At 42.1% G+C, this 144,179-nt stretch overlaps 1 protein-coding gene across 9 annotated transcripts; it reads right to left on the bottom strand.

Moving 5' to 3' along the window:
* Positions 1-48,959: 48,959 nt before the first annotated feature.
* LOC139627276 (ephrin type-B receptor 3-like) lies at positions 48,960-110,772 on the bottom strand. 9 transcript variants are annotated; one of them, XM_071488054.1, is made up of 16 exons: positions 110,006-110,772; positions 80,115-80,179; positions 74,939-75,611; positions 71,225-71,380; positions 69,838-70,173; positions 67,237-67,373; positions 66,449-66,611; positions 65,820-65,928; positions 64,121-64,173; positions 63,612-63,830; positions 61,381-61,628; positions 60,603-60,818; positions 59,311-59,460; positions 58,799-58,998; positions 55,618-55,773; positions 48,960-53,396 (listed from the first exon to the last, which is right to left on the bottom strand). In XM_071488054.1, the coding sequence occupies exons 1-16, from the start codon at positions 110,067-110,069 to the stop codon at positions 53,288-53,290; spliced, it is 3,054 nt and encodes a 1,017-aa protein (XP_071344155.1). In that variant the 5' UTR covers positions 110,070-110,772; the 3' UTR covers positions 48,960-53,287. The 9 variants fall into 9 exon arrangements, with proteins under 9 accessions (XP_071344155.1, XP_071344158.1, XP_071344157.1 ...); XM_071488057.1 differs by having other exon boundaries at positions 63,696-63,830; XM_071488056.1 differs by having other exon boundaries at positions 63,612-63,818.
* Positions 110,773-144,179: the final 33,407 nt, after the last annotated feature.

The following is a 144,179-nucleotide window of genomic DNA, read 5'->3' as shown; positions in this document are numbered from 1 at the left end:
ACCAAAGTGTAGAAACAGCACACTGTGGTTTTATAATTGGTTATGTACTGGATGGTGCTGTTTCTGAATTTTGTTACCTTTGGACAGAGCATTTTGCCCCAGTCTTTAAGCTAGGCCAACCAGTTGTTGGCTCTGGCTCCATGTTGACTGCATAGATATGAGTGGTTTCAATCTACTCATCTAACTCTTGGCAACAAAGTGAGTAAGTGTATTTCCCAGTATTTCCCAAAATATTAAGCTATTGCTTTCATTTCACAAAAATTGCCAACAGACCCAAATCATTTCAATAACTGGGGTGGACCAAAAAAAAAAAAAAAAAAAAAAAAAAAAACACATGCTAAGAAATAATTGTAATATCTCAGTTAAAAATACAAGATCTACTAATTTTACCACCCACTAGGTTAATTAATACCTATTTGGCATATAGACAATAAGCTCCACGAAACAGGTTTCTGCTTTTCATAAAAACTGGTGAAAGCAACCCACTGAATAAGAGAGGTACGAGGAGCAGGAGCTATAGCTAGGAGAGGTGACAAGACTTTATACTGTCTCCTCACAGGAGCAACACCAAACCTTTTTGAATCAATTGACAAAAACTGAGAAGTTGGTGTCAATTCAAGAATCTGGAACAATTTCCTCAGTGAGAGTGTAAGTAAGCTTACTAGCCAAAGAGCAAGTCAGTAAAGGGGATCAGTGATGGAGCAAAAAAGGAAGAAGGTAATTGGGGTTGTCCTCTTTCCCTATCCCATATTTTGACAAGACTGAAATTCAACTTTGCCTGTAAGCTATACTGTAACTCAACCAAGGTGACTATTTCTGCTCCCAGTACAGCTTTAACTTAAAAAAGAAGTGTGCATAACTAAAAGTCCAGTCTGCAAGCAGGGCCTCTGCTATCGCTCCATGGCGCTCTGCCAGTTAGGATGCTCCTGCGAGCTTCAGACTGGGAGCACATAACCCAGACACTGTGCCCTACTTTGTCCAGGTCTTAAACACAGAGCCCCACTCCCTGCAAAAAGAAGCTGCACTCCAGTATCAGTAAGCATGGTAATTGTACTGTATTTAACTGACTTTAATTATGATTGATAGGATGTCATTTTTATTCAATTTGTTAAATTATATGCAAAATCTTAAATCGCTCATGTACTGTTTCAAGCAAGATGGCATACTTTGTCATGTATTTGACAGTCTTTACGCACTTAGTAACAATTTTCTTCTTGTTGTACATTGTTTAAGATTCTGCACACAGCGGAACATTATACTTATATGGTATCAGTTCAAGATAAATAGAATATTTTTGCCCTGCAAAGTTTACACAGGGTCAAAGGTTTACTGAATGTTCTAAGGAATGTCCGAGTTGATATTATCAGGCATAAACCAGGTCTTGGTATAACTAACATGGTTTTCACAACAGTGGTAACCGCAGCAACTCAACTGAGAGAGTGAATCAAAGCCACGCTGCTCAGTTTTGTGAATCCAGCTGTGTCTGAAGAGAGAGGTAAGTCTAACTCCTCAGAACAAGCACGCACTATATTCAGAATGGAGAAGAGGATATATTGCACGGGTCTTATGCTAGATGTTTGCTGATATGCAGTGATAACATCCATAGACATGCAGTCGCCTATGTACACATGTGCTCCCTCACCAACCTTTTTTCAAACACATGCATACCATCTTTCTGTCTCTCACACCGAAATGCCCACACACACATGCGCGCGCACACACACGTGCACACACACACACGGTCAGCTGTGTGAGATCCCATAACAGAACAAACATTGTCCGGCAGACTACCTTGGAGGACAGAGAAGGTATGTGCCACCCTTAGCGAAAGGCCTATTATTTTAATGGGCTCCTGTGTTTTCGCAAATGCTAAGGTTGCAGTCGAATAATGAAGGTTTCAGCTCAGCAGATAAGAAAGAGAAAACAGATTACAAGGAAAACTCAATGTGCGTTTATATAACCTGTGTATGGACAACCATGTCGATGTAAGTGAGATTTACGTGTTTAAATATTGTGGTAAGTTTTTGGAGCGGCTGTGCTACGCCTTGCTACTTCATTACAGTGCTTGAGAAAACACAGTAGCTTCCTAAGAAATGCTGCATAATGCATCACTGTATTACTCTAGGGCTGTAGCAAGTTTGTTTCTGTGCTCAGAGCCTAAAAAACCCATCTGTATCTGCGTAGCTTCCCTTTGATCTCGATTAATTGATCCTTGTTTAAACAAGAGAGCGTCACAGAACACTGTCGCCACTTTAAAGTTTAGACACAAATTTATACCACTGTATAAGCCAGAGATACGGCTTTGACTCCCTGACACAAGGGGAGGCGAGGATGTCTATGTTGTCTGGAGTTATCTGGCGCAGCAGGACCCTCCCCAGGCTCTCTGAGTCCAACTACAAGGGCGATATATCAGGCAGGGAGAGAAGGGAGGAACGATGAAGGGGAGGTTGCAGGGAGGAGAGCTGGGGGTGCCTGCCAAGGTCCAGGTTCACCACCTCTTCTGTTTCACTTGGCCCACTGAAGAGAACATCGTCGTCATCGAGAAACCTGCAAAACATTATATTCCTGGCCATTATCTGCTCTACTCCTCACAACAAGGCTGTCAAAACATCATGTTGAAAATATGTTGCTTTGGGGTCAGAAATGTGCTGTTTAGCATCTTGCACATAATGCGGGAAGAATGTGCTGAAGTTTTGTATTGTAGCTTTGCTTCTCTGGCATGTCCGTAACTTTTAAACTTGTGCTCATTCCACAAAAATTGTCCATTTATCCTACTTTTTGTGTCACATATTGAAAACACTTGTGTTTACTCAGTGCCGGAGCCTTGTGACATCAAAATAACCTTGAGTGTCAGAATAATTACATCTCTTTTGAGGCATCACTCGATCTTTTCCACTTTTTAACTTTGACCACTCTGCCTTTTTGTTCCAACATTCTCTTCACACGCCAGTGGAAATCAGACAAAAACTAAGCTACTAAGCACCATAAACTTAGATGGTTCAGCTAAATCAGAGGAAGTCCTCTAATGCCAACAGACCATATTGACTGAGAGTGAACCCTAAACCCACCTATAGGTGAGGCTTCTGGGGGGTCTGCATTCAAATCAAGCTGTTATGTCCTGCCAAGGAGGCTGTCCCTGGAGTGAGTATATTGCAGTTGGTGGGTGTAAGATGGGATTTATATTTAAAGTTGCCCATTTAGAGAACAGTGACCCCTGTCGAGTTTTACTCTCCCAGTTGGAAAGTAAATCTAGGTGGTGTCTTTCATGATGCTAATTTATGTGTCCCCACTGACAGCTTAAACCCTGCTCCCTTTTGAATTGGCAACACCACCAGCTGGTGTGTCCTCACTCTTGCTGAAAGCAACATTGTCTGTGCCGCGTTGAGAAAGTGGTTTGCGTTTAAAAACCTGTCCCTGATCCTGACAGAAGTGCAGGCCGAATGGGTCCAGCTTAAGCACTCTCCTAATGTGTTTGTAGAAACATAAAGACAGTCTCTGTCACATGCAATGTTACACCAGAGGGTGAACAAAACAAGGCCTTTATGCCATGGTTGTGCTGCACTGGGTTATCCTGTTGTATTCCTGGAAGGAAAACTGAGTTCAGCCCAGTCTTTCAGTAATATGCACTATTTTCTTCGAGCTATTTTGTCATTATGTTTCTCTTTTCGCAACAAAAACAGGCTGGTGTGTTAATGGCTGCGCAGCCCACCTCTCCTTATCTGATTCTGGGGAAATAAACCCTTAATGTGTCTGGTATGTTTCAGCAGAGACACGCTTTTCTTTTCTGAGCATTATAGCTATGCTATACGACAACAATCTCAGCAATTTAACCAATTTCAGAGTTATATGCTAATATCTGTGTAACAACAGAGACACATCAATGTACTCCAGTCATCATGAGGGTGCAGTCGGAGCTGTCTTAATATAAGATGTCTTCAGTCACACAAGGTGCAACAATGCGTTCTCTTTGGCTGACTTTAGTGCAGTGGTGCTGACAGGCCTTGTAAATACAGTATGTCTATGCCAGTGTTTACACCAGATTTTGTGACTGTGGAAATGTTGAACCTTGAAAAATGGCCACAGAATACAGTGCAACACAGGCATATGATGTATTTACATTGTTTGCTAATGTCTGTAAAACAGCTACTGTAACTGTGGCTGCACATTTCTATTGTCTTGCTGTTTTTTTGTTAGAATTCTTTGACACAGGAATTAAAACTTTTTGTAGTTAAATTGCACAACAATCTAAATCAACACTTCAGCCTTAGAGTGAAACCTGTATATAAATATGATCCCAAAGTTTAGATGATTTCTACTTTCGTCTACACTGTGTGCATCTCTATGAGTAGGAACTAATGCCTCACGACAGGTATTGTGAAATATGAGTGTGTCAGAAAATATTATACAGATGACTACACAGTCAGACAGTGTGTGTGTGTATGTGTGTGTGCTTTTCTGTGATTCCTTACTTGCAATGAGCTGTATGGGCGACTTCAGACTGACTGCCTCCTCTTTTATGAGAAGCACAGATACTGATCTTGCACAGCGTCTCTTGGATAAAGCGTTACTCCCAGGAACAATTTGCTTGTTTTGTTTGGCGACAGTCATTTTGGGATGGTGCCACAGGGCCATTTTAAATACCAGGCAGATTCATTACTTATATAAGACCCAAATAATTACACGGTCAGGTACAGGAGCACTTGAATATGCCCAAAACCTCTCTAGGGCATTATGCACAAAGGGTTTAAAATAGAAAGGTAAATGAATTCAGAAATCCTGTTTAATCTGGACTAAGCAGTTAACTCGCTCGCTCAAATTTGAAAGTGCATAGTAAGCTGAGTAAAGAACCAGGAGAAGAGATTCAGATTTCACAGGTATGTGCAAGCTGCGGTCCTGTCTGTATTTACACCATGAACACAGTGATTAGTCTCAATTTTAAGAGTAATTATGCACACTAACGCATGCTCTCACTAAAGAAAACACCCTAGCATGTAATAGCAGGACTTTTCCACCCTGAGTCATGCTTGTTAAAAGTAGCAGTTAGTTACTAGAGGAGGAAAAAATGGGTGGAAATATATTTGGGCCACTGAAGAAAAATAATTTAATATACCTTACCTGGGTTGACCTGAGAGCCTTAAAGAAAAGTGTAAATACTGTAGACGTGACAGTGAGTGAGCCGTTGTTTATTCTATTTTCTAAGAGCAATCAAGAAAAAAAAATCACTGCCATACAGCAAGAGTTTGATCGTACAGGACAACACTCAATTTAGATTTTACGTCTTTAAAAAAAAAGCGTTCTCATCTTTCTGTTTGGCGTGCTGAAAGCTACAAAATGAGAAAGAACAGGCTATCATGGTGAAGTGACAGCAGAAGAAGACACTGAAGGATTCCTTTCCCCCTTTTCCTTTTGATGTTCTCGAACACCACTTGCAGCAAGAATTTTAAAGTTTTCAATCCACAACATATCAAACTTCTTACATGAATGAGTGATTATGTAATGTACTTGCATGCAACCCTGTGACTGTAGATGTGAGACGTTAAAGCTGAAATCCATAATTTTCCGCATGTGGGTCACAGGAAATGAATCCAAACTCTTACTTGTGATGTTACCTCGTGTTGCCCTGTAAACAGCTACAGTATCTAGCTCACTGAAGGAAAATATCCTCAACCAATTAGATAACATCTTTGATATACTGTACTGTCATTTGCCAAAGTGTTTATATTACACACAAAATTACTGCAGGAGGATGTGACTTTTGCATTATTTACGAATTGCCACAAAAAGTTATGCTTACAGCTAGAGGAACAGATAAGAGACTGAACTAAAAGCCAAAATCACAGAAAACATGTCAGCCTCTAAAAACACTCAACAATACAAGAAACAAAATAAATAAATATAACAAAACTATTTTGTAGATTTCAGCTTGAAGGAAAAGTTTGCAGAGGAAAGCAGCTGATAAAGTTTGACTAGGTCTAATCTTATATCATAGTGCCAAATGTATCAAACTCTCAGCATATATTACCCCTGTAACATATTGAGGCTGAAAATAGCATACAAGTGAATAGGGAAATCATCACATGGCACAGTTAAAGGGCAGATACAAAGGTTGATCCAGCAGGATGCGATCAAACTGACATTAGAAGATAACAACAATGAGGGAGCGAGCGGGGACATCAAACACTGAGGTATTGTCAGGATCCTTTTGCCCTGAGGCACAGGCACAAGTAGGGGACCATTTACATCTGCATGTCTAAACAGGCTTGATTCTATCTAACATTGTGCACTATGCACTACTAAATCTCTTGACAGTCTCAAATGTGAAGTACGGTAAAGTTAAGCACATCATCTGTAATTTAGGAGACTTTGTAAGCATACAGGCATTGTTCTTAGGCAGTTCATACATGTGTTTAAAGGACTTGTAATACATATATTTAAAATGCATCGTGGCAAAATAAAAAGTCACACAAAAAAGCACAGATAAATATGTCCAGACCTTCACAATAACCTCTGTATCCTGTATGTGAACTACCCACATTATAGCATAGGAGGTTCCAGAGGTGGACTTTACCCAGAATGTCCTCACCTTGAACCTCAGAGCCCCCAATGTCAATGGACACATGCCATGAGAGGACAGTAGGGTGGTATCAGATTAAACAAGAACACAGCGCTTTGTGTACGTGCCAGGGGGCTGGAACAGCAAAGACAACAACAGGGAGAGAGGAGGTAAACACACCTCACCACAAACACTCTGTGACTCAACTCATGGCCAAGATAAAGAAACTACAGTGGGGCTTTATCAGCTTGTGTGTGAGCACAAGGTCTGGCAATGAACAACTAATGCAAACTGTTCATGAACAAAATGGAATATGATTTTCTGTTGACATTGGTGTTGAGTGTGGACGCTAATGGAAACAATCAGCAATTGTTTTTTAGTGACTTGTCTTGACAACTATACTCTTTCTCTAGCAGCACCACACCTTTCACTCATCCGCTGAAATTTCTTAAACATCTATCAGATGGATTACTATGGAATTTGGTACAGACCCAAAGGATGAATGTAATAACTTTTGTGATCCCTCTTGCTGATGTTTGCCAGTATGTGATACTGTTCAGGGCCTTTACTTGTCTTTGTTTTTCCCATGAGCCCCAGAAAAAAATCCATGTGCTACATTCTTCATCAACATAGCACCAAAGAAACTGAAGCTTTGTCGGAGATTATTTGAATGCTACCATACAGGCACTGAAAACACAGACAAACACAGTCACATTTTCTGCCTTGTTTTCAAGTCACAAATGCTATCCACGATCTCGCCTTAGTCAACCTTGTTTTCCATTTTGAAACAGTCTGTCTTATCGCAGCAGAAATGCTACACTGCATACCTGCATGTTTCCCAGTTTCAGATCCCTATCAACCGACAGTTTTATCATGTCTCCTCGCCCTCCTTTTCTCTTTCGCAGATGCATTTCTTCCTTGACCCGCATCAGTCAGTAAATCTCTCATCACCGTGTCGTGCAGTAGCCATGTGAAAAGAATGAGAGAGGGTGGAGGTGGGCGTTAGGCGGAAGGATGGAACAAGCGAAAGCTCAGAGGTCTACCACAGTGATGACGGCTGTCCACACCTTTCTAGGACAACAGTCGTGGTGTTTACAGGAAACCAGTTTGACTTGCTGTTCAGACTTGTGGTTCACAAACATTTCTGGTTAACAGTCTCCTGAAAAGCCTTGATTTCTCATGGTGGCGTCCATTTTCAGGTTGTCTCATTCTGGTATTCCTGTTCACCCATCATCCATGAGGATCATGCAAACAAAACAAAGAAATGTCAAACAAAATCAATCCCACCTCTCATGTCCTCGCCTACCCTCAATGCCATACTGTATTTGCACCAAAACAAAGCACTAGTATAGCGATTTCTTTGGCCAGAAGAGAATTGATTCATTTAAAAATATATATTTATTTGATAGAGGTGTTGAACGCATAGACTCACAATACATTAAAACTTTTTTTTTTTTTTTTTTTTTTTTTTAACTTTTCTTTTTAACATATCATGGGTTGACATCTTGTGAAGGTGACCATGTTAACTGCTATGTTCACACCATCTGAGAAGAAGGGCTTAACTCACTGTAGATGAAAAGGACATCTACACTAATTGGCTAAACTGCTTCGGTTTTTTGTTGTTTCTTGTGTGTTTGGTGCAGCGTTAGCAGAAACAGAGAGTTTTAAAGAATAAGACAGATAAACAGAAAACCAAGGCGACAATAAAAAAAAAGACAGTCAACAACAGTGGAGAGCTTTTTTTTTGTGATCAATATATCTATTGATGTTTTCAGTGTTCTAGAAGCTTTGAAACCAACATATACAGATGACAATACAGCCTCCTCTCTCATCTTTATCACACACATAAACTAGACATAGTTTTAGACTAGTTACATTTACAGACAAACATTAAGTTCAACAGACAACAGAGACTTACACTTCCGCAGATGAAACAAACCACTGTTACATAGGTTCATCACCTGCTGCACTGGCATCAATGCATCAACCAAAAACCTTACAATAGAACTTGACTGATGTGTTGGTGTTTGCCTTCATTTTGATTTCATGTCATTAATTTTAGATAAATAGAGAAATTGAAATCACATAGACCTTTCTTTCACTCAAAGTACTCACCACTGTAGAGCTGCTACTTTTCTTGGTGAAGAAAGTGTGATTTCATTTCCTCTGCTAACAAACATTAGTAGAAGTATTACTATTAATAAACTGGATGGTTAATGGTTAGGTTATGGTTATATATTAAAGGTTAATGTTTTTGTGATATCAAGTTGTAATTTTTGGTTTGCTAGGCAAAATCCTGTTTTCATGAGCCTGAAATTAGGCTCATGAAAACAGGATTCAGCTGTTTTAAAAGAGAGAACATCTATGAGATTATTATTAAATGCTTTTTCCCTTTGGCTCTTACTAGACATTTCCTTCAACTCGTCTCATCTATTGTTGCTTAGAGCACCGTATCTCTTACAGTTACATTCAACATGTCATTTGTAACAATGACATATAGAAACTGCTGATTTATCACATTGCTCCTCTCACTTTATGTGTGGATAAGCGCATTGGCTAAATGCAAAATGTGGGATGAGTGTCATTATGTTGTCAATTGCAGCTGAAAGCACCGCACTGACTGGTGGGGGGTTAATTTGTCTTAATCTGAAGGCAGCGGTTTCTGTTTTGAGTGAGGATTTAAAGATACTAGATGCTCTAGATTTGCAATTTCATTCAAAGGCTGGAGTGGGGCTCAGTGAACAGTGATTGAAGGCTTGCATCCCAACATGAGCATGTCATGATGATGATTATTATTAACTCAGCGGGCTCGCAAGCAGAGGGGAAGTCACTATACTGTGTAAAATCATTTATCAAATGTTTTGTGCTGGTGCTGTAGAAAGCCAAGTTTGAAATTCCCAATGTTAGTGAAGGATATACAAATCCTGATCTGCATTGTTGTGATAAAGTTATAATCTGTTTGATAATTCAAAGTGTTTTTTAACTTCCCAGGTTTTTCTTTTCAGTAAAAATGGCATATGAAAAATTATTTTCCTACACTCTCCACTGGATAAGGTCTTAACTTTTCAGTTCATCCTTGACCTACTCTCCTTAAATGAAGACATTTTGGGTACAGTCTCTTAATGTTTCACATCCAAATAAAGTTGTTTAGAGCTGTTGGTTTGTATAACTATGTTATTATGACTAAAATTATAGCCAAAACTATGAAAATAAAACCCAAGTTGTATTGAACCTGACTTATCTTTTAAGGTTCATCTGTCTGGCTGGTATCAATTGTTCCCATCTGGTAAAAAAAGAAGTGAGAGTCACAGAGCAGGAGAAATAGGAGGAGAGAGAGTGAGAAAGAGATAGAGAGTATAACACATAGTCTCTTGTACCGCCTAAAGCAATACATCTCCCTGGAGAGGTTACCGCTGAAAACAAGACATAAAGATAGAGAGAGAGAGACAGAACAAGAGACAAGGAGAAGGGGAGGAGTGAGAAAGGTAATCACCTGCTACAGGCATGAGAGGTATGGAGATGAGAGCACGCAAACTTAGACCGTTCACATCACTCAAGCAGACATCTTCACACAAGTGCAAAAACACCAACATCAGCTGCATACAGAGTGACTGAGGGAACACCTTGTGCCAGGCGGTCACTCATGGTTATTCATAAAGAGCCTTCAATGGGAAAATTAATGCAAACATTCTGAATTTCACAGGGGCGCAAATGTTGCTCTCACATCTGTTAGAAGCAGCTGCTCTTAGATTTCCAGAGAAACAATATGTTTGCACCTACATGTGAGTTTGGGCAGTGAGAATATTAAGTTTCTTTTTATTGTTAGTTTCTTTCTGTTCATGTGTCCCATTTTAATATAGCTCAGAGACTATAAAAGTCAGATGCTCACATAGTGGACAGTTTTGGAACCTCACTGCTATAAACGGTATAAACGTATGTTTCTTTCTAAGTAGTATAAGACTCCATAGTTTAAGACTCCATTTACACCTTGTATTTACACCTGGTATTAAAATGTCCTTCTTGTATCCAGAGTGTATCTAAATATTATTTTAACCCAATTACATTTACACCTGGTATTAATATGTCTCCAGTGTCCACATTGTCCCAACTAAGATCTGATTCAGATCTGATTCAGATCTGATTGAGATCTGATTGCTCACGTCACATCCTCCTCTTGTTTGAAGATTAGAAGAAGATGGTAGCCATCTGTGAATCTGCGTTATTGTGTTTGCTTGCTTTTCGAACAGGGGGAAGAAGCCTTCTTTGACACCCGGAACGCAGAAGATGAAAGCAGAGGAGAATGCTGATTCACGCGGCTGGCGAAAGGCCGCTAGCTGCCTTACTGCTACCTCGCTGGTTTTGAACAGTCACGACCGATTACATATTTCCACCCACGCAGTTGTTGCGTGTGGATTGACAAGCAATTGCATTTACACTTTCCTTCAATGTGGTCACCATGTGTCCCTGACCGCCTCCGGAAGTGATTTGGCTGATTGGATCACACCTGGATTACACCTGTACTCTCATGAGACCAAGTGCTATCAGATTGCAGTCCAATCACCCAAGACACATTTTGATGCCAGGTGTAAATGGGGTATTAGTATCATGGTATTCCTATGTATTTGGTTTGGATTACAATCATACTTGACTTACCTACACAAGTATTTCACTTAAGTCATTTACATGTGGTTCCATCAAAACTGTGGTGCCATAATGCTCATCTGTTCAAAAACACTGGTGCCAAGATGATCAGAACAACAGCTGTTGGCTTGTGCACAAATTGTTGAAACCATCTTATTTGAAAGTAAAAACGGAGTAAGCACAGCCAAAATGTTTGTACTTCCTCATTGCACAGGAAAACCACAGGGAGTGTGGTAGGACAAAGTTGAACCAGGAAGTCACACATGTAAAATGTGAGACATGATGTTTAGGATGGACAGGTTTGGGTAATAATTCTAATTTTGGCTGTAGTTTCTTTTTTTAAATAAATTTGGTTAGTTTAAATCCTGTCTGATTGCCTGACTAATCTTGCTCAGATTTCTTTTCAGCAAAGCCGCGGGGTCACCAGGTATCAGCAGTTAATTTAGTGAGTTCTATCTTCTACTACTGATGGGAATGATGCACATATAATACATTTAAAAAAATCAAGACTGAAGTTCATTCTTTAAGAGTTGTCTTTTACTAAATGATATCTGTTGAAGTTTATCTCAGCATTGCTCAAAATGTTTCAGCTGTCAAACCAGCTCCTTACTTGTTATCAACATTTACTTACTTGTTATCTACAGCGAGGCTTTGCTGGTAAATATGTCATAATGAGCTTTGAGAGCGCAGCAGCATCTGAGGAATGCAAGCAGTTGATTTGGTTTTCTTGGCACGCTGTGAGTGACACTTGCAGATTGACACTGACTGACTGACTGCGCCTCTGGGAGACTACCAAAGGGTGTGAACCAGAGAGTGTCGGCGTGTGTGACTGTATCTGTCTGAGCATTCGTCTGCGTGGTGACAAAAGCACAGATGTTTGTCAGATTGACGGAGCATTCTTGTCCATCAGGGCGGGTGGTTGTCATTCTCAAAAAGCCTGTCACAGCGTTTGATTTCACCATATTTGGTTTACATATTTGGTTTACGTAATGCTGGTTCTTCAGAATTCATAATCCATGGGAAATGCTCGAGTTCTTTTACTTCTCAAAAATGAGAAGTAAAAGAACTCGAGCATTTCATTTTTACTTCTCAAAAATGAGAAGTAAAATACAATGAATAGTAACACGTATAAAGTTGCACTTTCAGTTCTACACAGCTTCTCTTTTTTTTAAAAAAACGGTGTCACATAAATGCCTCAAATGTATGAAGCTGAGGCTTTTAGCTTTTACTAAAGCTACTGTACTTAACATGCAGGGTTAAATCACTTTATACAAAGCTCTCTCCACCACTTTCACTAAACCAACACTGTGTCATCACAGAGGCGGCTGACTTATGACTTGCGTTTTGCATCATAGCAGAGCACTGCTCTGTGTATCATATTTCTAATCTAAATATTATTTACTTCGATTTTGTTGAGCAGTGCAAGGGCCTGTGTCATCCAGGATTTAATTCTGTCCCTCAACAGACAAGTTGAACTGTTTCAACTTTCTCAGAGACACCCATGTCTTTACCGTTGTTCAAGATGTGATTAAAAAATGCTAGTACCCTGCCATGTTTGTCCCCTCAGAAGACCACAGCAAGGAGGTTTCGCTTTGTTCCCCAGCCAAAGCACTCAGGTAACTATGCACTCGCACAAAAATATAAACAGACCTTGAACATTGCAGACATGGATACAAACACAGACACAAGACAATACGGCGACACAGACGCAGATGAGAGGGAGAGCCGCTCGAGTAAACTCATCAATTCAGAGAACAAAAGAACAGGTTTGTTCATTTGCAAGATTAACAAGATGGAACTGTGGTTAGAATATTTAAAGATATGTTTTAGTCAGAGACACTTTAAGGAATTGACCTTTTACAGCAAGTGGTTAGAGACTTAGTAAAGTCAACAATAACAAAGCTTAGTGCATAAATATGATGTTGGAGTGGTGGAGGGAGCTGCATCTGCAAACAGCGATAGCACAATTTTACCAGCAGAGTAATGTCAGACCTGTCAGGTTACAATAACCTGCATGTACACCTGTCTTTAACAACAAGTCCTCCACCTGAACGACCATGTCATTTTTTTCAGCCCTCTGATACAACCAATAGGAGTGTCTCCTGATATGTGCTCCATGTGATAGCAGCCGACTGGACCTTGGTTGTCACTTTTACAATACTTAACATGCTGACTGTATACATTTAGAAATAGATTGTGATTTTGTTTAAAATAAGTACTTTGTCAACATTAGACAATCTTTGTTGTCATGGTTACAGTAATAACAACGTGGTTTACACTGTTGAGTCGTCATGGATAATTTACAACAGAAACTGCAACCTCCACATCGTACACCGTTCTCCTGTATCATGGTCCTGTGTTTTGTTCACCTATCCATCCACCCAAACCTCCTCCGAGCATGGACTTTCTTGGGCTGTATACTACATCACCATACTTTTCCTTTTGCTCATATCATAATTACTTCAGCCAATAGATATCCCCTTACAACAAAAGGTAATGAAAGGTCATAATAACCTGCTGCACAAATGACTTATGAGCTTGTCTTTTACTGGACAGTCTTGTCTTTAAATGTATTCTGTGAAGCTTTTGACCTCAAGTCTCACTATGGAACTGTTAGTTTGTATCCTTGGACAGTTGACTAGAACAGAGCCATCGGTGATGTTAACACCAATCTGATGGGAAGGCCTATACATATATATACATAAAGGAATGAATATTTACATTGTTGAAATTTTTATCATATTAACATAATCAAAAACGTAACAATATTGTTTTAATGTTTCTTGCAGTGGCTTGTAACCTCGAAAGGTCCTCTTCAAATGTGTGCGCACAGGGAGACATTCACGATAATACTTGGACACACACACACAGTCATGCGTCAACACACACACCTTGCCCACGGCCAGTGTGTTCCAATTATAGGAAGAGCCCAAAGTCCTGCTACATCAAAATGAGGAGAGGATTAAGACCTGGGAAGGAGGAGGGCAGCAGTGAACTGGCAAGTAAGTGGCTGACAGGCCCTTCAAGCATCACCCTGCACTGTCTGGCTGGGCACGTACTGGCACAGCATATCTGTGTGTGTGTGTGGCTGTGGGTGCCTCATCATGGACTCCACTTGTCATAATCTGCTCCCTGCACTTTCTGCTGCCAGACCTACATTTATTTGGACTTTCTGGGTCACAAAGGTTCAGGAAAGCGTCGGTTAGATTGGAAGCTGTCACTGTGACAGACACTGTGAACCAGAAGGGCTGTCAAACATTTAGCCTTGTAGGTGAATGATATGAGAAAGGACTAATCTGGATTGAGCTTTGCTGTTTTGTTGCCATTAATATGGTGCTATTTATACAATACACATTTATTTGACAGGGTTTATTTTGTCAAAGTTTATTTATGTGGATTGATTTATGGTGTCTGAAGTTCTAGACACACGTAATCTCGATTGAAAATGGGTCCACGCACGGCCGTCTGAGTTCAACCAAACCAATTTCTTAGAGAGCAAACCACATTACGTTTGCTGCATTTTAAACATGCTCACATGCATGCATGAGGTGCAAAGGCTATCGCTTATTTCCTCCCCTACTCAGTCAAACACTCACCAACACAAACAAGCACACAAACACACACACACACACACACACACACACTTGTACAGTTTAATTATTTAATTTCTCACAAGCAGTGCCTGGAACAGATGGCAAGTTTCACAGGCATGTTTTGAACTCCTGGGTTGGGTCAATCAAACCGTTTTATGGGGCACAAGAAAAGGAGGGAGAGAAGGAGGGACAAAGGAAGTGGGAGGAAGAACATTAAGATAGAGGACAAAACACAGGAAAATGAGACTGTGTTGTTCTGCTGTGCACTCGGTCTCCACTCTCTAAAAGGACTCAATCAGTGTATATTCTAAATCTAAACATGCCCACTAAAAGCAGAGCTAACTTTCAGCAATACGCTGTTTTACATTCATACAGTAAATATAGAATATGTTTGGAGTCAGTGCTCTGATGTTCTCTCTCCTGGAAGGAAAGTAACACAATCAGCACAGCAGAGAATGAGGTATGATGATAATAACTTGGGGGAACACAGACTCAGAGCCTACAGGTGGATGCTGAGCTGCAGGTGGGATTTTTAAAACTCTTTATGAACAGCAGTTGACTACCTAACCAGCAGGCTTTGCTTTATTTCCACACATTCATAACCAAAAGCAGTTCAGTAGCCATGCCTCCGCCTGTAATGGTAAAAAACAAACACTATGTGTCATTAAACATCATTATCCTCCACAGCTTTTCTCTTTTCAGTTCATATTAGTGCACTTTGATTTCCCCTTTTAGTTTTCTGTCTTGTGTCTGGAGAGATATTGGATTTCAATTTACTACCAAATGTTTATAAAACAGCGTTTTGCTGAATTGAAGTGAACAACTCAAAGGTGCACAATCAGGAGGAAAAGAGTTTGTATGTGTGGGGGTGGGGTGGAAAAGGGTTTATACAGATCAAAGAGACAGTTTAGATCAGAGTCAAACCTCAGGCGAGGATCCAGCAGCATACTCCAACACGCAGGTAGGCTTGCTGTACGGCAGGTAATGACAGCCTAGCGTAGTTTTCCCGCTCCCTAATGAGAGTTCACCTTAAATTTGGCCTCTCTGATCTGAGAGACATTAGCTTGTTAAAGCCAATTCTGCTCACTTCACCCTGCATGAGCTTTCTCCGCACTTTTAAAACTATCTAGAAACTAGACGTGGAATTACTTTACTTTGCTCTGAGTTTGGCCAGAAGTATAATTCTTGCTTTTAACTTCAGGTGTGATTTTTTTTTTTTTTTGGAGGAGTGTTTTTCTGGAATTGCTCACCATTCCTGTCCCCATACCAGATATTAACATATTGACAGACATGGCATGACAAAGGCCATCTAACAGTCCCCGTGAGGCCGCACCTAGACATTTACTGATGATGAAGTTAGAATTCTCATTGTCAACTGAAGGTCTAGACAATGATAACTTCCACCTAAAACACAAAAAAGAAAATAAAGAGGAGGAGGTCACAATGTTTCCCAACCAGATTTTACACTGTCTACACCAGTGATGCTCAAACTTTTTCACATCAAAGAACCTTAAACTGACACAAACTAGACCACAAACCCCCATCTGGTAAGATTTTGTCCACTGTCCCCATCTGATAAGACTTGGTCCACGGTCCTTCATCAGATAAGATTTTTGCTTTTCGATGTTTTACAGAAAGTGTTTGAAACCCATGACCAAAATAGTCACACAATTCTGTCATTGTGTCACTTACAGATGGAATTATGCTGGAGAAAAAAAAGCTGTTTGGTGCGGAACGGTTTCCCAACCTGCTTGACATACACCAGTTTTCAGTACTTCAACACACTGTGTGCGTGTGTGTGTGGATGCAAACCCAAAATAAGACAGTCAGACAAGGAGAAACACCGTGTTAATTACCTCCAATTCAGTTCGAGATAATTGCCTCTTGCAGCATACATTTGTTGACCAATTAGTGGGACAATGATTTTGTTGCACAAATTTGTTGTCTTCCACACAGGAAAATATTAAAATTGCATTGCTAAGAGGAATTTTATGGATTTTGAAGTATTCCTCCACTATTTACAATGGTAAATAATTTAGTAGTACATAAACACCATTTTATAAACTGACTGCAGACATCTGAACAAATATAGCATTTATATTTATTATATTTACATTTATACTGAAGGTATGATGAATGCAGATCTCTGTCCACGCAATCTTATCTTTGACCAAAAGTACCAAAAAAAAACATTTTTAGTATGTTGACAAACAGTGAAATCAATATTTAGCGTAAAACCCAAATTAAGGTTCTGAGTGAGAATGAAATAACATGTACTGGCACTTTAGATGTGCACACAGCAGCTGATGGGAGGTCAGCATTACTTTAGGAACCTGGTAACCATTGACCAGTTCATCAGTCACCAGTTTGGTGACTGATGATGTCCCAGAATTCTTTGAAGCCTTTTTCTTTGAAACAAAAAACAAGACAAACTCTGCACCTGTTTATACATTGGGGTATTTGCGTTGTTCGTGAAGCAGTATCTGTCCGTCTTATCTTTTTTCAGGCACAAAATCAGAATTGAATTAATGATATGACAGATTAATGAAGGATAAGGAAGGAAGCATTTTGTTGCCACCACAAAAGCACTTTAGTGATTGTATATAAAATTCCTGATCTTCTAGGTGAAAAGCAATGTTAAGAGCTGTATTTTGAGCTGTGAGTAGAGCTGAACCAAGCACTTAAGTACCACAAGTTTGCTTCTGACAGTTCCAGCTCTAGCATGCTGCCACTTGGATCAGATCACACTCTTTTCTCAACTGTGCTGCATTGTTTAGGTAGTATTTAGTACTGTTGTGTTTGGCTGTGGGCTGCCACAGTCAGAACCGGCTTGAAGTCTTTCCAGCAGATTGTACCTCCCAAGGTTGTGCCCATGGGGAAAACACTTGGAGAAGACAAACACTTGGCAACAATGCACCTGTGCTCCTCCTAGGAATGGACTCTGCTAGTGCATGTGCAAGAGGAGAAAAATGTCAAACCATCTGCAGTCACAGTACTTGATATAAATAACTGTAAGATTCCGAGCAAGCCAGGAGAGAAAGAACTGACCTATCATAACAAGGACAGGTCGCGGAGACAAACACAGATCGAAATCTAAGGAAAAACAAAGGCTGGTAAGGTAGTAAATGGCCTTGAAGTTTTATGATCCTGGAGGGCCAAATTTGCTAAATGGAAGTTCTTGCAGCAGTATGCGGCGTCTGTGAAATTGCTTCCCTTGAGACGTGATGCCTGCAAATGTCACTGTCCTCACAAGGCTCACGTCTTCACGCAGCAGGTAGGACCGAGTGTTGGTTCGAGGTCAGACCTCAGAGGAGATGACCTGTCTGCATCTCATATTCCTCTCCCTCCGTAAACCTCTGCTTCTTGCACTGCCTTTCCCCTCTTGCTTCTTTCTTGCACACTCTTATACTTACTTCTCACCCTTCTTCTTCCTTGTTACCATGGCTACTGCCTTCTTCAAATGAGGTGGGGATTCACGAGGACTGATGGAAGATACAGGGGCCTATGATACTCTTGCCATTCATCAAGGTCTTCTCTCTCTCCTCTTAAACCTTTATCTCTTTCAAGTCTTCAATTAACCGCTGCCACAGGAAAGTCATGCTGAACGAGTGCCGGATCCGTGCCTTCTTGCTCTCCTCTTTGTCCAGTAATTGTTCACAACAAATCAAAGACTTACAAAAAGTCACTGCTGCTTGATAATGGTATTAATTCGAGAAAAGCTTGTCCGACGTCAGCCAGCATTTGAGGATTATTTCAAATTCCAATTTGGTTTAGAGTCTCTGTTTTGAGTATATAATGAGCAATATATTAACAGGTGATGTTGGTTGGCCAAAGCAGGTATGCGAGAATAAGGAAGTGAGCTATGGAAGAAACCCAGAGGAACAAAGGTATAGGCTCATAAGATGCATGGGAGAGGAAGACAGACGAACAGCAAAGGAGGAACAAGAAAGGGGAAAGGGATGTGCAAGTCTGTGATGCAGATCAAAGTCTAGGTGATGCCCAGGGAGGGAAGGAAAGCAAGAAAGGTGGAGAAAACACACACACACACACAGACGCCATTTGTGTGCGTGGAGCCACAGGAGTGAGGCCTGTGAAAAGAAAGGCCAGTGATCAAAGTAGAGATGAGGCGATGGAGGAGGTAAGGGGGAGACACAGGAAAGAGTGGGAGGTACAGTCAGAGCCACAAGGCCTGTGTGCACATAGCAACTTTATTGTTTTGTGCACTCTCTTTATGTGAATGTTTTTCTTTCATGAGCCTGTCCGTCTTTTTGCCTGGCAGATGCATGCACACACGCATACACACACACACACACCCCCGCATAAACAAACTGTTACCACCTTTCATACCAGCTTTGCATCTGTGGGGCAGGGAAAGCTCCACAGCCATGAAAGATGTGGTCACACTGTGCCTCACAGCTATGCCTTGTTACCCCAACTATAGAAAAACTGCATTCAAAAAAACATCAACTGATGTTGCAGATACCATGCCGCCTTCCTGTATTACCTCATTTGCCGGGCTTGCCAAACTAATGAACGGGCACCAGTGGAGGCCAAAACGAGGGAACAGCAGGAAAGTTTAAATACATGTGGCTCCCGGGCAGCAGCAGAGGAAGTTATTTACATAATGCCTCCCTGATTACCCGTCTCCCTGCCTGCTTGCGCTTTTATGTGTTGGTCTTTTGGGCGAGGTGAAAAAGAAAGAAAAAAGTAACACAGGCAAGACTGTGATTTCCTGTGTAGTTGTGCGATGGCTAATGAGATATTAATTTGCAACATTGACTTTCATGGCCTTGGGATGCACAGATCAAAGGGAGAGGATTTGTCTTCTTGATGTGGAATGAATCTTATTTCCTTCCATTTTGGGTTACAGTCAATTTTTCTACATTCTGTACTTCACATTGTGCAAATCTGTATGCTGATCAGAGGTGTGCGCATCAGTCAGTCACAGCTGTAAAGACTACAGCCCACACATTTTCGCTGACAATAGTGACATTAATTATTGTTAAAGGCCATAAATTACTTATGGTCATGTCTGTGTTTAGCTGTTGACTTTAATATTTGATATCCTGTACTTGTATGTTACTCCTATTGCCATGAATAAACCAGCTATCAGAGTATCTCTGTCTACCTGTAGTGTCCTGTCATCAGACTGAAACAGTATAAAAATAATGAGATATTTCCTCCCCTGTTTGACTAAAATGTCAGGTACTTCTAACACAAGGGAAAAACTACTTGTCCAAACAGAAACAGACCTTTTCCCCCCAACATCACAATGTACAGCATTGCCCTGAGAAAGACATGCCTGTCAAAGCTTTTGCTTTAAAAATAAATTATGTATTCCTCACTTTCAGCTTACAAGTGTATAGTAGCTTCCCATTTTATAAAATATTTTCTTGATTTTGCTGTGCTAGCATATCCTTACTGCTTGTGAGTGTGAGTCCTAAACTCGAAGTCTAGGTCTGACCTGATGGCATAAAGGAAATAAAAAGTTAAAGCAAGTCAAAACAATGGTTACATGTTTCAATAACTTTTTAAAGAGACAGATATCATAAAGGTTCACAGTAAAAAATTAATAAAGATATATTCTGGAACAAATAGCTATGTAGCATTTAGTTTGTGCCACTCAAGGCTACAATGCACCATTGGATTATAGCTCCATGGTAAACATTGTTTACAGCCACTTGCACGTTGACAACAGCATCGAACTTGTCCATGAGTTCGTGTTATTTCCCTCTGGATAAAGATGGGCATCTGCCATGTGTAGTTCTATTGTATTTAGTTTGGATTGACCCTTTAACCTTGTTACTAATGATTAAACCATGAACTTAACCAGGTTGTAGCCAAGTAACGACATTTAAAGTGCACACAATGCTCTAGGTTACATGAGTAACTTAGTTAAGAAGGCAATTCTCAGTGGATACAAATAGAGCAAGTGTTAAAATAGACACAGTAATTTACATAATCTACGTCATATGAGATGATCCACTGCCTCAAGCCCTGGTACAATTTGAGTCGCTCCATACTTGTCTGTTGACGGTCAAATCCTGTTCACCCAGATGACACTTCTACCCAGCAACCGAACACCTTATCACATTCACAGACAGTTAGGAGAGGACATAACTCACAAAGGGCACAGAGGGGCCAGCCTTGGCCTACAGGTTAGAAGGCCTCAGAGTTGCGGAGCTTCTCTTTACACTCCTTATGAATGATGCATGGCTGGCTGGAGTTAGGTACGGTGTGGAGGGACAGAGAGGGAGTGAGCGACAGCAGCCATAGAAGCAAATGAGCATCGATCAAGGGCGCTACAATTACACTGACCTCAGCTCCTTCCAGTGGGTGCCCCAAGGAGTGGAGGAAATGGCCTTAGCCGAATGAAAAGGTCTTGATGTGTGTGTGCGTTTGTGTGTTAAGTGAGAGGGAGTCTCTGCAACTTTGGATTTTTTTCTTTTTCCTGTTTGAATTAAAACGAGCAGAAAGAAAAGAACCATTATTTTCTTCATCCCTGAAAAACATTTAGCACACATGCATGTTTTTTTTGACCGGCATGCTATGGTAATGCCTAAAATGGGATGGTGAGTAGGTGACAGGGATGAAGTAGGATAAGGGAGGGGGCTTGCTGAGAGAGAGAGAGCGAGGTGTGAGATAAAAGGGAAGGATGGGAGGAATGCAAGGGGGAAGAGGAAAGGTGATACGGTGGACTGGGGAGTCGACAGATTGATGGATGGCGTCGCTGCAGATGGATACTGAGCAGTAACAGAGCTGCAAAAACACACTTAACCACACACACATATATATGCAGACACACCAGTCATACACACACATTAAAGAAAGATGCCATAATGAAAGGACTCACAAATTGATATGTGCATACACATGTGAAAACAAACATACCAGCACATAAACACTTCGACGCTCGAATCCAAAAGTGACATTCAGGTGCCGCCATTTAACCTGCAACACTTCATCTCCCCCCTTCTTTAAAATGCACACACACACACACACACACACAGGCACATATTATTAATGTGTGTCATGCAGCACATGGTAGTGCACTGACTAATAACTGTAAACAAGTATCACCATGGGGCCTATCACACAGCCCAGTAATGGTTATTACCGTCATCATTCTTCCTATGATTATCTAGGCCTGTCATTAGCTAGAACATCGTTCCCCGCCAAATGTACCACTGACATTAGAGAGAGACACTAGACCCCACTCCATTTTGCTCATTTACATCCTGAGCACATCTGCTCACAAGGTGTCACCACCGTGCGAGCTGCATTAAAGGTTTCAAACTGATGTTCTGTCAAAGACAAAAAAAAAAAAAAGCTTGGTTTGATGTATCTCTAATAAGCAGCAACTTACTCAACAAGACTGGAATGCTGCCATCTGTTGATGCGTTGTAGCACACTGTGGTGGCAAACTGTGCAAACTGAGTGTACAATAATCACATGGGGAGCTACGGTTTGTGGGTAGGAAATGCTGGAGAAGTATGTACACTAACAAAACAAAAAGCAACTGTGAAACTCTGCATGTAGCCCTCTTTTTGACATTGAAAATGCTCTGAAATCTGTCTACGATGAAAACGATGACAGAATGCGTTTGGTGAGTCTGTATAGTTTGGGTTGGGTGCACATTTGGGATTAGAGCTCCTTGTAAGAGTTACATCTCTTTATGAAAACAGCCTATTTTAGGTTTTCAAAGAACATGCCAGTGGCTTTTCACTCTACAGTCCTTCGAGCTAGGATAGCTATAGGTCAAAGGGAAGAGGAAAACATGGTTAATCTTTTTCCCTTTCACTTTTTCTTTTCACTAAATGTGTCATCAGAAGTATTCTATCAGTGCTTCTTTTCAGTTTATTTCCAGTGAATTGTGGCTGAGTGGCTTCTTTGAACTTGGAGCATGAACTTCAATGCTTTTCTTACTCAGTGCTCCCGCACAAGCTGGACCAATCGATACTTATGCTGCTTGAGAGGAAGGTGTTTGAATGCACAAATAAAATCGTGACTGATCAGGTTCCTTACCACATGCATTATGCTGTCAAACATGTTCATTATTTATAAATACATCATTTTTTTGTTGGTTTGCTTGTCTGTCAGCGATTTCCACCCGTTCACGGCACAGAGCCAGGATTTTTTTTTCACTTTCTTTGACATTTCGAGACAGAGCTGTTTTTCTTTTTTTGACATTTTCCTCATTTTCTCAGGAAATAATGTATGTGGATGTAAAAAATCTAACTTGCTGTATGAATTGTTCAATGCTGACATCATCATTTCATGAATCAGGGAATAAAATTGTACAGCTGTCTTGCATGAAGATTAAAGACAATAAATAAAGCTATACTTGAGAACAGAGGACGTGTAGGATTGTTTGGTCTTGGTGGAGGTATGGGCTTTACTGAGTGCCATTATAGTTTCTAAATGTAATGAATCTGATTCATGACAACTGTTACATTGTTTACATGGGTGCATTCAGCCCTTTCAGGTCAAGCTTTCTTCATGGTTTGTCCTATGACAGGACGGATAAGTTATCTAGTATTACAGTCATATTGGCACTTTAATTGGTATACTATTGTGATTCTGTAATGAAACCAGTGGTTACGGGTAACGAATACTTTATAATAAATTATTTGTGACTCCTGATAAAATTATATCTGTCCCAAGGGGACTTTTTTATGAATTGAAAAGTTATTAAATGCTTGTTGAAGGTGTGTTTTGTTGTGCATGCTGAAGAATAGTTTATACAGAATGCTGTATGTGAAATATTGCACCCAGTCAAGAGTTTGTTTCTTCAAATTTTGGATATGTTACCTCAGAGGTCCTCAGTAAGCTCTCCCTTTATGGATACATGCTTATAAAGAGTTATGTTTTCAATAATATAAAGCCATTAAATCTGACTTTTCATCAAACAAAATACACACAGTGGATTTACGCAGGGGACTAAGTGAAAAGCCTCTCGTATGAGAGCACTTCGATACTGGCTGTTAAGAGAAAAACAGACAGAGTAGTCTGCATTCAGCCCTTTCAGGTCAAGCTTTCTTCATGGTTTGTCCTATGACAGGCGTAACCACGACTGGCTCCTTTTCAAGCTTTGCTGAAACACCTTCTTCTTTGTTGCAGCTTGTGACCATGTTTTCCTGCTTTAATGCACAAATGAATGGCTTTTTGGCCATGGAGGCTCAGATAATAAAGTTATTCACTGCTAATTCATTAACAAACATAAGAGTAGACAGTTAGAGGGAATTATGGAAATTGCAGCATGCATACATAATATATAGTATACCAATGCTGTATATAGTAGTGTGATATTGAATGTTATCCAGTGAGACAAACCAACCTTTAAAGCAAAGCAGGGCCCATTTTGCTTCTGCAGAAGGGATGTCAGGGTCAATAAATGTTTTTTGTGCTGGGTGGGTTTCTTGCTCATGGACACATGAACAGAGCCAGTGTCTGGCAAACCTTGGGCCTTAATCTGGTTTTGCTTCTTCCAAAGAAGTTGGTGGAAAGCAGTATAAAACACATGGAAATCATGGAAACACAACATCGGCCATAAGCTGGACTTGATCCCACAACAATACAAACCCACGCTATTAACTCCTACACACAGAACCTCTCTGCATTGCTCTGCAAAAGAACTCTTATTATAAAAAGAAAACTCGTCATTATTTCCCTGGACACTTCTGAAGCCTTGCTCCCTTTGAGGAATAGTGGACAGAAGACAGAGGACAGAGGATGAGGACAGAGGATGCAGTTGATTGTTCTTCAGAAATTTCTTCCCATGGAGTGAACATGATGAAGACAAGGACATATTTAATGTGCAATCATCATTGCTTTTAATACTGTGGCAAAAGACTCAGTATTTGTAGATGCCATTTGTACACTCTGCTATGTCTACCTTCTCACATGTAAAACAGATGCAAAATCAGTGACTGTAGTGTGACCTTTATGAATGTTCCCAACATGCCAAAGTGTTTCAGCCTACATTAGTTAAATTGATACTGCAGCCTATGTTACCTAAAAGTTCTGCTTAGGGCTGTGTGTTAAAGCTGAATCACATCTTACCTAATAGTACAATTTCTTTCCACAGCAGCTGTTTCAGGGAGAGAAACAGAGCGACAAATCTGCAACAACTCTGACTCTGAAATAATGTGATAGTGCTTAGTTTTGCTCCACTTGTTGTAAAACCCACCACCAATTCACCCTCACTTTTCCCTTTAGAGGAGACACAGTTATCAAGCACCTGATGAAATTTCCATCTGCACTTTGTGCTGCAGTGTACACAAGCATCACAGCTTTCGCTTCTCTTGCTTTCATCCTCTCAACAGTCACGGCAGACTTACTTTGTAATGGAACGGTAAAATGCCAAGTGAACGAGAAACAACACTTACTCAAGATGATGAATAACAATACTTTCTACTTGATAAATACACAAGATAAATCTAATTGCTCATATTAACAAGACCCCAAAACACAGAGGAACAGAAAAAAAAAACATTACTGCACCACAGTGACAACATGAAACACATGGTTGGTTTGTTTCTGTTTAGTGTTCTGCAAAGCACAAATACACACGTCTGTTGCAGATTCACATACAGATGCTTGCAATGTGCACGCACACATAATTACTAAGAATGCACAATGTGCCAAAGGACACTTATGGTTTGAATTTAAAGTTGGGCAGTTGATTTTTTCTGTATTCATCTTTAAACAATGTCGAACATGGTGCACTAAATATGCCTGTATTGAATGATATTTGATTGAATGTTTGCTAGCTGGTAGTAGGATCAACTGTACAATCCACTGATGATGACACATGAATGAAACAGTGGTTTTGCAGATTGGCTGATGCAAGCTTGACTTCAGTCGTCTGCCTTAACTTATGCAATGCTCAATTCGTTTTCTACATTCATACAAAAACAGCAATAATGACTGAAAGCCATGATAAGAACCATCCAACACTATCTGAGTGCTGAATTAAAATCCCCATCCCATTAGGGAGGTCGACTCCAAGTACATGTTCGCTCTGCTCCTGTCAGCTCAGGTCGTAAACCCAGACTGACAAACTGAGACTCTGTTCTCACCAAAGTCTCTGAACTCTCAGACAAACAGTTTTCTAATATACATTGAATAACCATGTGTGCTTGAACAGAAATTATTTTCTTCAAAACAAGGATAACAGGAAATACACCATATGTCAAAACTATTTTGACCTGTTTGCTGTTAGAAAAACAGAAATGTGACAAGATTGGAAGGTCAGCAGGCCAAAGAGTACCTTTTATACCAACCACATCTCACTGCATTCATCAATGTCTATCCATCATATTCTGCAAACAGAGCCTTGGAAGCATTCTTTATTTCCACCTCTTTGGGCAGTGCAATCTATATTGTTCTATCAATCACAGATTCAGTCACTGATCACACATAGCCTTCACATTTAAGTGACCAACTAACAGTAAATATATAAAGCAGAGAGTAAATAATAAAATAAACTTTTTTTTTTTTTTTGAATGACAGAGGTTGTCCTGGCTAGTGGTCAATTATTAGAAGGAAACAGATTTCCATCCCCTGTTTGCTACAGTACTTTATCTTTGATCATACATATACGATTAGTAACTCCTTGTTAGTAATGCTATAGCTTATCAAACCAATTTGACAGGCAGTACCTGCCCTGGCCAAAACATGGTGTCTGCAGACTTTTACATTGCAGCTGTTGGATTCAGTTTCCTTTCACACCACCTGCAACCATTCAGAAAAGGGAAACACATGAAGCCTTTAGTCACAGTGGAGCACCGACTGCTTTTGTGAAAGTGTGTTTGTATTTGTGTATGTACATTCCATTGTGTAATATTGTACTGTGAACACATCTGTGTGTGAACACTTCTTTATCTGTTTGTTTGATTGATTATCCAGCAGCCTCTCAGCACCTGTATACTTTTCTATCTATCACTCCCTTTTTCGCTTTACAAACACACACACACACACACACACACACACACACACACACACACACTCAAGCCATATAGGGGATGAAGGAAGCCCTGCTAAAGGCATATTAGCCACCTGTGGGCAAGCCAAGTACTGTGTAAATACCCAGGGGAGAGAGGGGATGAGCCATGGCGCCCTGTCAGCCCTAATCTAGGAAGACACCTAATCTCCTCAATCCCCCACGGAGCCTTCTCCATCACTCCAAGATGGATAGGAATAGTACCTGGAGGAACACCACAACAGTATCAATGCAGAGAATTCCAGAAAATAGTCAGGCCCACAACAGGCCACAAAGGCAAAATCTGCAGCTTTATTCAGAACTACAGTCGTCAGTGTGTACGCTCAGGATGATGTGATGAGTCATTTTTCATTTTTTGAAGAGCAACATTAATCAGTGATGAAGGTCTAACACATTCAACTGTAGAGGAAGATCTTATTATGTTTCATGAAAAGATTGAATAATCATTCACTGTTTAACCAAATCAGCCTTCATCACATTCTTATCTTTTTCACTTCAAACATTTTGCAAATCACAGTTTTCACTGGCTTCACTGAGGTGGAATAAAATACTCTATTGTAATAATGGATATTGCAATGATTCCATTAAAAGTACTGTGTAATTATTTTTAAATCCTTTGTATAATTATATAGTTTATCCTCCTGCTTTTCAGTGTTTGCCCCTATGGGACAAGCGATACCAAGATAGGGACACATGTCATTCCAATTCATTTCAGTGAATTTATTTGCCGTCAATTAACTCTCAAAATGTATGTCATTTATGTGATATCTTATTTTCAACATAAACATTTCATTTGATATGTTTAAAAAGGTAAATAGAGTCAGGACACTTAATTATTAGAAGTGGTGAATAAGAATGTAAATATGTAAGGGTTGTTCAATGGTAGAGTGTCTCAGGGTATGTAGGTTTGAGCAGTAAGTGAGACATTGTTGCTAGATAAATGTGATTAATGTCGATGTGTGATTGTCACAAATGAGTAATGTTGTTTCCAGAGTTTGCATTAGCAAAGACACACACTTACACTGTATCAGCCACTGCCAGTTACAAGCTAACAAACAACATAAAGAAATAACTACGCTTAACTTTCTTCGAGATGCAGATTTTGGTGCACAACAAACTCCTCACTCCAAGAAAACTCCTGAGTCTGAGTGTTTCCTCTGCTTACCATCTTGATTCGCACTGCTCTTTCACCTGACAACCTAAGCACAAGCAGCAGTGGTTGGCAGGGTGCCAGGCCTGATCCAGTTTTCTCAATGAGGAAGTGACTTGAAATGTTAATTATAGCAGAGTATTTTTACATAGTTTTTAAACATGTCTGGAGAGGACCTATAAGTGAGGGTCAAGGATGAGGTTGCTAGCCATATGATGAATGTTAAGTCACACTTACCAGTTCATACATACTGTAAGTGAAGGTCCAGGACAAGGTGTCAATCAACCTAAGCACTAAAACAGATTCAAAAGTTATAAATGCAAAATACAATAATTATTTTACTGATAAGATTTTTCTGTCCCTATGTTTAATGGTTCACAACCTCCTTGGATTCTGAGAGACAAAGTTGACGGTAGAAAAAGTCAAAAAATTTGAAAAACCATTGTCATCACTTGTTGAAGATAAGAATTTGATGATAAGTGCTGCTGCAGTCCCGTTGGTTAGACCCTCAGGCAGTTGAAGAATACTTACCAGGCTTCTAAAACCCTGAGTTTATATATTTTTCTGACTATCCCTACATGGACATCCTTAACTAGATCATTTCAGATTTCTTCATTCTTGTAGTTAGAACATTAATGTCACCAGACTGGCCTGGAGGGGTAAGAAGATGTACATGACTCAACATATCCAATTTTTGCTAACCTGAACACATCGATAATTAAACATTCTATTTTGATTCAAGTACTTCCCATTTTTGTCAGCCATCTGTGTCTGCTTTTACACATCACATTAAAGTGATGTAATTTAACAAACTTTAATCATCATTTAATCATCATCAATCTCCTCTTACTGTTGTTCTCTTGGCAATGATCCTCTTGTTGCTGTGGATCTTGTATAGTGATTGACAGTTCAGGTATTGGTGACATGCTGGTGTAGTAAGTTCTGGTCCTTTCCATTCTTCTGTTGTCTCAGTGGTAGAGTGGGCCTGATGATATTACATCTTCTCTTCTGTGGTGTCCTTTCTTGGACTTTTGTGATTCTGTTTCTCTATCTTAACTGAGTCATAATGTGGCCCTCTCTACCCTTGAGACCTATAAGGTTGTCTGAAGCCCGTTCTCTAAGGCCTACAGGGCCTCTTGGAAATGACATTGATGTCCATTTGTCTAGGCTTGTCCACAATGTATATAATGAAAATGAATAGTATTCCAGTCATTCTCTACCCCAAATGAAAATAACACCCTTGATTCATATGCATGTGTTCAGCAGGTCTGGGTTGGAGAAGGAGAAGGACGTAGTGTTGGAGATAACAAATAATAAAATCCTCTGAATCTGATCCCTGCACATTCATGCTTCCAACATTTAGAATCAGATATGGTCTGCAAGGACGGATGTTTAATAATTCAATTGGCTGCTACTGAAGGACATCATAACACATTCATCTGATTTGAAAAGACTGGCTGGAAACAAGGAGTGGAGAGCTCTCCTTTTTTCTGGAACAAGTACTTCTGTGTGGAAGTGGGTCTGAGCTGAACCTCCACCCTAATCCAGTTACTCACACCCAAATGTTACTAACAGTGTGTCTGCACTCCAAAAAGCACTTGTAAGGTGACTGGGGGAGGGGAGAAAAAAAACAACAACCAATTTGCATTTTTCAAGGACCACTGTGGCAGGTGGAGTGCTAATGAACAATTCTATGATCCATTAATCGGGATGTCGTTTGCACATGGCCGTCATCACAAAGTGGCACTTGAGTTTGTGCGGCTCCATCAGAAGGACTAATGGAGACAATGGTACTAATCAGTCCAAAGCAAACAGCTCTCCTTCAGTTTAAATTCACCTAGTTTAAATGTATCACTGCTTATCCATGTCATAAAACTGCTTCACATGCTTAAGGGGACTAAAAGTGTACCATGATCTGGTATAAAGGGAAAATGTCAGTAACTAATTCAAGATAAGGGCTGATTTATGGCCACGGCAGGTGTTTTAGGACATGCTATGACACCAATATATAACAAAGTTTCATGGCGATTATGGGGATGACAGCCATACTACTTGGAGGAGAATTTTTTTCACCTGTGTACCATAAAGAAAATAATACATTTTGGAGCAATATTTTACCAAACCAAAGCCACATTTTCACAATGTACTTTTTTTGCCATGTAACCCAATGCAACACATTACATTCCTTCTATCTGACGTTATCTACCAGATCCTTAGTGCCAGTGCTCCTCCTTTTCCCTCTGCTCCTGAGACGGCACATCGACAACTAGACTGAACAATGTCTATTCTCCGCTTGCTATGTAGGCCACCTTTTAACCAGTATTGAGGATTGAGATATCAGGAAGGATTACAAGGTGAGCTGACAATGGCACACACAAAGCAGAAGACACACACCTAGGTGTCTTGTTGCTAAACATAAAGGGAGACATCCTGGCCCAGCCATGACCTTATTAGGTAACCTCTAGTCAAGAGCCAGATGGCAAGAGGTGAAAAAGAAGGCGACTGGTGAAAAAGATGGTGAATAGTCACATGTAACAAATTAAGTGTTGGATGGTCTTTGCTGTGTGCAAATAAAATGGAGGGAAAGGACATCTTGATTATAACAGTAATATCTTCCTTTGCAGTAAATATGACTTCCATATAATCTGAATAGAACAATCACGGAAGGAGTTCCATCTGTGCAGTATATACATATACATTGATAATATTTTAATGATTAACCCTGGCAGGTACAGTAGATTCAGTCAAAGGGAAATTTCACCATGGTAACACAGCTGTCTAATGCCTTATTTCCATGACAACATTATCACATTTGATATAACCCTTGAAGATTAATACCAAATGTGATGGAAATACCAATTTTATCAAATTCAGTAGTTGACCTTTGCAATGGCATAAAGTCCAACCAGGTTTATGTCATATTTTAGTGCAATAAACAATGGAATTATTTAAAATGGTTGTTGAACCTGAACCTGAAACTAACCATACAAGTCAAAGAGAAATTATGAAATTATCACAAAATGATACAAACATCCATTAAGCTTCATACATTATGTTGACAATGCCAGGTCATCATTGTAATTGCACCACAGTCAATGTGCACCACATGCATTTCCACCTCTTACAGCGAATCATACATTTATGTCAGGGCCATAATATAAACACTTGACAGGGGGTAAGCCCTAATGAGTCAACATGGAGAGCTGTTAACTGTGCAGTCATGAATGATTCATGGTCACAGTGAAGATTAATGCCAGTTAAGAAAATATAACTCAATGTATGTAACAGTTCATGTCAGTTCATGAATTTATTGGTTTGCTCTATTGTTTCATTATCGCTCATCTGTTTTACCTATAGGCTATGTTTTTTGTTTGTTTTTTTCCTGTGAATGTTCCAGTATTTATCTGTTGTACATTCAGTACATTATTATGGTAAACCTATACACAGCTCATGTCCAAACCAAGCTCCTTCACAGTGAAGTAAACAAGTGAAAATGACGACCATAGCAGTCCAATGTTAGGGCAATGGGTGTTCAAGAAATTTCCCCATTTGGGAATTAAAACAACATCAATGCACAATGTGAACAGACTAGATTTTCCACCTCAGTATCAACCCTCTCAGCTCTGTGGTAAATACTTGAATGAGGTCCCAGTGTTAGTCATGTGTCCCCTCCAACCAATGCTCAGTGATATGCAAAATGGCACAGATCTGCTCAGGAGACAAAAAAGGAGACAAAGCAAATGTCAAACTGTGTTCCCCTGAACTGGGACTGTGGGCGCAGGGGTGGGGGTACGTTGGTGTCGTGGGGAGGTAATGCAAAATTTCTGTGTGCTGGCGAGGGCTTAAGTGTGCGAGCAGATGTGTGTAAACACACGTTAGTGTACTTATGCATGTGTGTTTGTATATGCAATTATCAGCTTCATCAGACATTACTTTGTCATAGCTATCTCCCCCTGTCACCCAACTGTCCCTGCAAACATACACTCACACACACACACACAAGTCTCACAAGGCTTGATACTTAATGCATGGGGGAAGGAGGGTGTCTGGTGTTACTGTGGGGCCCTAAGCCGGTTAATGACGCCGGGCACCAGAAGCCCCACAGATGGCTAATCTAACCATTGTCTTCCCCACCCAGCCCCTTCGAGCAAACTCTCATCCCATCGCCCCCCCCCCATGCAGCATGCTACTGTTTACCCCTATTCTAACCAATTCTAATCCTATTTAGCAACATTCTCAGAACTCTGAATGGCCTTTCCCCCTACCCTCTCCTCTCTTCTTTCTCTTTCCCCTCTTCTTTTGTTTTTTCAAATGATAAAACGGAGCGGCTGGGTGGAGAAGGGCCACGGTTATCCTCACTTGTATAAAAGAAGAGATAGGAGCACTGGGGAAAGGGGGGGGATGAAGACCTTGGAATGTTCAGGGTTTCTTTCAAGGCGAGTTCATGCCCCCAGCTAATTAACAATTATGCTTCATAGTTCTTGCATTCACTAATATGCAGGGATGATGGATATGGTGCTGACATCTTCAGCCTCCTGACGCTGCTCCCAGAGCCTCCCTCTTGCTTTCCTTGCATCGTCTGTCACTCTAAGTCCACTGTGTCAATCTGGGCCCCAGTCTGGCTGACTGATACTCCCAGAATTCCTTTCCTTCTATCTGGAGGGAGGTGTCTGTCTGTGAGGAGGGTATTGTATGTGGCATATATAAAAAAAAGGCCTCACTCCTAAATCCATTGCTCCTAGCTGCACATACACATAGCTAGACAACTACGTGCACACACACACACACACACACACACACATACTGGCTATCTGTAACCTCCACCAAAGCGAGAATGTCACAAAGCAGCCTAGAGAGGATCAGTGGATTGGGCCTGTGTGTTCACGTTGCCCTCTCTGCTAGTCTTTTCACTTTTGTTTCCATACATATCAAAGCATTTTTCAGCTCTTTTGCTCAGCTTGCTAATATGACACATTGCCGTTTATACTGATTTGAATAAGTGGATAAGGGGCACAAAGGCCCACACAGAATAGGGAATGACTTGAAATGCTTTCATCGCCCGCTGAAAAGGACATTGTTACTGTCCGACATCACTGCCGAGTTCCAGAGGCGTTTCAACAGCGCAGGGAGATTACAGGCGACGAAAGAATCCACTTAACATGTTTTGTTTTGTATTTCTATCTTTTCTTCTCCTCCTATTTGCTCAGCGGTGGACGTATGAAAAGGGGGAATTATACACAAATGGGATTGCTGTCTATCTGTTGCACCCAGGTATTGGCACGCTATGACTTCAAAGGCCACCGGAGCGCTTTGAAGTGTAGCTTGAAGAGAGACACCTGTTTTTTTTCTTGTTGTAATAATTGTTCAGCACACTGATACTTAACACCCCGCCGAATGACAGGCTTGGATTCTGTGAACATGACAGTCGGTCTTGGTCACAAAGTCCTCATATGCAGTGACGTGGCAGAGGAAAGAGCACCAGACACACACCAAATGATACCTTACTGGAGCAGCTCCCCAAGCTCTGGTCAGCGTAGATAACTGCTAATGAAATATGCGGTGAAAAGCAAACTGTGATCTAATATTTTTATAGATTTGATTTATTTGCACCTAGCAGCTTCAGTTATTTATGGCACTAATGCAGTGTCATCAACCACCTTATGCTATCACAAGCCATTACTTTCTCTTTAAAAGCCTTGTGAGAAGCAGTTCATGTAATCAAGAAAATCGACCACGAGCCAACACAGCTGCTGCCCATGTATGCACTTTTTTCTTCACTCTTAAATATTCAATACTTTTTGAGGCAACCTTTTTTGTTAAAGGGTTTGAGATGATGGGGATGGTCTTGACTATGAGGAAGATCCACTACAATGGGTCTGCCTTTAGTTAATCTGCAGCCATAGCTGTGACTTCTCAACATCACCTGTGAAGATGAAAATAAAAGGGTATTATGTTTCTGACCTCGAGGCAAGCATGTGCACTCTGCACCCCACCCGTTGCACCCAATCTCTCTCAATTGAAAACTCTCAAAGCATTTCGCACATTCCTTCTTCTATCACCTTGCCTCATCTTCTTTTCACAGAGTGTATATTTGTATCCAAAGGTTTGAGGAGTGCGTACATTTTAAGTATTTGTGGTGTGTGTTCAAATTGAAACCCTGCGGGAATAAAACCTTTTCGTCTCATCTTTCCCTTTCTCTCTTTCTTGCTAAACCATACAACCCTAAATCTGAGAGACCTTCAGTCCCATAAAATACTTCAGTCTAGTAAATCAACTATGAATACTGTAACCATGTATTAGTACATTGTGTTGAAAAAAATAGTTCTAATATTTGTCATGGCAAATGTGCTGGCTCAATTTTCTGCTTTCAAATCCAGCAGACCCAAACCATTAGTATTCAGTTGGTGTCATGGTCAGCTGATGCATGAAATCTTTTTAGTTGGAAATGGCTGCTTGTTGGAGAGGATAAAAGCTGCTGAAGCTCAGCCATACAGTAAATATCTCTCTAAAGAAGAGACAGTGAGTTTGGGTGATAATTCTCTGTGATTCATTCAACAAACACCTATCTCATTTCACATTGTCTATTGATTCAATTTTAATATGACATATTGATTAATGCAGGTTTAATTCTGTCTTATCATTAAAGTCTGGCAACGTTGGACTGTAAAATAACTTAAACCATCTTAAACCAACAGCTCTGGAGTTTAACTTTCCATTGTTGGTCTCAGATAACACTCTACCACTGCAAAACAAGAAATAAGTTGTGTTGGCTCTATGAGATTATGGTCCAATGCTGACTCTGCACAACACTTTCATATCACACATTCACACACATCTGAAATGAAATTATTAAAACACATTTTATGAAAAATGTCAGGAGTATAACTTCATAAGAAGCTACACTGTTCTATATGTGCAAGAATGCAAAATGAGGGTGCCAGTGGACCATAAAACAAAACCTCCTCATTTTATTATTATTATCAGATCTTCACCAGCTAGCTTAGTATTAACTTGGGGCCACATTTTGTTGCTCGCTGTGTTGGTAAATTCTGAAATAGAAACTTTGCCTTGCACAAGGTTGAATTCATGTAGTCAAAGTTGAGAATAAGTATTTGCAATCATCCTCCATCCTTAACCCTATTATTGTACTAAAATATTCTACGTTCACCTCACTTCCTTGTTTTTTTATGTTTCTAATTTTCAAGCTCAGGGCACATTACTTACATTTTAAGACACTCTGCTCATTCTGAAATTTCATGAGACCAATCTGCCATTACACAGGTATCCCATCCTGCAAAGTGTAAAAGAGAATGGCAGGCCAGCAGCATCAGCAACACGAATCTACAATGTGGTTTCCAAGCTGAGTAATAGGAAGTCTCCAGCACAAAGAGAAGCTCTGTTCCCTCACTGATGAGGCAGCACAAACTGCCAGCCCCCTCACTGAATCATTCCTCTAGTAAATGTCCTTCACCATCGGCTTTTATGCAGCACAGCTCCCTCACCCAGACTTCAGGCACTGTAAACGGCAAGCAGGGTCAGAGTAATTGAAATCATTAATCGTGTTTTATTCCACTTTGGGGCAAAGTAAGCTTGAATTGGAAAGAGGTAGGTAATGGCTTTGGATAATGTACACATCTTTGAGGGAAGCGAATGAAACAATATTGAGTTGCATAGACTATTGAGTTTCAAAGGTAGGACAGTTGTAGATCATGTATTATTATGCTGTCATAATAAAATCATTGATTTATCTTTTGGAATTAATCTCATACTGTATTGATTTATTGTATTAAATTAAAGTCGCAAAGACATAAAAAGAGAGAGAAATGCAACCGCCCTCTCACGCACTCGCACACACCTTAGAATCTATTGTTATCAAGCACCCCCACCCCAACCCCCCAAAAAGAAAAAAGTGTTTAATATGCGCACCTACTATTGGTTCCCCTAATATCAAAGGAAGTATGCGTATGTTTTAATTTCTCAGAACATCAATAGTGCTCTGACACTGCTATGGAATTCTGAATGTTATATTGCACTTTATATTAATGAAATGTCTACGACCTGCTGTCATTTTCACCCTAAAAGTAGAAAAACAACTGGACAGTGACAATGAACTACAGCAGTCCGGCTGAACCTTAACACTACACCTCAAATGGGATCACATCTTCCTGCACCGTTTGATAAAGCTGATTCTGGGACACCCCAATCAACATCTTAACTTTTGTGACAAGTAACATAGAAGAATACAATAACCATAAATCTTTCAAAGTTTTTTTCATGTTGTGCTGTATTTTTGTCATTTGGAGGTTTATAGGATACACCACGGTCTCTTCAGAATCCACAAATTATTACCATAATCTACTCACATCTAACCTTGCCAGAGGCCACAGTAACTACTGTCATGTGTGGATGAACCAGACACGACTTAGGTTCAAAGGTGACTGTCTAGTTGATTGCATGTCTAGAGCACTCTGGGGTGCAAGGGCACAACATGTCCTGTACCCTAATAATAGATGAAGAGCATGCTGACCTATGGCGCCATGTTCCCAGTTTGTTATGACCTCATGATGTTCCCCCACTGGTTCATACACACCAACAATGTCAGCTTATGTCTGACCTGTCTCCACCCCACACTGTTCAAGTTTCAACATCGATACACACACTGCATGAAGGCTCCTAAATATGGGACCCATTCATTGTGAATGATGACAGTGCATGCTGAAATAACCATAAATGACTACTGTTAGCATGCTATCTAAATCAGTGTGTTCGCTATGCTAACCTAGCCTCAGGTTTGCTACATTATGCAAGGAATAGTGGTGTAATGATGGTTAGCATAAGTACACAACCAGAACTACAGCAACTCTGCACTGCCAACTGGTTGGAATAAATTATAGAACGGCAGGTATTAGTGTGTCTCTGTGCACTGTGTAACCTACACACCATGACAGCTCCCACTGTTGGCTCTGCTGTTTCAGCTCTGGTTTGCTTCCCTCTCATCTGATGACAACCAATATGGAGCATTTCATCAGCCTCCTTTGCTACAGCCCAGCTCTCTAGTTTAAGCAGTGTGCAGTTCTGTCTGGTTGTTGTCCAACAACCTCTTACTGGGTAGGTGATGTGAGTTTCTAGAATCACAGTTTCTGGGACTCACCAAAGTGGCAGGGGATTTGAGTTACTGTTCTTCCTCAGTGGTGATGTTGTCTCTGCTCATCGTGTCCTGATCAGGAAGCAACAAGTTCAGCCCCCTTATTAGTGTGTTTATAGTTACTTCCACATTCTGTGCTGCATATGAACTGCTCACTTATTACTAGTTGTGCTGTGTTAAGTAGGTAGATGATAAGATGACGCTATCAGCTCTGGATTACTCCACTACATAGTCATTGCTTGATGCTTGTAAAACTTGTATTTAATAGCTTTGTGGTGAGGTTGGGTGGGTTCTGGTTCCTGGCTGGAAGCATAGAGAGGATGTGGCTCCGCCTTGCTTCCTCTTCCAAAAACAGATTGATTGCCTCAGGACAAGGCAAAGCATGCCTGCATATTTACATTGTGTGGCATTTCTGGGCAAGCCTTACACACTAACAGGAGATGGAGCGGGACTGCTTCCCTCCCATCATGCCAGCTGGAGCACCTGTGCTTATCAGGTTAACTGGCTTGGGACAGGTTGAATGGTGCTCACTCACTGACACACTGGGGAGAGTAATAGCGAAGGTGAGAGAAAGACAGTTGTTCCAGAGTGCAGTTTCTCTTTGTAGTTGTCTAGACATTTTGTTTTTTGGTTCGTTTTGTCACTTTTTTCATTTCTCTTTGTCTAATCAAATCAGATCAAATCAGCCTGTGCTAAGATACAATGTGTCGCCTTCACTATGTTTTCGATTCTTGCAATTACTATGTAATTATTATGCCTCACACTGGCAACAGCCATGAAAAGAGGCATTATGTTTTTGAGTTGTCCATACATCTTTCCATCCATACGTCCCATTCTCATGAATGTGGTATCTCAGTAACGCCTTGAGGGAATTTCTTCAAAGTTGGTATACACGTTATTGAAGGATGAACTGATTAGATTTTGATGATCAGAGGTCAAAGGTTAAGGTTACAGATAACTCGTACCAGATAACATGTTTTTGGCCATAACTCAAAAATTCATACACTAATTATGACAGAATTTCACACAAATGTCTAATAGGATAAAATGTAATGACATTTTATGTCCAAATAATCAAAAGTCAACTTCAATTCAGACTGTAGCTATATTTCCTGGAACTTGACTAGTTGGCAGAGGCATACAACCGTGAGGTGGTGATTCTGGTTTTTCAGTCTTGTTGCATTGGATTTTTCCAGACATCCAGAAGATCACTCTGCAGTGATCTTTGGGTGGTACTAACAAATTTTCAGTTTTCTGTTGATGAGTTTTGAGTTTCTGTTTGTCAGACATTAAAAAAGTACAATCGTCTGTAACAATGACAATATGAAAGATGCAGAATGTTGGCATTCCATGCTAAGCTAAACCAGCTATGCAACATTAAGAAAGATTATGTTCACCATACTGACATGTTTATTCTGCCAGATTGCTCAGAATTACGCAGACTTGGCTGGTAAAAGAATAGAACAGTATTGAGCAATAAATGATAACATTACTTAATACAATGGTGTAATAAAATAACTTATACTCTAGCTTTAGTTCATATAGATTTAATTCTACATATTAATGGTTCTTACTTAATGGTTCTTGTTTCCAAATCCTCAGTCAGTTTTCACTAACTTAGACACATTTCAAACCTCAAACAAAATAAGTTTAAATTTGACTGATCTTAGAAAATGTGTTGAAAAAGGTCTTTCACAAGGTTAAATGTTTTTTTTTTCATGTTTAACACTGATGAACTTCACCAGATTTTAATGAATTTTCTGCAAACTAATCCGAATAGCCTTTCTTCAGAACAGCAATTATCTGACTAAACTCCCTTCCAAGAGGTGTGTGAACCCATTTTGTTGCCTGATTGAAAGCTATTCATCACAGTTGGCAGTTTCCTCTATTCTGCGACGTGCATGTATGTGTGCACTGTAACATTTTAGAACAGGGCGTAAAGGCTTATGCTGGCATTAAGTGCTCGAGGCAACCCTCCTAGCTTTCATGTGGTAGACACTCAGTACTCATGGAATAAATACAAACGATAGTAGGTTATTATGCATCTGCATTTGGTGACCGTGAAGAGATTCAAATCTACTCCTCACTTTGGCCATGCACGCTCCTCATCAAATTGAAGCCTTCACTTGTTGCAACTACTAGCCAGCTAAAGACGAATAGTTATCCCAATATTAGCTTTGCTGTAAGTAAGTAAGCTGCATGGAAAAGGTGTGCAAATATATGCGTGTGCATTACTTGTAAATAAGCAACAATAGAAAAGAAAATGTAGGAAGCATTCGAGTGAGCAAGCATTGCATTGAAATGGTGGGTGGAAGAGATGTACAGTATGAGAGCAGCACAGCCAACATGGGCAGTGTGTTTCCTGTTGGCTACATTGATTGCACGCACACTTCATTTCCTCAGTCATGAGTCTGTGTCTGCAGGGAGGATGCAGGATGAGAAAATATCTGCTGGGGGAAAACATGATTTAGGGAAGAAGCAGTATAGTATTGTACTGACCTACAGTGCATCATAATTTCCGGATCTTAGCAAACATGACCGCTCTCGACCCCCAGAGCAAAGGGCAGATGGTGATGGGGATTAAAATGAAGGGAACTTTCAAGGGAGGGGGGCAAAGGCTTAGCTGATCAAAGGAGGAGGCAACGGAGAGTGGTGCGAAACTAGTGTCCTTATGGGAGATGAACTGTTTTTTTTTGTTTTTGTTTTTTTTTCCCTATGCCATAACAAAGACATATTACCATAATCACCTCTTCTCCACTATCATCAAATCGATTCAATTCTCCTCCACTGTTCTCAAAGTCCTTTGAGAGAAACATCACTATCTTTGCGTTCAAGGTGAACCGTGTGTGCTCTTGTGTGCAGGGGTGCATGTTTGTGCGTGCATATAATGTGTGTGTGTGTGTGCGTGTGAGGTCTGCAGTTCTTTGAACACTGTATGCGTGTGTGTGTGTGTGTGTGTGTGTGTGTGTGTGTGTGCGTGTGTGTAAAGACTGCAGCTCTTTGAACACTGTATGCATGTGTGCGTGTGTTTGTGTGTGTGTGTGCGTGTGTTTGTGTGTGTGTGTGTGTGTGAGCATGTATGTTCCCTGGCAGAGGCAATAAAATCGGGCAATAATCATCGGTCTAGTGAGAGGATGTCCTGAGGAAAAATTGGCTCAGCCATATTATCTCAACTACACACAGCGGCAAGTTAACAGTGAGAGAATTGAGCTTTTGACCATAGGGTCGGCAGTTCAGACCAATCTGGAAAGTCTAAACAGGAAGGTGTACGTGATATCTGTTTGCCACTCAAACTGTCATTACTGTTTGTCTGCCCTTGAGCAAGGAGGTGTGACCCTCTAAGTGCTATAAGGGGGGCAATTTAGCAGCCACAGGCACAAAAAATAATGTACAAGGGTCAACTCTTCGACATATGTGTAGAAAAAAATGTATTTAATTTATCCAAACACTCTTTGACAGCATTAAAAACAAATGTTTGCATTTCTGACATTTCTGTGCATTGTTGTTATTTGGTGTTCCTGCAGATTTACTGCAATTAATGACTTGTAGATTTTCAAAGAAATTTCAAGTAGACCTAGCATACATTTTCAAAGAAAATGTATTCTTGTATGTATGCATTTTTAAAGAAAATATATCCTCAGGTAAAATGCAAAATTCATAGAATACGTCCATATATGACATGGTTAGCATTATAAAATTCAGTTAAATGAAACATGAACCAAACTTGCTACTATGAAAGTCTGAAGGTCAATGTTTCCTTTAATTTCCATGCAGCCTCTACAAAGACAGCTCTGTAAATATGTTATATTCGTAGTTAAGGGTTAGAGCATGGGCGAAAATCAAAGTAAACTATAAAATGTCACACTTTCCTACACACTTTCTATGGAGATGAAGTGAATTGAATAATGTGTCAGATTAAATTTATTTTGTGTTATTGACCTCATTTTGTAAGGTACAGGTGCAGCTTCTTTTCAGCTCAGTAATACACAGAGTTCCAGGAGAAGTGAGAGCTATTAGACTGGGATCTGCCTGTGCACGTCTTCCAACTGTCTGCCATGCCTCTCAGCCTATGCAATGGTTTTTATCACATCACACGGGACCAGTGAAGCATGTGTGGTAGGAGGTGTGCTTGTATTGTTGTTGTCAAGCATGTCTAGAATTTTTTTCTTAAACCTGCCGCTAATCCTTTTTTCTGCTCCTGTCAGGCAGGGATGGCGTTCATATGTCAACACAGCAAAACTGCCTCCTCTGAAGACATGCAAACATTTGCAGCTGAGTATGAAGACCTGAAAGTAAACATGAACAACCAGCGGTACAACCACACACAGCCTCAGTCACAGTCACACCCATAGGGGTGTCTCAAACACAGTGGTCACCTATCTACAACAACCATCTAAAAGAAACAAAATCAAAACCTGTGTAGTTAAACAAATACTTAAGTAGAAAGCAAATGATGTCAAAATTTAGTAATTAAAATGTGATTTTCATTTTATTTTAGTTATTAAAATGTGACTTGTAGTTACTAAATTCCTTTCTATCATAGCCCATTAGTGCAAAATTCATACAAGAGTGAAATCACAAATATTAAGAATTGATATTGAGTCTAGTGAGAGAGTGTGGGCAGTCTGAAACCAAACTTTTATTTTCCTAAAGCAAGATGAGATGAGACTGTTTTACACAGAATGGGAACTGGACTGCGAGCTGCTGAGAAGACCACAACCAAGACCAGACTCTAGACAGCCAGATGGGTCCTCACAACCCTAAAAATATTAGAGCAAATTTCCAAACAATCATTACTTTATATGAATGAAGTAACCACATGGTTGAATTCTAAATGCTCACTTTCTCACCTGAAAAATATTAAAACTTAAAGTGTTAGGTTAGATACATAAGCAAAAGTATAGATGTTGCATTTGTTTTCTGTATTTGTATGTATTTTTTCTTTTTTCTTTTTTTTTTAACATATACATTTTAAATATTTATACTTGCTCTTTTATGTTTTTTATCCTTAATGGGCCACCATACATCCCAACTATCAAACCACACTGATTGTTGTAAAAGCTACAATAGCTGAAAATCACTGGCTTTGTAATTAAAGATCGCTCTCTAATTGTACACCAATATACTATAACCATCAAGTGTAGGATTAAGGGGAAAGGGATTAAGGGTAGAACAGAGGAGCAGAACAAACAGGACATCACTGCTCTCATAGCAATTTCCCCTGTAAGTCTGGAATTCTCTCTCTCTCCTCTATCAACACTTGCAACATAGGAGTGGAATAATACAGCTTCACAAATTAGCACATTGTAATCTTGTTATAGACGCTGAGTTTATGGGCAAGCCTTTGATGTGTGGAGCATAGCTTTTATTTCACATTTTCCATGTGTTTAATATGACGGCTCTAACGATGTAGAATGTAATGAGAGGTAATTGCCAGCGCTAACTACGCCTCTATCGAAAGCCTTTATTGTTCTTTATTGGACACCATTTACACCCTGATAGCACACTCTGCTAAATTAGGCTTGATGCAAATCTTTGTTAATGAGCGATATGTGAGCACTGTGTGTTTAGGCTTGTTTCAATACAGCTATTAAACACAGTGCTCACTGGTGTAGCATGAGGGCAACAACTATCCTTAAAGCGTGAATATCTGATTAGTTTATTTAAATCTGCGTCTAGTTTAACAGGGTGATGGCTTCTGTGTTTGCCAGCTGTCCTACATTTTGGCTTTCACAACTGCCCTCCTCCTTCATGGAAAAAGAGGGCACATTTTACCCAGGATGCCTCGCGATTTGGCCTTTGTATGACCCCATCCGCCATGTTGCGAGTGTCTGGCCGCGGGCGGGGTCAGATATTGGTCACTTTCGTCCAATCAGCATCCTCTGCTGTGACTGCCTGGCTACGATTGGTGCTGAGACTGTGCCTGGTGACGCGATCGGAGTAGAGTTGCGGAGCGAATGCAACAGACATAACGGCAACAAAACAACACCGCAAAAAAGAAAAAAAAAACCCAGACATAATAAAGCCAGTCTCTTAATCTGAGAAATCGGACAATGTCCCACTTTTCATGATTCATCTTATTTTGCCGGTGAGAAGCGCTTTGGCGTTCCCGCTGCGTTTGCCTTATACTCAAACAGCACTTTTTTTACTTGTTCCCTTTGTCTCAAGACAACTCTGGGCGACTTGTACTGTTAACAGGTCAATGGCAGTGCAAGGAGGTGAAGCTGAGTTCGTAATGAGTTGACACTTGGTTCCACATAAAAACACCTCACTGGCCTTCGTATCCACACAGCTGTGAAACCCACAAGAATGTTAGCACATTATCCAAGACCCCCTGCTGCCTCACTTTTGTCTGCCTGCCACCTGACATTAGACTGCTTCACTTTGGCCTTGTTAGAGGTCCTTACTGAGGTCAAGGGGGTAAGACTGGACACCTGACGGCGGACGCAAATGACTATAGTTTGTGAGTGAAAAAGAAATTAAATTGCTCCCTTGATCTGATTTTTATAGTCGTTTTGGTCCCACATATCTTTTAAAAGTACCTGCACTTAGTTTAATAAGATCATAATGGACATATAACACCAACTTTTTTCCAGCCCCTGGAAAATGGTGCAAGGTTTTTTTTTTCCTTTCTCTGTCTATTGTTGACCTTGATAGCTGAGTTATCATTTTTCCTTTAATTTTAACAATATTTTGAGGTTTGTGTGGGGTGATTACTTTCCCCTCCCGCTGGCTGCATGATGATAGTATTTTCTATTGTTTTAGGCTGCGTATTTGGGCGCTCTCTGATCATAACCATTCAATATTTAACTCACAGAATGCACTGGGAAGAATCAGTCTGTCTTCTGCTTCAACATATCTCCATGCGCAGTCAATAGGGAGACACCCCTGAATAATCATTATATAAAACAAAAAACAAACATAGTCATTATTCAGACAAATTTTGTTATCATCTTATTTTTAATGTACAAGGTAAATAGGTATTTTTATTTTATCATAATTATTTGACTATTATTAATATTATTATTGTTATTATTATATTTAAGAACTGTTTTCTAACCCTGCATTGCAATGTGTCAAAAATGTAATATAGGTTGTTTTTTAGTGATATCTTGTGATCATCCATCTGAGCACAAGGAAAAAGTCAGCATGGATAACACAAGTACACACTTTGGAGATAACTTCCAAGGTAGACAAAATACTGATTACACAGACAAAATAAATACATGTTTTGATGGCTGTGGCAATAATCCCATCTTCATTCCACTCTGAATGTAATCCCTGTGGTCAGGAAACGTGTTGCATTAGCTGAGATGTGATATCTTGACAGTTTTTTAAACCACTATATTTGTTGTGGACACACAATAATACAACACTTTACTGCATTTTAAAAAGAGAAAACAAATAGTTTGTAATTATTGCCAAGTTTGGGTGCTGATACGTTTTATCTTTGGCAGTAAGCAGAGATAAGGCAGGAGCTGAGAATATGCTCTTTTGAATTCATTGTTCTTTTTACATGGTCCTCTCAAACTTCCTCAACCATGCCGGACTGTTTTTCCCTCCGTAAATCAAGGACAGTGGGGAGGACGAGGTGTGATTGCTTTCACACCCAGGAAGTAATCACACCGGACCTGCCACAGCTCTGATTAAGACTGATAAATATCGACGAGCAGTTAATGAGATGTCAGGCAGGAACAAGGCCCTTCCCTTCATGCCTACTGATGACACCAATGGAGAGGAAAAATGACCTCGACTTGGCAATGTCATGACAATCTTCCATAAGTGCAAAGCACAAGCTATTAATTATCCTTAGTTGGTGAGCAAAATTATGGATGGTGCACCTGGATTATTCACATCAAAGAAATAGTGGCTAGCAGATGCTTGTTGGGATATTATTCTTCATAATTACATCAGCTAAACTGAGAATGATTATTGTTCATTTTCATTCACTACAATGCTTTTTTTTGGCCAACAGGCACAGACAGCCATGTAGTCAACAAAAGGCTCCTGCAGGCAGGTCAATTAGCTGATTAAAAGATTATCTTAAATGTTTGTCTCTCATTGACTGTGCTGCACATACGAGCAGATGCCGATCACCGAGCTTAAAATCTAAAACCTATTGATAAAATTCAAATAGATACAGATCAACATTTCTATACAGCCAGCGTTTATGTTTTGCGGTAGTATAATGACAGAGCACTGTTTTCCTAACGTAAACATGCCCGAAGCCCTTTGCAAACACTGCAGTGCATAAAACACCCACAAAGACACAAGCACAAGCCTGCTAGACGTCTGCTGAACTAAGATGAGGACACGAGCTCAGCAGGGAGCTGGAACAAAGTAAATTCATTATCTCACCAAGCATCATGTATGCATTGTTGTATGTGTTAGCTGTATTCCCCTGAGCAGCCAGCCCATGTCAGTGTGGCTTCATACAAGGATATGATTTATGTATCACTGTACTGGTATTACGCCCTGTTTACAGTAAATTAAGGCTCTGTCTTTATAACTGCAGCCATGAGGACAGCTTATCTTCCCACGGCGGCATTTTGATGTGCCTGTTCAGTGGCCCCACTGCACCTGAAGGCTGCCATACCTCTAACGTGTGACAGATTCCCACCAACTGTCCGGCTTTGACCGTGAACTCCAGGTCACCCCATGGTCCCCAGGCGCAGTCCTGACAAATATTGTTTCCCTGGCAGACGTGCTCAACTCATCAGACAGAAAGACCATGCAGCTGCACCCAAACACCCAACAATAGGATGCTTGTTCTGGGGCAGAAAAGGCTGGGTCCCCTTTTTTGGGGAAGGGGGTGATGTGAGCGGGTGGTCAAATATTTCAGGGGTTTTGCAATAGGATAATCCTCTGTGATGTTGCTGTGAATGGAAGCGATCGTTTCGGGCGCATTCGATGAAGTGAAAAACTCATCGTTCCACTATAGAATAGTTTAGCTGTTAAAGACTGAGCTTTCCTACACTTTGAGATATGAGCAGGTCCAAAAATTCCCCATAGTTTTTTTTTTTTTTTTGTCGATTTCTTTCTTTCTTTTTTTAATCTATTTATTTGTTGTCATGGCTGGCTAACAGGCCAAGACAACTAAAGAGAGGAACATGCTGAAATCAGTGGAAAATAATTAATGTACTGTTAAAGAAACATAAATTATTCAACTAGCGAAAAAAAAACCAAACACTGGGATGTGATAATCAGTTCATATGAGTGCATTTGTTGGAGGTGTTGAAAAGTGGTACACAAGGAGAAAAAGTGGACTGAGCTACACTAATCAAACAGGAATATAATTAGCATTGTCATGACAGGCAGCAAAATAATACAACAGTAGCACGAAATGTGATGTATGACATGCTAAAGCTTGCACTTTAGAGATGACAATTGAAAATACAGTTTCTGAAAATGACTGACACATTTTGAAACTCTTGTAGGCAAACCTCTCTGATGACTCATATCATGCATATCCCTTATTTTTCTTTTCTGTTATTTCTTTTAATTTAATTTATTTATTTTAGTTTCTGAAAGCCCTTAACTGAAGGAAGGAAATAAAGGTGCACACAAGCACACACACACACACACACACACACGTATACAGAGGCGCGCACACACACACACACATTTCTTTGTTGAAAGTATTTGCCAATTAGCAAGTTGTGGAGTTGGAGTGGTAATTAGGCTTTCCAGTCGGCTGGTGTCTGTGCACAGCTTAGCTGAGACAGGTCCGAAGCTAAACGCCTCACTATTTGTCCAGCAATTATGTCAGGTCCCCATGTCACAGTACAGACGTGACCAATTAGCTGTGCCAAGCCTAAGTGAAAGAGAGGGATTATGGCAGAAGAGATGGGGCAGGATGAAAAAGTAGACAGGGAACGGGTGTGGGGGTGTTGGGAGCTTGTGAGAGGGGGAGAGTGAGGGATAGTCTGTGGAGAATAACAGAGAATAAAAGGAGACAGAGTCTGGCTTTAGAAATGAGGGGCAGGAGTGGGTAAGGAGGGTGTAAGGGAGCGGATTTCTTTTTCTTCTATAGCAGTGTGATCATGTTTTGCATTGATCCTCGTCCTGACCGACATCTGGCTAAGACATGCTAATGCATAGCGATATTAATGCTAATGCCGCCTCATTGAACAAGCAGGGATAAGAAATTAATCTTTATTGACGTCTCAATAATTCTCCCTTGCATTATACGACATATTTTGATGAAACAAGCCTGCATACAATCAATATTCTCCAGCTTGGAGTAATGTGACACTATGTCAATAGCCGGAGGAAAGAATACAGAGCACTAGTTCATCTTGGCATTGGTCCATATTTACTTCAAACTGACAGATTACAGTAAGTATCAAACACTGAAGGAGCACCCACTGTCTGGGCTCGTCAAAACAACTCACAACCTATGATATGGCCCCCAATCTGTCCCAGGGTACCTGCCATAGTCATGGTTCATCTCTTTTTCTTCACAAAGGATTTTTCAGTTTCCTTTGCAAAAGAGCAGCCACGATGTAAAAAATAGAAGCTGGTTACCAAATGACAGGATAGAGGAAATTGCAGATTATGTGTCTGTGAAATGCTGCTGGACCTTTAATAGTTTATCAAGCCAGTCCATCATCAGATAACAACAGTGGAGAACAAGGAGCTGTAAAAGTTCGGGAGATCTGAGGTGAAATTTATTCTTCCTGCTGCAACACAGAGAGAACCCACATAATCCTCTGTTGAAACCTCACCGTGCGCATCTAGGGGGGAACGTTTTGAAAATATCTGCTCTACCCAGACACCGAGACCGCGCGATCCAAGGCTCTGAATTTAATTGGACAGGGAGAGGGAGAAGAGGGGAGCCAGGGGACAAGGCGAGGGGTGGATGAGGTAGAATCTATGATCTGAGCATCTTTCCCATTTTTGCTGGAAAACAAGACTGCTGGCTTTGTGCCTGCAGAGATGAGTGGAGCTCATATTAATTAGTGGGCTTGAAAGACAATATGGGGAGCTTTAGTGTTGCAAGTTATTGACATAACTCTGCTGTGGATTGCAAACTTTTTGATTTGATTGTGACAACATGTCTTGCAAGCATGAGAGCAAATCGACAGAGTTATCATGGTCAACTGTTGAAAAAGTATATCTGATTTGTAATTACACTGTTGCATTTTTGGTATTCCTCTAGACAGATGTGTAATTGAAAGTCAGCTAAATTTGGCAAACTACTATAGGATAGTGGACTTTTATTCACGGTAACAACTCCAATATTGGCAAGGAACTTAGCAACAAAAGGAGCATTAGAAATAGATGAACTCTGGGTAACTTCTCCCAAGGATCAATATCCATTCATCAGGTGCCTAAAGCTATAAAGACGAAATACAGCATTACAAAAAAAAATATTTTTACAGACAGTGTTACACTAAATGTCCTCAGGCTTTTCCAAGAAAAAGGGAATAATTCAGCCTAAATCTGTCTGACGCAATAAAAAAAAAACATTAAATCGTAGATTTGGATGAAGAATGAACAAGGCCTGCTTACAGGTACACTGAGCACTTTAAGAGAAATGTACAAAGTTGCATCTGGGAGTGCAGTGTGTTTATCTAAAGCTGATAGTTATCTGAACTGAGGCTTCGGTGCCACTTTAACAACAAAAAAATGTTATTGTGCTAACTGCTGAAAAACTACACGATGTTCTGGTAATGATTAGAGGAATGAGAGACGGCCACAAATGATAAGCAGCGAAATTAAATGTTTGTTTTGGGCAATGACTTGACTGGATAACATGTGTGTGATTATGACTTGGCATGGTACCTCATGTAAGGAACAATTTACTTCAAATCCACATGGACGAAGGATCAATTTAAAATGAAACACAAAGACTCAGTCAAGAGATCGGGTCACATTTCTTAAATAATTTAATTGCAAAAGGGACTTTTAAAAATATTTCTACAAGAATGCATCATCATTTTTAGTAATTTGCTGTGTATGTCTGCATCATTAAATACATCTCAATGATTTTCAAAGAGGAATTAACAATTTCATTTATCGGCGCTTTATTCCGTACCCCCCACCCCCCCTACCCCCACCCCCCCAGATCACTATACATGTACAGTACTCTCTGAAACATCTTGCTTGTTTGTATGAAGAGAAAGTTTTCAAAAGTGACCAAGACAGTTTCACTGTGAGTTTGTTATAAGACAAAAGAAAGGACAGAACTGCGTATATTTATTCAAAACAGACAACTGAAGAAAATAAAGTTAGAAAGTTGCAAGTAAAGGGCTTTCAGGGAGGGCGGGGATGTGTGTTTGATGATCTGTCGAGGATGTAAAATAGGGGAAAGAAAGATGGAAGGAATGTTGGGATAGTTTGAATTCTATTGGCACACAAAGAGATAACCACATCTGACAAAGCCTAGTCTCTGCTGATCAAAAATGTTTCTGTATAAAATGGCAATCCTTTTATTCCACACATTCACACTCATACACGCACACAAACATAACAGTCCATCTTCATTTCAGCATCTTGCAGTCAGGAAGCTGAACAAAAAAAAAAAAACACATGGGAGCAAGTTCTTGTCCTGTGTGTGTATGTGAAATATTAAACACTCCCAAGAATGTGTGAAAAATCCACTTAATGATTAATTGTTTGCAGTTGATGTGGTGGCAGTTTAATCATTTAAAGATGTGCAACAGTGCCAGTTGAGCTCATCTCTCACGGCTGGTTGACTTCAGTGAACACAACTCCAGATCCCAGCGCACCATGTGCACCTCATCAATACTTCATGCAAACTCCAAAGCGCTGCCATTTTTCATGAGTGGGTATGTCTGCCATCTGATTGTGTTTAGCACCACCCCACCCCCACCCTATCGCCTGTGTCTTGTTTGGTGCCACATGCAGGAGTTTGCAACAGTGGGGCTTAGCTGATTGAATGATTGAGCTGAGGGGAGGAAGAGGGAGTAACGTTGTATATTCCTGAAAGACTGTGAGTGAAAGTGAGCCTCTGATTGCATTAATTCCGCTCTTCTGCCGTCTCCAAACGTGTATGCTCTGTCACATTTCTTCAAACCTAATGCTGTTTTACTTTGGAGAAAAACAAAATGATTCTTCAGAAATGATATCAAGAGGAAAAAAAACAGGCCCTTTGAGCACATCGGCATCATGGTAGCATTTCTTTTGATGGTACCGGCGCCGCTGACTCTGAACCATCATATCAGAAATCCGAACTGACACTTTGATGAAAACAGTTGAAAATGTTGAAACTTATTTCCTGTAAAATGTGAGGACACAACTGTTAAAATTATAACTCCGTTGTGTACTACAACTGTGACTTGTTAGTAAGCCTTTTAAAGAGTGTACTAGTGGTAGTGAAAACATCTGTGTGTAGAATAAGATGAAACAATAGAAAATAGGGAACACATTGCATAATATTCTGCATGGCTTTAGAAGGGTCTGAAGCGTGGCTGAAAAAAGTAATATGGCAAGACGCACTGCAACATCACGCTATCGTTACACACCTAACTAATAATAGTTACATATTGCATTGATCAGCTCCAACCCAAACAATATGGAGACTGGAAGATTACACCAGTGATGCAGCCCCATCCCTTAATCCACTACCTTCAAACACCCCTCTGTCAGAAGCTCAAATAGTATGGTCTCTGTGATGCAGCTGCTATCATTTAGGATGAGTAGGGGGGCTGCAGATTTTGGCTGTCTGCGTGCCAGGGCTGTTGATCCTGCACTGTACTAATCATGCAGCAGCCTGAGACAGGATGATTGCAGGCCAGACAGGAAATGAAGAGAGATAATGATAGGTCAGCTCTCCGTATGTCTGCGCTCGCTGCAGGCTCGTATCCCTACAATGCCAGATTGGCTGCTGCATTAATCGACCTGACAGACAAAGACCAATAGGTTTCTCTTGTGACAGCTCTGGATTCTCTGATGGGGATCTCGTTGCAGAGGGGGCAAACTACAGGTCTTGTGATGGAGCTCCGCCTCCGGGACGATTGAAATGATTGGCAGGTAGGCTGCATCATCTCTGTACCTTTCCCCAAATGACTCTTAAACAGTCCTACATAAGATAGGCTGGGAGGATCCCATTGTTGGAGGTGATGGTAAATAAGCAAAATTAAACTAAAGAGATGTATCTTAGTGGTCTACAGGAGGTTTTAAATTGAAAAAAAAAATGCTTGGAAGACAATTAGTAACAGCTCAGGTTCACAAATGCTCTTTATGTTGAGAGTGAGGATGTTACCGGGGAAGCTTCCAGTTCAGGCGGCACACACAAACTTGAACACACCTACATAGACACTCATACTTCGATGGACAGAGAGCCAAAAGGTGAAATATCATAAGCAGCTCTCTGACCATAAGTTCATCTCCTCCTCTCCCAGTCTTTCTCTTCCTTCTTCACTTTCTATTGATTTCACTCTGAATCATTTCACAACAACACTTCCATTTTGTCAAAACACCATTTTTTCTTTTGTTATTTATCGTATTTTTGTTACAAAACATGTACAGGCTGTTTAGAACAACAACAAAAATACAATATCCAATTTATATGCAATTTCTTCTGTTTAATAGTCATCAATTCATTATGTGAATCCTCTTGGAGTTTCTCTTCCTTCTGATTGTTCCAAGTCCACTGTCCCAAATGGCCTAAAGTCCATCTGAGTGTTGAAGGGCAGGGGTGAGGGGTTGGCGGGCGAGGTACAAATAAATACATAGGGCAGGATGTCAAGAAATTAAAACAAGATTTTGATTATTTCTAAATCCAGATAATAGTAAGTAGAAAGTAAGGTGTCCGTCATGGTTTCTCTCATTTTCTGCATGATGCATATATATATAATTTTATATATATATATGTGTGTGTATGTCCAAAGTTCATTGTTTTGGATTCAATAAAAAAGAATGTTTAACAGTTGTCCACAGAATATAGCGTAATTGTTTCAGATATATTTGCTCCTTGTCACGGATCAGTTCATGCGTTAATTCTCCACAGTGGCAAATAGCGGAAGCCATACTGTACAGTATACTTGTGTGCAACCTGACACATCCGCACATCCACACACACTTAATCACACATAGCCTACACGCACATATGCGCGCGCACGCACACACACACACACACATACAAAAACGCACACAAAAGGCCAAGTGGTCTTTCTATAGTGTTGCCACAGTCCATGTCTCCCCTTCATCACATAAAGTGTCCAGTGGGGGTACTTAGGATTGGCCGGCCATTATTAAACCTCAAATCTCCCAAAAATGTGTAAGAAAGCCAAAAAAGGGAGGAAAAAAGAAAAAAAATGTAGTGTGGACAAACAAAAATAAAACATTTTTATGTGTAAAAACACACTTGATGAGCAGGTGATCCCAAGCTGTGGAACTATCCTAAGTCACTTCAGGTCAAAGTAAAGAGGTCATCTTGAGACCTCTTGAGGATTCAGCAGCCAAAACAAATGTCCAAATATGTGGCTGCACTACTTTGACCTTTGTGACCTATGTCATGTTCTTGACCTTTGACCTCAGCCTGTCATACTTCCTCCTCCACCACCTCACCCTTCTCCGGCAAGTGCCCTTTTAGATAACCCACCTTCAATATGAAGATGGAGAACAACACACGTGCACAATAAAACAACTTCTATCAGGGAAAGAATTGTCCTCTATCTCCTGTGGGTCCAGAGCACCTCTGTTTTTGTTTTGTTTTTTATGTTTGTGAACATTTGTTCACTTTTTTTTTTTTTTTTATACCAGGGTGTTCATACTTTTACTATATATTACGTCCATTAGAGCTGGGCTGAGGGGGTCAAAGGGAGGGGCTCTTGCGTGAGGATCAGAGTGTGGCGATTCACTTACAGGGCTAAGGCCAACCTCACTACAACACACATGCATGCAAACGTCAACCCACACCAGAGCTGGTGAGGCACGCATGGGATATAAGGGGGTTAACACTTTCTCCTCCTTCAAAAACACACAAATTCTGATTGGATGGAAAAAGAAACAATGACGAATAACAAAAAAAGCAGAAACAGGAAATGGAAGTGGTAATGAAATAAAGGAAAAAAAAAATATTCAGAGGCACCACAAGCCAGTTTCATAGTGTCTAAGTGGCAGAGATGGGTCAGGCAGCTAGGGTTTTCCAATGGCTCTCTCTGGCACAGTTCCTCCCCCTGTTTTCCTGTCCGGCTGTCCTTAGACTGCATCGGTCTGTGTGTCCTGTTGCTCACACCTGAACAGGAAGTGTTTGGTTCATCTGTAGTCTCATGTCCTGAATGCTACCAAGAATCTTCTTCTGATGGCCAGCCAACGTCACCCCTATCCGCAGCAAGTCCCTGTGGAGTGAGAAGAAAGGAGATGGAAAATGAGAACAGGTGGCTCAGTTTATAACAAACAAAAGTAGACAAACATCACGTGTCTGAAGTTGAAGTGCAAATTTCACTTCTCACCCACAAGTAAACACATATTCTACCAGGTGGGAGCAAGGACAGGCAAGCACCTTGGCAATCACTCGTAAAATGGCTTCCTTGGGGTATGTCAATAACACAGGGGACACTCATTCACACAGCGAATGTTAGTCTTAATGCAACATACTTCTGTTGCCCGGCAGGTGGGCAAGCGGAGGGGAGTCAAAGCCATAATGTGATAGTTAATGATTAAAGAGCAAACTTAACTACTGTTCGGCAGCTGGCAGACTTCACACACCAGTCTGCCACTTAGCTATTGAAGCAAAGAAGCAGATGTTTTTTTTTTTTTTTGACAAAATATTAGCCAGATTACTCGGTACCCTGTCATTCATACTTAGAATGGGTCTGTGTGTCAGTAAATCAGCTTTTAGTTGGCCACCGTTGCACAACATTCTTCAATCAATGCTTCAAAATATCCAAGAAATACTACAGCAAACAAGACTGGAAAGTGTAAATTAGTCTTTTAGCCAAGGGCTCACACAAGCTACCACCAGTGTGATCTCTACAGTACAGGGACTTAACCTTAGGTTGAAAGTGCAGTGGCAAAATCTTAAAATGTTGACATACAGTTGACATTAATACACCCTTAAATAGGCTGGGGAGAGCACACCTGCTTAGGCCGTCATTAGTAAAATGGCATAATCTAATCATCGTGCTTATGTTGATTTAACACTGCACAGTAATATCACGAGAACCTCTCTTTTCCGCTCGCTTGTTTGATTTCCCTGGTTGATAGCTGAGGAGAGAGCGGACGGCGTCTGGGACAGTGATTAGCTGACTGTTGGGGCTTTGCCACAGTCTGCATCCTCTCCGTTCAGTCACACACACACACACACACACACACACACACACACTGGATAATCTAATATCACACGCAGACACCATACACTCTGCTTGTCTCATTGACTTTGTGGCCCTATCCATTTGAGTACAAAACCGTGCACCTACACCCACACATGAACAAACACATACATGCATACAGTACGTGTCTGTGCGCACACACACACATTAACATCCACACTTGGACACACATCCTCTCCAAAGCCAAATAAGGGTGAATCACCGCAATTTCACACAAATAAATGGTGATTTTTTGTTTTTTTCATATTTCGCCATCTCCATCAGCACAGCGATGGAGGATGAAATGATAATAAATGGGCACCATTAGAAGAATTACTGGCCATTAAGGGCAACAGAGAGCCACAGTACACCACACCTGTCAGCCTGGCCAAATTGAAACAAATTACCCCCACCTCCATTGCCTATTATGCAGCTAATGAGGATGATTTATTTATCATTATAATTTTAATTCATTTATTTCATCATCACTGGCCTCCAATTTCCATGACTTCCATTACATCATTTCCTGTTTGTAAACAAGCAGAAGGTGGGTGAGTCGTCAAAGGTCAACTGGAGATCGTAGTAAAGAAGCAGAAGTTACAAGTCCTCGCTGAAAAACTGTGCTGCACTGTTTCACTGTGCATTTGTTGATTATGTGTCAGATCTGTTTGCTTTTGAAGCAGGGGATTGTGACTAGTTAGCCCTTTCATAATCCCTATTCTACAGTGAACCTATCCTGATCTAACTATCCTGGTCAATTACACACCAAATCACAGGAAAAGCATAGAAGGTTTTGTGTTTCCTCATTTCATTTTCCTACATAACCTTCCTCATATCTCTCCTGGCTAATTCCTTTGCCACTAAATCTTTTTCATGCTCATGTTCATTTTAAAAACTAGTATTCTTTATGCACTATAATAGCCGGGAATAGATTACAGTGAAAGGCCTGATACTCTGTGTCTTCAAGGCGTGATTTATCTACCACAACAATTGCATTTCTGAAATGTCTGCTAAATGCACCACTATGGTAAATTGTGCTTTATTTTCTTATGCTTATATCTGTTATTCATATGATGTCTGTGCCTGCTTTTCACATCTTATCGTGTTTAATTTAGCCATGAGACTATTTTTATTCCCTCAAGGTCAATGTGTCTAACACTAATTTGACTCTCAAACTCAGCCCAGTCAATCACTTTAGGCCTGATTAGCTGGATCCACTCTCTCTCTCTCTCTCTCTCTCTGCACTCACTCTGCTGTCATCTGGGCCACCAGGTCAAAGGAAGCAAATCCGGCGTTGACGAAGTTGTCACGGTAGCGGCTCATCTTGATGGCGTCCAGCCAGTCCCCCACAGTGGTGAAAGTGGTATAGTCTGGCACACAGCGGTCAAGCAAGGGCTGGGATACCCTACATGGGGGGGAGAGGGAGGGAGGAGGGAGAAAGAGAAACAGAGAGAGAGAGAGGGTTAAGGTCGTTACTCTACTGCCTCTACCGGCCAACCTCACCCCCAAACGCCCCCCGCTGAGCGCCACCTCTCCATTTCTCCACCTCTCCTCCTCTCCTCTCCCCTCTCCTCTCCTCTCCTCCACATGTAAGGAGATGTGTGCACATGTAAGGAGTTGGGTGGGGGCGTGGGGTGGGGCACTTTTATGACTGTGGAGAGACTGGCTGGAGGCTTGGGTGGTGGACGCTGGCGCTGCAGCTGGTGAGGCGGGCTGGTGTGTGTTGATAGCGTCTTGTGTCTTGAATGATGAAAACCACATTGTAATTTACAAAGAACCAGATCAGATTCATGTTTAAAAAAGACTACAATCATTTGCTATTATTACAACAAAAGGTGTCATAGTAACCAAGTGTGCATTTATGTGGCAGTGTCAGAATGTGCCTCATGAAACCCTGGAAATGTCTGGGTTGCTCACTTCCTGTTGCTGGTTCCTGTTCTTGTTGCAGTTAGATGTCACTGTGTTGCATGGGGCCTGAAAACTTGAAATCGAATCTGAGTGGTTGTATGGAGTTGCACTTTCAAACCACCTACAACTGTGGTTTAAATCTGATCTGCGAAGCTGGATTCCATGTGGTTTAGCTGGTCGGCTCAAATCAGATTACAGCTGTCTGTATGCACATTGCTATATGCTATAAGATAGAAGCTATATGCTGAAGTACATTCTCCCAGGGTGCGTATGAACATGTACAGTATGAATATGTTCTTTCTGTCCAGGTTGGCGAAACAAAAGGATGCGTGCAAGACAATCCCACAGAGGTGGAAAGACGTTTTGGGAAAGTGGTTCATGACAGGGGAGAAATATCTGTGGAATGTAAACACAGATGTCGCTCACGTGTGTGTGGTTGGTCACTGGGACTGACTCATGAACCTGTGGATGGTGACAATACACAGAAGTGTATTGAGTGACTCAAAAACCCATATGCTTGTTTGACTGTGCATCTTTGTGCATATGAAAGTATATAGCTGTGTCATAGCTTCTTTAGTAGAGTAAGTGCGTGTGTGTGTGTGTGTGTGTATCCCTGAAAATGTGTTTGAGAGTATTTTGCATGTTCGTGCACACCTGTTGACAATCTAAAAAAGGCCTTTCTAAAGACGAAGCTAACCCACTGTGCTGATCAATGCTGCAGATAGAGGCCACCTTGGGAGTTTTAATAAAACTGCGCTGCTACAACTCAAAGCAAAGTGGAGCGGATGAACAAGAGAGGGGGGTGGAGATGGAGGGGGCGAGAGGGAGGTGCAGGGGAGGTGAAGGAGGAGAAACGACGAGGGACCAGGCAAAGAGAATGAGACCACTGTCTTCCCTCCTCTCTGCTCTGTTGATCCCTGTCATCCTTTTTGATGGCATTAGATTCATTAACAATTAAAAGAGGTATGGAGAGAGAAAGAGGGAGAAAGGAGAAAAGGCATGGAGGGGGAGTTAATAACAGCGATACAGAGGCTCCATTGAGTGGTGTAGATGGAGTGATTTTTAATAAGGCCTCTGCTTCGGAGCTCAAGGCCTCAGGCCGTCGTTAACGCTAGACTCTGGCTCTTCTCTTAATGGAGTATTGTTAGTCCTCCTTCTAAAGTTGGCTTCAAAAGGGTCCAAACCATTCCCAGCCACATGTTAGCCACAAGCAGAAACACAGCAGGAAAGCTGGGTAATAGTGTATGCTAGCTATTGAGACAGTTACAGGCCAAAGCTACATTCATGCTTGGTTGCTGGGGCTGTCACAGAGTAGAGTAGAAAGATAAACAGAGAAATTACTTCTGATGTCACAAAAGCTCTCTTGCTTGTTTCACTTATGCTGTAAAACACACAACCAAACACACAACTTTTACGTCAGACGATGTTGGCTAACCTCCAGCCACCCTTCAATGCCGACCAGGACGACAGTATCATCTCTCACTCCTCCCTTGTTAGGTTTGTCGGCAGGAGGCCACCTCTCCACTGGCCCGTTTAAAATCTCGTTAGTGGCTAATTAAAAGGCGCTCCCATCTCTTTTTTGCATCGCCTTAATCGAGCTAATTAACCGCAAGCTTAATCTTCTAAGAACGTCACTCCGGTGGCCAACCGAGACCCTGGCTTCCCCCATGAGCCCAACCAAGGATTGTCTGAGGGCCTCCCTCAAGACAGAAAGACCCTGATGCAGGGACAGATAGGTAGGTCACCCCCCCCCCCCCCCCCCCCCCCTCTATGCGCTCCAACTCTGCCACCTCCTCTCCTCCAAATTCTTTCCAGGAAAACAGGTTGCAGAGGAAGGTGGTGCAGCTAAATGTAGATGTGACATCACTGATTGAGCTCCCAGTCAGCAGGGGAGTTGCTCAAAGGGCTGTATTGAGCAATGGTAATTTGGATTTGCATAATGGCCCAGGCCGCATTTGTGAGAACCGAAGAGTTGTACGGAAAGATATCAGCACTTTATAGTTGTTAAGAGATTCTTACGGCTGAGTCACAGTGACTCACATACACTGTATCAACTTGGATAAGGAATATTTGCACAGTGGAAATCATTATCACAGTTGCTCTGGCTCAGGTGCAAATAAAATGGCTTGGCTAGAACTCTCATGGCTGAAAAGTCAAGTGACTTCATTCAATAAACAAATGACCTTTTACTGTAATCTATCATGAGAGTCCAGCTGGTCTCCTTCAAAATATGATTTAAACAAACCAGAGAAGATTTTTACAAAGCAATCAGCAATAATATTCATTATGCAATGACCATAATCAGACATTATTGCCCTTTATGAAAATCACTAATCCACCTAATAAAACTCAACAAGGACCTCCAGGGACACTAAGAAAAACAGAATCACAAGTTAAACTCTATTTCTGTAATTACCAGTTCCACAGAAGCTACAAAAGACAGGGCATTTGCTGTAAAGCTTTGCCTGACACAGCTTCATTACTGATCCTGAACTCAATGTGAGCAACATACTTTGACTTACCCAGTGGACTGTGTGCTGTTGGTGACCACCTTGAGGCTTGCAGCATTGCGGATAAGCTTATCCAGCGTGGCCACAATCTGGGTGAATTTGGGCCGCAGGTTTCTCTCTTTTACCCAGCAGTCCAACATGAGCTGGTGCAGTGCTGTGGGGCAGTCCATGGGTGGGGGCAGTCGATAGTCCTGCTCCACGGCATTTATCACCTGAGGAATGACGAGAGGGAAATCACAATCACTTCTAATCACCAAGTATGGCGTAGAGGCAGTATGAGCAACACAAGGAGAGAGATGGGTCGATGAAAGGAACAAGTGAGGGAGGACAGAAGAAGATGAATGAGGGAAATGACTGAGGAGTGAGAGATAAAGAGAAAAAAAACGCCTTAGGTAATACAAAGAAATGAAGGCCGGAGAAAAATTTGCTGTGAGGGGCAGTTGTAGGTTTATATGTAAAGAGAGAATGGCTTTTGGGTGGTGATAGCAGAAATGGCTGAAATATATTTCAGCATTATGGCTTACATCTTGATTGCTCATGTCCCAGTACGGCCGCTCGCCGTACGACATCACTTCCCACATGACGATGCCGTAGCTCCACACATCACTGGCAGAGGTGAACTTCCTGTAGGCAATTGCCTCTGGAGCCGTCCAGCGAATGGGGATCTTCCCTCCCTGTGGATATGCGAATGAGTAGGTGAGCATGAAATACTGGAGGGATGGAGCACAAACACAGAGTCACACACATACAAGAGGGAGAGAGAGGGTGAGAAAAAAACACAGTCCGAGGGAAATGTCGATACACAACACATGGGTGCATGCTGAACAACCCCAAGCACCACATACACACAAGGTTAGTATCACAGTTAGAGAAAATGATGTTCACAAACAAACACGTGAAGCTACAAGAATATTTAATGTGCTACAAACTGTTAACTCTTTTAACATCAATATATCACCATCATTTTGGAATCCTTTCTTGTGAACTACCTGTTTTGCCTCTAAAAAGGATCTATATGTTTGGAAGTGACTTTTCAATCAGCCTCAATCACTTGTTTGGATGTTGTTGCTGTCACTGTAACATATTCAGAAGGCTTTAGCTGAGTTGCACAAGAATAGAAGCCGCCTTTTTTTGTCGGAGGAGCACACAAATTAAACTTCTGTGAACAGGCTGGAGGAGGCTGCCAGTCTTTGTACCAAAACTTGTGTTCATTTATGACAATTATACTGACTCTCAAAAGACCTGTTTCTTTCTGCTTGACGTGCTTTGCCACTTTTACACGTTGTGTTATGTCAGAATAGGAGCCTGAATCAATATTTCATATCAGTAATTTGTCAGCAAATGTTCTTGTAAAATTTTTGGAAATCTGCTGCAGTTTCAGTGTAGCAACATGTCCAGGTAATAATATTCACATAGCCACCAAAGTGCCCCTAATTCTGCCCTTTGGAAATACTTTTGTGACTCCAAAATGTCACAACTTCAGTGATATATTCAGCTGTCATTCAGCTGCAATGTAACTTTTTTAATCCATTGTTTTAACTGTTCTTATTTTTCTCTCCTGCCCCTGCCATCCAGATTTAGGAGAAAAAAAAAACTCCCTCTCTGCTCAGAATGGTCATGTCATGTGGGAACAGACTTGACACAGATCTATTTTTTGAATACACTCATACTTGCCAGTGTTGCAGATTCATTTGTGAAAGGGGCCAAAATCTAAGTAATAGTGATGTATTGATGTTAAAGCGTTACATGTAGCACCTTTAAACATTGATTTCAAACATGAATACATATACACATAAACATGTATACACTGACTCACCAGTGAGCTGGTGTAGGTGGGGTCTGTCGGGTCGTCCTCGAGGAAGCGAGATAGGCCGAAGTCGGACACCTTACACACCAGATTACTGTTGACCAGGATATTGCGGGCAGCCAAGTCTCTGTGCACGTAGTTCATGTCTGACAAGTACTTCATGCCTGCTGCGATACCGCGCAGCATGCCAACCAGCTGGATCACTGTGAATTGCCCGTCATTGAGCTGGCAAAGGAAAAGAGAGAATGACAAGGATAAATTGGATTGTAGATCAAGGTTGCACCTTCAAAAGAATATATGTTTTCCTCCCTTTTACTTTTATTTGTCCTATGTGTCTCTTACTTTCTTTGCATATGTTCTCTTACCTGCATATTTCATCTCCCATCACTTCACACCATGACATCTTTCTCTTGTCTACCCAATCATCCTCCATTCCTCTCCTCTCTATATTCCCTCGTATTACTCCCCTTTCTCTGGCAGACAATGTATGGCTTGACTTTGAGGCAGAGATTCATTGGAGACTGAGCTTTTTGTAAATGTCACCAATTGCCTGAATGCAGAATTTGTTAGATATCCATTGTGTGAACTGCAGCAGAGCTTAAGAAGACCTTTTATGGCTCCAGAGAAAGTGAGATAACTAAAAGCAGGATCAAGGAGATTTGGTTGGGCTTATTTGCTGGATAGCGTTGTATTAATGATAAGATCACAGATCACTGTTTTATAAGGAGTAACTCATAGTAGAGCTCTTCTTGTATGTAATGTGTTTGGGTGTGCCCGCTTTTCTTACCCTTAGGAATGAGTCCAGTGCCCCATTCTCCATGAACTCTGTCACAATCATCACTGGCCGACTCTTGGTGACTACACCTTCCAGACGGATGATGTTGGGGTGGTCGAACTGACCCATGATGGAAGCCTCGGACAGGAAGTCTCGCCTCTGGCGGTCAGTGTAGCCCACCTTGAGTGTCTTGATGGCTACGATGATCTCTCGGCGCCCAGGCAGCTTGAGGCGACCGCGGCACACCTCCCCAAACTCTCCTGCGCAAGCCCAGGTGAGCCAGCCAAAGAAACAGCAAGAGAGGAAAAGGAGAGATGGAAGGAGAGAGAGAGAAAGAGGGAGGGGAGAGAGGCATGACGGAAGAGTGGAGGAGAGTGGGGGGGAAAGAGGGGAGAGGGGACAGTTAACTGGTTAGAACCAAGGAGCCAGGGAAGGGTAGCGGGAGGGGCGGGACAGGGGGAACTGCAAGAGAAGCCAGGACTCTAGGCCAGTGTCAAGGGATGGAGCATACAGTGACTTTATGCTGTTAAACTACAAATTAAAAGAAACTGTATGGTGAGTGTAAGGCATGATGATGGAGAAGATGTAGTGTTGATAAAAAAAATGCATGTTGAAATTTTTAAAAAAAGGGTAAAGTAGGGTGACAGGGTGAGAGGAGCAGAGAGGGAAAGAGGAGGAAGGGGGTAAGGATCGGGGGGGTGGTGCTAAGCTTCGGAGGGGCTGGAGACGTGGGCACAGGAGGAAGAGCTCGGTGGAGATAGAAGCTTAGGAGTTCTTGGGGTTGTGGACGCTTTACGTTTAGAGTCTACACCAAGTGTGTGCAGGAATGCAAGAAAAAATTAGGCAATGAGAGCCATGTGTGTCGACATGGTTGCGAAGGTAACAGAGCGGGGAAAATCGGGGGAGAAAGAGCAGGAGATGGAGGAATGGATTGCGGAAGGGGTAGGGGAAAGTAGGGGGACAGGGAAGACAGGGGATGAGGGTTTGTCACTTTAAAGGCGAATGCTGGGAAGCGACGGGTTTCAAGTAGTAGCCTCAGCAGTAGAAGAGTTGTCGCAGTAGTAGTAGCAGTAGTAATGGTAGTAGCAGAAGCAGCAGTAGGGGAGTCCCATCTCTGCCACCACAACGTCCTCCATTTTGGCTCAGATACAATGCTAAGAAAACTCAAACTCACTTGGCACAGTCCTGCAGCTTTTGAGCAGAGATATTACTAACAAATATATCAAATGCATAAAAATATTTTACTATCTACGACATCAAATGTAAGGGAGGGGTTCTAATGGTAGGGACACAACCACATAGTGGAGGAGGTGTAAGTGTCAGGAAAAGAGGTCAAATATAGTGATCCAGTAGAAGCCCTCTTTAATAAAGAGGTTCTCAAGACACTACAAAGTGGGCAGGGTCAGAGACAGCCAATCCTGGACAAGAAATATTTTAATATCTTACATCCCATCTGGACAGGATTAATACTTCAGAGGGATGCGGGAAATAAATATCAGCTATGCTTCTTGGTAACATGCTTTGTACAACCCAATAACTGTATGTCAGTAACCAAGTGATGGGTTTGTATAAAATGCTTTCATTACAACCCACAGAACCCAAATGTGGGTGACTGCTGAAGTTCAAAAATTTGAAAAGGGAAACTTTGTTCAGACTTATATCTCAAATCACAGAGGGTCTATCTGTAATGGAAGTAAAAAAAAATGAAGGCCCAACAAGTGCCCCAAATAACAAAAGATAATAATTAATAATGAATGTGATAAGAGAAGAATGACACACATGCGCTCGGACAGGATTACATTTTCCCCTAGAGAAATAAATCCTGTCTGTATGGGGCTGTAGTCTTCCATTGTCCAGAATCTGCTTCCACTAGTTTCAAGAAGATTTTCAAATCATTTAGTATTTTCTGCCATCTCATACCTATTGGAATCAAATCAATTTCCCTACATAGCAATTCTCTTGGTCCAGGATTGGGCTCCATTTTTAGGTCACAGGTGAAACGATAATAATCCACCAAACAAAGAGATGTTACAACTACTACACAGCATGGCAAATAAGATAAGGATGCTAGAACTGTGAGTCTCACTAACTTAAAGAGATAAAGACACACTGTAGCAAGTAATGCTTTGAATACAGGACAGTGCTGGAGACATCTGTAAGACTGGAAAGAGGTTCCTAAGAGGTGACGAGTGTGGTAGGGGAGGGAGCAAAGAGAGGGCTAGCGATGAATTGAGTGAAAGTACCGCTTGGTGTGAAGTCCTCTAACGGTATGGCCTGGAGGTGACTAGCAGTCTTCCCCCTGTAGCTCAGGAGCTTTGGTGGGTTACCTGCGCCAATGACCTCCTCGATCTTCACGCAGGACACATCAATCTCCTTGGCAAACTCGCGGACTGCTTCGTTGGGGTCCTCATAGGTGAAGGGGTCAATGTAGACCTTCATTCCCGGCGTTACTATAGGGGATTCAGTGGCAAGAACAGGAAAGTGAATCTATGCTGCCAAAAAAAGCTTTCAACAGTCATTAACACTGTGTAATGCTCTGAAAATATATTCTTTATCAACCAAAAGTAGCTCAAAGCAAGATCCTTCTTTACTATTTTATTACTGCTCTAGATCGATGAAGGTGATTCATGTGATGTGAGCTATTTCTTAGTGAGTGGGGATCCTCAGTTGATGCTAAGTTGAAGTGTAGGAATACAGCTGTTAGAAAAAGGAGTCATGTAACAAGGCGGGTCATCTCAGCAAAGAGACTTACTGTACTGCTGCAGTTTCTCTGTGTACTCCGACTCTGAACCATTTCTCTGCTTTCTGTTGAGAAAGATGAAAACACAAACTGAGTCACGTGGACTCGCCACAGCAGGGTGCAAATACTGCAAAGGAACAAAGGCGAGGCACGAGGAGAAAACAGATCCCTGATAATGTCTGCCGAGACGTAGCCACGCTACAATGTGGCTTGGTGAAGATGTTTAGTCTTTCCGCACTGGAAGCAAGGGATACACTGTAGATAAAGATTGTATCAGTGCCTTGTGGTGAAATGATTCATACTTTGGGACTGTAACTGGAGTCTAAACAAAGGATATCATATCATTGTCTTATGCAGCAAGCGAAAGCCATTCACTCTCCATACCCTCAAAATGAGCAGCCGAGACAAAAGCAGACTTCAACAGCAAGCTCCACTGTCTTGCTTTTCTTGCCCTACAGACATCACAGCATTTGTTTCAATTCAGTCTGCCTCTTCTTTTCTCCTCACAGGCTCTCTCTCAATTCCTCTCATTCTCTCTTTCCTTTTTTTTTGTATCCATTTGTCTTCTCTCTTTTTCTCTTTTACCCATGTCTCTCAGTTTCTGTATCTGCATCTTCCTGCATGTGTCCCTCCTGCACTTGGGGGGGCACAAAGATGGTGACAGAGTGAGGGGGCTGGGTTGTTGAAATTACATGTTAATGTGCCTCCTTTGTTGTCTAACCAGTAACCAGGGCAATAATACCCGATGGTGATTTGCATATTATTTCAAATTCTAATTTGGTTCCGGAATATGCCGAAGCTCTGTGTTTTGTATTATTACTATTTTCTCCTTCTTCTTCTATGGCAGTCAGAGCAGGAGCTAAGCCAAGACCCTGAGAGAGACACAATGTAGTGGTGTGAAAATAGAAGAGAGAGAAGAGGCAGGAGGGAGAAGGAGCGGAGGGGGAGCCAGGGAGATTATTATTCAGTCTAGCGTGACCGATGCCCACGCTTGTCAGACGTTGCCTGAACTGGCTTTCAGAGGGAACCCAGTGAGCGCCAGTCAGCGGTTGGCGCCAACCTTTCACACGCATATATATATATATATATATATATATACATACACACAAACACTGAGTTTGCTCCTTGACAAATAAGTGGTATAAGGATAAACGAGTGTTAGACTCAGCTGATGTGGAGTCAGACTTTTTGAAAGGTGTAAGCAGCCGTCCACATCTTCCCAGTCAATTGGGCCCAGCAGACAGGGGCGCATCTGTGGTCTTTGTGGTCGGGCAGCCGCACAGTTAACTCTGAGAGCTGGGCCATGAGGGCAGGCCTATCAGGCCCAACAGCTGCTCCACCATGCTGTGTCCAGTGAGCAAAGTAGCATTTCGGCCAAAGCTGTTTACTATTCACAGACTCAGAAAGCTAATCTGGCATTCAGTGGTCTTACAGGTGGCACAGAAATCCGCTGAGACTGTTCTGAGTTCTGCAGGACATGCAAACAAAGTTGACATTTGAAGCTATCTCAGTTTTTTTTTTTTTTTTTTTCCCAACTTGAAAGAAAAATGTTTCCACAAATGTTTCTTTAAGTCCTTGTTGTTTGAATACATTCTGCAGGCTAGATAAAAGTAAATGAGTCAGTGTGAAAATGCTCTGCCACTCTGGTAGCCAGTGCTGCATCTTTCCAATCTGACTTTTAGAGATGCTGTTGAAGGAGTTATGTTCTGACCTGAGGCAGACGATAGCGATGACCACAACCGCAATGATGAAGACAAAGGCGGCGGTGACTGATCCCACGATGAGTGGCAGCTGCTCCTGCAATGACTTTGGAGGGTCAGCTTTAAGGGGTGAAAGAGAGAAGTCGGTTACTGAGAGAAGGTGTCACAAACACAGACCCAAACTAGCTGTAATCCATTTGTGTGGCCAGACCGTGTCACTGCGTTCTCTGCCATAAGTCTAACTGCAAGTTTGTATGCCTCTCACTTCTGTCTGTATGCTTATGTGTTCCTCAGATTGTACTTAGCACGATGGAGAGCAACCTGGGACTAACAAATACATTTATGGGTACAGCAAGTTGGACTATTCAGTTCATCTATGATCAGGAGCAAGAGTGAAGTTGATACCTTGACTGATTGCTAGGAAATGGTAGCTTTTTGTCAAATCATAAGTCAATTTCTGTACAAGGATTTCAGTTCTTTTTGCATAAAAAATAGACAAAGTAGCTTCTAGCTCTATGAGCTTTTGAGCCTTCATTATGTCTGTAAGCTCATGCACAGCACTATTATAGAGGTATTGCTACTAAGCCACAAATATCCCAATATATCCCTGGGTAATAAAGTGGGTAGGGGAATGACATACTTTGCAGGTTGGTGCTGAAGTCGGCCGGGCTGCTGTAACGGCCGTAACCAGCCACTGTCCGGGCACGGACCTGTACCACATAAGGCGTACCAGCCTTGAGACCTTCAATTCGCGCATTGCTCCGCTGGGCAGTCATGGTATGGGCGATGGCCTCACCCTGATCCTGCAGAGACAAAGACAGTCAGTGATGAAAATAACACCAAACAGCAGCCCCTTGTGCTGTCTCATTCATCATCAACCCCTCTCTGATGCTTTACCCTCCCTGACACGGCTGACCAATCTAACCATGCAGGCGGGTGAAATATGGAGACAAGAGTGAGAGAGAGAGAAACGGAGATAGACAGATCATAGTCAGCGTGTTAATCCAATGGGAGAAGGACAAGACAACAAACAGCAGATATACACTGAGTGCCTTTGTTCTCCATTCACAGCTCTCTGGACCGCCAGAAAAAAAGAGAAACTTTCTAATGCATGTATTGAGAGAGGACGGGGGGTAAGAGGGAGGGCAAGAGGGAGAGATAGAATTAGGGGTACAGAAAAGGGCAGAGCATAATGGAAGTATAGGAAAGGATTGGGAGAGGAGAAAGGGAGAAAAAGAAAGGAGGGATAGATGGGTGGAATAAGTCGGCGAGGATGATCACGCAAGCTATGATTGGAAATGGTGACTTGCCTCACTGCAACCATGTGTTTATCAGCAGAGGCATTGTTTTCCACATTTACAGAAACACAGACGAAACAGAGACCATGCAACTCATTGAAATTGGATTGAATTAGAGGCGTTGACTTACATTGCCTCTTACCTTCTCATGGTACTTAATCTCATAATCCAGAATGATTCCGTTGGGTTTCTCTGGAGGCAGCCAGGACAGGCTCATGGTGCTCGCTGTGGCCGCCATCAGGTGAACTGTGGGCACTGCAGATGGAGCTACATGGGGCAGAGCAAATAAATGAAAATCCGTTTTATTTATCGTTTTCTGTGTTATGTCTTTTCAAGTTCTATGCCCTTTGTGTGTTCACATAAGCCCAAACACAAAGTCTTGGGCTGTGGGCTTTGTGAAAAGCTTTGGCCAATAGTTAGTATGCAGAACCATTCCCCACTAATGCTCGAATTCTCCCTCCCAGAGTCCTTGGGGAGGGAGAGGGGATGTCTAATTCTCCTGTGACAAGAGAATCAAACTGCAAAACTGATGGATAAGTCTCTGGTACATGCAATTCTCTCTGCCGTACACCAACTTTGGGCAAGCGTAGGAACCAGCGCACACATACAGATGTAGACATTTCACACATTTATCTGAATTCTTATTGAACTTCTGCTGCACTTTTGCTCCACTGTGTTGGAGGACGGTCATGTTTTCCTTTGCTAGAGGTTGTCTGAGTCATAAGAAGTCCTATGCAAATGTACTATGCAGACATGGCCTTTGTATTGTTTCTACTCATGAAAATGAGCGCACGCTGTATAGACTATTTAATTTATATATTGTGCACACAAATAAACATATAAATGCATTGGTTTGTGGACATATACACGCTCACAGAAGACCATAAAATACAGTGGCACTCCACCCACCTGAGCTTTTCATGCTTTGTTCATATGTGTCTATTAATGGCCAAGTGCTGTCGGCCTCCCTGTCTCTCTTTTCTCTTTTCTAAGTTCAGGCTTGTTCTGTAGCTGTGACTCACTTCCTCCTCTCAGTCTACTCCATTGCTTTTGTTTCATAACTTTAACTATCTCCAATGGCACCTTCTCCTCAAAAATAAAGTTCCTCGCTTTTTCCTACTCACACAATCGCCTTCTTAATTTTTCCCCATTTTACTGTCCTCTTCAGCTCTTCACTTTTCATTTCCTTCTCACCGCTGCACACACACACACTCTCTCCTCATTTTTGTTAAAAGCTTTTTAATCCCCAGTTTTTGGTTCTTTGATCCTCCCCCTTGCATTTCCTTTCTCCCTCTGCTGTCTGTGTTTGTGGCCAGACATCCTTCTGTTTCTCTCTCTCACTCTTCAAACCATCCCCTCTCTATCCTCTTTCCTCCCCTGCCAGCCCCATCCACCCAGGCCCTCCACATCTCTCTTTCTCCCCCTGATGACAATACTTCCTAGGCAGATCCCCTGGTTACTCTCGCCAGGGGATTAGGGGCCCTCCTCTGGGAGAAGACGTTGCAGTAACCATGGAGTTGGCCTCTGGGGCTTATCACCGCCCTAGTATTTATTTTGGTTCTTAAAAGGTGAATGCACATGCAGGCATGGTCTTGGGACTACACCAGGGGATAATCTGATCACAGTTGATGCTCTCTTGCCCCCTGCTTTCCCTTCACCTCTCTCTCTGCACCCAACTGACCCCCAGCACCCAAGGATGGACAGTGGTTCCTGTCAGCCCAGTGCCAGACCCCTCGTAAAATAATGAGGCCCTTTTATGGGGCCCTGTGGGGCCTTTTGGTCCTAGACTCCCAAACAGAAGGCATTCGTAAAGCATTTTTAGGAGCAGGAATATAAGGTTAGAGGTGATGAGGACGAGGCCATGGAGAGAAGAGAGAGATGATGGGTGATAGAGCAAAGGATAATCCTTGGTGTTGTCTAAGACTGCAGCAAGAGCAAATTTAACATAGCGACTAAAATCCAAGGCACAACTTAAGAGCCCTGGGAGAAACTGAACAAAGAGACCAACTCACAAGAACAAAAAGGCAGAGTGGGCTCAACAGCACTGAAATTAACCAAGGTTGTTTAAGGTGAGCTGAACCCACTAAAACAACCACATTTTTTTAGTAATTATAAAAATGATCTATTTACCTACTTAGCTGTCCACAGGCCTACCTACCTACCCACTTACCAATTTACCTATTTTAATTAAAAATCAATAACCCCATTTACAACCTAATTTACACTGTTAATCTCAGTGTTGTGTGGAACATATGCAAGAGCTTATCATTACTACCCTGTGTTATTCTGTATATACATTGGCAGGGGTTAATTCTCGGTTTCACGCAGCACTGATTGCTACATTGGCCTAGTTACTTTTGTTGCTGTGGGCTGAAGGAGCGGTGGGTTGGAAGCAGTGGGCAGCTAGAATACTGAAGGTTCAACACTTTGAATACACACTGCCTCGCTATTGCTATTTGCAGCAGTGTTAGTGCAGAGCATGCTGTGGGCGTGTGAAAAAGGTCCCCTTCTAAGCTCATTCAGAAGAATGTCTTCCTTCTCAATCCCCGTTCAAAGAGAAAATATGTAACATACTCCTACATACATACAAGAAATTGATCTCTACTTCTTAAGCACCGAATGCATTCTTTGACATTCTTTTGTATCTTTTTCTAGCCTTTGAAAGTTGGCAGCTCCTACAAGTTCAATATTGATCTCTGACAAGCAGCCACGAGGCTGCAGCTTTACCTACCAGCCTGATTTGTGGTGATATTCACTGCAGAGAACTGAGGCGTATAAGGGCTCTTGTTGGAAACACCGTTAACCGCCTGGATCTCGAAGCTGTACTGTGTGTGGGCTTGCAGGTTACGGACGGTTACGCGGCGCTGGTTCAGGCCCAGATGGCGTGGCGAGATATCTACATTGTCATCACACCGAGAGCACATTCCCCGTTCAGGCAGGCACTTTTTACAGATGACGTTGTAGAAGATGTCGTCGCGGCCACCCATGTCACGGGGGTCGCTCCATTCCAGGACAAGCGAGGTTTCGTTCACACTGGAGATGACACTGCGTGGTGCAGAGGGAACAGCTGCAAAAGGGAGGTAAAGCAGGGGTGAGATGAGGAAAATAGGTTTGGAATGAGAATGAATTTAATCTCCATGCACAATAGGTGTAAAGACATTTGTCTTGGTGACAGCAGAGAGACATACTGACAATAGACAAAGATTCATATTGAAAAACACAGTTTACATATCATTATACACACATACATTCATTATCCCATAGCTGCTATCAACACAATTCATGACCCAAGAATTTTCCTTTTGCGGTGGTATTAGTACATCTTTCATGCATTAAGTAGAACACTTTTTTTCCCCCACATAACAAGAGACTGTTCCAGCAGTGTTGCAAAAAAAAAAAAAAAAAAAAGAGGACAGGAGTTCAAATTTGAATTGCATGCTCGTTTCCAGTGTGTGTGTGTCTGTGTATGTGTGTGTGTGTGTGTGTGTGTGTGTGCAAAGTGCTGCGGGGTGGGGGGAGTGAGACAAACTATTGGCAGAGCCTTGGCAATTCTTATCCAATTACCAGAGCCTTATCTCTCACTGCACTGTGAAAGAATCAGCCTCCCACCCCAGCAACAGAAAAAAGGATCCTCTGCTCTCTGCAGCAGTGAATGAATTAGCTCCTACGTGTGCGTATTTGCTCTTAACGAAGGCACTGGTACTAGAAAAATTCCTCTCCTTTCTGTCTGTAATGGGGTGGCAGCACTGAGAACAGCTAGGCGTCACAGAGAGGCCGGCAGGGGAGGGGCTGCATGATAAAGTTTTGGATAACGCTGGGAAAGCAAGCAGGCTTGTTTGTCGTCTGTGTGGCGTGGTGGGAACGCGCTCCTGAGAGCATTTATCAGCCGATGAGGGCACAATTCAAAGTGGGAAGTCTGGGAGAACATTTACCACACAGTGAATGGCTACCAATACATTATTAAACAAACAATTAAACAAACTTCTGTATTTTGACTGAAATACAGAGGTTGTATGCTTTTCAAAATGATTGCATTAACAGCAATTCACATTATTAAAAAAAAAAAAAAAAAAAAAAAGATGATGCTGTACAGTCATTTGACAGCAGTCTTCACTTACTGGTACAAGGGGAGTCAGGAGAGTCAGTGTCTGAGCGGTAGTAACCGTTGCGACAGGAGCAAACGCTGGCTGCTCCTGAACTGGCCCGGCTGTTGGCAGGACAGGGCAAGCAGAAGCTGTCTCCCTGTTTGGACTTAAAGGTGCCAGGGCTGCAAGCTGATGGCAAAAGAGAGAGAAATGGAAAATGACAAGTGTAAATAACAACTTAATATGCTGACAGTAACATCAATGGTTTAGCAAGTAATAATTTTTTGCTACATTTATACTACATTTGTGCCAGTCTTGTTTTTCAAATGGTGTAGTAGGCAAATCTCATTGTGGTATGAAATTACTAAATTCTACTCTTTAATTAAGCCTTGGTGTTAGCATACAGTCATTAACAACATGATGTAATGTCTTAACTGCACTGGATAATGCTGTGGTTGTTCAGCGTGTTCCAGCTCGGTGGTTAAATGACTGACGCGTCTCATTTCATATGTTTAACACGTGTTTGTTTATGTGTGCATGCACATGCTTTCTTTTTGTCCCCTCAGCCCACGTGTCCCCTTTCCCCTTAATTATGGAAAGCTCATCTTCAGCAAACTGTAGTGGAAAAGGAGAGGGTTTTTTTTTTTTGAGCAGCATGTAGCTGTTTTCGTAAACCTGTGCTCAGAGGAAGAGATTGTCAACCCAAATTACATACACGACCTTCAGAGCCGAAACGCTGGCATGGTGCTTTCATCTGAATTCAGTCTTGTATGAAATACATCTAAACATACACAGAGAATCAGAGAGGCACACATACCACATGTCGATGTGTATACAAACATAGGTCTGTGCCCGACTGTGCAAAGATATGTGTCCGTACACGAACACAGCAACCTTGCCTTGAATCACTTCAATGCACCCAGTCGAGGCTTTTCTAAAAAGGTATCTACAGTATGATTCCTTCTGCCTTTGAAATCACTTCCTTTGCAGACCCACACCTTAAACATAGTTTAAAGTAGCGCTTTAAACATAAGGTAAACCTGGTTGTTGACTGGGTAAAGCCTAGTTAATCAGATGAAACACTGATGGCCTTTGTAATTTCCCCTTCTCCATTTATAGTAACTGTTTGGAAGTTTATAACTGAGGTGATAAGTTGCAGAGGCGCCAAGAAACACTGACAGCAGCACTGTGATCCAGAACACTTTGGCAGGCTCCATATCTTTGATAAACTGTCTCGTTAAAAGATGAATGAGTTCGCTGCGGTGCTTAATAAAAAAGACGAGAGCAGGTAAGATAGGCAGAGTTTACAGGGGCCAGTTGATTAGCTGACCCACTAGTGCGTTAGCTTGTCAATGTCAAGGACACACTGCTATGTTTGTCCCTCTGAAGCTTCTGAGTTTGTTTTTTCGCTCCCTTTTGAAAACCACAAAGGTTGGAGATCAGAGGTACAGCAGACCACTTCTTGCTCCCCCTGTTTTCCCATTTTTGAAAAGTTCAATATTAGCACAAAACCACCAGTTGCCTGCACCGTGTACATTAGCACTGAGTGTATTTGTTCTTCCACCATTAATCAGAGTGATCGCACCACTGGCTAACAGGAAGTACTGCTTGATAAACAGATAAGAAATGACCTTGAGTTGTACCAGGTGGAAGAACAGCCTCTTCCATTTGGCATCGTGGCCCGTGCAAGTTCTTTTAAGTTCACCCAACACAAGTGAACTACCAGCAAATTCTCAACTTTCGAAGGATGAGAGTTTTGAACATGCTAGCCTGAAGTTGTTGAGGGTGCATTTCCATTAAAAGAGGCATTTTTTTTTTTTTTTTTTTCACACACATACACACACCCCTCACACCCCCACACACACACACCCCTCACACCCTCCCTCTTCCCCACTCCCCTGTGTCTTATCCTCTCATGCAGAACATAGAGCTTAAGGAACTGATTAGAATGAATGCTGAAATTGGAAAGTGTGGAGCATGAAGAAAATAAATGTAACGAATATTGGGGGTGAAAAATGTGCAGCAAACGAATGGAAAGGCAAAAAAAAGAAGCTCATTGATTAATATTAATGCAGGCATCCTTACTGTAACTCTGCCAGTGTATTAACAAGACCAACGGCCTTCAGATTAGGAAGGAGTGGGAGAGGTAAAGACTAGCAGAGAGAAAGGGAGAGCAACAATGGTGGAGCTGGAGGACATACTGCATGTTGGAAAGAGGACAGAAAAAGCAGAGAAAGGAAGAGTCACGGCCAAAGGATGATAGAGTTGAGCATGGAGTAAAATGCTGGGAGAGGAGAGAAAAAAAGAGAGGACCTGAAGAGAGGTGATGTGAGAAGAGGGAGGGAGGGAGATTTATCCCTTGTGGTTTTGAGTGAAGCTTGATTAGAGAATGTTTTATCAGGGCCCAGTTGCCAGGGCTTTAACCTTGAACTGCCAGGAACAAACAAATGAGTTTTTTTTTTTTGCCACATGCATTACACTTTAGTTTTTCTGTGATCTCTCTCTCTCTCTGCCTCACACTGATCAGCCACAACATTAAAACCAGAAACTGGTTTTAATGTTGTGGTTGTTCTGTGTACACATTCACCTTTTAGAGGTGAGTATGCATTCAATGTACCGCGTCTGACCCAGAGTGAAGTACCCACCCACTCTCTGCCTGATCACCAGTATGGGTACTAAACAGAAGGTCTCATCTCTCTCCGCTATAAGAAGAAGAATGAGCCCCGTGAACGCAGTCAGGCAAGGATGATGTGCAAACTGTATGGATACTGCATATGCACAGACACCTCACATATCAACCCCCACTGATCAATAACCCTGCCAGCTTCCTTCTCTCTCTTTCTTATTCTGCTGTCTCCATTTGACCTCCGCACCCTAAGCTTAATTTTACGCCCCCATATCCCTCAACACACACACACACACACACTTTCCATTTATCCTTCCCTCTCCTACTGCTGTCACCTGCACTCCATTTCAGACGAGCCCTGGTGTTTAAATTCACCTTGCTCTCAACCTCTGTGAACCCGTTATGTTTTCCATCAGACCTGAAAGCATCATAGGGCCTCCCAGCTCTCATAAACAGACAGCCTCCCCTGCATTTCCATTTATTTAGCAGCCAGCTGCCAGGCAAAACTGGGGTCAGAGGCGTGAGCAGGCGCCCGCTGACAGTGTCATCTAGTGTGTATTATTCTACCTTGTTGTCATTGGATTAATGTGTCAAAGAATACAAGGCAAATAAATGGCTCATAATAATGTGGCAGCTGGGCTATCTAGTGAGGGAGACTGTAACCTGTAGCCAAAACAATACAGATTCAATCTCTCCAACAATCAGTGTGTGTCCACAACAGTGATGTGTCCAGATGAGGCGTCCTTCAGCAAGACTTTGACCTCTTACTACTCACTCATTGTAATTCACTCTGCATAGAGGCATCAGATACTGTGTGCCTGAAATGCAAATGTAACTCTCAGCAGTAATAATATGATACATTATTGATTGCCACAGGGAAACACCCTCCATCCATCCCCACCATCGTCCCATCATCTCCCACGTAAGACTGTAGCATAACCTACAAAATATCATGTGGAATATGCATGGATATGCATTCATTGACCTACTCTGGGCCAGTTCGGCAGCAGACATGAATCACATAAAGTATGTCTCTCTAAGCCCTAGATTAATCTACCTTTGCAAACACTGAATTGTAAAATGCTGGACTGACCTAAAATATCAGTTGTGAAGACACTCACCTTGACATTGGGTATCCTTCATTGCTGGTTCAAAACCAGCCGAGCAGGTGCAGGCTCCTACCGGAACCATCCACTCCCCATCTCCGTTGCAATAAAGCTTCAGTGGCACGGACACCTCCAGGGCATTGGGGACGCAAGTTCCTGGTGCAATGACCAAGGACGTTGCCTCAGCCCCAGTTGCCGTCTCTGGGAAAACGGCAAAGTTGGCGATTGTGGTGGAGCACTTCTTATAAAACACCCTCACTGAGATGAGTGACATGCAAGCACCGAGGTCCTGGAAGGCCAAGTAGAACCCGGCTTTGGACAGTGGCCCGAAACTTCGGACTTTAGTGTTTACCCGTCCAGCCTCGAGCATGGAGAAGCTCTCATCTGGGGCAATAGTGTCCACCTTCACATAAGGGTTCTCCATCCAGAAAGGGCTGGTGGCTGTGGCTGAGTCTGAGTCAGACTCATAGTAGAAGAGGTTGAAGGTCTCTTTGCAGGAACCCGGGATGTTGGGAATGCTATTGCAGTCACGCACTGTGAATTTCATCTCCACATATACACGCAGCACGTCCTTCCTTGGGATGAAGTCACTGCGTAGCCAGTTATTCTGGTTGAGCTCACGTACATTGCAGACTTGGTACGTCCGGATGGGGTTCATGGCATCGTCATAGCCACTCACTTCCTCCCACTGCAAGGAGAGGAGAACAGGAAAATAAACCGGTTAGAGGCTGTAAATGTTTGTTGACATCTCAGAAACATACGCAGACGGTTTGAGGGACACTGTTTGATTTTGGCACCTTGCACTGAAGAGCTACATTCAGGTATGTTGCATGAAAAAGAAAGAATAAAAGTAAGGGCATAGGAGAATTTATTTTCAGTTTTTGGTTATTGTCAGTTACACTCCCTTGTTTTTGCCATGCTACTCATTTCAGCTCTGGTTAGTGTAGCGAAGAGCCAGGGACAAGGACTGCAAATTCATCACAATTACAGCAACCTGTCACCCCCTCACCACAGAGCCACCACACCATGTTTACCTCATATCTGTTTGGAAGTGGCAGCTACACTGCTTCACAACCAATTACGCTTCAATTACAGAGCAATGATCGCAACGTCCTCTAATAAAGACATGGAAAAGGCGCTGGTTAACCTTCATGCTTTTCTGTTTTTACACTCCTCTACGTCTTTCAATGCTACTACAGTACCCAGGGGGTGAATTACTCTGGATAAAATGGGATTAAATTTGCTAAACTTTGATTACCAGCTTCATTAAACGAGCGAAAGCAAACGAGACTGTAAAAGCTTTGCTGTGAGACACTGTGATCTAATGCATTTTTCAATCTCAAATGAGGACACCACGATTAAATCATTTCACTTCAAATAGCGATTCCTGTGTGTATAATACATCTGTGTGCGCGTGCATGTGTTCTGAGGGATCTGCTCTCCTCTCCTATCAGACAAACAGAGTGCATTAATTTTTTTTTAACAGCTAAGCCAAAGCCTGGCAAGCTTATTTGCATAGCACCTTTCAAATACAAAGGCAATTCAAAGTGTTTTGCATATGGCATGGTAATGCATTAAAGCATTTACAAGACAATGCTGAGGAAAATTAAATAGAACAAAATAAAAATAGATGAAGGATTAAAAGTTTGGGTTTTGGCTAAAACTCTGTGTGTATTGCTCACCTTTCACATCATATGGCTGTCACTGGACTTGCTAACTAAATCCATGAGACTAAACCTGTGACCTTCTCTGATTATAGGGCGGTCTTTCACATCACTTAGAATCCCTGCCACCCTAAAAGACTAAAATACTTAAGTCTTTAATACCAAGACACATCTATAACAAAACTGAATGTCTGTGGTTGCACCCTCCAAAGACCAAAGTTTGCTTTGGAAGATTTGACTGTCTCGAAACTCTGGCATAAAGGCACCAATTTGTTCTCCAGAGCCAGTTGTTTCCATCTGAGCATCTTAATTAAGGCTGTGATATGGATGTGGTGGAGACAAGGCTATTAATCCAAGACCCTGGAGGCCATGAGGGAGGGAGGGAGAACAGCCATAGCTCGGCTATGGCATTAATACGATGGCCCGAAGAGACCGAGAGAGAAGGAGGAAGCGACCAGAGGGAATCGATAATCACTAGCCAGGTCAATGGGATGGCTGAAAGCATGAAGTGTCAATGGATATTTAGTTCAGTGTAATAAATCACCCATTACAACAGAGCAATACAGCCAAGTGTTTGTGGGTGTATGTATGAGGTTGCGTGTGTTTGCTTAAATGTGCTTGTGTGAGTCTGTCTGCATGGGCGTGTACTTGCGCTGTGTGTTTGTTTGGGTGTATGCTTGTGTAGGTACATGTCTATTTGTTTATGTGTGTGTTTATGGAGATGTCATTCCCACAAGACGCACACCAGTGGCTAAACACTTTGAGAGCCTGCTTACCAAGCCCGAATGAATTAAACAGATCAAGTTTCTTGGCACTGACTTCCAACACGATGAATCGTTATGCGATTTGCAAACCACTCCATTTTCTCTTTGTCCTTTCCAATCAAAGCTTTAAATTTTACTTTCAGATGACAAGGAACAATGTGACGGACTGCCGTTCTCCTCGAAGGTCCAAAGGTCTGATGGGAAAATATATTTCATAAAATCCTGGCAAAACTGTTGCTGTTCGGATTAAACTCAGGATACGAGTACAATGTGAGGACAGCGATGCTGGTTGTGCAGTAGGGGGTTCATCCTGATACCTTTTTTCATTCTTCAATCTCAGAAGAATTCAGTTGTTGGCTTTAGGCATTAGCTGAAATGCTGTAGCTCCAACAAGCAATTAGTGTGCTTTTATTTTTATTTGTTTTTAGCGTGAATGAGCTTTCTGGGACTAATTTTAAGGACATTTTATCTCGTACATAACATGTTTTAGCATGCCGGGGGTCTGTGAAGCAGACGGCGATACACTAACAATAGTTATTATCTCCACCAGCTAACTAATTTGGTACAGTATATTGTTATCAGTGTGTGGTTATGGAAAACCCTGCAGGGTGTCGTTCCAGGTCTGAGGAGAGCCCTGCTATAAGGTGGAATTCCCCCCTAATATCTCATCTGTTTTGTGAGACAAATGATACAGTCTACGAACAAACACATACACAATACAGGGAGATGTAGAAAAAATTGGGAATCCAAGCAACAACACAAGCCCAGTTTGAGATAGGTGTCGACATGCACGCACACACGCACTTGAACAGAGACAAGCATGATGCACAGATGCTACAGGCTATACAGACATATGCAGACAGTGAGACAGAGAAAGCCACATACCTAAGGGCAGACATAGAGGTGAAAGAACACTAAGGAATACATGTACACACATGTATGATGACACTGCCATGAAATTCTCAATACTTAAATATGCATTTACTCACACACAAATGGCTTTTGCACCTAGTGTGGTGTCATAAACATTAACATATATATGGCATGAGCTGTCTCTGGATTCACGGACACAAATAGACACATCTTATGTTATGTTGCTTAATGTCTGCTGCTTTATCTGTATGTGTTGTGCAACACTGTGAAACAAGACAGAGATGCTGTGACTCAGACTCAGCTGGACAACATCCCTGGGAGAGCATGAGTGAGAGAGAGTGTGTGTGTGTGTGTGTGTGTGTGTGTTTCTCTATGATTTTCTTCTTTGACATTGATTTTTTTTACCCTTTGTACACTGTCTCCCTCTCTCAGTATGGACATTTCTCTGGATTTTTAATCTGAGTCTGTCTGCTCTCCCCCTCCCCTCCAACTCTCTCGGTATGTTACTTTGTTTGTCCTCTCTGCCACTGTACGGGTTTCTCTTAAACACTTGTCACCCGTAACAAAAACAAGCTGCGACGTTCCCGTTACAAGACAGCGAAAGCATACAAATAAACACACGTACAATACACTGTGCAGAAAGACAGAGGGGGGGAAGATAACTCAGGGACATGTACTGTCTGTGGCACATTCTGCTGCAAAACAAAAAAGGCTTGAGAGAAATTCATCTCCTGTCTTTTGAGTGAGTGCAAAAGAGTGCAAAAGGCTCTCCACTGTATGTACATCTCTTGAAAAGGAGCATCTGTTACAGGTTTGGTTGGAAAAGAAACAGGGTGGAGTTTTTATTCAGTTCCTATGCTTTTCCGCATGGGACCAGTGGGAGCATTGCTACTGCATTGTAGCTTAACCAGGGGGAGGGGGCAAAGGGAGGCAAAGGAAGATGGACAGATAAGAGGAGGGAAGGAGGAAGGGGAAAGAGGACACAACAGGCTGTGAGGGGGTTTGTCCAACTGATTGTTGCAGCTGATGTGGCTAGTGTCTCTGGCTTCATTAGTGCTTAGTTACTTGGAAGTAAAGGAAGGGGAGAATAAGGAGGGTGGGTGACTTCGAACAGCTGGGGTGGAATCTCCCTGCAAGTGCACTGGGGTAAAAACAAAATATAAAAAATGGGGGCCCACCTTTCAAAACACAAGGGCCAAGTCAGAGGGCCACACAAAGGCGAGGGGAGGAGTGCTGGCGGTCTTTGAAGTATAGCTGAGGAGGGGTCAAGACTCTTTTTGCTCCATTGTGGAGACCACATGGGAAAGCAAGACGAGACTGTCACCAGCACTTTGTGTGTGGTAGATTTGGATGCCTGGATGTGCATCGGGTCAACGCCAAGAAATATTTCTGTTTTTTAAAAGGGTACTTCATGGGGAAAACTTACGCTTTTCACATGTTTCAAGTGCACTGAGGCAAGAGGAAAGAAACATCTGTGACTGCGTGGGTCAGTGAAATTGGATTGCTGTGTATCTTTATTTCAGCTAGCTAAAAAGCGCATCCTGTTGAACCTTAAAACACATCCCGGTGAGTGATTTGCTGATGATGAAGTACACAACTGTTCAACTTCACAGAGGCAATCAGGCATATTGTATGCATAGGAGCAAATGTGCAAATGCTCAACAATGAATGAACGTGTTGAACAGAAACGGGGTGTAGTCTAGAGGCACACCGACTGTCCATATATGAGTGTGCATGTGTATAACATTCAGTCTTAATTACAAGATAAAAACACAACAACAAACATGTTGGACACACAGTTCCTTCTTCTTTTTCAGCATCTCTGTCTCCATTAAGATGGCAACATCTAAAGAAACACACAAACACACACACGCTGCTTAGTAAACTCACCCCGGTCTCAGGGTGTGCAGTCCAGGCTAATTCTGTCGTAGCCCACTTCGTGTCCATCAGCGTCTCTGTAAATGGAAGCGGAAAGAAGACAACCAGGTTAGACAAAGAGGAACGCGGCGATGGAGGAGATCAATAGTTGACTCATAAAAGTTCTACAACAATGTAATAAAATGTGTAGAGGGGTCCAAAAAACAGACAAGAGGCTTTGATGAAGATTGTTCTCAGATAACTGAGTGATATTAGATTCAATTAGATAAAGAAATAGTGTATGTGTGAGTGTGTGTGTGTGAGAAACACAGATCTAGGTGGATAATCTGTCAGGTATTGTGTGACATTTTATTGCGTCTCCTTGTCTGGTTAATTAGTTTCTATTAGACATTTGCTTTTATACAGTCGAAAGGAAACAACAGTGAGTCTCACAGAGAAACGGTTCCGCTTCCCACAGGGCACTGTGACACACACACACACACACACACACACACACACACACACAGTGAGTAACAGGTTGTAAAACTCCAAAAGATATATAACCCAACAGAAGGCTTTAATGGAGAGGGGGGTAATAAAGTTAGGTGTCACAAAAGAGGCGCTCTCGAGCGGAACCGGGGTCAATACGCTTGAATTGGATTCACTTTCTGTCAATACTTGATTACATACACCCTTTGCGTTTATTTGTACACCTATGTCTTGGCGCACACAGGGGAACGCGCACACCTCTCATACTCAATACACACAAACCCACAAAATGGTGGACAGGGATCTCCCCAGTAAATCCCTTTTCTCCTATCCACTTTCCACTCTCTTGTTTCTACTGGCAAAGACGTCGGCTTTGTGAGAGCACAGAAGGAAGACTGTAAATGTCGAGTCTTTTACTACCTGGCGCTCAAGGCGCAGTGTGCAGCCACCGTTATTATCTCAACCGCTGTGCTGTTCTACAAGATAGTAAAAAATGATGAAACGGCACTGGCAGAAAGTGAGCTTACACTGTCCCTGGTCATGGAGGGAAGTGTGAGATGTTCCACTTTGGCCGCCTCAGTTGCAGGGGATGAACCTGAAGAAGTCTTTCAACCCACTGTGCTATTCTACCACCATCTCTCAGTTTTCTCTGCCTCTGTCTCCCTTTCATCTTTTTATTTTTTTCACAGGGTAAGCTGACAGGAAATGGCACCTGGGAGCAAAATAAAAGCATATAACCCCAGGATTTCACCATCCCTTCTCGAAATGCCTGCTGCCACCACTGCAGCATTCAGGAGCACCAGCGGTGACAAACGCAAACACCCTCGAACTCAAAGACTCCGTGTAGTCGGCATTCTCCTTCAACTGGGAATTCCCACTGAATTCCACCCCCACATGGTTTGAATGACAGTGTGTCTGACATGTGTAAGTGCCTATTACACTGGTAAAAACATATGAGTTCCAAGGGAGCTCCAGCCAAAAAAAAAAAACTCATACAATCAGATTTCAAATGTAGCCTGGGCTTGTTTCCTGCAGGCGAAATGGTCTGGAAGCTTCAGTATGAGCCAGTTCACACAGAGAGATCTGTCTCACTGGGAGTGGCTCTGGGAACTGAAGTGAATATCATGCACTCACAGCACAAGGTCAAATCTGGCTCACAACCTTTGTCACAAATGATCTTCTCTCTCTCTGTGTCTGTCTTTCCAGTTAGTCTCCAAAACTCTCTCTGCGCTGATAGTGGAAATGCCTTACAACAAGTCATGACTGCAGTCTGCCGAGAGCATATGCAATGGGCCACATTTGTCACTTGAGCAAATAAAAGGTCTACTGGTGTTTTCATCTTAGAAACTGTGTCAGCACACACTAGCTGCAGGACTTCCCCTGACTCATACAGTGACAGAGTGTGATTTGGGAACTGTTACTGTCAGCTATGCAGGTAGGTAAGCCGGTGTAGTGGAAATGATACACCTCCGCTGCCTGGTGTTTATTATTATGACTGGGCTTTTGTGTGTGGTACGCTGGCTTGTCATTAGCGCTGACCTTGCTGAAAATGGCAACATGGTGAAACACAATGACAAACAGGGGGAGTCAAAGAGGGGGAAGGGGGGGGGGGGGGGGGGGGGGGGCAGAGATGAGGGAGAGAAAGAACGAGAATTGGAGAGCAGATAGAGAGATATGCAAAACACACAAACACGCACACCTGTGCAATCGGACTCAGCGGTTTGGACTGTGGATCATTCTGGAGTGCGTGTGCAGCAGTGACCCTTCCCACCCCGATGCATCTGCACTGTTTAACCTTGTCAGGTCTGTGTTTGTGTGTGTTTGAATGAGTGTATGTGTGTCTGGGAGGTTACTTGTGTGTGTGTGTGTGTGTGTAAGTGTAAGTGTAAGTGTGTGTGTGTATTTGGTGCAAAGCCCTGCATTGTGCCCAAAGTGGAGCACCAATCCTGAGTCAATGGGCCAGAGCAAAAGCACCAAATGACCCCAACCTTTTATGGCCACTCCCTCTCTGTCAGTGTGTGTGTGTGTGTGTGTGTGTGTGTGTGTGTGTGTGTGTGTGCGTGTGCATGTGCGGGTGGCTGTATTGTACGTGTGTCTCTGCACACTGTGTTTGTGTGTGTGAATAACACATCAGGCAATGGAAGTACACTGCAATATTCATGACTGTACAACAAATTCAGACACCTGCCCAGACCCAGAAAATCTAAAGGAAACCAAAAAAAGCAGAGAAAGAAAGTGCTAAGTGCTATATGCACAAAGACACTGTTTTTGTGTGTCAAACCAACACATAGAGGCAGAGTAGACAAATTAAAGAGAGACATTTTTTTTCTTTGATAGTAGACAACCTCTGAAAGCTTCCTGCCTATCTGGCAGCTTGCTTAATGGGCCCGGTTGAGAGAGAGAAAAAAAAGCAAAAAAGACGGAAAGAAAACCAGAAGGACGAGTTGAGGGAGAGACAACCGGTGTGTAAACTATAGCACACTTTCCCCACGCACAGAGAGCGCTCTTGTTTGCCTTTTAGCTCTAGAAGTTTCACTTCACTTTTTCAAATCCTGGAAATGTAAAATCAGAAAATTAAAAGTTGTAGGTTCGAGCGGGGAAAAAAGAAACAAGCAAACAGAGTAAATCAGGCAAATGAGCATGCAAATTTACTGCCGTAAAACACACACACAGCACGCACATGTGGGAGGTAGCGCTGTGAACAGCGTACACAGATGCACAAGCCTGTTTAATCCATCTTCCTCGCGTGCACTCTCACTTTTTTTTCTCATTCATTTTCAATCTCTTTCTCATCATTCCTGTGAAATGATGGCTCTAATTCCCCGCTGTTTCTCTTTCTCCCACTCATTCACTTCATCTATCCCCTATTTTTTCATCCCACACTTTCACACTCCCACTAATTTCTCTCTCTCTTCACTCCACAAGGAAGTGATAAGTCTGACCTCTTTTCATTCGTTTTTTTCCTCTTTCTCTTCCCTCTTCCTCTTTTCTTGCCAATCGCTACATCTACACTTGTGTTTTCATGCTGCGCTGTGATGGATGTGACGTGTGGCGTACGGGGGAATGTTTTTCAACCTCCCACTGTTTATGAAGACTATTCAATTAGCGAGTCACTGTATGAATAACCTGGGGACTGCTTTAGTAAAGTGTTATTTATGATAGAGGTCAAATGCACCTGGGATTAGCGAAACAAACGTGGGGGGAGAAAAAAATGGTAGCGACATTTGTTTTCTCTGCGTGCTCTGATTGTGTGAGAAAAATTGCAGAAATACAAACAGGCTTGGGGAGATCATATGCAGGCAAATACACGCGTACACGCACATACGCACACACACGCACACACACGCACACACACACGCAAAGCCAACCCCAACACTCTAATCCTGTAATGACAGGGCAGGCCTAATAACAGGGGAGGGCACTGAAGCATTCGTCGCTATGTTGCCGCATCCAATACACACTCACATGCACACACGCAAACACACACAGCACCCGGAGTAACAAGCCTCTTAAAATATTTCTTTGTTCAAACAAGCAGGCTTCTCGAAAGAGAGGGAAAAAAAAAAAGAGAAGGGCCGAAGGAGGGAAGGAGAAGAAAGGCTATAGTTGTTTCACAGGGCTAAGTCCCTGGGTCGCAAGGAGCAGACAGGTGAGGGATTTAGCTCGGACTTCTTTGAGCTTTTTAGCATGCTCGTCTTTGTTAGCGTGACCCCGTCAGATGACAACTGAAAGATAACTGAACCGAAACCCTGGGGGAGCTAAAGGATATGTCTCGACAACCTTGGAGAAACGAGTGTCACAGACACAAGATGCACAACAATGTTTGAAATGTCAACCGGAAGCTTTTTTGTTGACGTAATTGCTTCCTGCGGTAGCGTGATCTCCTGCTTTAAGTGCATAACAAAATGGCTGCTGTATTAATGAAACATGATGACAGCGGGATTTTGTATTCACCCAGAAAAAGTAATGAGAAAAAAATAATTCAAAAGCCCCTAATGACTCCTTCCCTGAAAATCCTTCCCTTTAGGCTTCTCCACTAGTTAATTATCTTCTCCCCACCTCTACTCCGAGAAGCTTTTGTTGTGCTCTCCTACAGTCAAACAGACCAAGCACATGGCAACCTGGCATGGGGTAGCCACTCCATTAAAATACTATGCCGTCTGGTTGCCAAACACTTGAGCCTCTGTTTAGCCACAGAAACAGTGAAATGTGTCAACATTGAGAGCGAGGACCCCACGCTCAAGTTATTAGCGCTATTAGCCTGATTGCTTTGTGCGCTATCTTTGTTGGCTCCGCTTTTGTCATCCAATGTGAAGCTGAGGGAGAGAAAGAGGAAGAGAGACACAGAAAAAAAAAGAGAGCAGAAGGAGAGATGCTATTCAAATTCAAATTGTCCAAGCAGCCTTTTTGCCTTTGTGCGGGGCCAGAGTGCGATGATTAGGAGAAGCCCCCTCCATTTTATGGCAAGACCTCCCCTCCAGCACCCACACACAAACACTCACAGTCACGGTAATTGGTTGCTGCGACATGGACAGGCCAAGGAGGTGATTCCTCTGTGGAATTCCTGAGCGCCCCCAAACCCACCCACTTCCCCGTCAACAACACACACACATACTTCACCCTGCTAACACTCACTGTCAGTCATCCCACAATGGCTGTCGCACAAGAGGTTTGTCCTGTGTGTGCTAACAGGGTTACGATGTCGATACCTAGCAAATAAGTCTACCTTTCTCTGTCTCCCTCCTTGTCTCTAATTTTCTTCTCCAGGTTCTTTCCCTCTCTCTCAATCTGACTCTTATATCATCTCTCCCTGTGGGGAACTCTAATGAACGCAAGTCTTTGCCCTCTGCATTTGTCACTGGGCCCCTGCCCTCAATTATTTTCCCCTCGTCAAAAGATACCTTGGGGCCGAGGACTATTTGGGTTGTTACAGCGTGCCATTTTTTTTTTTTTTTTCTGTCTGCTTGGCCCGCTGCGGCTGCAGAGGCAATTTCTGACAAGCAGCTCTTACCCAATGACGCTGGGTCTTTGTGATAAATAAACAAAAACAAACACAACAATGTTCTTTTCTGTCAGAGGCTTTGAGGGAGCAGAGCGGAGCACAGCAAGGCAGTTGAAATGGAAAAAGAAAGAGCTTTGATCGTGGTAAAGGAGACATTGCGAGCTAGTGCAGCTGCTTTTTTTGAAATTGCATATATGTGAGTGTGTATGTGTGTACGTGTGTGCGTGTGTGTGTGTGTATCTGCTGCAACCAAGTCAAGGAGGGCGCTGCCTTTTCCAAGGGCTCATGAAGTCTAGTCTAGTTCCTGTACTGCCGATGGAATGGGCCCCTTTTGTCTTTACCCCCTCCCTCTTTCTCTTTCTCTCTCTCCCATTCCCCCTCTTTCTCTCATGTCCTTCTCTCTCTCTCACTCTACCCCTCCCTTTCCCCTTCTCTCACTAACTCTCCTAATTACAAAGCACAGAGGATCTGACGAACAGGTAGCCCTGAGGGCAGCTGTCTGCAAAACCAGGTGTGCGTCTATGTGTTCATGTGTGCGCCAACACATGTGTGTCAGCATGTGTGTGCTTGAATGAGTGTGTGTAAGTGAGTGATGGCACGTGTGTCTGTTTGATATGTGAGTAAATGTAAAGTGGTTAAAACTGAAGCTTCTGCTTGGTTTATTGCATTGTCACTGTGGGTTTGTTACTTTAATGTTGGCCTCTTAAAACATTGAGGTTTCTTTTATTGTTTCACTTTATACAAGTGACTGTAGATGAGCATGCAACATAACTGACTTCATTGGAAAGTGAAAAAAATGAATACTAACAGATTACAAAAACTCCTTTTCCCTGACTCCCCATTTTGTCTGTGTATGTGAGTGTGTATATGTGTGTGTGTGTGTGTGTGTGTGTGTGTGTGTGTGTGTGTGTGTGTGTGTGTGTGTGCATTTGAATGTCCACATTCTCTTCCTTTTTAGCCTCAACTTCCTAGTTAACCACCCAACCCCTCACCCTGCCCAGGACCAGCCATTCACAGCTGTGTGCATTGTCCCATGGGTTCATTGAATGGCTCTGTGTTCGGTTGCTATTGAATATGTCACAGCCCCTTCATCAACAGTACTGACAACATAACACACACACACACATTCACAGTTGGGGTTGAACCATTAGCACTTGTTTTATTGGCTACTTGCTCTCTGACACAAGTGCTTTAGATTGCCTTCAAAATCCAATTCTGAGTCTGTCCCAAACTTTGAAAGCTGCATTCAACATTTTGCTCTTAGGAAGTAATGTGAAAGCTTTTGTTCACTGTCCATAACATTTATCCACACTTATCTTCATGTGTCCGCCTGCCTCTTTACTGAGCATGTACATAGTTATCCTCACGTGAGTGTACTGCTCCCACAAGACTGCTGATGCTGACTGTCATGACTTAATAACAGAGTTCTGGGCCTTTGTCTGAGAAGACCGAAAACACCTTCTTCTTTTTCTTTTCTTTTACAGTCATGCCTCCCTGTGTGATGTGAAGTTCACTGGGTTTCATTCCCCACTGAAACATTTCCCTCAAAGAGTCATCCCAGCACATGCTGATTTACAACACGGAGATGTTTGGCCTTGTCATATGAAAACTAATTTGGGCTGCCAGTGCTTTAACTCACCTCTCAACTCTAATGAGTTGAAAAAGGTCCTAAAATAAATCAGACCTCAGTAATGATCTACCAAGTACAGTTTCATTGTAGCAATGATTCAGTAAGGCTTGGTGTCACGTTTACCTCTTACATCTCATTTCAGATAGGTATGTTCCTCATTTGCAAATGATTATGTTAAGGGCATCGGGCCTGTCTGTGTTTAACCACCGGCAGGAAATGGGCACAGCACCAGATTTCTGTAGGGACGTGGAGTGTTTACATCACCTAACATGGAAACTATTGCCTCAAGTTTTACCATAAATGAAGCCATTTCTCACTTACAACCTTTCCTGGAAATGCTCCACACCTCTCTCTCTCTGTTTTACAACATTTCATAATTCTTTTTTTTTTTTTTTTTGTCCCTCCAGTGAAATTCAACATCAAACACTGACAGTAAACACTGTTTAAGCATAGCGCTCCAGTCATGAATTAGTTTTCTGAATCCAAGTGCGGGGTGACTTGTGCAGTGTGTGCCTGTGCGTGAGACGCCTTGGTGCCATCATCTGATTTCCTGGCGAATGACTCAGCCAACTGCGACTGAGAAATGCAAACAAGCGAGCAAGGAGCAGGTTCGCCTTCACCCTGAGGATCTGCATATGGAAATACAGATCTCCTAGTCGAATTTTGTGGGTATTTGTGCGTGTGTGTATGTTTGTATTAGTCAAGAGTAAGAAAGGAAGCGAGACAGAGTAATTTGGCTGTCTGTTTGTGTGTGTGTGTGTGTGTAGGACAGAGTGTGCGTGTGTGTCACTACAGCTGTTGATTTCATTCCTCATGCTCCCTGGGGGACAGAAATACCTTGAGTACGATTCATATTTAAAACACGATTTAGTGTAACTGCAACCTCATCGAGCTCTGATTGATTCAGGATCTGCCACGCAGATGAAAGGCTAACAAATATACCTGATACACCAAATACACATCCTAGGCGCACATTTCAAATTTCTATAAAAAGACTTCTTTGACACATACCAAAATAACAAGCAGGCAACACGCGCCCCAACATCAGCTCCACTATTACCCAGCTTTCAACCTCACCTATTTATAACATATACTGTAAAAACTGCACCCTCTGTCTTTTATTCAATTTCCACCAAAGCACTCTTTTGTAGGCAGGGGTTCAAAGCCTTGCTCAAGGGCACGTCAGGAGAGAGAAGTGTTAAAATGCAGACTGTTCTGTTGTGCAGACAGTGAAGTATACTATATAAAAACAAAAACTATAGAAGAAAGGACATCATGTAATGAAATTTAAAATATCTCTTGACAGATAACTTAGCAGCCTCTTTTGTGTTTCAGCTACTTTTTATATAATCAGAGTTTAACAGCAATTCTGCTGACATGGGGAAAAAAAATTCACATTTTTCTAAAAAAAAAAAAAAGAACGTCTCTCTATTTATCCATCTCATCCCATGTACTTTGGCATTTATTTTAAGCTTGTTACTCATGTTCAACAATTGCCTCATTATATGTTCATCTACAAAGAGAGAGACATGAAAGGGGGGTGGTGGAGTAATTTACTCGATGAGATAAAGCAGCGCCGATATCCTTTGATTTGCTGCTTTGTCTGGTCAAACCTGCAGACTCCTCAGATGACTCCTCAGTGGATGTGGCTAATGAACACATAGCGCAGCGATAAGAATCATGTGAGGTATCGCAGATGCTAATAAATATGAAGTGCCTCAAAGGTCAAACGAGAGGAGGGAAAGATAGATAATGGTTTAATTATTCTTCAAATAATCCTCATTCTTACTTAACAGTCTTGTTTAAATGTTAGAATGCACCAAACAAAAAAAGCTACTTGAATCAAAGGGAGGCATGCAAAAAAAATGATCTAAGTACATGTATCTTTATTCAAGAAAAGACAGCATCCCAGCATGAGGTGAGTCTGTGCCTGTGTGTCTGTCTGTGAGCAGAAATTCACCTGGCGCCTCTGCCTCTCTGAGGGATTTTGGGTATTAGTGTTGCTGGCTAACATTGTGACAGGTGAGTGTCAGGACTTGCTAACTCCATCCAAGTCACATTTAGCACATCCTCCCTCACACTTTACCTTCATCGACCACCCGACACATTTCTACAGATTACGTCCTTTTGTGAAAGCAAAGACTTCTCGGCCTTATGGAGACAGAGACCACACTGGAGCTAAAACATCACAGGTTTGATCTCTGAGGTCAGCGTGTGTCCATTAACACACTGTGAAAATGTCCTTCAGATGGAAGATGAACTTGTATTTTCTTGGCAATTATAAGTCACTCTGGATCTGAGCACCAAGTAAAACTGACCGTTCGGGGTAAAATTAAAATGTTGGAACATGCGCGGGAGATGCAAAAGGCAATGAATGAGGAATGAACCATGTTCAAACAATAACAGAGTAAGTGCCAGTTTCCTGCATTTTCAATGCATTACTTCTCAGCTTGACACAGCCACAGCACAAAGGAAATAACTATTGGATATGTGTTTATTTGTCGAGATAAGCGAGGGAGAGGCGAGTAAAAAGAGAGAGGGAGAAAGATTCCCAGCTTTGGGTGTGGCAGTCATTCAGCACACACTCATTTATACCAACGTTGCTTGTAAGTCTCCACAGATTTCAGCAAAAGTGGAAAGAGAGAGAGAGAGAGAGAGAGAGAGAGAGAGAGAGAGGAAAAAGGGGAAGAGAAAGAGTCACGGAAAAAACTGGAGAGAAAAGGGGGGGAGCAAGAGATGGGAGTGCAAAAGAAAAGAAGAGATATTCAAAGTAGAGACAAAGAGAGGGGGAGCAAACAAAGCAGAGAAAGAGATGGGAATGAAAGGCAAAGGGGGCCGGTAAGGTAACAAAGAGGGGAGCAGGAGGGAGGAGAGAACACAGAGGAGAGAAAAGGAGGGAGAGGAGAGGATGGAGAGCTGGTAGACGCTCTCTTGTATTCCCCACAGCCCCTGCACTTCTTTCATTGGCATGCTAACACGCAGCGGCCCTCAGAGAGAGTGTGTGTCTGTGTGTAAACATCTACAATATCCCGTGTATGTTTGTGTGTTCGCCTGAAGTGTCTGTGTTTGACATGCAGCCTGATGGGAACTGTTCTTGCTCATTGCCTTACTGCAGGCCAGGGAGCCATCGTCTACTTCACTGCTGTCCTTTTCTCTGTTCTCTCTTGTCCTTTTCTTCCTCTTCTCCTCTCCTCCATCTCCCCTGTGCCAACCAGGGCTTCCATTCACAGCCACCCGATAGCTGTGGCAACAGACCGGTTAGGAGATAGCACTGGACCAAAAATATGAAAATGTGATAGCAGCAACTGTCCTTGGGGACCCATATGTGAATTTCAATGGAAAAATTTTAATTGGTGCAGAGAGTGGTGTTTGTGTGTGCATGGACACACTCACCTGTGTGAATGAATGAGTATTTGCTTGTAAGGGTGAAAGCACGCGATTATCTGAGTGTCTCAGAGGCACTGGAAGCATAAATATGCACAGATACACACATACACACACACTCCTGTTCAATAGGAGGTGGGCTATTGTGCCGCCTGTGCAGCCGGATTGTGCGTGAGCAGTTACTTCACGGCTCTAATAGCAGGTTTCAGACAATTTTGTGTGTCAGCAATGGCTGACTCAACAAACAGAACTCAATTACATGGGAACACAGACCCATACTGTACACTTACGTAATACCAATGCATACACATTATGCATAATGCATTATTTAAACTAATAACACCAACACACATACAAATAGAAAATGAGACATGTTATTAAGACTGGTACGCAAACACACACATACACACACACACACACACACACACAAATCCTGTTTGTTCACTAGGGGTGCAGCCTGGAAAGAGCTGGAACCGGGCATTGAATAAAAGCCGTGGCTTTTTGAATGGCTGCACACCACAAGAAAAGTGCTTAGCACCCAGCTTTGCCATTCTGTTTCAATAGCCACTGAGTCTCTCTCACAAACACATACTCTCTCCCTCCCTCTCTCTCTCCCTCTACCATTGTTTCTTTTAATACAGTCTCTCCTAATACAGTCATCTGCCAGCATATCAGATCACCTTACGATGCACTTCCAGCACAGCATGTAATGATCGTGTTGAATCTAATTAAAGATGTCTACTTCCTGTTACACCCGGAACAGCTGCCTGTGTGTCTGCAGTGAGGGGCAAAGCCCCAACGCGGTCCGCATTTTCCGCATGCCAGTGGCTTCCAATTACTTTAAAACAGTTTTAAAAGTACCGCAGCGGTAGAGACCAAAAGTCTTTGAGGTTTGCTTGTTTCTTTTCTGCTTCTCCTCGGAAACTCACACAGACAGAATAAACAAAAAACAGAACCAGAGTAAGAGCTGGGGACTATCCTATTAGCATGGACGGCTACGCTAGACATACCAAAAGCCATCTTTTGGCTAATCGAGCAACCGCTGGTGATTTATGAGGATGTTGCAGGGTAATTATCAAGTCATTATCACCGCCAGTCATGTTAATTTCCCAGGTATGCCCTCGTTTACCTGTGAGGAAGAAAAAAAAGGGTGGGGAAAAAAGGAAAAAATGGCAGATGGGGAATTTTTAGGAGATGAGTAATTACACTACACCTCCATCACCAGCACACATACACATCATTGCGTCTCCACTCCCCCGTCCTCTCTTTTCTAATGTAAGGATAAGGAGGAACAGGTGATGTGAAAACCCTACGGGCAGGCTGGTGCCTCTCACATCAGCTCATTAAGTAGACAGAGGGCTTGCTGCAGTTTACCTGCCTGCCCAGTCATTAGCATTTCAGGTCAAAGACACTGGGAACAAAAAGGGAGGTTGGGGCAGTTAAAGTTAGGAATGCAGCTCGCCAGGTCAGGGCTCTGCGGGCCTGTGTGACTAAGACGATCTCACACACACACGCACGCACGCACGCACGCACACACACACACACACCCTTTCTCTAACAGCCACGCAAATCCACACACACAAAGATCACATAAAAGCACAGATATCTCTTTCTCTGTGCCATAGCGTACAAAGAAGCTGGGGAGTGGTGCTTTCTGTAAAACAATTAAAATCCTTATGTAGCATGAGGCATTACAAATACTAACAGAAACAGGAACAATGGCTCAGACACCAGATGCTGTTTATAAAACACTGGGCAAAGTAAACTGGGCAGGTCATGTCGTTTTGTCCTTTCCCTTTTCCTCACAAATCCTTCCTTCCGTCCTTCCTTCCTTTCTTTTCTGTTTCTCCTTTGTTCCACTTTAATGACAGTCTCTCTGTCACACATATGGCTACCACTCCCATTCTTCCGTATCTTTTTCTTCTGCTTAGGTGTGCTCTTGCTGGCTTTAACGAACTAACTAGCTTTGAAGTGAAGTAGTTCAAATTTCCATCCCGCAAAACCTTGGCAGTAGCATTGCTCGCGCTCTCTCTTGCATGAGACAGCTGGGTACTACCTCATTTCTGTCTGCCTTTTTTCATTCTTTGCACCGCGAACAACGGTTAATGATCTATGATGACAAACAGCTGCCAATTGATTACGGGAAAAGGCTTCATGCATTTATTTTGGGGACCAGGCTTTTATTTTACCTCTGAAGTGGGTGGAGGCAGACAAATGTGTTTATTTGTTATTTGGCATCATTAATTTAGAGTAAGAGGTGCAGGGAGGGAAGATCATTATAATTTATGGCTATTTTGTTTTTCGATGTCACATACTCACAAATGGCTTCGTGAGATTAATCGCATTGATCTGTTTCGGAGTGGAAGCGCTCTCTCACACTATCTGTGTGTCGCTCTCTCCCTCTCTCTCTCTCCCTCCCACCCCTTGCTTCCACAGAGATTCTTGTCAGAGCTGCATTCTTAATCGCCACTGAGTTAATTAATCTCACACTTGGCTGCTGTAATAACTTGACTTGTTAGACCTCCTCTGTGCAAATGGACTTCACCTCTTTAGCACCTAAAAGCACCAGTAATGAACCAGCCAGGAGACAGGCATACAGAGAGTACGTCGGGAGCATCCATAAAAAGCTGAAGACATTGCCATGTCGATGCCAATGTCTGCTTGACCTTACATGTACGTTGCATTTACATACTAGCCATATATATAGCTTATATTCCTGCAAAGTGGCCCGCTCTAAGTGTAACAGTACTGCAGAATAAGCTTCAAATCCTGACTGCAAACATCACAAGATGATGTGAGAAAATGCAAACATCAGCTGCAACATTCTGACAACAGATGCAACAAAAACTTTATGTGACTCTAGAGGGATGATGCAATTTGAAGGGAGTAAATAAGAGCTGGACTTTCTGGCTGCTAAAGGTATGAATTGTTGTACTGCCACAATAAATTATTACCACTTTTTTTTTTTAAATAATTAGCGTAATAAACAAAATACGGCCGTGGAGATTGGCAAACTCTAACCTCCAAAAAACACACTATGCCACACAGATTCCAGGAACCTGGCTAAATAACTTTACAGGACACATGGACATAAACTTTATGACACAAAACAATAACTACATTTAAACTGCAAACAATACAAAACTCTGTAATAGCTCCATGCTTTCAACAACATGATATCAATGCAGTGAAGGGTTGTTTTTGGTTCACAGTCTGAATGTTTTCCCTTAAAAAACAAATAAAGTAAGGGGAAGTATCACCACCTAGTTTTTTTTATGAGAAAATTGGTAGCAGCTTTGAGAAACACATTTAGGAAATGAGGGTGTTAATCAAATGGAGATGAAATTGACAGAATAAGGAAAGCCAGACTAGCGCCTTTAGTATCCACACTCTAACTGTTTTCAGCCCAGCTCAGCATTATCTGGTCAATCTCATGGTCAGGGATTGGTGAGGTCCCAAACCTTATTACATATTAATGTATTTAACCTATGGAGAAACCACTCGATAGAGAGTCGTGGCACAGAATCCTGGCTCTGGGCAATTAAAAGAAATTGACGGATGGACAGACAGGCATCCAAGGCTGCTGGGGTCCATATGGCGGGAGGTTTTCAGAGGCCCCGCTTCAATTACATAAAGACCTCTGCGCATTGGCATGACACACAGAAGGCCCCAGACAGCAACACCAGAGAAAGACGGAATAAATCATACAGCAGTTAGTAACACACACACTCGACACACATGGACACACATATATGCACATACACATGCACAGAAACCGAAAGACTAACAAGGATACAAGTCCCTAAATGCAGAAGATCCACACACACACACACACACACACACACACACACACTGCACAGGCTGACATAGACACATACAAAATGTGCTTTCTCTCTTTCTCTAACACACATACACAAACAGAAACTCATCCTGTCATTGTCCTAGTAAGATGGATGCTGAAATAATCGCACCATGATTACAGAAGCACTTGCATCACTGGTCCATGCTCAAGGACCCTCACACACTTCAGCAAGTCAGCTAAACCCAAGCCAGCTGACTGGCCTAGAGTTTATGCCTCCACTCCTCTTTCATCCGAAGGTGCTCTGTTGTCCTTAAAGCTTCCTAACAGCAGTATAAATCTAAAAGAAAGAAGCTGGCTGTGCATCAGGACGAGCGAGGAGGGACACTATCTAAACAGGAAGTGAGGTAGGTTGAAGTTTGGTGGTTCGGCTGAGTGATGTGGATGACAAATGAGATTAGGGAGGGAACAGGGAGCTCTGGCTTAAGTATCTTTTCTCTTCTAGCTTGTTTTTTCCTCTATAGAAGATGTATAGTGTAGATATTTTTCATTTTGTCATCTGTCTACTTCTCCATCCTTCTGTCTTTCTCACGGGATACGTAGGAGGAATGTGGGCTATCCTGGCTAATGTATTATTCACCGTTCATTGATGTGTAACTAAAGCTGGCAGTGTGGAAGGAGCGCTGTGTCACCAATTACCCCCCATACCCCCACTACCTACTAACACTCAAACACACACACACACACACAGGAGCTCTAGCCACAAGGCCGCCAGACATCCATTGATTTATGTGCTGACACACGGCACATGTTTGCGCACATACTTGTGCACACATATTTTCCTGTATCTAAAACATGAATTTCTGTTATGAATGGCTGTGGGTGTGTGTGTGTGTGCGTGTGTGGAAATGGAAAGCCATCTGGGAATTTCAACAGGACCACACAGGTATTTTAAAGGTGCCACAGGACGGTGGTATGTAGATCAAAAGGATTTTGACGACACATCTGCAGAGGTCATTGGTTAAAAAGCTCAGGTTGACAAACAATACTCAGTTTATACATTAACCTTTGCTGTTTTGACTGCCCATTACATTTTGAAATATTACTATTTAGATGAACTGGCCACCACAGAGGCTGATGGGATAAAATGTGCAAAGTGAAAAAGAGATGATGGTTTCTTGGATTGAAGCTATTTTGCAGGGAGCAACAGATTTTTCTTTCTTTACTTCTCTCTCGGCCTTTTTAAACAATGTGTACACTGAAGAATAAACACAAATGAGAAGAGCTTGTTTTGCACCGGGGTTGTCCAATAGACGCAATGGTTAACTCCTTCATATCTCACCCAGAAGTTCCCCCTGCCTACCCACCTGCCTTATTGTGATACTTAGAACACAGCCTGAGGCAAACCTACCCAGTTAAAAAATAACAATCCCTGTGTTTATGCCTTATCATACCCATTAGCACATGCGTTCAGCTGGGTTCAGTTCTGCTGTGGCCTGTGGTGATACAATCTGCGGGGAATAAACAACAATGAGGTGCCAGTTTGATTTTCCCCCAGACTGGAGACATGGGAAATGAGATGCACCAAAAATATCAGTATGTTTCCATCCAGCTCACATGTGTTCCATCCACCTTCAACACACGCACAAATATACAAGCCAGACCTCTTGGTGGTCCAAGTGTGCTAGGTGGGGTTGGTTATGCTCCAACCGCAGGGTGTGGATCAGCAGTGACCTGATTAGTCATCGGCCCTGACCCTGAGACAGCCAAAACTGGTAGAATACAAATGAATCCCCAGGGCTGCTGGCCAGTAAATCTGACTCTGGACCAGTGTTTATGGGATTCAAACCGCACCACACAAGGCCACAGCACATGGGCTTACTGACCCTGAACAGTGACTTCTTTGAAAGGAAGGGAAAAAGGCTTTTGGGCTGAGTGTTTGCAGGACTGATTGGTAGTTACAGTAATTATAAGATTGGGGTTATAGGAATGATGTCATGCTACTGGCATACTTCATTCAAAAAAGGTGTTATGAAGTCAACAGTATACATTTGTTGTATTTCCATGCTTGCAACAAGCCCTTGTTTTAAGTAAGGTACACATCAATAAATCATGAGTTAAATCTGCAAAGCCCTCTCAAGCTCTGGGTAAGTGTTAATATTTCACCAACATGAAACCTCCCGCTCTGTTCCTTCAGGTTCTCTTACATATCTAATGAGTGTGGAGGCTCAACACATCCGGCCTGCTCTATTCTTGGGTTAATGAACAGGTGAGGAATTACTCAGACAGACGGAGATGGAAATTGATTTTTTTAAGTGTTGCCTCATTATCCCATGTGGGGCACTTTATCCAGTACCACAGAAACACAACACCAAACAACGTGGGATGTGTAATGTCAAGGTCATATGGGCGTTATGGTTGCATGCGTGCATAGACAGAATGGGGGTCGGTGGTCTAGATTGAGATTGTATGGATTGTCTGGAAGCAGGGCCATTAGTGAGGGACTAATTATGGGACTAATAAGTGGTCTTCAGTACCGGTCGAAGCCAAGATTCATAAATAAGTAAGTGTGGGGGCAGCTTGGTCGCTTAATTAACAAAGCGTGAAAAAAGGGCGTGAATCCCAAGTGGCACAAACCCAATCTGGTAGCAAGGATGGGCTATCGGCAACAATCCTTTCTGTCTTGGTGGCATTGATTGATGGCAAGCCAAATTGAATCTCTAATCATCACCACCCTTTTAGTTCCTGCACCCCTGGGGATTTACAGAGGCCAAAAGTGGCACAGAGGGTAATGCCTCTGTATCCCTTTCCTGACACTAGTAGCACAAACATTGCAACCCCCCCAACCCCCCGTTCACTTGACCATCCCCATCTGGCCAGGGGTTATCTGACCCCTCTGTGTGTTCTGGCTCACACTTTCATCTCTCTGCCGATTGTTTTCACACTAAGCTGTTTGGCTGAGGTATTTAAAACCCAGACACCTCACACGACTCACTCTTAGACACCCTCTGCCAGCTAAAGCAACATATTGCGTTACAGCCTACTAAGGCAGTCTTGCTTTTCTTTTATGTAGCCGTTCCCTCTGCTCTAATCTTTTTATTGTAAAAGCTGACAGGCAAGGAACATGTTTTGTGAAAAAGGAGAGGGCGACAATGACATGTTGAAAGGAAAGTGCATGTCAGACCTGCCACTTAGGTGTCAGTCTTGAACCTGATTTTTTTGTTTCTCTGTTCTGTATACAGAACACCATTTGGCCTCTGTGAGATACAGAAAACAATTCAGGTCAGTGGAATGAGTGGAGATGACGTGCATTTGCCATGTCTTTTAACTAAATACTTTCCTCTCTCCACACACAATAGGGGAAGTCATCTTGACAGTCAAGACGTTATCAAGTAGTAGGCAACAACAAAGGGTCTCCAAGCAGTAAATAGCATCTGTCTCCCAGCTGTTTACTGTCACTGTTGGGATTTTGATACCACAAGGGCACAAGATAACAGGGAAAAGTAAAGTAATACTGCAATTAGGACTTACTGTAACTGTGATAAGCTGCAGTTGCAGAGAAGGACCTGAACAGGGGCAGAGGGCAGAACGATGGACAAAAAGGATGAGATGAAAGAACAAAGGGCTAGAATGACAGTTATAAGGAGGGGGCGGAGAGATCATAGGCTAAGAGCAAGGCTGGGGAAAGGGACAAGGCCAAAGAGAGTGGCAAGGAGGTAAAAAAATAAGGGGGCAGGTAAACACCACATAAAAGAAAGCTTTGTCTCCACAGGACTTTTGCTTTAATGTCCACCTTTATTGTTGGAAAGCCTTGAACCTTTCGGTTCTTCCTCTTTGGCAGGCCAGAGCGCCAAGTTGTCTGGCTGGCACAATACATGCAGGGACCTTGAAGTTGTTGGTACCTGATTAACTCAGGCTAAACCAACACTGCAGTTGTACAATCTAAGATTTCTTCTATTCAAATTATAAAATCCGTGGGCAGGAAACCAAATGATAAAAACTGACACAAGACTTTGTTCCCATTCATAACTCAGTTTAACAAGGCTTTGAATTTCTCAGACATTTAATCGCGAGCAGATAATAAAACCACAATGCTCCACTGTTGGTAAGCTTGCAATCTCCACTCATATGAGACTTGTGTTTACTCACTTGCTCCCTCAGCCTTTTGTTCAGCTATAATTATTTCGTTCCATCTGCTATCAACTCACCTATTTTGACACTATCAGAGATTGCATCTTGAAATTGTCGCACAATGTTTCAATTGATTGGCACTGGCTTTCTTGTCAGATTCATTATAAACCTGCCTGCAGATTCCTTCCTGGCTGCATCAAAGCCTAGACCTTTCATGTGGGACCTGTGTGAGTGTATGTGTGCGCAAGATACTGAGACCGTGGGTAAAAGATCGTCAAAGGTACTGGTGGAGAGGTGAAGCTCCCATCCCAGGCACAATCCCATATCAGGGAGGAAGCTGCATGGTGTGAGAGTGGAGACTTGGATGATAGATTGGTGGCAAATTTCCAAATCAGGAGATTACAGTTCTCCGCTCAGATGGATCTCACAACCTCGGAACCTACTGCTGCTTTGTTACTCTGCCCCTCACACTCCTTCCTCTTCTTCACCCTTGTCTCCCCTAACCTCAACTCCGTTGACCTTGGCTCCTTGCAACCTCTCTGCAACCTCTGGCCTGCATAGTTGCTTCTCTCAACACCTTTTGGAATGAATTGACTGGCCAATAAACAGTGGCTTTTTAAATGAGCACCCTCGCTTCTTGCCTCCCTCTCTTGCTCTGCATGACCTCACACACACACACACACACACACACACACACACACACACACACACTCACAGCTCCAACTTTGAGGTGCTTTAATAACTGATAACCTTTCTGACTTTGACTCGGTAGGTGGGGGAGTGGAGCATGGCGAGAGTTGGACCCACCATACACATGGCTCACCTAGCCAAGCTAGAGGCTCAACCGCCAGCGCCAGAGTAGGGTGGGGCAGTTTATGCATCATAGCAAAGAAGAGGCATCTATGTAAATGAATGAGCTTGCACCTGGCTGAAATCCACCACCCACCAGCTATGGCCTTCCCGTGATGCTGGAATCCACAGTGCTAGCACGCAAGTCTTGCAAAGGTAACAGGAAGGTCAGACAACACATATAAACTCTAGGAGAAGACGCCTTGCTTTTCTTGATCTCGTTTTTAATCCCTTCTCTCTCTTTCATTTCACACACATGCATTCACACTGCTACACACCATCAAAACGCCATATTTCTGGGGAAGCGAAGCGGATAAGAAATTAAGAGTCTTTGAACTGTCTAGATGTTTCGAGCCTGTTCTTCTCCTCGCAATCTCTGAGCTCCCCTGCTGCTCTGTTGGGACGGGGAGAAAGGGGCTGATCGATGGGGTCTGACAGCAATGAAATGAATGGAACCAGCTGATTGATTCATTAGCAGAGGTGCGAGTGGATGTGGATGGGGGCTCTGACCCTGAGAAGCGGGTGGGTGCATGGGTGAGGATTTTTTTTGGGGGGGTGCATGTGTATTGGGCAGAGGTAATGTGTGCATGCATGTGTATGGCTGTGTGATTAAGCAACTGTCACCATTCATGTGTGTTCAGTGTGTGTGTGTGTGTGTTGAGAGGTCAGAAGGGATTTCCATAGGGTGTGAGAGGGGAAAGGGAAGCTGTTTATGGCCTGACTTGGCACAGAGGGAGGGGGTCAGCCTATATTGTCCAGTGCTTTCATCTGGCTCATTGCAATTAGTCTTTCACAGTGCTCACTGTCAAATCCCTGTTAAAATCGCAGCTAACAACCACCATGTCACACAGGCCCACACATACAGAAATATATATTTGAGATTGCATGATATGTATGAATATGTTTTTATCCTCAGTGAAGTAAACTTGCAGTGAGAACAGACATCGTCCTGTCAAAAGGAAGACAGTCTGCCGGAGAACAGACTCTCTTTTAAAAGTGGAGCAGCTCTGTGAACTGACTGAAGCTGATGGCAAACCCACAGGGTGGCCTCCACTCCCATCCTCCGTCTGCTGCTGAAAACACACATCATGAGTGTATCTGTGTCGCACACACACGCATGCACACACACACACACACACACACACACACACCAATATATAGCTGTCATCTACAGCTCTTCCAAATGGACAAGTGTTAGGACCATCTGAGTAACAAAACCAACACCTCCACATCTGCTAGATTGCCCTCACGAAATACTTGCCTAAGTAAGGCTTTTTAATCTTCCCTTCATTGTCCTCTAAATGTTACACTCACTTCGACATTAAAGTCACTATGTCACCGAGACTCCATTTTAACTTGAGCGGAGGTTAAATAAATGCTCCTCACAGCTGGCAGTGCCTCCAGGAGACTGCAGCGTGGAACCATGGGGATTATGTAAATATCTTGACAAAAGGTCACGTGTGAACGGCGCTGCTGCCACTGAAATGTGTTGGATTCAACCTGGTTGAGCTGCGCAGAAGGGGACGTCTTTAAGATTGAATTTGGTGCACTGTTGATAAGAGAGCAGGGGTCTGGTTAAGCCTGCTGCTGTTCTCGAGAAGACAAAAAGAGAAAAGGAGAAATATTTAATGGAAGTGGGGAGCCCTCCTCTTGCCTGCAGGCCTTTTGAAGTGTAGATCAAGTGCAGGTGGCGAGTGTTTTTGACACCAAGGATGAGAAGTGGGGCAGGATAAGGTGTAATAGCGGCCTGCTGCAACCCTGCACTCCACGTGAACAGACCCCTTACCAAGTAAAATATACACCTTTCAAACACTCTTGTTCTCACACGTGCATTATGGTTAATTACAGTGGACATTTGAGCCCATCATATCAGTCATGACTCCAGAGTTTCCCTTGAAGCTGTTCCTATCATCACATGTAAGCTTACTCAGGATAGCTGTTTGAAAATTAGCAAGTTTTCCTGCTCTTGAAGTGAACGGGGCCTGAGGCTAGGTCCTCTGCCTCGAAAAGTCCCGCCATCAACCACCCAGCTATGGTTAAACTCAACAAAGAAATTTCTCTCCCCATTTCCCCCATCTCCCTTTTTCTTCTTACATTTAACAAGACTGGCAAAGGCTGAAACCAGGTGATGTGGCCTTTCTTCCCCCTCAAGGCACACCGTTTTACAGCAGCGCTCGCTCTCCAGACAGATGTAACTGGCCATTTTTTAAAGTCAAATATCAAAGATCTTTTTCTGCTCCATCGGCAAAATTTGTTACAAGAGTCTGTGGCTCGTAAAGAAATTGTGGGAGGAGGCCCTGAGGTGGATCAGACTGCAGCTAGGAGAAGTCACCCCCCCCCTCTTAAACTCCACCCTTCAAACCTCCAGTGCCTGCCATTTCTGTGCTTGCCAACAGATGAGCAGCCATAATGACCATCGCATGTCTGTACAGGTTCTTAGTCATCTCTCATAAGTGCTCCATGTCCTACATGCAAATAGCACAACTGCCCTGATCTGTAGACTGTCCACGATGACAAAAGAAGTCAAGCGCACATCACTGACTCAGTCTCCGACTGTGCTTTTTGATCTTGTTTGTGTGAGTGTTAATGTGTGTCAATGAGCTGTGGAGAGTTGCGCAGTGGGTCTCTCTAAATACACACATCCTCTTTCACTGTATTTTTATTCACCACTGGAAAAGGATAACCCCTGGAGCTTGATTGTGTTCAGATAGCTATTGTTGCGGAATAACAAGACCAGCCTTGGAGAGTTGCCCCCCCCCTCTCAAAATCATCCAGACAGACCCCCATGTGACCTCTGGGTAGGGGTCACAGGACAAGGGTTGAGTGTGGGTGGAAAGCACAGCAGGTCCTAACTTACTTATAATCTGGTCATTTTGACACATGGTACTTTCAGATACTTTTTATGGACGTCCGGTGTAGACAGGGCCAATAACACGCCAACTCCAGTGGCCATTAATATTATGTCAAACATTTCATCAGTATTATGAAAGCCATTAATATACCTTGGTATGGACAGAAGAGGAAGAAGATCCCTCTGTGAGTGAGCTCAGCAATGTGAAACACCCATCATCCATCCATACACACACGTGCATGCATAAAATTTTCATTGGGTTTTCCCATGCCAAAAAAAAAATTTACACTTTGTGAATGTGTTTCTATGGAAATAGCAGAGAATAAAATTGTAAGAGAAAAAATAAGTCTGACAAGATTCACATGAGTAGCCTATTTGTCAAACAATTATCAAAAAATATCAGTACTAATAGGATTCATGATGAACTTTAGTTCTTATTAATGACACGAATACAGAGGCTGGCATCTCCATCTCTCAGCTTCCATTACATAGCTCTTTAAAAAAAAAAATCTAACCACCTTAGCTAGAGAAGGGAGCAGACTTTGACATACTCTACCTACAGCAACATACACACAAACACACACACTCTCACCCCCTTGATGAGCCACCCATCTTGCTCTCACTGTTAGCTCAAAATCTCCCTTGTTCTCTTCCTCTCATTCAACGCCCGTGTGTGTGTGTGTGTGTGTGTGTGTGTGTGTGTGTGTGTGTCGCTCTCTCTTCCTTGTTCTGCACGGCTGACTGCAGACAGCATCAGTGTGTCTGTGCGGTGGGTAGGCTCGGGCACATTTGCCCTCTCCTGCTTGCTCTCGACAGTGGGTGTCAAAGACTTGCCTTCCCACAAGGCTCCTCTGTTGGATGCCAGGATGGACGGCACACACAAATACCATACACAAAACAGCCATAGGCGCAAGCTGCATTCTCACATACAGCTTTGGAAATGGTCCAGAAAACAGCTTAAAAGATCACACTGTGACGTACTGCTCGCTACGGCTTGTTTCATGACCACAAATATATAACCTTAAAGCAATCACGACAACGCTGTGATAAAGGACGGCACAGTTTTAACACTCCACGCAGCTGCATTAGTATGACTATGATTGTAAAAAGCAAGAGTTACATGTGGTAAAATACAGTAAGAGTTGTACGAGGTTGAACAGAGAGCAGTTATCGCTTAAGTTAATCACATTTTGCTACCTGTAATCACATTATGCACGTCACAGTTACTGTATGTCACATACACTAGATTGGTGTCACTTTGCAGTGTCATAGAAATGGCTGAATTGAACGATTTTAATTATTAGGACTAGCTGCTTAGAGTTGTAGCTATTATGCACATATAGCCACAACCAGTGGCTATATGCACAGAGTTTGATAGGATTTAACTACACGGTGAACTCGCTGTAAACTAACATCCACAGCCTACAAAGCCTACTGTATCAGCCTACTGTAACAACATTTTTTACTCTCATTTTTCTAATGCTGGTTTTGTATTCTACCCCTGCTGATCCTGTTTTCTCCAAAAGCCAAGCTAGAGAGCGCCTTTATGATGCAAAGCCCAAAACAAATACAGTGAAACGGATTTGACTTGACAACATCCCGCGTGTCATATTTTCTCATCTTCAATAGAGACTCCACAGTACAGTTCAACAGAATCAAATCTGAATGGACAACATCCACATTTTCATCCCTGCAGCTTTATTTTCATTGGTCATCCTGCTTCCTGGTGTGTGAAGGCCCCAGCAGGCCTGACACGGCTGTTGCTTGCCTACATGTGAAATTCCAGCTCGGTGAATCTTTCCGTGCCGCCATTTGAGCTATGACCCATCAGTCGGTGCACATGAGCACTCCCGCAGGCCCACTGCATCTGTAAAGTCTGTCAGCTCTGCTGCTGCTCTCTAGGTCTCTGATCCAAATCCGCCCCATATCCCAGCCACCACCACCACCACACAGCACCCACTCCAACCCCTCCCCATTCCATCCCACCCCAACTCCCAACATGTCGTCATCCACTCCCCCTTCTTGAGCGCCTTACGCCAATCTGAACCTAAGTCACTGTACATCTGTTCAACATGGCTGCTGCCTAGCATATGACCTACTGAGTGGCTGGGATCCCTGTCGAGGTCAAGATACCAGGATACTGGTGAGGGTGATGGACTGGAACTGCTGCTGCCTCTCATGTCTTTATGGTTTTCTTTTGTTCGTTTATTCTTTGAAACAAAAGCGGATCTGTGAATGTCATGACGAGTTGGCATTGTTGTGCCAATTTTTTTATTTTTTATTTTTTTCTCAAGCAAGTATGAGAAATTTAAAGGCAACGCCAATGCAAATGTTGTTGAATAAAAGGCAAAAATAACTTTAAACTGTGCATACACTTTTATAGTGAGACACAATATAATGATAATAATAATAATAATAATAATAATAATAATGGTAATATAATAATAATGATACAGTGAAGCACTTTGTATTTTATTCTTTTTTTATTAAGCTGTTATTATAATTTTTTAACAGCAAATTCTTGTTGAAATACTATTTATATATATATATATATATATATATATATATATATATATATATATATATATATATATAAGCTCGTGGAAATTTTAGTAATTTATTATTTATTATTTAATTATTTATTATTTTAATTTTTTTCCCGGCTCATACATAAATTACTCTATTTAGATGTAAATTATTATTATTATTATTATTATTAAGATAGAAACCTTTGCCCAATGTGCTTCGCGGCTATTGCACAAGAGGCAAAGTCATCCTTCACCCTGCAAATTGATTCAGGACGCATTGATAAATATCCTTATGAATTGGTAATTGCTTCTACCCAGAAGACAGCTCGGCTGTCTCCCGCATCAAACCTGATTCTGCGCTTTTAAAAGGCTGAGCGGCGCTAATTCGCTCGATCAATACGACCGCATCAATTGACACTTTGCACACTCTGTGTATGTTGTGTGGGTGTTTATGTGACTCTCTCTTATTACTGCACTCTTCCAGCACTATTATTTCTTAGTATTAAAAATCATGCAGCTCAGGCTCCTTTTTCTATTTAGAGACCAACTTTCTAAAATAAATAGCCTGATAACCCAATTAATCCAGTATGCCTAAATGAATTAGATAGATAGATAGATAGATAGATAGATAGATAGATAGATAGATAGATATAGGTGGACAGATAGATGGATGCTGACCTCCACATTGCCCTCCACAGTGATCCATTAGTAGAATTGCCAAAATGACATAGCTTTTATTTTGCTAATTCACTTCCACGCCTCTTTAGCAGGTTTCCACTCGGCCCTTGAAATGCTTTGTGTGATCGCCACCACTAATAGATCGCTTTGTCACAGCAATTGTGACCCTAAACGCATTTGTTCAGTAATTTGCTTTTGAATGTTATGCAGAAGAGCTCCTGGAGTAAAGTGGAACACAGCAGCTCGACTGTGAGTCCTGCTCGGGCCACACATGCTGCGCTCTTAAATAAAGCTCTGGTGGATGAAGGCCTTGAGGACTGCAAGTGTCCCGGACAAAACGGCCCCGTTACTCCTTCTGTCAGGAATGTTAACTGTGTTCGAGCAAGTTACGGCCCTCCCTATATGTAGGTACCAAACTTGGTGTTGTACTTTTTTTTTTATGAAAATCAGAGGCAACACGTATCAATCAAGTCGCCACAGGCCACTTCTTTGGCTTTTATCAGAGGTGAAAAATACATCAGCTGAGCATTTGGCAGGATTTCATTTAAATGACGTTAAATAACCATACCTATATTTTAACTGAGGCATGTTTTATATTGGCGGAAATCGAGTTTACGCATGTTTTTCACCTCTGGCATTCTAATAGGAATATAGTAAGAGGAGATAAATTATTTTTTTATTTCTCCTCTTAACATGAATCACTTTTGTAAGAGTGGTGTCCGCCTGATGATCACCAACTGGAAATAATAATTTACAAACCCCCATTCCCCTCCTTTTATGATTTGCAACTGCCGAGTAATGTCTTCCTCTATTGATATTAAAATAATAATGATGACGACTGCGAAGGGAGCTCCTCTGCTAAAGAAAGAGCAGGAGAGAATAAATCATGGGAGTTTGATGAGAAATGTGCCAACTGCAAACAGGCACAGGAGAGCTCCCGTGGAGGTGTGATCTCACCCACGTTAAAACATAAGCATGTGCGCTTCAAAGGCCCTGACTGTGCGTAATCATTCCACGAAGCGCACCGCCATAAACAGGGGGAGGAAAAACACGGAGAGTGAGTGCGGGAACCCCGACCATAAAAGCCCATTTGTCTTAGTTTAGACAGAAAATGATTCCAGGGCAGAGTTATTCCAGTGGAAGTCTTCCTAAGAGGTTTTGAGTTCAAAGTGCAAGCAGAACGGGGCTGACGTTTTTGTCATTGTAAATACACACCAAACTTTTTCACCGAACACAAGTTGTGGTTTTCACCTGAAACTTGACAGGTCGATCGACTACAGATAAGAAACAGTGATACATCTTCTTTCACCATAACATGAGCACTTGAATCCCATTACGCACAACAGGGACGCATTAAGACAACAAACTCAGACAAACGGCGTCGACGTGGGTCTCCTGCTTGTTGGCCTGGCCTGAATATCATTATGCTGCCTGTGCTATTAGCCTTTTTTCTTTCTCTGCTTCCTTCCTCCATCACAAGTAATTTACACCGAGGAGTAACCAAACCGCCTGTGCGCTACACAGGACTGTCATCGACGCAATTTGTCTCCTCTGTACGCCTATAGCAGCTGTAGGTCCAACAGCCAAGGCCTTTCTAACACTGACCGAGGCCACAGGACACCCTGACCTCAGCAGCACTGCGGCGATCAGCTTCTCATTTTGACAGGAACACATCGTGAATTTCATGGTCAAATGAGAGAGTAGAAAACACCTGAAGTGGAATTAGAGTTGACGATCAAAACTTAATGAACACTTTCAACACATTTCAATATCCAAACTAAAATAATAATTAAAAAAAAAGAATGAGTCAAATAAAAAAAAAAAAAAAAAGGAAATGTAATTATTTTTGCACAGAGACACAAAACAACTGTTATGACTAGAATAACAAGCTCTGCGCGAAATAAGTGGTCACTATCTTGGGCCTCTTGAAAAAGTCAAACAGTTTAATGAGGAGCAGTGTATGGATAGATTCAAGTGCTTATTCGGCATTTAAGTTTGCAGCTACTGTGGCACTTAGAAACAGGCAAAACCCAGAATGTAATAGGCCCATAAATTAATAATTAAAAGCAAACTAAATTTACAAGATAAAAGACGCTGGGTTTAACTATTAGGCTACATCTCCATTTAAGAAGCAGATGTGAGAAAGAGGGAGATAGAAAAAAGAAAAGAAAACATGGAGTAATTAAGAGCGTTTTTCCCCGGGCTGTGTGACCCTGGGACCCGGAGAGACGCACCGTTGGGCCGGGGAAACGTCCCCCAGCCAGGCCGCTTGTTTCTCCCTAAATCGCCATAAACCCGGAGATCCCAGAAAGAAGTCCCAGCACCGGCCATAAATCACCCGGCTGTATTAAAAGCTTAGGTAAACCCCCTGCCAGGTCAGTCGGGTACAATTTATGGCATCACTTATGTAGGGAATAGATTGTTCTAACGAAATACATCAACTTGAAGCCAGTGCGCAACCAAGTCACTGTCAAGAAAACACCAATCTCTCTCTCTCTCTCTCTCTCTCTCTCTCCCTCTTTTTTCTCTCTCTCTCACTCTGCCTCTGCCTCTAAAGCCCCCAACTTCTGTACAACAAGAATCCACTCATCCATTCAAGCCATGTGTTTTAAGTCAGTGCTTCCCAACTGGGGTCCGGTGACCTGCAGGGGTCACAGAGAGGGGTCCGGGGGAGGGGGGGGGTCCCAGGCAAAACATTTTGAAACAACAATTTCAAGATAATTTTATTCAGAGAAAGCTGGCATTGTAAAAAAAAAGTAGTGCAATGCACATCCATCTGTCTGCAGAGCAAGGCCCTGATTAATTCTGCACTTAATTCAACCTCAAAAAGTAGTTTGACTGGTGCTCTACGAGCGAGTAGGTGACCCCTATAGGGAGGCTCACCATAGCGCACTCCTTCTCCCTGTTAACAAGAGGCACCAATAAAACAACAACCGCTATCAGATAAGCTTTGGACTGTTTTCGGTGCTGTGCGTGTGCTTTCAGCCCTGGTCCTCACAGAGGAAGCCGTGGTGAGGGGAGCAATTTAGCCAGAATGGTGATTACATGAAGAGATCAAGAAGCGGTGTGGTCTCTTCTCGGCACTTTGCTCACACTGGAACAGGCCTTACCGATGTTTTCTCACACCAGGGTCAAGACACCAGAAAAGTGAGACTTGAGTCAAAAGCTCGCACAGCGGTGTTGACCCCACTGTTTGAGTTAAAAAGAGTGGGTGATATTAATAAACAATCCCTTGCAGTGAAAGTTTGTGCCTCTGACACTTTATAGGCAGCCGATCCCCTGACATTTCTGCCTTCTTTCCAACCGTCGACGTCAAAAAATGTCAAAATAAAAGCTGCGTTGAAAAAACATGATTGGTCCGATTCAACTCTCTGTCAGGCGTATTCGCATTTACTTTGAGGGGGAAAAAAAAACACTCTAAAGACATTATACGGACAGGTCGAGAAACAAGCTGAGATAGAGAAACGTCTACTGAGCCAGTGGCCCACTGTCCTACTTTCCTACTGGCATCACAAGCCAACCGGGAGCCTCGCCTGAGCCCCAGCATTCATAGTTCAAGCTTTAGGCCCCTCTCAACCTTATTTCCACTGTTTCTGATTCTTCTTCCCCCAAACAGAGCAGAGGGGGGACACTGAAAAATGCAGGGAAGAAATAAGGCAAGAGTGAGACACTTAACTTGCAGAGGAAAAAAAAAAAAAAAAAAAAAAAAAACGGCTTGAATTTCCCATCGATTTTACGCACGGCAAACATCAACACTCAGCTAAAACAGACGGCTTTGTTACAGAAAGCGACTGCTAGTGCATATAACTGTACATAAACAACTGATGTCACTCGAAGAAGAAAAAATCATTAAAAGAGCTAAAAAAAAAAAAACCGAAATTAACACGCAGGTAAATGAATGGTAGTTAATCTGGATTCATTTACTAAATTATATTTTGAGGTCCAAAGCTGTTTGGTGAAGGCTACATTTTGTAAAATAATTGTACATCTTATCTAAATAAGCCTAACTGAGTATCAAATAGACTCCTATCGGATTTTCCAAGAGTTTACTTTAGACTTTAACTGATAGTCCACATGTCAAGAGGCCACACACTCCCACAGCCCTAAAATACACGCAGCCGACCTGGGGGAAAGTGTCTGAGTGGGGTGGCTTAGGTCCGCGACTCCCCGATGAGATACAGTGTGGAGCTAATTTCCCTAAAGTGACGAAGAAAGCAGCAGCAGCCGGCAAAAGCTGATGTTACAAAAAAGAATACACAACTGCCATTGAAATGGATGAGCTTTCCTTGACGCGCACAACAATAGTGTATTGAAACCTGTACCGGCCACAGCGCCTGGCTGCGTAAAGGCAGTAATGCCATTAGTGATCCCTAAAAACGAACCAGATGGCCACTTTGAAAATGAAACGTTGGTTTTAATTCGGGGATGACAGAGAATGAAGATCTGAGGTATAAAGGAGCCTCAGCCGCTGCGGTACCCAGCCTCTGGGAGGCATGGGTGCTGGCTGGCTTGGTATGGAGGAATAATACGCGTTAGGCATCCTGCAATGCAACATAACACCATGTGAAGATGCAATTTCTTACCTTCAACGGCGGACACCACGGGCAGCAAGAGGCTGCATAAAAGCAGAAAGTAATCCATTGTCATAAAGCAGTCAGGTCGGACATGTAAATAGACCCACGAGAGAGAGAGAGGAGGGAATACAATCCTGGGTGATCCGACGCTCCACGCACCCAGTCCCGTCCCTGTCCCAGTCCCAGCTGCGTCAAACCACCAGGACCAGAGTCACCCCCATTCACCAAAACACGGAAAGGTGAGAGTTCGGAGGTAATAACAGCCTTGGTATAAAACGCTTGAATGATAGCAGCCCGTCTCCCCGTTCAGTGGTCTCCAACGTGCTTTATCAAACCAGAGCAAAGGTATCGGGCGCAAGTCTTCCAGTCCCTTCCCCTCGCACAGAGCGAATCTGCTGAAAACAGGTAGTCCAGCCCGCGGTCACCATCCGGAGGGTATTTCCAGCAATATTTCGTTGAGAGTCAATGAGTAAAAAGAAACACTAGCCTTCTCGATCAGATCCAAAGAGTTCTCTTTTTTTGTTTGTTTTTTTGTTTTTTGTTTTTCTGTGGTCAGAGGAGCAGAGGCAGAGAAAGCCGCACTTGTGTCAGAACCATGGTGTACCGTCCCAGCTATAGGCATGTGCGCTCTCACATGCGTCCGCGATCAAGTGTTATTCCCGTGAAGAAACAGCCGCGCAGTTTATAGATGTTTATTCCCTGAGCGAATTTATAAGCTTTGGCTGCTGCGTGAACCGTCTGCTTCGCTCGGCTTGTGCACTGGAATGAAGCACAAGGCTGGGGAGGAATAAGGAGAGAGAGAGAGAGAGAGAGAGAGAGAGAGAGAGAGAGAGAGAGAGAGAGACCTGGGGCGCACCAGGAGGAGGGGTTACGGTCGAAGCAGCTGCACTAAAAAAAAAAAAAAAAAAAAAAAAAATGTCTAGCACCTTGACAATCATTTAGTCTCACAGTTTCTATCAAAAAATGAAACCATTTTGTGTTCATAAAAGGAGGCTGCATTCACAACATTTTTACTTCGTCCCAGAGCCGTGCTTGTGTCTTCCGTCCGCACAGCTCCAGCAGCTTACACCAGACCATCCTCTCTGTCAGACACCACACTTAAAACACGCCTGTGGCAGAAACAGAATACATCCAGGTTTTTGTAATAATTCGAGCAACATTTTTGAAATGGATCCCCATTTGTATTTTTTTTTAAAAGGATTTTCAAATCTCAAATTAAAATCTTAATTATGAAATTAGTCCCTTCTCTTTTTTTTTATTATATTATCTCTTTTCTGCAGCGTGTCAGTCCGCCCTGCCTTTCTCGGGACTCCCAGCTCCTGCGGAGACGTGGACGCACAGCGCCCCCCCGCGGGTCGCTCTGTTTTGATATAAAGGAGAAAAGAAGTTTCTGCTGAGTTTTTTTTCTTTCTTTCTTTCTTTCTGGACCTTGATTAAAACGTTTTCTTTCTCCATTGCATTTCTGCAAAGCTCTCGATGACTCCGGAAACGGCTGAGGTGGACACTCACGGACATTTCTTCCCCGAACTTAAAGAAAAAAAAAAAAAAAAAAAAAAGACCCCGCTCGTCCGTGTCGAGATTTTCTGTGAGTATGAAAAGTGACATCATCACACTCTCGCGCTTTTTTATCCTCGACTCCGTGTCGGAGAAATGATATGGATGAATAAAATTCAATTTTTAATACAACGCTTCGATAAGCTCATTAAAAAAACAAAAACAAAACAAAAAAAAAAACATCAAAAGTTCTCCTCTAATTCGCGGCATCGAAGTTTTCTGTGAAATGAAAGATACTAAAGTCACGGAGAAACTTTCGGAGAAGCGACGCTTTGGCTTGAGCGGAACATACACTTGTTTAAATCGCCTGCTTGTGTTTGTAATAGGCTAATAATAATAATCATAATCATAATAATCATAATAATACATTCGACCGGGCAAAAGGCAGCAGGCAGGGTGTTTTGGTTTTTTTGACTGCACTACTATAAAGCTGCAATTTACTTTTCCTCTTCCTTGGATAAGTTGAAGAAGCATCTCTGGTCGTGACCAGGCTTTTACAGCCTTCCTCCAATCTCTCTGCCTTTACAGTCGTTTTATTGTATCACTGAGTGCTTTAGTGCACAGTCAAAACAGCAGTAAACAAAGTTAAAGAATGTGCCCAAAACAATGCATTTCAACCTTCAACACAACAAGTAGACCTAATGTTAGTTTTTATTTATTCACAGAAAAAATATACATATATTTTGGCTTCGAGCACATTTCTCATTTTGTAGGGGTCATTACAGTTCTTTAAATGAACGGAAATAACCCCTGGGTCTCTCACATAAACTCCTGTGATCTGCGGGGGATTGAAAGGATCGCTGCAGTAACTCAGCACATGCTGATGTACAGGGAATAATTCAATAATATTGACACTTACTTTAATGCTGAGTAATATTTTGTCAATTTTTTTTTTTTTTTAATTAAGCAATAGTCAAGTGATGCCTTTAATGAAGTCAGAAATTTATAACAGAGCCAGAGATGTCAGACGCAGTTCTACAATATGAAAGGCTGAACTTGGCACAGTCAGCATGAATAGCCTGCTAGGCTTCCAAATAGCAGAAGTCCACTACATTATTAATCATGTTGAATATTGATGTGTTCTCTGCTGTATTCAGGGATAAGAAAAACGTGGAGAGCTGAACACTGCTCTCCAAATAAAGTTATGATTATTAATGTAAGGGATTTGCTGTATTGCCAAGTCACTTCTATTGGTTAACTTCATTCCGTATGCAAAGAAGAATAGCACTTGTGTATGGAGTTTGTAGCCTGCTCTGGAGGTACATAGAGAAATGTGTGTTGTGAGGAAATGAGACCTGTGAAATGTCCAAGCAAAGCCAAATGACTGGTCGGTTAGTGTGAAGTTGAGAGGTGATTGGATGCCATTTCCTGAGAGGTGCAGCAGAGAGAGTAACCATGTGCTCTGTTGTGTGTGTCTCTATATTGTGAGTTAGTGTTGCCAGTGTCACGGAGTTGGCTAATAATAAAAATAAATAAATAAATAAATATATAAATAATGTTATAAAAATATTCTGCCATTTGGCAAATTTGTGTAAGTTCACTGTGAGTAGTGCTACAGGGATCAAAGAAGTTGTTGCTTTTAAATTCCCTCTTCCATATTTCCCAATTTCCATTTTAAAAAAACATAAATTTTTTAAAGTTACTTTTGTGTGTGAAAGGGCAGAAATGTTGACCGTCATTAATTTGAAATATTGGCATTTGATTTTATGATAAGCTAATGTTGGTCTTTAAAGTGAGATTGCAAAGCTCACATACAGATTTAAATCAGAATGTTTGTAATATTGTAACTTAGGTAAAATAGGATTTTATTTACCTTTGGAAATGTTGCTGACAGAGTCTCCTCTCAGAATGTTAGGATTCCACTGCATGAAATAACCCAGCACGTATAAAACTGCTCTAAAAGTCTTATTTACCCTCTTGTTTAGGAATGTTGAGCTGCTGCCACCTGACTGATATCAGAGAGGAAAAGTATGAAGACGAGACGGACCTCCCCGGTGGAAGTTTTTCAGCTTTGTGTAATAGGCCAACTGTCAAAGGCATGTTTTTACAAGTTGGTCTATAACAATATATACAAGGGTAAACTTTCCTGTTCTTATTGTGAATAGAGAACATCTAAGAGACCAAAATATCAAAATATACCATATAAATACTAAATGAAAAGAAATATAAAGAAACAATAACCTTTGCTGGTTGAAGGCTTTAAACAATGCCTGTGACACATTTCCTTCAAACATCTGTTAGCGTACTTCACCCCTGTGATTGTTACTGCTTTTGTTTGGTGACATAGCAGCTCAGCATGCGGGGTAACAGCCTTTAGAAATCCTAAAAATATCACATCCACAACAAGTTAAACAGCTAGTAAATAAAAGTAACTTTTATACAAAAACATTCACTGTAAACATTTTGCTTCCCCTTTATTAAAGAAAAATCAGATGAACATATTTTATTATCTTTTTCAGAACGAAATTCTATGCAAATAATACTTATTGTTGTTCTCATATCATTATATTTTCTGTCGTGAATAACATTAGCATTAGTACTTTAAAATACTTTAAAACTAGAAAAAGAGAGAAAAGAGGCGTTAAAGGCCACCTCAGACTTATGCGAGATATTTTGGGGGGAATATCCCACTGACACAAAATTTATCACACAAATTCCTGTGTACCTCACAACGACATAGTCCGTCTGAAAGGAAAATCATTTAATAAGTGAAGCAACGTGGGTAAGAGGATCTGTGGCAGCTTCAAAGAAGACTGTCTCATTTGTTGCCAAAACCACCGAAGCCCCGGGCTCCCCTGCCTGGTCGCCATTAAAGGGTGAGTTCACGGCTAACACTTCTGTTCCTTCTATATGCCTCTGAGCGCTCCTAAAAGGAAACGAGGTAGAAAGACTTATGCCAAACTTTGCGAAGAAAACAAAACATAATGATAAGTTGAAAGTTTTAGTTTTTCTTTGGAGTATGTCACATCTTTGAAGTTTTTTTTTTTTTTTTCAAAAGATCAAAAAGCAAAGATCTTGGTCTATAATAAACAAAAGATTATCAGGGGTAAGTCTCAGAGAATTCCTGCACCCTCAACTGTATGCCAATGTAAAAAATAAGTGTGTCACACCATAAATATGGACTTGGTATAAACCAACACACTGGGGGTGGGGGGGCGGGACTTTTTCCAATGTCTGGAGCATCCACATTAATAAATCGACGGGTCTGTACTTTACAGCTGTGGTCAGGTTTTTACAAAACTTCTGGAGCAGGTTTATTTTTCTACGTTTTATAGTGTGTGTCATTTGGGTCCAGTTTGACGGTTGAAAGTTTTCCTGTCTATGAATGGCAGCAGTAAAACTGTATACACAGCCCCGTTGTTATATAATGACTTTAACTGGTCAATATTAGATCTGAAAACACCCACAAACACACGCAGATAGTTTATTCCTGGAGACGTTAGATTGATTTTTTTTTTTTCCTGAAGGCTTACTGTAACCATTACCCATAACCAAAAAATGCTTGATCATAACCATTACTCTTACCTTCACCCTATAATATAATCTCACTGAGCACAAGGAGACATTTTGACTCTTGCTGAATCCAACTTCTCTGTAACCAAATTCATGGGGATGCCAATTTTGTCCTGAAGCAGTGTCTGATCTGGTTTTAAGTCCACAATTTGTTCCAAATGCGACCCGAAACAAGTACATATAAACACATACTGTACACAGACACAGAGAAATGGTCCACTAAGTGCTCCTGAGAAGCACCTGGCACACATTAGAAACTCAATAAGTAAAGTGGCAGACATTTTACTGCCATACGGAAATTTCTCAAGCTTACACCTACTGCGCCCTCGCCAGACCCTCGCTAACCTCATCCATCCTTCCTCCCACTCATCTTGTGCCAGGATATCAGTGTCTCTACTTTCTCTCTTAAAACGCAACATGCGGACGCACACACACACACACACACACACACACACACACACAAACATAGATCCAAGACACTTTCTGACACACACTGACCTTCTCTTTCCTTTCCTCCCTCACAAATCACATGCCCGGACGCAAACACAAACACACACATTTAACCCCCTCTAGCATGCACAAAACTCTTGCAGACTTCAAACACACACACACACACACACACACACACACACACACACACACACACAGACACATATACACACTCTGTAGCTCTTATGTCTGGGTCTGGTCTAATAGCAGCACTAATGTGATGTGAGTGTGAGAGGATCGCTTCACTCTGGCAATATTGAGGGAATGGTGAGCTGCTGGTTATGTTAGAGTGTCTTTTGACATGTGTGTATGTGTGTGTCTTTGTGTATGTGTGTGTGTGAGAACAGGCAAAGAGTACTGGTTGTACTGGTGGAGGAGGAGCTGGTGGTGGGTGGCTCTGGAGAATCTCACAAGGGCTCAAAGCTGGAATCCAGGCAGAAAGGAGGTGTGTTTGTGTGTGTGTGTGTGTGTTGTGTGTGTGTGTGTGTGTGTGTGTGTGTGTGAGTGGGAGAGAGGGGGCTGTTCACAAGAGTTTTTGGGGGTGGGGAGGCGTGGGGGTCTAATCCTCCAGGCCTTCACCACTGACCGAGCACTTAACACAGGATCACAAATGCAGCCCCGACTGAACCCCCTCAAGACCACCATCATCCGCACTCCCCTACACACACACCAGCACAAACACACACACACACACACACACACACACACAAAACACCACATCCACTGTCTGGGCCTCCAGCTCCAGTCCTGTCGCTGTAAATCTGCACTTCCTTGCCAACCCCCTCGCTCTCCACTTACCTTCCCACCACCAACCTCTGCCACAACCAGCTACTGTGCGTCTCTGGTGAGTATCTATCACCTTTCAGCACCTTCTCTACCTAACTGAGAAAAGATATACTTCACTGTCTCAGCCGACTGCAGATTTATGACTCAACCTCCCATCACCCCGACCCCGCTGTCTTTGTGCCAACAGACGGACAGACAGGCCGTCATAGATAGACGCAGTCATACACGTGTGAGGATCAGGCTGTCACGCAGGCACACACATGCACAGCTGACAAACAGCCTGAGCATGCATGCAAATTACACACTGTGCACACAAAAAAGGGAGAGAAATATCTTTTCACCACTGTGACAGGATTACGTAGAGAACATGAATAGAAACAGGCAGAAGTCTGACAGGGCACAGGAAATTTGGGTATTGAGGTTGAGGTGGTGGATATGTGATCAACAATCTGGCAACCGTGGTTCAGTTCCTGACTTTACATGAGACTTTCAACTGTAAACGAAGCTTTTCAGCCTCATCATAGACTCAACCAAGGTTTCAGTTGCCTAGCCTTGACTGTATTTGCTGAAATTGATTAAACTCAACTACTGGCTATTATTCCCATGTGACTAGAAATCAACCTGTTCACAGTCGAGAAACCATATCTCCAGATCTGTGCTCACACTCATAGTGTGCACGAGTCTGATTATTCCAGGAAACCTTTGAACAGCTGTTCTCTTACAAAACAACAGGTATCACTACTTCTCTTCCAAAACCTTTTCTGTTGCTGTTAAACATCACCTCTCGTGTGCCAGGGAATCTGCTGAGCCAATATAACAGCTGAACTGCATACAGGCTGAATCAAAGTTGTTACTACAAAAACGGCAAGTAGAAAAAATTTACACGAAAATGTGATCAAAAAGTAGCAAAAAGTCTATCAGTTTATTTGCAAAATGAGTATGGTCTTAATTCAAAATCAGTTCCTAAAAATCATATACAAAGCTAAGAATACCTCAGTCCACACACCTCTCGCTTATTCTCAATATATACTTCACTTCTTCGTCTGTCTTTCCCAGTATTAGGTCTGGCCTGAGTGGCAGAGCTGGTGGGGCAAGGTCAGTGTGGGTACACTAGGCAGTAGAAACACTGCTGTATGCTTTAGAGCTTTTTTCTATTAACACACTGGAAAAATCCCATGCGCTGTGTGTTGTTACAATTATAAGTCATTGCAAATGCATGGTTTTCCCAATGCGCGACCTGCTCCCTCTCTGCTCCTGAGGTACGCCTGCCTGTATATTACAGATTTATATGCTGTCTGCTTACGTCCATAACTGAGCCTGAAATATCTCGAGCCTAACTCGTGCCAACACAGTTGCTTTAGATTCATAAATATTCTGGATGGTTCCATCGCAGCAGAGGATTACATTCATGTTGAGAAAGGAACGCTCAATTTACTTTAATAACTAAATGTTTTGAAGAAAATACAGCCGTGACAAATTCACAAGGACAAGGTGAGGCAGTAAGGAGGCTCCTGCAGGATCCGTTTGATGTCAGCCGATATCAAAGGTCCAGGATGAATAATCACCGGAGCTGGTCCAATAACAGAATGATTGATTGGCCCAGAGCCCCACACTGTCTGAGATAACATTGTTTAAAGCGTCCAAACACAATGTCAACACGGTGTCTCCCCAGTGGGCCTCGTTCTTCCTCCATAACCAGAAACTCTCTGTTGACCCCTGACCTTTCAGCATGTCCAGCTGCAAAATGCAATCTTCCACGCAGGCTGTGACCCTGAGGGTTGGCAACAGTGGCAAATGGGGGCAGATGCTTTCTACTGTAGGTTATTGGAGGTCACTATCAGCATCCCTCAAAAACAAGCCAGGAAATTAACTTATTAAACAGGCCTGGGGGGATGTTCTGCGATTGGAAAGCACATCAAAGTCTGTAATGGTGTAGTTACTGCTACACTGTTGAGGCCATTGACTGAAGCAGAGGTCAATAGCGCTGTTTCTTCTTTTTTGAGCATCAAATCACAACAAATCAGCCCTGTCTAGTTACTGTCAGTCAGGTGAAAAGGGATTTTCTTCCCCCTCAGTGTCCAGCTGTACTGCAGCTCTCCCAGAGGTAGTTAGTCATGACAAAGTTTCTAACCACAAAAGCACATGGTTTCAGTTTAGCCCTCGCTACCATTCAACATGGCTCTCATCCGGTCGTTCTCTCTCTCTCCGCATGATCACACCACTCGTATACGACATACCACGACCCAAAAGCTGTGTAATGGAAAGCAGGGAACTTTAACCACCACCACCACCCAAAATCTGAGTACCTAAAAGGAAATGTCAGCCACATCCCTGGGTAAATGCTTGTAATATTTCTAAAGAGTCTTCCTGTATGGGTAAGAGGGCTCTGCTGAAAGATCTGAAAGCTGATTCCAAACACCTAAACCTGGGCAAATTGTTTTGCAGAGGTGCTGGTGGTAAAGGGAGTCAGCTGGTCAACTGGTTAGCTGCTTGTTTGCATGGCCCACTGGCTGCTGGGCATGTGGTGAGAGAGCACAGACACCTGGCAATATGGTGCAAGACTGTAGTCATTCGGTATGTGCGTGTGTGTGAGTGTATTTATGTGTAAGCCAAACCCTTATGACCTCAGTGTGGGTGGGTGTAAGGTGGTCTGTGTATGTGTGTGCGCATGTTAAGTCCTTATTACCTTAGCGTATGTGTAATGCAACTAAAGCACTTATTACCCTGGGATGGCATCATGTATGAGTAAATGTGTGTGTGTGTGTGTGTGTGTGTGTGTGTGCATGTGTTTGTCCCTTTTAGCTTCTTCCTCCATACCAGATGATACTCCCTGGATCATCTGGCAGCCAGGACTGCCACAACATTAGGAACAAGCATTACTTACCCAGATACAACTGTCATGTCATGAGTGACTGTCCTGATACTCAAAGACATGATGAAAGGTTTGATTTTTAATCCATCACTGCACAGTTTGATAAAACTAAGAAACAAATTGGCTCACTATGGTTTTTGCTGTTATATCACTTTATTTGTCTCCATCCTAACAGGATGGAGATGGTTAAGATTTCTTTTGTTGTTTCATAGCGGTGAAAAAAAAAAAACACATTTAAAATATTCAACAGCAGCTTGTCTTTCCTCTCATTTACTGTGTATGATCCCCAGACTTCACCGCAAACTGTTTTCACTGCAACTACTTTCTGCCAAAAGAAAAAAATAGTTTCTTTTGAAAACTGTTGAAAGCATATTTTGTGGATTATCCAGAGCAACCAGGACGTTGTTTGTGGGAAAAAAAAGGTGTTGTTGTACAACTTTAAAATTTAATCAAACATATTTCCATTAATCCCCATTGTAGTGAGGTGCAGGTGGAAATCTCAAACATGGATTTCACAAAACCTAACTAATAAAAGAAACTTTCACATGGCTAGATATCACTAAGATATTATGTTTTTGTTATTTGGATGCATTTGGTTTCCTCTAGTACTCTTCAGAAATGCAGTAACAGCAATTAAGTATATAGTGAAACAACACAAATGTAAATATTAGTGTGTGTACAAAAAGAAAAGAGTTGGTGGGACTGAATGAAAATACAGAGGGTACTTTTTTTTATCTAGAACACAAACGTATTCTCAAGTACAGCTGGAAACAGCTGCAGTAGTTAAAATTCCATCTTTTATGTCTGTGCAAAAGCAGTACAGTTACATGTTCATATGAGTGCCTTTACTGCATTTTTTTTTTTTTTTGCTTTTGACTAAACTATTGCCTGGATGAGCACCCTAGCACATAAAAGTCCAGCCAGAGATGAAACAAGCGTTCACAGTCACCCTGCAGTTTCACAGTAGTCTCGGCCTCCACTAGACTTGAGGCAGACAAAGCAGGGCAACATTATTTTCTCTGACGTCCATGCACTTACTCATGATTACATCATCAACAAGTGCAAGTAATGCTGCTAGGCTGCAACTCATAATATCTCACCTACTTATGAGTCACAACAAGTTATGCTGCTATAGATTCAGGTGGAATGTTTTACACATAATTACTGTTGTATTTCGTCTGGTATCGGAGGAAGCAGGCACCATAACCAATAATCACAGACTGCGCAGTGCAGATGACTTTCAGCAAGCTTGTGTTGTGGCTGATGTTGATTCAAGTTTTGCTTTGTTGGACTTGAACTCACTTACATGTTTTTAAAAGGTGGATCAGAGAGTTGAAGGCTTTAAAGCCTGCTCTGCATATTAGTCTATCCGTTGTTTATACTGTCACTTTTACAAGTTTGAGAGAGTTGTTCGGTTTTTGTGTTGTTATATCTTTTGAGGTGTTCTTTTAAGCTTTTTTAATCTCAAATATCCTATCCAGTCAGAGTGCATCACAAAATCAAAGCTAAAAGCTGAATGAAGTCTGCAGCTGGTCATGTGGGTTTAAATTAGAGATTTGGAACAAAAGTTTAACATGTTACTTTCTCCACTCATGCATGCTGTGACAACTGACTGGTGGACCAAGAGAAAGGCAAGATCCCTGTCAGAGAAGGTAATTTGGTAAAGCGGATATGTAATTCAAGAATGTGCACCCATGCACAGACAAGCCTGCACAGTATGCACATGGCAGTAGGGATGAATGCATGCAGTTGGGTCAGCCGCGCACACACCAACACAAACACATGACTGTACCCAGCAAGCATTTGACAGACAGCAACACACAAGTTCAACCACTTTCCAATCCCCAGTGACATTTACATGACACGCAGGTTGACGTTAACCCAAACACGCACACATTTTTTTCTCAATATGATATTGTGACCCTCCAGGAAAACATTAAAGCCGCTTTGGAAAATGTTTTGAGCTGGTATCGTAATGGTATTTAGTTACTGATTTAACAAACCATAGCACGCTGCACAAATGGAAAACATATCATAATCATTTTGGAGCTATATTTGAATGGGCGCAGTCCCTCATATAAAAAACATATTCAATGCTAAAATGTTCACTGAGTGTGCATGATTGCATACACACAGGCACAGACACAGAGACAAGTTATGAATCTGCAGACTCTTTTTTTTTTTCCCCCCCTTAAGCCACCCCACCCGTCTTTACGGCACAGATATACACACACACACATGCAAGGAAACAGTCACACTGACAGCACCTACCCACACACTAGCCCGTAACCACCAGTCAGCCGCCTTATGCGTGGCGCTGATACAGACAGACAACACAAAACGCTCTGCCAAGAAGCAATCAGTCAGAAAGAGTGCCTCAGTGATTTGTTATGAGCAGGTGCTATGAAGAAAATTGACAGGCAATGTTTTATCAAGACAGACTGAATTTACTGCCGGTAAATTGATAGTAGACATAATGAAACAATAAAAATGTCTACAGCACCAGCCGGGACGAGGTGCTCTGTGGTTGCATATACGAGTGCATACATGTGTGCGTGTGTATATGTGTGCACATGGTGTGTGTGCATGTTAGAATGAGATCCATTGCTTTCCATTCACCAAACCCCCACATTACAGACTCTCATTCATGCCCCATTGTTTTCTTAACTGATAAGGAAGTACTTGGGCTGTTTGTAAACTGTGTGCCAACAATGGGAGAGCACAATAGAGCTATTGAAAAGCCAGAGAGACGGAGAGCAGGGTAATAAGAGGGAAGGAGAAACAGTGAGAAGAGCAAGTGTGTGTGTGTGGGGGGGGTGTGTCTGTTTGTGTGTGTGAGGACGGAGAAATTTACAGCTAATTTTCAGCATTGTTGCATTATTTCATGTCTCCCTGCTGCAAGTCATCATAGGGTGTTTAGTGACTTTGCCCAGTGCTCTATATTATCCCTCGACCCCTCCCACCACACAGGTCTGTCACCCATGGCGATGTGAGTGATCTCTGTATGGACGCTGCTGAGCAGCTCAAGGGGGCATCTGGTCTTTTTCCCCTCTCAGTTGCTGAAATGTAAACACCCCAGTTGCCTGGATTTGCCAAATGAGCACCTGGTATTTCAAAGTGGCCTCCTGGCTGTGACTTTTTTCTCCAGTTGGGGTGGGAGGCGAGGCTGTTCTGCATTACGGAGACGTACACACAAGCCCGCTTGCATGCACACTCAATGTTGTTCACCACAAACGTATGGCGGGAGTGGAGACACGGGGTGAGACAGGCCAGCAGGCCCACACACGTACATGTACACACTGACACAACTACTTTAACTACAAAAAAAGGGAATGCTTAGGTACATGCACACTGTGAACTCACACACATACATAAACCCCACACTCCGTCATTCTCTCACCTGGCCTTGTGTTTAGTCTATATGCAGTGTAATGGTATACGGTAGGATTACTGTGACCCTCTGAGGTGCCGCAGTACAGCGGTGTGGTGTTTGTCAAGACTGTCTCTGTCCTCGGGCCTGTGGGGCTGCTGCAACTTGTCATCAGAACAGTTAGCTACACAGAGCTAAGACAGATCCCAAACCTTCGCACTGTTAATCCGAGAAGAAATTGGGGTCATCACACAGAATATCCATTGTAACAATAAGAACAGAAAACTTTAAGGGTCCACTCAGTTTCATCTCCACAGTTAAAAAAAGTTTTCTATTTCATGGACAAAGAAAAAGAGACATTTTTCACCCAATTAAGTAAGTTTTTCTCGCACAAAATGAAAAATGTAGGCTGAACTTCAAAGCAGACAACTGCACTCTGGAGGATGAGGTATCCTAACATTCACAAAAGTAAAGTGGATAAGACCACACTGAGTCAAGACCATCAGTCTTAGATTCAGTCTTAGATTCAGAAAAATACAGCTTTACTTTCTTGGGTAATTTACAGAATCAAATCAAACTAAATTACTCAGAAGGAATTGTAACAAACACATTTTGGCACATCAGGGTGTAACGATAGATACCAAAACTACAGCAGACCAAATTGGAAATTTGGAAATCTGATTAGCTGATAAGCATGAATGGTTTCATATGGTAATCATGTCACACATGATTAAATCCGCAACACAATGCTACGCGGTAAACCTAATGAAAGAAAGAAGAAGAAAAAGATAGAAGTTTGTTTAGTTGACAATTAATTTATTTGCCAAAAGTATTTTGAGAGACATCAGTTCTTGATAAATGTTATTATTTCTGAATATTAATCTGTTTTTGTCACAGTTTCTTTTCTTCCTTTGTCATTTTTGATGAAACTGCATATCTTCCCTACAGTTTGATGGACACCCCTGCTGTTCTAATATTGCAAATAAGCCTATTGTACCCCTCCTATACTCCTCAGCTTCCTTTTTATCTTCCTTTTCATACTGACTTTTTCAACATGGCAAAGGAAGAAGAAGAGCTGATAAAATGTGTGTAGTTGGTTTAAAATTTGGGGGGACTTCTGCATAAAGGAGTATGCAATCCCCCTGTGCTCTGCTCACTAAGTTGTTTATGGTGGCAGTTACCAAGCCAGCTTGTGGCCAGATTTTATTTAGAAATAAATAGCGTGTCTGAAAATGTATTATTCTTGTTCTTTTTGCCCAGACTCACTGAAAAAGATGGCAAATAAGAACGGCTATAAACAGCAATAGTGTTGTATAAGAAAACAAGCGAACAGATATCATTTTACACACCCACAATGCCACAAAAAAATGCAATCATTCTTATGACAAAACTGCAGCCTGCCATAAAAAATAGATATAAAGACAACATCTCCATTTTGCCTGGGGAACATTTTACCCATCCCCTCCTAACCTCTTCCTAAAATGGAAACTGTTGTGTTGTTGCTTTCGCTGATGTGATTTGTAGTTTGTTGCTTTTGGGGCTGATTCACATTCATGTGATAACAGACTATGTCATGTCACTGCATGCCTCAACACTGACAGTGGAGGGCAAACGCTGCCTGTCTGTCTTCAGTCCACACTGACACAACATGGCCTACACCCACTCAGACCTGAATGAGGCATCATGGGTAATAAGGTGTCTCCTTTGAGCACCCAAACACATTCCATGACACTGATTCACCAGAATCACCAGATGAATGAGAATCTGAGTTGTGTGTATTATTTATGTGCTGATGCACACATGGTGACAATGATTTGTGTTTACACAACTGGATAAACGAGTGCAGAATTTGGGCTTGAGTGGGTGTGTGTCTGTGTGTAAGAATCTTTTTTGTGGGACAAGTGTTTGGTGTGAGAGTATACATCAAAGTGTGTGTTTTTAAGTCTACGTGTATGTGTGTGTGTGTGTGTGTGTGTGTGTGTGTGCATTCTTGTATGTGGGTCTGAATGTATGTGACTATTCTGTCTCAGTGAACAAGTCAGGCACACTTCTCCTTTTATGCTTTCAGGAAAGTTTTCACAAGGGACTGTGATACCCTCCTTTACCCACTCCAGCACAAAAGTGGTGTTCTGCCTTTGTAGCAAATCCCCGTTTTCTCAACTGGCTGCATCCACTGGGGTAACAGAACACATTCTGCAGACAAGCATGAGAAACACTCAGACAAAACAGACTACAAACAGCAAGCACGGGCACAGAAGTGCTGATAACGTCAGTCTCTTCTTCTTTTTTCTTTTTTTTTCATCTCTTTTCCCGTCTCCATCAGGTACGAGTCATTGTTTTGTCTCGGGCATTTTCTGCTGTTCTGTGTGAATGTTCAGAAGGCTCCCATGGGTGCTGATGGGGAAAAAAAAAGATCCTGGCAACATTTCGTATAGACTCCCCAAGGTTGCAGGACCTTGAGTCTTTCTTGCTCCCTAACAACAGCCCACCTTTGCTTTTCATTACCTCTCTCGTCTCCTTTTGCCCTTCCTTTTCTTCTTTTTCATCAAAACTTCCACAAAACCGGAGCTCTGTGCTCTCCTCCTATGCGCTGGGGGCAAAGGTGCTCTAGATTAAAAAGAACCTCGCAAATTGAATTCACACTTGATGAAACAAACAGATTTGCATGTGTCTATTCGCCTGAGACGGGGTGGCCAGCTCCAGGCAAAGAACTGTCCCACCTCTGAACAGTGTAATGCACTCAACTAATTAATGGGCTGTTATTGGAGAAATGTGTCACAGAGTTTGAGGTGAGGCGATGTAGAGCGGTGCGACCCCAGGCCAAGAAAGGTCGAGGTCCTTGCTAATGGGATAGAACCAGGTCATATCTAAACCTAATCAAAGTTGCCAACCTAAATTTGGCAAACAGCACTTTCAAGAGCTCTGTGTGTTACCTTTTGTTTCGATCTACCTCTTTCACATCTCACAAAGTAAAGACTGATACCCGCCCTTTCTCGTCACATGGCTTACATTGTCATTTCTTTGTATTATGGTGGCAATATGTAAAGTATTCAAGCTGCTTTGAAGCCATATTGTGGTGACAGCTGTGCATTTGAGTTGACAGCTGAGTCCATTATCCCCTTCTTTTTTCATCAAAGGATGTGTTTCCTGACATTACATCAACTTCGAAATTACAGCGATAGCGTGTTAGAATTCTTTACGCTCATAGGTCTGTTTATGTGATGCATTATCTTCATTGGTCCCAACTGGTGGTGTTATTTCATGATAGCTATTTCTGTAACAGCTCGGGCCACACACCACTACAGCAGGACCTCTTCACCTAGAGTGTTTTGTTGGCCTTTGCGGCAGTCTCCCTGCTGCCAACAGAGGTCAGTGGGGAGATCCGTTGGGCATCGGCGATCAGAGATAAACCCTCGTCTCTTGCTGGGCATGATGGGAAGGCTCATGGGACCAGTGCGGGCAGACAGGCTGACGCGTTTCCCCTCCCTCTCTGTCCCTTCAGCTATTTACCACACGGAGGTCCCATCCAAGCAGGAATTTCACACCCTATTGAAAATGTGGCTTCTGTCAGCTGCCGCTCCACCACCCATTAACAGGGGCTCATCCTTCCTTCCGTCTCTTCCTTGTTTCCCCTCTCCGTCTCTCCAGTCCTTATGTTAATCCTTCAAGGGGGTCCTTCCTTGTATGTTGTTAAAAGAAAAGGCAGGATCCGGACTTTAAAATCAAGGATTGATGGTTGGTCAGGGTTGCGTGGCTAAGGTGTGGCTTTGTTTTGAGGGTGCTCTGTTGGTTTAGCTGGGAAGGAATTTGTTGAGAGTCAAAGTGTTGAAAACAAACAAAACGAGAAGTTGTGTGACCTTATAGAAAGGAAATAAACTTTCCCAGTTGTGGGCATTAAGGAGGTGGCCGTGTGACTAATGTCCTGGAAAACATTTGGACAACTTGTTTATCAACCACTCGTGAAACAGGTTTCATTTTTAACACTGACTTTCCAATTCAGCCTGAGGCTGTAATTTACCTAGTAAGGTTATTCACAGCTAACCACTACAACACTCAGTTTCACCTTCCTCCTGACCGGGGTGTTTGGGCCTCTAAAACTGCTTGAAATGCAACAAGGGAATCACTTTCCAAGAGGAAAGGTTCAAGATGTTAAACTTTTATTTAGTCCAGACAGGTTTTCCAGATATTTTTTGTACCAGATATTCAAAATGGTAAACGATTCAGTCAAATCCACTCAAGTTCAACCATAATAAATAAAGAAAAATCCTCAGAGAGGAAAAGCATAGAGAGATACCCTCACCGTGCACAGCTAGGGGAGCAATATGAGTTGCATATGAGAAATCACAAAAGCAGAAAAGAAAATATGATAGTGAACAGGTAGTAGGTTGATGATAAGTGCTGCTGCCAGAGTGATAAACCCAATTACTCAGTTCTTCATACCATTCTGTCTCTTAGAAGGGTTCGGTAGGGTTAGGTAGATGGGTGGGTGGGCCATCTTAGAGGATGAAGACAGAGAAGGCCCGAGCGGTGCTAATGCTTCTTGTTAGATGGTTGAATAGCTTTTCCTCTCGCACTTGGATATCTCCTCCCACATATAACCTGTATTCTATAGAGGACATGGTAACTGTCATGCAATGTAAAATGCCATACTACATAATCCTACCTCCATGATTGTTATTGTAGATGAGGGCAACCTGGGTTCCTTTGACTAAGACTGTCATAAAATGTCTCTCATCACACATAAGTGTTCCTTCCTGAAAGGGAAAGGTCACATCCTCTCCTGCAATGACACATGTGCTAACGACAGGAGGAGTGTTGCTTTCTCCTCCCTGTGTGTTTATGTGTTGGTGTAAACACCACGACTGAGGAGATTAAAGGTAGACCGCACATGTTTATTTTAAATTTCACCTAGCAATCCATGGTATGTGGTGTGATCGATAGACGAGTCAAGGTTAGCCTAATTCCAGGCGTGTTTTTTTTTTTTTTTCTTTTAGTTTGTTATGGAAGTTTCCATAGCAATAGCAAAGCAGAAGTGCAGAAGTAATCACAGAGAAGAGTCTACTGCTGCACCAGTTTTTATACTTTCAACACAACACAGAGAATTATCCCTAACTGCTGTGACTTTGATGCTTATCCTGATACAGATATTGATAACATCTGATAGTGAAAACTAAATTATTTAATAGCCACTGTCACAAGTGGGTAAAAACAGCATAAATTAACCCATTTACCAAAAGTACTCAGATGCTGTAAAGTTCTATAATCTAATTATAAAAAGACTAAGATAGCATTATATTTTTATTGTAAAATAACATTTGTTGCTTTTTCTACTGACAAATGTCTCATTTTGGGACATGACGATGTAAATTCCAAATGAGAAGTTTCCCACATTTGGACACACAGTGCAGGGCATTTCTCAAAAAAACCTCAGCTCAACCTCAGCTTGCCAGATATAGCTTAAAGCTTAAAAATATAAGACAGGAAAAAAGATCAGAGTACATTCAGCCAGTAGTATCTTCTGCTGCCTCCCTTGCTTGAGAAAAAGTTAAACCTTTAAAACACTCATATGGTATGCTACTTGAAGCTTGACTAAGACCATATTGCCATGGAAACAGAATATTTTTTTGGTCTCGTGGAGGCTTTTTTTTTTTTTTTTTGTCTTTTCATGAGAGACCGTTTGAACGAACACACTCATAATGGCAAGCTCATCTCTGTCGCTCACTGCTCACATGATGCCCGAGAGCAAGGGTTCTGGTAGAGGTGCATTAACTTCACCTTAAACGTGATTAAAGATGGGGTCGGGGATGGCAGAAGCAACTAAATGAGATGGAATGAAATTGGTGGAGGGGGGAAAGAGTTAATTAGCTTAATAAGATTGGAGAGAGACGGGGAGTGGTTGGACCAAAGGAGGTGAGGAGCCGGGGTAGCACTGATGTTTTGGAGGGGGGTTGCTGTGCCGTTGCGTGTCTCTGGAACATGCCAGAGGTACAATAGGGGTGCTAATCTGGCAAATTGAAAGGTGCTCGCAGGGAGGGGTGTGGGTACGGGAGTGGCACTTGGGCTCCCATCCCTGGAATGAGAAAAACAAATTAAATTTTCGTAGCCTCAGAATAGTCCCCCCCTTCCACCCAACACTCGTTTCCTTGATTGAATTTGTGCCTGGCGCACAAGCCTGGGTGTAATTTTATGAGGGAGAGAGGGCTGTGAAGGTAATATTATGTCCAACATTTTGTAAGGTGCATTATATCCACATTGGTTTTAGTTATTTAAACAACACTGTGGCCTCTTGTTTTTCCTGCTGATAAAATATGAAATTGGGCCATGGCATAAGTGTTTCAGAGGGAGGACTTCTTGTTGCTACCACATTACCTTTAACTCCGTGCAGCTCATCTTTGCAACGCATACTAGACTGACAGTATTTGCTTTGCTTCTTCTCCATGAAGTGTGAAACGCCAGTTCATACATAAAGTTTGACATCTGCTACTCGTAATTAGCAAGGACAAAAACATGCCAACATTCACACGTGAGGGGAGTTTAGTGGTGTCAGTTCACCTGAGGTGGAGATCGTTGGTCTGCAGTAAGAAAGCCATGAATGCAGGGGGCACATGCAAATTCCACACTGAAAGGACCTGATATTCAAATGCAGGATCTTCTGTTTGGATGGTGTGAGTTCTAACCACGCTGTATAATTTACAGCTCAGATTAGAATTAATTACCATGAGGAAAAATAAGACGTGTTGCATCACTTTTTAATGATGAAATAATAATAAAAAAGTACAGCAATATCAACTATTATTGACAGCAATTAACTTAGAACATTAGCATTCTTTTTGTTCTTCTTGTGGCTTTGATGCAGTAAATGCAGTTTATCCAGGAAGTGCTCCAACAGCTATAAAAGTGCTATCTGCAACATCCTCACGCTGCTTTTTAGCATTAGTCAATACTTATCAAGCTGCCAAAATTCTCATCTACGAAGACTGCATGTCATTTCTTATTTAAAGATCAGCTCTTTTTTCTGACGCACCTGTTGGATAGATTCACTATTCCCCCTGAGAGGTGTTTGCTCCGCCAAATCTGACATCTTAAAAAAACAGAGACGGCTTAATCTTTGCCCGTGGCCAGTGTCAAATTAGTTGCAATTATCCACTTCCTGTCAGAATTAGACATATTTTGTCCTCCAACTCATTGCCAAAAAAATAAAGGGGGTGGATGACAAATTGAATCCACAGGTTTAATTGTAGGGTCCTTGATGGATGAGGGTCAATTCAAATAGGTGGATAATGAACGAGAAAGGAGATAGGGGAGCTGCTGTAAAGCTGTATTTGTGATTCACCATAGGAGGACAGCTTACCTCTATGCCCTGAAGAAAGCTTCGATTGGTGGGATATGTTTGTCAGTTTGACTGCCAGGAGGAGATGAGGTGATGTTTTTTCTTCCAGGTTGGTATATGCATGGTGCGAGATATGTACTGTTGTCAGTGACCTAACATCTGAACATGACTGATCTGAAACTCCTAGTGAAAGGTCCCAACAGCAGGAGAACATAAAGATGTCACAGAGTTTTACAATGTGGTTTGTTGCTGACAAGTTGAGAGTTCGGAAATTCTAGCTCTTGGCCAGCTGTGATATGCCTCATACACAGCATTGTTTCAGTAAGATTCATGGCAGAATAGAGTATGTCAGTCATACCATATTTATTGCAGGAGATTGGACAACCATCTACAGATAGACTTTGGAACATCAAGGAAAGATGAAGGAGAGATATACATTTATCCTGTCTCTTCTGCAGAAAAATATCCTTGTTGCATTATTGAAAAGTGGTCAACAAAGAGTAAGTCTGTTTCAAATCACATGTGAGACTTCCCAAGTAGTTACAGCTTCAACCCAGAGTCTGAAGGCTGTGCTCCATCCAGTGCTCCTATGTAAGTAGTAACCCACTACCAAACTTTTAAAGTCTTTCACACAATTAAATGGATGTTACTTTGTTTGAAAGACCTTTCAGGTCAGAGAAAGGTCTGATGAGAATGTGGTATATGTCTAACTGGATTACGATGTTGTCTATCTTTGACAAAACCACCATGTGGAGTTGCCAGTGGCTACCACACAAACAAGGAGAGTGGATCCCCTGCCAAAACCTTATGGCAGACATCAGTAATTCCGTTGTGATCCCCTTCCTCCCTGTAAACACGCTCATATTAGCCCCACTCCGTCCTTCTGTCTCTCATTCGCTCTCCTCGTCTCCTTCCAGTGACTCTACAATATGTTGCCCTAGAAAAATGCAAGTAAATAATGCACTGCATGATTAAATTAAATTTCCATTGTTAATGCACTGATGTAAATTTGAAAAGTAACTTGCTGGCAAAGAATTAAAAAGAGAGTTCATTTCATTATATAAAGAAGCTCTCTCCCGAGTCTAGAAAAAGAAGTTGGCAATGACCTGTTATTGGAGGGCTGGACCTGGCTCATTACAAAGTGTATTAGTGAGCCAAAACTCACAACATGTTGATAGAGCCATTTTAGAGAAAAGCTGTATGACATAGAAGATGGATTCTCTTCCATATTTCCTTCAAACTTAAGTTAGAGTCAGACATGACAACAGATATGCTATCATTGGGGTTGATCTCTCTCTATAACATGTTTTTGTTGTAACTATCTTTTGGCCTAGGTCTCCATTTTACTCATGTCCCCTCCTCAGCAGCAGCGTCTTTGTCCTGTAATACGGTGCTGCTCTGCATCCTAGCAACACATATGATCCAGGGTTTCCACTGGCATTGAAATCTTTTTACTGCCATACTATGCCAAGTTGAAAATACAGATCTCGCTCTTATTATGTGGTTGTCAGTAAAATGCACATCCATCCCATTAAAAAGACCACAGACAATAAGACTGGGTGTCAATCAGATGGGGAGTAAGATGCTAACAGGGTGGGGGAGATGAATGGAACCTGAAATGAAAATTCTCCAATTGAAATTCCAACTTTGGATTTAAATGTCTGAGTGGAGGCTCAGTGTGGATTGTCATTGAAATGCAAACCGTTTTGCTTGCAGTGCCGTATACTAAGGGATGAAAATTAACATAAATTTTGATTTTCAACACATTAAACTGGCACATTTTCAGCCAACATGCCAGCATTGGAAATGCATTTATTCAGCATGCAGTCATTCATTATTCATGTTTATATGTGTGCACCTCATAATTGCTTTATTCAGAGTCAGGTCTTGTTTTGTCATGGGGCCTTTTGATGGCTTACAGATTAACTCCTTGAAATTTGGCGGCTTTAGACGTAATGACTGTCTAATGGACACCTGCACTCAGTCTGCCAGGAAGACCAGCTATCCAAAAACAGTTTGGCCACTGTCCCCTTTGAAAATGAGTCACACAGGACGTCCTGGTGGCCAAGTGGCTCACATTTCCTGCTTCATCTGTCACCTCACGGTTTAGGGCCCAGTCTGGTTTACAGCACAAAGCTGTCTGGTATTGTAAAATCACTAACCCCTGACCATTTGTGTCTATTTGTCTTCACAAGACCAGACATACCAGACACATTTTGTACATGGTCTCTGCAAGTGACAAGAAGTCAGGCATTTCCTCAAATGGCTGCTGCCATCTTTCCTTTAACCACACTGTCGAAAGTGACCTGGTTCACATGTAATTAAAGAGAAAAATTGGCCCAAGCTGGAGCAGGGTCGAGGATTATTCCACTCTATCCCCCTGTGTTCTTTTATTCATTCTTTTTTTTCTGGATGGCTACATTCCTTTAATATGATGAATGGGAATGCAACAGCCCAGTAATTTCATTCTCCAGCTATGGCCATTTTATTATTTCTCAGGGCTTAAAGAAATGCTACTGAAATTTTTTGGAACAAAAACTACTTCAAAGTCACACCAGACCTCAGGGCTATCGAGACTAAGAACAAACAGTCTCCAGAATTGAGTTGATACATAGCAAGCAATGAATTTAATCCTTAACAAAATTCAGACCAACATTCACATAGAAAAGAGAAAAAAAAAAACATCATGGTTATTACCTCCCATTTATGTTCACTTTGCATTTCAAAGGCACGGCCTCCCCAGCTTGTCACACCCTAGTTAACAGTTTAATCCTGACATAGATGAAGCACACGGCCCTCCTTTGTGAGTTGACTCCTACACGTCCAGTGGCTGGACAGTAGGGGAGTGATGAAATCAGCAGGAAGGGTTGGGGAATGAGGGCAGGGATGATCTGAGGGCTACTTTATCTGCGAGAAGTCACACCGAGTGATTGCCATCAATGAGGCGAGGAGATTAGCGAGTGGATGTTTGGGTGGGTGGACAGGGGGAATAAAGTAAAGCATCAGCGACTGCTGGAAGCCAGGAGGTGAGAGAAGAGAATGTGTGAGCTTGTGTGTGTGTGTGTGTGTGTGTGTGTGTGTGTGTGGGTATGTCTTCAGTGAAAGGTGCCAGTTACAACTAATGTATCTCATCCCACTATACTTAACCTCAATGCATTTTTCATAAACTAACCTCATTATTATCAATCCATCACCTCCAACCCACAGAATTCCAAAAGTGAGAGCTTTCCTTCTATCTAAAGCAAGATAAATGTTAGCCACTGATAAAGTATGAGATGCACCAATGATAAGTCATATTTTTAAGATGACGCCTGCAATGTACCTGGGGAAAAGCAAGTGTATATCATCATTTCATCTGACTGCAATGATGTTATTCTATACCCCCATGGAAAGATAAGTCTTAATGGGCCTTATAGGTATGGAAATGTATCAAGTTTTTGTCTGAACTGACTGATCGTGGTTAAAGGCCAATTCATGCTCACCACATCTAAGGTCGTTGGGATCCATGTGTATATTTTTCCCACATCTGCAAAAGTGTTTGTGTCAAGTGAGCATTAGCATGAGAATGGAAAGCAATCTGCTCTGCTCCGCCCACCCCTCCCTCTCCCTGCTCCGTTTCACTCCACCAAGCCCTTAACATACTGTACATCCTCTTTGTGTGCACTGTCTCAGCTAATGCAGATATTGATAGGTTGCTAGCTTGTCAGTCAGCTATAGCAATATCTTCCAGCAGCTAATACTAGCATGAAGTGTCAGTATATGACACAGTAGATGACACAAGATGACTTGTCACACTTTGCACAGATGACACAAGATGACTTGTCACACTTTGCACTCTGAATTTTCATCACAACACTCCACTCCAAATACTAACCATATTGATATTATATATCATATTCATACAATATTTGTATCCATCTTTTTGCACTTTCCATTTACATATGCATATACATAGTATATTATTATTTATATCTGCCATTCTGTATTTTTATTTCTTTCTGTCTACCTCTGTATTTTATTCTATTGTATATTTTGTATTATAATACACCGGACAGCTGTAACAAACTAATTTCCCTTCGGGGATGAATAAAGTCATCTATCTATCTATCTATCTATCTATCTATAAGAGGAGCAGTAAAACCAGAATCATGTTCATGTATTGATTAACGGCCATGAGCTCCCTCCCCTGACTTCATTCTTCTCTCATTAGTTAGAAGGGCGAGGCTCACTGTTTAGACTGGAATACCTCTGCACTGCTGCCAGGCTGTTCAATGGGTCACATAAGCCTTTGAAAGCACCTCTCCACATTAGCATATGTTTTGGAGTATATTTCAACTAAAAATGTTTGGAAAAAGTTGCATATTGTCGCTTTACTGGTTGACTAAATAAGCAACATTCAAAGACAAACTCTGGGGGAAAAAAACATGCCTACATTTTATTTCTTAAGAGTTTAATGGTCAAAAACTCAGCTTATCTTCTTCATCAGGACTGTTTGGGTTTGATTTTATCAGATTTGATTGACAGTGGTCCAGCAACATATGCAGAAGCCCCATTAACTGTCATTTTTATTTTCCAATGTGGATAAAATCTGATCAAAATACATGACATCACCTCAAATCAGAGGAAAATAGATTTTCAGGGCCTTTTGGTGCACGGCTAAAGACTACAGCCTCCAATAATAATGCTCAGTTTGAATTGCCTTCTTCTTCACAATTAGTAATTTTGTCTTTACTGCTGGGCCTCCGTGCTCAAAGCCCTCTCACACCTGAGATCCAAGGTGAGTGCAGCTATTAGCACATCAAATATGATGACTAGAGCCTCAAAAAACCTTGACTTGTATAACATTTCCATAAGAGAGGCGCAAGTGTTTCTTTCTTACTGCTGACACACTGAACAACTGCCTATGTCTGCTAGCTGCAGTCTAAACATCTTGGATGGTGTCCAGTCAAACCCCAAATCGCGAGGATGACAGAGCATCTAGGGGTCACTACGGTAAAAGAGACTGAAAAAAGGATGTTCACTTTGGGTATATACTAGCATCTATCATTATCTTAGTAAAGTGAAATGCAATCTTTCTTTGGCCGATATCGACTTTTTGTCAAGATCACAGAGGGCTGCAGAAGGACACAGGAATTGGTTGCAGGGGCAGCCAACCAATGAGGGATAGTTAGACTTTCCTAAGTGGGCACGGCCATGTGCTGCTCACCAAACAGTAACATCCTGAGTGTCTGCAGAAACAATTGATTTGAATCTGTCGTTAATTCAAATGACTGCCTTAAGCGGGGGAAAAAGCAAGCTGGAAGGATAAATAAATTAAGCAAGCAGGTAAAATATAGGTAAGACTGTTTAAATTTGTAACTACCAAAGAGCCATGAGTTATTATTATTATTTGTATTATTATTATTATTATTATTCAAACTATAATATCTGAATGTTATCAGAATTCATCAGACCTGCACCTTCCAAAGCTCATTTCATATGCTTTTGAATGGCTACAAAGTATCTGTGGAGGCCACAGAAACGAGCAGGAAAGGTATTATTATTTTAATAGGAGACATTAGGAAACCAAACCATGTGGCAGGTGTGTGTGTGAGGAGCGGAAGTGAGAGTGACTGTGTATGTACGTGCGCACATGTATATCTGCGTGTGTTTGCAAATGTGTGCATATATGCAGGTGTGTGTGACTATATGAAACGGGGAGGAAAAAGCTGATACACAAAAACAAGAGATTGAGAAGCTGATCAAAGAAGAAAAGAGAAAGAAATTCATGCACGCAGCTTGACACAATTGTGAGTCCTTGTGTGATTTGTGCGTGCATGTGTGCAAGTGATCGTCTTTGAAGTCAGAAGAAAAGAGAATTGTATTTCCGTGCCTATGCTTTATTCAGCAGGACACACACACACACACACACAAATCCACAAGGCCTAAACATATCCATAATGAACTGTGACTGCACTGTTTGGGCAGAGAGAGGGAGAGAAGTTTTATTTATTAAATTATTTTTGAAACGTACACAGCAAAGCACAAACTGCCACCCATTGTTTGTGGACCAACACAACAGCTTGACCATTAGCATTATACCCTTGTGACTGCATTCACGCTTGAGCCCCTAAACTCTGGCCCCTCTGGAAGTGGACTTGATCTTTTAACCTCTCCCCTGCGACCTCCCCTGGTCACATGGTTAGCTAAGCTGTGACCCCCCGCGACCTTGTTGGTTAAAGGGGTAGGCAGCTGTGCAGGGGAGGTCAGGCAGAGCCACTGCCAATAACACTTTACACACCTTCAGTACTAGAAGCTGCTGGGTGAAGAAAAGCATACTTAATCACTCCTGATACTGCTAGACCCCCCACAGATGAGTTTAAGACCATGGCATAGTCTTTGTGGATGTCCATGAAGAAATCTGCATGTCTAAAAAAGCAGCCCAGGGGACTGATCTTTTGTACAAATTTTAACTTTACTCATGCTTGTCTCTAAAGCAAAGTCTGATGACCCATTTTACTGAAAACACAATTAATGAATGCATTTCTCTTTGCCTCATTTTACCTGTGGATTATTTCGATTTTAATAGGAATTGAGTCCAAGTCCTAACACAACATGGAATAAAATGAACTCATATTTATATTTCTTCAAAACTAAAAATGGCTTTCATACAAACTATACAGATACAATCACATAATATCTCATTTCCTGTCATGTGTGGTCTTGCTGTTGACTTGGTCTACATTCCCTTTGGAGTTTTTTTTTTTTTCCTTGACTGTAGTATACTAGGTGGTGGTCCTGACTGGGACTTGACTAAGACTTCTCATTTATTTTATAGCACATTATCTGCATTTGTTCTTGTTATGCTTTTGCATTGTAAATGAATAAACAAACAGCAAAAAAATAGTCTTAGAGATCTGAAAACTACTGAGTGAAAACGTGTTTGCTTTGGTATCAAGTTGACTGATTATGCTTGTTTATAAGCAGCAATTAAACAGGAAACACGGATGAGCACTGTGATGCTTTCATATATGAGACTCAGAGCCTTGTCGCTGATACTGTATGCGTTCCTCTGTTAGCAGTTTGAGCCGTCTAGCATGCTGATATATCACTCTGGCCAATATCAAGAAAGACATTAGAGTGGGTGTCTGACCTAATATGGTTTTGGCCGCAATGATGGACCACACAGTTCACGGTGTGAACAAGCAGTCCATGTGAACACATATGCATGTTTCTTCACACACATAGCGCATAGAGCGATTTTTTTTTGTGAACTGCTTTCATCTACACACACACACACACATACAGACACTCAGAGACACAGAAACATGTTACTGCACTCGAGGTCTGCCAGTTTTTGAACCCTGCATTGAGGAGCGAACCCAAACAAATCCAGAGCACGGGGTGTTTCAAGAAGTGAACCTGACATTTATTGAATCAAATTGAAATAAAAATAGTGAAATATGAGTCAAACCTCTATAACCTTCTCGTAGCTTTCACACAAATATTTGAACTGTTAGAGGGGTGTTCAGTTTTTCCACAGACATCTCTCCACTGCCACACACACACACACACACACACACACACACTCCCCCACTTAAACTGATACGTTCTACCACAGTGTGCTGTTCTGTACAAATTGTTACATTTCGCTGCAGTTACTAGATACAGCAGAAAAGGATTTCACAGAGCACTTACAGAAAATCCTGATTTATTCCCCATAATCCATGATAGACCTAATGTTAAAGGGTCTTCATAGTATTTTCCCTCAGGGCAAGTTCACTTTACACCCAGATTAGGTTGAGGCCAGGACTGAAGACTACTTTATATGGAGGTTTTTCTCTTAAGAGCTGAACTGGCTCACCTGTGTCCAATCATAAGGACTGTCTATTCCGTAAAGAGTAAAGAAGTGTTTGTTTCAACGTATTAGTTTGACTTGGAAGAAGTTAAAAACAGCAGGATCCCGCAAAGCATACAAGCCCTAGTGGCACAAAATCTGCACCACAGAAGAATATATATGGTGTGACATTGGGGTCAGTGCCACCAGCTGTCTGCTTCAGCCCTACGTTCAGAAAAACATGACTGTTTTCGTTTCTCTGTGTATGTTTTCTGAGCTATGTAATTAGTCCTGTCATCTCTATCGCACAGCCACTGCAGCCCAGCCAACACAAATGTACAACGGCAAATTGCAATTGGGTAAAAAAAGAAATATCTTGGCTCATAAAATTCCGCTAGGAGGGGGTTTCAGTCTGCATTCTTTGTTCAAAGTGTATGCTGCAGAAAACTGTGCATCGCCCCGAGGGTTTAATTCTCTCTCTGTGCTGTCAGTGGAAGGGATGGGTGGGTGGGTGGCCTGGGAAATACCGCACAAATAACACGCTTGTTTACGCTGCTTGAATGCAAATGATAGACTGAGGTCACAAACTTGGAAAGTGTGTGAGACAAAAGGCGTCTTACAGTGCAGCCATGCTTTGTGGATGAGATTGGAGGTTTCACTCTGGGGTTCATCATTACTCCCTGAGGGGCGTGTTTGATCTGGCCCCTCCTCCCCTTGGAGGAGGGGCGCCGCTCTGTTATGGCTGCATCTTCTCTGCTTTGCTTTGCTCTGTATCGTTACAAATTCTGATTCTGAAAGTTCAAACAAGCAGTCCCCGAGGAGGACGGCTGATTCTACAACAGAGCAGAGCGAGAAGGAGAGGGAGAGAGAAGGTGCCCCGCTGAGACTTCCCCTGCTTTTCTGAAAACTGGGGAAGACGAGGGTGAAGGCAGGAGAGGGGGTGGGGGTGGGGGTGGGGGGGGGGGAGTGGGACAGGAGAGACAGAAAGTGAGGAATGTTTGAGTAGTTCATCATCCTCCCCATCTTCTCAACAGCTGTGCAGCAGGACGGGCCTGAGTTCACAAGCTTGAAATGTATGTCTGTGTCATTCATCTCACGTCAAACACATGGAGAAGATATGGAAGTTGGGAAGAATGTGGGGTGACCTCACAGCACACACTTTGAAAGCTGAGCTGCTTCTTGCACATTTTCTTTCAGTTCGACAGTTGCACATGTACCAACAAATGATAATGAATAATAATGGTGAAAAATACACAAGGGAAGAGCAATGCAGGTCAAAGCAACTGAGAGTTGGGCAAAAAGTCCGTCTCATTCTTCCATGATCACTGTTCAGCTAAAACTAAACCAGCCACATTGCAAACAGACTGGACCTACATGTCAAGTGCTTCAAGTGCATACATTGGGATGATGATGAGAGGCAGACAGAAAGACTGGAGGCAGACTGAAAGAGAGGGAGACAGGGGGGAGAGCAGACCTCTGTGTCAAGCGCATCAGTTGTAGGATGTGGAGAAATGATGAGAGACATCCAGTGTGAGGGATGGATGGAGACAGTGGCAGAGGAGAGACAGAGGGAAGGGAGGACGAGACAGTGAGAGGAAACTACGAGGAAGAAAGTACTGGAGACAGAACAGGCGTCCATGTCAGGAGTGTCAACAGCAGGAAGTGAAGTTCTGATGACAGGCGGAGAAGGAGCCGCTGGTGGGCAAATATGTGTAGAGATGGATGTCACTCTCTGAAACTCGCTTATTGCGTGTTTCTGTTCTTTTAACTTTGTTATTTCTAAAACTCCGGGAGGAGAGTGAGCAGGAGATTGATTTCCCCTACAGAAAGATGTGGGCACAGGCCTCCAAGACAAATTCCAGTCCTTTAAACGATTAAAGTGATTGCAATTTTAAAATGACAGCTACGTGAATGTTTGTGTGCTTCATCATGTCAACCTGAGCAATATAAAGACATCTAGGAAGGGATAATGAGCACATCAATGCGACATTGTCCTCAAAGCACTTTGGTTTCCCTTGAGAAAAAAAAAAAAAAAAAAAAAAGCAAATACCAACAATTCCCAGTAAAGTCAGACCAAACTAAATGAGAGTGTGTCTGGCAACAATTCTGTTAGTGAAGCTTTCGTTTGCATGGGACATGCCATTGTTGGCTGTGTGTAGATGATGAGAGGGGAGGAAGATGGAGGGGGGGGGTGTGAAAAAAAATGGGTAGGGAAGAGAGAAATCGGGTAGGGGGGGTCCCAGTCCCCTGGAGAGCCTGGCCAGGCATTAATCTTCTCCCTTTGACAGCTCCCTGAAAGTTTCTCAAGAAGGGCCATTTCCTTGAGCTATTATAATGCTTCACTCAAGCACAACCCCTATGCTGAGCGTTTGGGGAGGAGGGAGGGAGGAAAAGAAGGACCGGATGGATAGAAGGGGAGAAAGAGTGGAGAGGTTTGTTGGACCTCGGGAGCAGAATATAAGGGATCATTTAGTGCCTCAGCAGAAATCTGTCACATGGGGAAAGAGAAGTATGGAAACTATTACTTATTTATGATATCATGATGCTGAGCCACCGATTAAAGCTCACTTAACAATAATGAAATAAAGAAATAAGTAAGCTATAATAAATGTGAGCAAAATTAAGAATACATAGCCCTAGTGTAAATGTCACAGTCTGATTCTGAAGATTTTCTAGTTGCATATATCAGAATTTTGTTCCTTGGTTGCCACGACAACGCCACTGTTCACTTATTTCTTCTCACAAAATGAGCTGAGCTGGTATAGTAACGCCAGAAGGAATCTTTCCAAAATCTTTGAAGCAAAGCTCACTTACAACAGTCACGTACAAGCAATATCCAAAACAGCATACTTCCACCTCAAAATTAAATCCAGGATTTGACATGCTTCTCCTCTGCTGGCCTAGAAAAAGCGATCTGTTTCTTACAGGGCTGATGCTCTGCTTTTTTTTTTTTTTTTCCATTTCCACACTGAGAGATGGAAAAGTCCAAACTCAGCAGCCACAGTACTCACATAAATCAAAATTCATTCTGGAATTTGATTTTGATATTTATTGATGATCAGATCTTTTACTTCCAGCTTAAAAGGGGTTCTGTGGTCTTGCAATGCAACACCAAATTATTTACTTCCCATGGGCATGTGTTGCCCAGCACAGGAATATTTGCTGCTTCCTAAATGGTTCACAGTATGCCAGGGTTTGTATAAAAAGGACACTTCATGAATCTGGAACAATCCCCAAATCCCCAAATTTCCCCTCCAGCTAACTCCTGACAATTTGAAAAGCAACTGTGAACTGTGTTGAGTTCCAAAATACATTGATACAAGCACAATAGCCAGTACTAGCATAATCTGAATCTCTAACCAAATTGTCTGTGGTGGAGTTGCGTTGTTGGTAATGTAAGCTCAGGTTTTAACACAGGAGAAGGATGCAGGGAATAAATAAGATGATATACCTTTGATCCTTTTTTAAAACCGTCAATTGTGAGTCTGGCAATGTTAAATCAGTGGAGCACAGGGCGAAAAACAAAACTAATTTATCAAACTTTACAGTCAGCTTTATTTGTCTCTCCATTTATTTGTGTCCTTTCCTGCTGTCTGTCATTCACCTTCCAGTTTTGTATGGTCACATAGCCCCTTTTTATTGCTTTTGTTGAGTATGAAGCCCTTCACCATGACCTTTTTCTAGGTAAAAGATAGTACAGACTGAGAGAGTAAATAAAGCGGCATTGATTCACAAGCACCTGCTTGGCTAATATTCATAAACCTGTGTGCTTCTGCAAACACAAAAATAATGTCTCTTTCTCTGTCTCACTACCCTCTGCCTGAGGGCTATCACACACTAACACCTACTAATCTGTAAATCTCCTCATCTCTTTCTCTGACGCTCCTCCTTTCAAACACATGTGGAGAGACATGGACACTCTGTCATGAGTGTTAGTTTGCACCGTATGTGAGGTCTTGTTGCACAGCGTGTCATTATGCATCGCGAATCTCCTTTTGCTGTCAATATATAAAACGTGCGCTTTTCCAATTCATCACCTACACTAACACATTCACAAACTCTATTTCTCACACTGCAGTCAGGACCAGCACTGCGAGCAGTGAGTGCTGTATCAGATTGTCCTTCAGGTATGGACAATCCTGGCACTCTTTCCCCCAGCTCCAACTTCACTTTATGATTAAGATTCACCACAGCTTGCACAGGGTCGGGGGCCACTGACTGCGCTGAGCAGTTCTGAAATCAGACAACAAATTCATTTCTTGACCCCCTCCCCTCCAGTTCAAGGACAGCAGTGGCCTCCTCTGGAAGACCATGGACGGCGATAGTGATAACTTGACAAAGTAAAGTTGACAGAATGTAGGATGACAGCAGGAGACAGGGCTGCAAAGGAAGAGGGTGACCATACAGAAAAATCGGGAACATATGAAGATAGGAAAGCCAGGGATGAATTAAGAAAGACCTAGGGAGAGAAAGAGGGGAAGAGAAGTTGGCAACAAAGTTTGGTCATAGGTGAAAGGAAAGGGGACAGTATAATGAGAGAATGATGCTGCAAGATCCTATAATTACTTGGTGAGCCTGTGCCACTGACTGTTCCTGCTTGCCAGATGCTCCTAAAAAGCAGACATGGCATATTGCTGGCATAATCAAATGAGTGAATGCAGGAAAGTGTGATGAATCACCTTGGAACAGGTGAAAATTAGATGCTCTGTTGAATTATGATGCAGGAGGAAACTAAAATATTCAGCCACTGACAGAATAGAGGCTTACATGGTCTTGTAGAGCTTTCAGAATGGCAGTAAATTAAAGTTTAAGGTTCAGTTTTTAATTATATTTTAGCCAATCTATGAGACTGCACCCATAATTTACTTTATGGATGGCAATATTCCAAAGCATATCATATTAAAAAAAAAAAAAACTTTTCTTCCATCTACAGTGCAGTCAGTTATTTCCATTCATTTTGTTGTGGTGCAAAAATCGGTGGCGTGAATGAAATGATGGCAAACGATGAGGAAAATGAACCTGATGGCCTCATGTACTGTAGATTTTGTACACGGAATAAATGAGGGTTTATACAGGGAAAAAAAAGTTGATTCAAGAGCAACTTGCTTTTTTTCAGCCAAATTTGTTTGGTTTTTTTGTGTGTGGATTTTGCTGATGACCTCCCGGAGTCACATTTTGTGGTTCATGGCAATCAGCGCTACTCTATATTTAAGTATTGTGATTTTTTTTTTGTATTATCCAGGCAGCAGGTTGAGTCGCAGTAATACCAGTGTCATGCTTGTTTGAATCTGCTAGTACTTGGTGCCATGACTCTTTCATAAGATGATTTTTATTGGTTTTCAACTCAGTGTGCGCTCTGTGGGGGGGTTCCAGCAGCCTTTTTCTATGTGCGTTCAGCGATTTGTTCAGTGGGCCATCCTGCAGTCAGTATTCAAACCCTGCTGCGCAGTCACTCATTCAGCCTTTTGTGCACGTGTTTTGTGGACCTTGGTCAACAAAAGATGTGCACCAGAACATGTCCTGGGAGAGTGGGTGCTTTTTCACCAGTAGGGAAAGTGTTTCCTTTTTCATTGCCTTTAATTATCTCCCAATTGGGATGCAGGCGAGGGCTGTCTACATGCACTTCTCCTCTCTCACCAGGGCCCCACTCACTTCTCAAAGTGTTGTGAGGTGTATATATATATATATATATATATATATATATATATATATATATATATATATATATATATATATATATATATACACACACACACATATATATATGTGTGTGTGTGTGTACACACACACACATATATATATATATATATATGTATATATATATATATATATATGTGTGTGTGTGTGTGTGTGTGTGTGTGTATGTATATATAAATATACAAACATATATACATGCATATATTTATATACATATACACACCTGAATCTCACACATGTGTGTTAATACATATGTGTATACACAACATATACATAAAACATTCACACATAAAAACCTGACATACAGCTTACATTACACAGAGCTTAAGTGAGGCCCAGCTGCATCACAATGTGCATAATGGGCAATCAAGCAGACAAAAGTGAATTGTGGGTACGCTATGATCCAGCAAGCTGACGACGGATCATAAGTTTGAATGAGCATTTAGTTATTTGGCTGAGAGGAAGGAATTCAACAACCTCACTATGACCAACATCAAACGTCCAGCTGGCAATGTCTTTTCATGGTGCTGAAACGTAGGCTTAATGAGTCCATTAACAGAAAATGTGTACTAGTATGAAAATTATGAAGTCTCTAAAGTGTAACAGGTTTTAGATAAACAGGGAGAAGCAACTCAGTAACCCAAAAGAGAAATTCAAAACTAAAATTTCACAAACAGCAGATGTGTGCGCCTGGATTAAATCAAACCTCAGAAGAATAACACAGGAGACAGATAACCTGTAGGTGATGCGTGACCG

Source organism: Trachinotus anak, unplaced genomic scaffold (genome assembly GCF_046630095.1).
Source record: "Trachinotus anak isolate AG129_WGS33_773 ecotype Australia unplaced genomic scaffold, CSIRO_AGI_Tana_v1 ptg000010l, whole genome shotgun sequence".
NCBI lineage: Eukaryota > Metazoa > Chordata > Actinopteri > Carangiformes > Carangidae > Trachinotus > Trachinotus anak.
Note: the sequence above shows the minus strand (reverse complement) of the source record. Positions and strands in the feature narration are given on the sequence as shown.

What these genes read in the sequence shown, in the direction of transcription:
- LOC139627276 (XM_071488054.1), bottom strand. Translation starts at nt 110,069, where the DNA reads ATGACAATGGATTACTTTCTGCTTTTATGCAGCCTCTTGCTGCCCGTG. An exon ending in CGTGGTGTCCGCCGTTGAAG is followed by an intron (nt 80,180 to 110,005) that starts GTAAGAAATTGC and finishes TTCCATTTACAG; the next exon opens with AGACGCTGATGGACACGAAG. An exon ending in CACTGGACTCATTCCTAAGG is followed by an intron (nt 60,819 to 61,380) that starts GTAAGAAAAGCG and finishes TTCCTTTGCCAG; the next exon opens with CTCAATGACGGGCAATTCAC.